The sequence below is a fragment of the Carassius carassius genome, chromosome 40, assembly GCF_963082965.1.
Source record: "Carassius carassius chromosome 40, fCarCar2.1, whole genome shotgun sequence".
Classification (NCBI taxonomy): Eukaryota; Metazoa; Chordata; class Actinopteri; order Cypriniformes; family Cyprinidae; genus Carassius; species Carassius carassius.
The window spans coordinates 14158778-14301161 of NC_081794.1; the positions used below are offsets into that span (position 1 = coordinate 14158778).

Consider the following 142384-nt stretch of genomic DNA (forward strand, 5'->3'; position numbering starts at 1 on the left):
CAACACCAGCAGACGTCGCGGCACTCATATCATCACTGACTTCAGAAACTTCACACTGGACTTTGGATTCTGTGCCTCTCCAGTCTTCCTCCAGACTCCAGACATTGAATTCCAAATGAAATATAAAATTTACTTTCATCTGAAAAGAGGACTGTGACGCACTGAGCAACAGTCCAGTTCTTTTTCTCCTTATCCCAGGTGAAATGCTTCTGATGGGTTTTTTTTTTGGTTCAGGAGTGGCTTGGTTCGAGGAATGTGACAGCTGTAGCCCTTTTCTTGAAGATGTCTGAGCGTGATGACTCTTGATGCGCTGACTCCAGCTTCAGTCCACTCCTTGTGAAGCTCTCCCAAGTTCTTGAATCGGCTTTTCCTGACAATCTTCCCAAGGCTGAATTCATCCCTGTTGCTTGTGCACCTTTTGCTATCACACTTTTTCCTTCCAGTCAACTTTCTATGAATGTATTTTGATACAGCACTCTGTGAACAGTCAGCCCTTTCAGCAATGACCTTCTGTGGCTTATCCTCCTTGTGGAGGATGTTGATGATTGTCTTCTGGAAAACAGTCAAGTCAGTAGTCTTTCCCATAATTGTGGTTGCATGTTCTGAACTAGCCCAGGAGGTACCCAGTATTTATAATCATAATTAATAAAACTAATCAAGCTCAAAATGGAATATTCAATTTTTTTGAGATACTGTATTTTTTTCCCTAAGCTGTAAGTCGTAACAAACAGAATTAAAACAAAAAAACTCTTGAAATATTTCTGTTTGTGTGCAATGAATCTAGAATATACAAAAGTTTACTTTTTTTATTAAATTACAAAAAATAAAGTTTTTTTTTTTAAGTAGTCAAGGATAAATTTTGTTTGAGCAAAATGGTATACACTGTGCTGCCAACAACATTACAATGAGTCAAGCAATATCAAATTTCAGTATTCTCTTCTACCATCTTCTGAATTGCTGAAAATTGTGAATTTATTTTTGTTGGGTTTTGTATAATGCCACCTTTATACTCTAAAACATCTATAGAGGATGCATTACATATGTTTTACCTTATTAAAATTGAAATGAGTGACCATTTTAGAGGTTTCACACACAGTCTTCTGTTCAGGCTAATACAGGGTTGTTTATGTTCAAAGTTATGATCAAAGTTATACAACTCCAATTTAAGTTACTTTTGGGTGCAATAACTTTTACATCGAATGTAAAGTCTGTTTTAGCAAAAAAAAAAAAAACACGTACTGAGTAGGAGTTACATGACATAGGCTAAATTGTTTACATGTCTGGTTCACCCCAAACAATGATAAAACCTCACAAAATCATGTATTCCATTAGTATGTAATCATGTCAGTGCAATTTAGACAAGTCCAATGGATTCATAGACCCAGAAACATGGGGTTAGACACCAAGATTACTTGACTAAGTCAAATAATGAAGGAGTTAGGATATTTTAAGGGCTCCCTGCCCATCTTGGAGACCATCTTGAAAATTACACCTTTCTAGTGGTCAAACTTTGGTAAACTTTTAGTATGTTATTAAGGACACCTAATACTAAAAAAAACAGCTGAGAAACCTTTTGTTAGAATTTTTTTAGGGTTAGGTGTTTTATTTTCATATATGCAGCCGCCTAAGACTAAGAGTGGAGTTGCCAACTTGGCCACTTTGTCACTAGATTTAGCTACCTTTTTTTTTCAAAACAGCGACTAGCTGTTACAGATCACTCGGGAGGCTGAGGAGTAACAGACAGAAGGGTTTATTAATAGACACAAGCAGAGGAGCAGGTAGTGTTGGGTAGAGTGATGAATGGATCCGTGAGAGCTGGGTGAAGACGTCAGAGGAGGGAGGTGAACCACACAGACGCACACTGGGGATCTTGATCTTCTGAGAATCGCTGGAGAGAGGTAAGTAGAGGAAGAGTTAGTCCTTTGAGTTAGCATACATCTGCCCGTTCGACTGGGGATGGTATCCGGAGGACAGGCTGATGGCCACACCTAGGAGTGAGTGGAAAGCCTTCCATACCCGGGAGATGAACTGGGGACCTCGGTCCGAGACGATATCCTCTGGGACGCCGAAGTACCTGAAGACATGGTAAAATAACATCTCGGCCATGGGCAGACCCTTCAGGGGGAGAAGATGACAGAATTTAGAAAATCTATCCACTATGACAAGAATGCACCGAGACAGGGCATCAGCCTTTACGTTTTTCACCCCTGGGCGATATGAGATGGTAAAGTGGAAGGGGGTGAAGAATAACGCCCATCGGGCTTGTCTTGGATTTAATCTTTTGGCCACTCGAAGATACTCCAGGTTTTTATGATCTGTGAGGACCAGAAAGGGGTGTTTGGCTCCCTCCAACCAATGCCTCCATCTTCTAAGGCCAGCTTGATGGCCAACAACTCCCGGTTGCCGATATCATAGTTGACCTCCGCCGGGTTGAGTTTCCGGGAGAAGAAGGCACATGGGTGGAGGCGACTGGGATTCCCCTGCTGCTGACCGCTCCCACTCCGGTGACTGAGGCGTCGACTTCCATGACGAAGGGTCGGTCGGGGTCTGGATGAACCAGGAGTGGGGCGGTCGTAAAGGCCTCTTTAAGGGTGTGGAAGGCCTCTATGGCGGCTGGAGTCCAGGGGAGAGATTTGGGTTCGTTACGGAGGAGACTGGTGAGAGGGCTGGTGATGGTACTGAAGTTTTGGATAAACCGTCTATAGAAGTTGGCAAAGCCAAGGAACTGTTGTAACTCTTTGATGGTGGTAGGAGTGGGCCAATCTCTGACGGCATTTACCTTCCCCTCGTCCATCCGGATGCCACCGCTGCTGATGTTGTATCCAAGGAACTGCACTGAGGGCTGATGGAAAGAGCACTTTTCGGCCTTGAGATGGAGTTGAAAGGCCCTCAGGCGTTGCAGGACCTCCACTACGTGGCGTTGATGTTCTGCCAGGCTCCGGGAGTATATGAGGATATCATCTATGTAGACGAGGACGAACTTGTGGAGGAACTCCCGGAGCACCTCATGGATGCAGTCCTGGAAGACGGAGGGGGCGTTAACAAGTCCATACGGCATCACGCAGTATTCATAGTGGCCAGTAGGGGTTATGAAGGCTGTTTTCCACTCGTCCCCCTCTTGTATCCGGATGAGGTTATAGGCGCTGCGGAGGTCCAACTTAGTGAAAACAGTGGCACCACGGAGAAGTTCCAAGGCAGCTGGGATGAGGGGAAGTGGGTACCTGAACTTGACAGTGATATTGTTGAGAGCCCGATAATCAGTGCATGGTCTTAAACCTCCGTCCTTTTTCTCCACAAAGAAGAAAATTGAAGCAGCAGAGGAGGTAGATGGACGAATATAACCCTGGGCCAGCGCCTCCTTGATGTATTCCTCCATGGCTTTCTCCTCCGGAATGGATAGGGGGTATATCCTTCCTTTAGGCACTGGTTCACCCGGCAGCAGATCGATGGCACAGTCCCACGGCCAGTGTGGAGGCAGCTTGGAAGCCCGTTTGGGGCAGAAGACGTCACTGAAGGGGGAGTAGCAGGTAGGGATGGCGATGGATTGGTTTTCCACTGGGCTCTCTATTGAAGTGGAACAAACTGGAAGAGGTTCAGGGGAAGATGTGGCCGGAACTGGACAACCTGAGATGCAGCTCTTGAAACAGGCGTCGCCCCACTTCAGGACTTCGCCCGTCTTCCAGGAGATTACGGGATTGTGCTGCTCTAACGGGCGCCCTAGAATCACGTCAGCGGTGGATTCCTCCAGAACCAGCAGATGGATTTCCTCATGGAGTAGTCCGGTTTGGAGGGAAATGGGACCCACACTATGATGCACGCATCTTCTACTTAACGGTTTGCCGGTGATAGTGTGGACTTGGTAAGCTGACGGCGTTGCCGTGGTAGCGAGCTTGAGCTGGCGGCAGAGGGCGCCGGAGATAAAGTTGCCGGCTGACCCAGAATCGAGGAGGGCGGAAACTGGTCAGCGGCAGTAAGTGTGACAACAGTGGTGAGTGGTTTCATTTGGTATCTTGAAGGGAGAATGGCACTCACCATGGGACGAGGAGGACGGACGGGGCATACAGCGATGGCATGCCCCGGGGCTGCACAGTAGAGGCACAGATTCTGGGCCAGCCATCTTTGTCTTTCAGCCATAGAGAGACAATATGAGTCCACTAGCATGGGTTCGCTGGCTGGTTCTGGGGAGCTGACGGCCTCTGGTCGGCAGAGTGGCGTAAAGGAATACGCCTGGCCCTGGTGCTCTTCTAAGCATGACTGCATACGGTTGGCGAAGCGGATGGACAGCTGGATGAATCATTCAAGCCCGATGGTTACCTCATATGCAGCGAGATGCAACCGCACTCGAGGTTCCAATCCCTGACAGTAGGAAGTAAGTAAAGCCTATTCGTTCCATCCACTGGAGGCCGCTAGAATCCTAAACTGAAGGGCATATTCATTGACCGACATTTTTCCCTGTTTGAGATTATACAGCTTCTCACCAATGGTCCCAAGCTGGCCTGCCAAAAACTTCTCGGAAATGGTCGATGAAGCTGGAATAAGACTGGATAACTGGGTTATTTTGAGTCCATATTGAATCTGCCCACAGTAGTGCTTTACCTTGCAGTTGAGAAATTACAAAGGCTACCTTGGATCTCTCGGTGGGGTACAAGTGCGGTTACATCTCCAGGACCACCGAGCATTGTAGGAGGAAACCGCTGCACTGCTCCGCTGAACCAGAGTAGGGCGCCGGCCGGGCCATGGGACTGGCGTGAACGGAAGGTGAGGAAGTGCTGGCATCGTTGACGGAAGTGCTCGCTGGTGTTGGGGATGCAGGTGTAGCCGTGAGTGTTCTTTGGAGTCCATCGACCAGATCTTGAAAGGGGTCCGTGAGGCTCATGCTTGTGCCTAGCGGTGTTGGTCTGGTCTTCTGTTACAGATCACTCGGTAGGCTGAGGAGTAACAGACAGAAGGGTTTAGTAATAGACACAAGCAGAGGTAGTGTTGGGTAGAGTGATGAATGGATCCGTGAGAGCTGGGTGAAGACACCAGAGGAGGGAGGTGAACCACACACACGCACACTGGGGATCTTGATCTTTGGAGAATCGCTGGAGAGTGGTAAGAAGAGTTAGTTCTTTGAGTTAGCATACAGGTAAGACCTTGTCGCGAATGAGACCGGACGCTGATTGAGTGCGTGTGTGTGGTATTTATGGTGCCGAGGTGATTGGGTAATGATGAGGGTCAGGTGGAAGTGCTCAGTACTCAGGTGAGGGCGTGCGTGGTGAATGAGTGGAGGTGGAACCTGGCGTGATGTAACACTAGTGACAAATCTAGCGACCCCCCTCTGTTTTTTTCACAAATCGCACCCTGGATGTATTTATGCATTAACAGACATTAATATTTAAGATTCTGCTCTATGTTTAAAGCATTAATCGAGTTGCTCTTTGGTACATTCTCAAATTATTCTAATAAAAGGATTGTCAGGTTGTACACAGTCTTAAGTAGGCGAAGTTAGTTGATGCAGATCTAGTTCTGCTGTGGAATCAGTCAAATACCATTTACTCAATTTGTTGTGCTGATAATATAGTTTGTACCAAGGTTGTAACGAAATATTCAAGATTTGGAGAGTCAAAGATAAAAGCTTTAAAAGTGGCCTTACAATTGCAATAGACCACTAATCCGAATATTAAGGTGAATTAGAAGGCTATTGATATTTAATCACTTTAAGCCTTTTTACTATTGGTTTCATACTTTTGACCTCATATATAATTAACACATAATAAAATTAAACATCCATTTATGGTGTAAATTCAATATTTATTCAGTCTGTCAAATTCTTAACCTTGCAAAGACAGAAAATAGATTCATGTAAATAACATAAAATTTACAATAATATAATTTATAATTTTATAATTTAAACTTTTGGTAAAATGTTTAAGTATTTAGTTACGTCACCAGTGGATCTTCTGCAGCAAATGGGTGCCGTCAGAATGAGTCCAAACAGCTGATATACATTACAATAATCTACAAGTAATCCACGCAAAACCAGTCCATCTCCAAATAATGTGTTGTGAAATGAAAAACTCTATTTGTAATAAACAAATCTATCATTAGGACATTTTTAACTTAACAGGTCCTCTTTCTCTAGTGAAAAAGTACAATAACACTGCTTAGTCTGATATTGTTCAGATCAGTTTATCTTAATCTTAAATTACTGCATTGATACATTTTATTGGTAATTTGTTAATATTTATGATCATGAGCTTTGCCATGATCACAAATTATACAAGTTATGGTAAAATTTGCTATTATTTTATTGCATAAACATGTCCAGCACTGACTGGAACTATTATGCATTAAGTTGCATATAAGACAAAAATATACCCAATGACTTCATGGAATTGCTTGTAAATATCTGATACTAAGTCGATTAAATCCTTTCCAAGTCTTGCATCTGTATCCTCTAGACTGCTGTTCATACATTGTACAAAACAATTATCAGTCTTGGCTTGATCTCTGGAACCAAAGAGCAAAGGCTGCATGTTGATAAATGTAAAGTTGTACGTCTGAGGGAGCCCATGATGAGCCGTCTGATTAAAACGGCTCCAAGAGAAAAGTGGAAGACCATTCTGAGTAGTGGGTCCATTCACAGCTTCAGCCGAAAATATCTGGGCCATGTGATAATCTGTAACCTAAATTTGACAGCCTCCATTAGAACACTATACACTCACACTATATCTTTACTGGTTTTTATGTAATAATAACACTTTTAACTTTAATAACTGACCTATTCCTGTACCTTAGTATCATAACAGCCCTCCGGATGAGGTCGTCGAAGTCTCAGTTCATTTCGGCAGCAGATGGATTTACAAGGATGCTTCTTTGAATATGGGTCTTTTCTGTAATCTAATATGACAAGCGCTACTGTTCATCAAAAAATTAGATTAACAAGAGGGCAGATTATTTTGAAGAAACGGTTTTGAGTCATTTCCAAAACGAAAACCTAAACTCACCATTGTACCTCATAATGTATTTCAAGGTGTCCAAATTAGTGACCTTTCCCTGGTCCCTGCGGAAAATTTTAGCACGTGGACAGAGGTCATATGAGAAATCTTTTCCGTACTTTTTCCACATCACACCATAACCACTCATTCGGTAAATGTCTGAGTTGAAAGGTATGTTGTAGGAGGCCCAGTAACCTATTGAGGTGATTTGAAATGCATATTATCTTGTTAAATTTACCCTTCAGACTGTGATTTAGCTTCCTACTTCTTATATTCTCTCCAAATTAATTTCCGATGGACTGTTCATACTACTGGTTTTGTTATGGAAATACTCCTCACCATGACGTAGCGCTTGTGACTGATCCGAGTACAAAACCAAACCAGGAATCTGCTCCACAACAGTCAGGCTCCAATCCTCAATCTGATTTCCAAGTGAAACTCTTTTCAGATCCACCATCATATACTGGTTATTGTAGGTCCCTGACATAATTTATATAGGGAAAAAAAATTAAAATAAAAAAGCCAGATATATATATATATATATATATATATGTGTGTGTGTGTGTGTGTGTGTGTGTGTGCGCATCTCAAAATTAGAATATCATGGAAAAGTTCATTTCAGTAATTCATATCAAATTGTGAGACTTGTATATTAAATAAATTCAGTGCACACAGACTGAAGTTGTTTAAGTCTTTGGTTCTTTTAACTGTGATGATTTTGGCTCACATTTCACTAAAACCCAATTCAATATCTCAACAAATTAGAATATGGTGACATGCCAATCAACTAATCAACTCAAAACACCGGCAAAGGTTTACTGAACTTTCAAAATGGTCTCTCAGTTTGGTTCACTAGGCTACACAATCATGTGGAAAACTGATCTGACAGTTGTCCAGAAGACAATCATTGATAACCTTCACAAGGAGGGTAAGCCACAAACATTCATTGCCAAAGAAGCTGGCTGTTCACAGAGTGCTGTATCCAAGCATGTTAACAGGAATGTTGAGTGGAAGGAAAAAGTGTGGAAGAAAAAGATGCACAATCAACAGAGAGAACCGCTGCTTGAAGTCCAGTGTTAAGTTTCCACAGTCTGTGATGATTTGGGGTGCAATGTCATCTGCTGGTGTTGGTCCACTGTGTTTTTTGAAAACCAAAGTCACTGCAACCATTTACCAATAAGTTTTAAATCACTTCATGCTTCCTTCTGCTGACCAGTTTTTTGAAGATGCTGAATTCATTTTCCAGCAGTATTTAGTGCATGCCCACACTGCCAAAGGCAACAAAAGTTAGTTAAATGACCATGGTGTTGGTGTGCTTGACTGGCCAGCAAACTCACCAGACCTGAACCCCATAGAGAATCTATGGGGTATTGTCAAAAGGGAGATGAGAAACAAGACCAAAAAATACAGATGAGTTGAAGGCGACTGTCAAAGAAACCTGGGCTTCCATACCACCTCAGCAGTGCCACAAACTGATCACCTCCATGCCACGCTGAATTGAGGCATTAAATAAAGCAAAAGGAGCCCCGACCAAGTATTGAGTACATGTGAACATACTTACCAGAAGGCCAACAATTCACTAAAAAAAATTTGAAGTATTCTTATTTGTTGAGATGAGGTGAATTGGTGGGTTTTTGTTAAATGTGAGCCAAAATCATCACAATTAAAAGAACCAAAGATTTAAACTACTTCAGTCTGTGTGCATTGAATTTATTTAATACACGTTTCAAAATTTGAGTTGAATTACTGAAATAAATGAACTTTTCCACAACATTATAATTTATTGAGATGCACCCAGGGGCGAAAATCTCATCTAAATGTTGGGGGGGGGGGGGACAATAAACATAACATTTCTCATGAGCAAGTTTTGAAGGGGACACCAATAAAACAGGCAAAATTGTGTGTACAGAGAGGAAAGCCTTGCTATTGCATGGAGACCGTTCCATTATCCTTCTTCTCAAAGTTTCTTTTTGGTTCAATGAAAAAGCTAAATTGACTAAATTGAGGAAAACATTCTTCAAAACATTTTTTTTTTGTTGCAATGTTTTGGAAGTTGTTTACACAATCAAGCCACCAAAATACAATGGAAAACTTTTATTTATTTATATAGCACATTCAATAGCAATGTTGTTGCTTCACAGTTATAATTAAAATATGCATAAATAAAAACATTTGCCATGCCTAGCAAAATGAAGGCATACACACTCTTAGACATACACCCTCACACAACTGTATAGTGAGATCGGTATAGACGTGAAAGACGGGAAAAAACAAAAAATAATAATTTATTACGTCAATGACTGATTTGTTCAAAAAGTGGATTTATTAATTTAGGAAACACCTGCTGTAGCTTAGTTTTCAACTTTTTTCGTTGGTGAAATAGAGCTAACAGGCAATATGGTGCCTAAAATGCACTTAATATTAACTTCTTGTTTATTCAATTTTTATAAAAATCAAAATCACATTTGTTATGTTAATATCTGGAGAACAACTGCACTCTTAGTATGATGTTATATTAGATTAACTATATTAAATGAAATAAACCGACCAGTGGCGGCTGGTGAATTTTAAAATAGAGGAGGCAAACTAATTGTATTGGTCTGGGGATCCCTGCCAATTGTTATTATTATTATTATTTGCTTAACCAGTTTAAAATGGCTTTTTGGCAGCTTTTAGTCAGAAACTGTAAAGAAAATATATTCAATATCACTACTCATTATAAATACTTGGTAAATTATCAGCCCAGCCGCTCCGGGAGACGTTCAAACCATAGACTGTATAAAAACAGGTTCAAACTAATATCTAATTTATGTCTCTATGATGGTTGGTTGATATTCCAGAAGAGAGGCTAGCCTCCTCTATGATGTTACTTTTCTCAGCACTCCTCAGCGCTGAAAGTGAACACTCGATGCTGATTGGTTCCCCTGGCCTCCCCCTCCCCTTCTCTTTCACTTAGTGGTGTAATTACATCAGCAGATTCGGCACATTCGCCATAGAAAAGCGGAGCTTTCATGTAATGGTATTACAACTGTGAAATTACAAACAAAAATATATACATTCTGAGACATGAACTGAAATGAATAGGGAATTTTATTCACATTAAATCTTCCTCATTTTCACCTCAAAATTTGGGGGAACTGTGCCTCCCCTGCCTCACCCGACGAGCCGCCACTGAAACCGACTAAATCATAGTGAACGCGGGAAAATCTAAATGCGCACCCGCACTAGTCTAATCTAACGTACAAGACTGTATATGCGTACACTTTGGGTGTGTGTAAGACTTTATTAAACAAGCTAGGTAAACACCTGTATAAAACGCCTGTTATAATCGCTAACAGCGCAGACTACATCGGTGACAAAAGTAAATTGGTACACAATAATATTTTTTGGACACGACTTATTAATGACTCAATTAATCTATATTAAAGAGAAAATAATCACGTCATACGATGTTTAATGTGAATAAAGTAAGCTAGACTTATGGACTTCCACAACTACTGAAACACAATGTTTTCTCGCACCGGACTGTGTGTGTGTGTGTGTGTGTGTGTGTGTGTCGGTGGTGGTGAGGTAAAAGGGGAGCAGGCAGTGGACCAAAGCAATGTGAGGCAAAGCAGGGGGAACTCGAGATGTTTAAAACTTTTTTTGTTGTTGCTCAGTTTGCATTTGTATTGTTTTACTACTTACACAATTAGTTTAACTATATATCTCATTATATTATTTACAATACACATATTTCAATTATATTTTAGGGGGGGACAACCCTCAGATAGGGGGGGTCCGGACCCCCCCGACCCCCCCGCGATTTCCGCCTATGGCACCTATATATAACACAGAGCACTGCAAAAACGGAACACAATTTTTGCACATAATGATCCACTTCTCTGTTTCACCTGAATTGTGCTTGGAAAATATTTGGGCCCATTGGTTCCCTGTGCAGGCCAGCGCATGTGCTACACGCACCCTTTGCCAAGCAAGCAAAGCCTCTGGGGTCACCAGGGAGCACAGAGAGGAGTTGAACACGTTGTTTGTGGTTTGAGTTACAAGCAATCCTGTTCCCAGCAAATAAAAATCATCCGGAGATGACAAGATCCCTGGAAATGATACGAGAAAAAGTTTAATAGCACTAAATTTTTGTTAGTTTAAATTATAAAAGACATACATCTGCCTATAAATACCAGGGTAGCTGCTAAAGGACAGTCTGCTTGTGCCATTATGTTTATTTTTCAAGTCCCAGTGCTTGTAGATTCTCATGCTCGCAGCATAGCTGTACCAGCTGGAGTGACCAAGCAACAGATTCTCATAGCCAGGTAACATCTGCAGATAAAATGGGCAAAAACAAATGAAAAAAGGTTGTTGGCGAATGCCATTTCCAACACAGGCAGTCCTAAATATTCAGAAAAGTGCTATTGAAAACCCCTGACATGGGGTTTTTACTGGCTAATTTCTATTGCATTTGGTCCCAATTCAGAATATGTGATTACACTCACAACCTTGATGAGAGCAGAACAGTGACTCATGCCTGGCATTCTGAAGGAGTCAGAAGAAGAGTTGGAACGCCTTTTGAGAACAGGGATTAAATCCAGCAAATCCCCAATACCATTGACGAACTAAACCGCAAACATGGACAGAGGCTGGGAGTTGAAATGCAAGTGTGGAGTTTCAGTCATTCACACAAAATTAAAAACATTTAGGCATCACTGTCAACAAATAAAAAAAATATAACAAAAAGTTCACTTTTCAAATGTCTATATGAGTGTTATCAAACTCTCAGAATGAGATGTGTACACTACATCTAAACAGATGCATAGACATTTCAGGTTTCCTGACCTGTTCCTGTCTACTTTTGGCCCAGTATGCTGCCCCAGCATGCAGTCCATCCATCTGGGCCACTAGAAGACCCACGTGATGCCACAAACGATCAGTCTTCCCATTTAATTTCACTTGTGTTCTTGTCCATGAGTCTTGCTCACTATTTTAAAGAATGGAAGTTTAATAAAGACAGATATAATCATAGATTACTAATACATGTGTTTATGCCACACAAAATTCTAAGATTCTGAAAGTTTTTAAAACTTCTAAATGTAAATACACTGCAAGTAGGTGTATTTGATCATACCTGACATTATTGTAATTTTGGAACAGTGCAATCAATTAATGACATTAAGTCATTCAGCAGATGCTTTTATCCAAAGCGACTTACAAACGAGGACAATGGAATCAGTCAAAATCAACAAAAGAGCATTGACAAGTCTTGGTTAGCCTTATGCAGTAAATTTAGCAATGTGTATGTAGCAACACATATAGTCTTTATTAATTATATAATAAATAAAAAAACAGACTGAATAGAAAATGAATAGGGAAAGCTAGCGTTAGAGGCCTTTTTTTGCTTTTTGCTAATTGTACAATAAATACAAAGAAAACAAATAGATAGAATACAAAGAAAAATAGAGAAGCAAGTGTTTATTTAAATAAAAAAACAAGCAGTTAGTAAATGAATAGAGTGCAAGTCTTAAAGGGGAATGTTTTATTATTATTATTTATTTTTTTAGAATGTAGATAATAAATGTCACTTACCTCATAAAGCATTTCAGATGTTTTGTAACACTATTATCCTTTATAATCTGAGGATACATATTATAGTAATGGTTTATCATCTGTTATTGGGATGTTAATATACTGAAATGTGTATATTTCATTAACACCCAGGACAATGTATTTTAGAATACAAATGAACTCAGACCCCTTTAATTTAGTGAAAAAAAATGTGTTTAATGTAATTTAATGTGCAAATCAAAAAATAGGTTAGTGTACTTCAGATCTTGAAAGAATGTTTAAAAATTAAAAATGACATTGTTTCTTAACAATTTTTGTAAAAGTGCACTTTATAATAATGCCAAGTTAAAGATTTCCCTTTAGATACTTTTAATAATCTTGTGTCATGCTTTAAAGAAGTACATTTACAAAAAAAAAAAAAAAATTAAGCCTGCTTTGCAGCCCCTAAAATAAAAGCATTATTGTGAAATTGACAATATTTCTAAGTAGATTGTTTCTGTAAAAAGTCTATTCTCTTTAAAAGTATGTCAAAAGTGTTCTTTTTTTCCCTAGAGGGTTAGTCAGTTTAACTTACGAGGCTGTAAGGTATCCTTCAAGGTATCCAGCCAAGAAATATGTAATTTCATCGTTCTCCTGGAATTGTCCATAACCAGCCTGCACTTCCAGCACTCCTCATCCAGAAACTGATAAACTATTATTGAAATAACCAAGAAAATCTCCCGCCTCTTCCATTGCACCCTCTTTCAGCTCCACAGACCTCTGAACAGCATCCCAATATACGGTGACTCTGTGCACATCAAGCGCACAGTGAGAACAGAGATCACAATCGATAAGCGTTAGAGGTTTCACATGTTTGATATAATTTTATATCATGATGTCGCCTCGTTTGGTAACCAATGTCCAAACGGAACATTCTAAAATACGACACACTGAAAAGACACTTACGCTGAGCCTTCACGAAGGTCGCCGTTAGGACGCACAAAACAAACCCCCGAGCAAAATGATGCATGTTTTAGTTTACTGTCTGGATCTGATTAACACATTCGCTATCTATTATTTATAATTGTTTATTAGTGTTCCTGTAGCTCAATTGGTAGAGCACTGCGCTGTCAAGCGCAAGGTTGGGGGTTTGGATTCCACGGGAACACATGACAGGTAAAAATTGATAGCCTGAATGCACTGTAAGTCGCTTTGGATAAAAGCGTCTGCTAAATGCATAAATTTCATTTATAACCAAACCTTTAGTCAAATATAATATCCTAGAAGCTCAATACTCGGTGAAAGGTAATCACTGAAGAACTACAGCAAATAACCACCTGCTTTGATTCGCAGGCCTGCCGTTAGCTTTCTGTCACCTGTTGGATCGCTAAGAAGCGTTTAAAAGATTACCACCCCAGATGGGACTCGAACCCACAATCCCTGGCTTAGGAGGCCAGTGCCTTATCCATTAGGCCACTGGGGCTTACGTCACATTTGCACTTACTCGTAGTATAGAAAGATGTAATACAAATAAAAGTATGTCACGTATTAAATTATTTACATTTTTAAGTTAAATTAACTTTTTATATATTTGATGTAAAACATCCTATCAAAAAAGTCTCTGGTGTATATAATTTATAGATAATTATAACTTGCTATTCAGATACACATTTACACCGGTATTTATTTCTGTTTCAGTACAGTTATTTAACAGTTGTAAAAAAAATCATAATTATATTACACAATAAATAGTGTATTCAGTACGAGTAGTGAAGTCATAACAGTAAAAAAAAAAGTCATAACAGGACTTGCTTTTATTATGAAAGAATGTGACACCGGCTCTTTCAAAGAACTGCCGCGGCCGCCTCCGCGTGCCTCCTGTTGTGATGGGCTTTCTCTAGTCAGGCTAGTTATCGGCTGGTTTCTGTTAATATCTGTGCCGAGGTGTAAGGTAATATTCGTAGGTTTAAAATATCAATAAGATTAACATTTTTAGATTTAACTATTGTTGATGCGATTGAAAGACTATTGTTAAGTAACGTTACTGGTTGAGAGTAAAGTTTGGTAGCTAATTCTCTGAGCTAGCCTGCAATGACATTAGCATGCTAATTGTTAGACAACGTAAGTTCAGCAACATCTATTTCGAGTTTATCGAACTGCAAGGTGAAACATCTTGTTTCAAAGGAACACTTTACAACGTCAATCTTTTGTTTACCTGTATAGTGACAGGCTAGCATGTTGAGCTAATGGTACAGTCCTGTTAGAAATGAATGAAAAAATGAGGATGTAACACTGATGTAAAATGTGTGAGCGGGATGTAAATATCTGTATTAGTAAATCCATATGCTACAGAGATCTATCAGTTTTTTTAAGGTCTAGTGTGCTAGATTTTAGTGATCCTGTTAATGTTTTATTTACTTCATTAGTAGAGAAAGAAATGGCTTCTGGAGATATTGCTCAGATTACAGAGGCGCTGGCCAAAACTCATGTTGGAGAAGTGGAATTAAGTTATAAGGGACAAGGGCTGAAGTTGGACAATGCTGAGTCAGGTGACTAAAAAAAATCTGTTAGCAGATTGATTGATTTTCTGTGTTAATGCATAAACCTCAACACTCATAATTCCCTTCCCTTTCTGTGATGTTGCAGTGAAAGAAATGGTGCAGGAGATCGAGCGGTGTCAGGGGCTGCAGTCTCTCAGATTAGAGGGAAACACATTGGGGGTTGAAGCAGCACAGGCAATTGCAAAATCTCTTGAAGCGAAAAGGGAATTGGAGGTAGTTTTAAATTGCCACTGGAAAATGTTCAGTCTTTGACTTTGCTGTTTTTAATCTTTGCATTTTTTTTACTAAGCAATGCCATTGGAGTGACTTGTTCACGGGTCGCCTTCGCTCTGAAATTCCACCTGCTCTGGTAAAAAAATACCCATCTCAAAAAGCTCAGTTAAATGTATTTGCTGTGAGTAAAAAGCATATTGTATTTCCAACATTTTCTAGAAATCATTGGGCTATTCTTTGATGACATCGGGGGCCAGACTGACTCATCTGGACTTGAGCGACAATGCCTTTGGCCCTGATGGTGTAAAGGGAATTGAAAGCCTTCTGAAGAGCACTGCATGCTACACTTTACTTGAGCTCAGGCTTAATAATTGTGGCATGGGCATTGGAGGGGGTATGGTAAGTTTAGGCCGTGATCAACTCGATGTAACCGGTTTAAAAAAAATGCATCATTGTTTTAAACGTGGTAATATTTTTGGAGCTCATGAAACAGATAAATAACAGTTTTATTTGTTTAGTTTCTTTTAATTATTATTTTCTTTTTTATAGGTCCTTGCTTCTGCTTTGACTGAATGTCACAAGCAGTCTAGTGCAGCTGGCTCTCCCCTGAGGTTAAAAGTCTTCATAGCTGGACGTAATCGGCTGGAGAATGATGGTGCTACTGCACTTGCCAAAGCATTTAAGGTACTAAGGCATAATTGTTTTCTAAAAATATATATTTACACTATTGTTTAAAAGTTTAGGGTCAGTAACTTTTTTTTAATTAATACTTTTCTTTAGCACACACGTATTGCATTGATCAAAAGTGACAGTAAAGATTTTTACAAAGGATTTTTATTTCAAATAAAAACGTTGCTCTTTAAACTTTCTTGGTGACTTCTTTAAAAATAAAAAAAATTAATAAAATTTTATATATATATATATATATATATATATATATATATATATATATATATATATATATATATACCATAATTCACTGCTGCCATAAAATGTTAAAATTTTGCTTTGTTTGACTCTCTGTTCTTCGTTCTTCTTGCTTTTTTTTTTCAACAGTTGTTAGGCAGTCTTGAGGAGGTCCATATGCCACAGAATGGAATCAACCATCTTGGTATCACTGCTTTAGCCACTGCCATAAAGCACAACCCAAACCTTCAGGTCCTCAACCTCAATGACAACACTTTTACTAAGAGAGGATCGATAGCCATGGCGGAGGTATGTTGAGCAACTCTGTCTCATGACTTCATATGGTTAGAAGAGATGTTTATTCATGGCTGTCTGTGTGATTTCATCCATGTTTAGGCTATTAGGTACCTCCAGTGTCTTAAAGTCATCAATTTTGGGGATTGTTTGGTTCGCTCAGAAGGTGCGATTGCTATAGCAGGGGCCCTTAGAGAGGGACTGCCATTCCTCAGGGTTAGTTGATGCATGACACCAGCATTGGATCTAGCTGACGCAAACAAACACTTCCATTCAGTGTTTGTACATACTGTGAGCATTCTAAAATATTAGTTTTGTTTAGGAGCTGAATTTGTCATTTGGAGAGATTTGTGAGGCTGCAGCTGTGGTAGTTGCAAAGGCTGTTCGGGGCAAATCTGATCTGGTGAAACTGGACCTGAATGGTAAATTAATAAAATTTTGTTGTCACAGCATATTATTACTAAACAAGTATGCTCTTCCTAATCCACTACTGGTGCAAAACTCCTTTATGAATTATACTGTACTGTACATTCTGCACAATTGATCAAGATTAGATTGAAAAGTCAGTAATCGTAAATGAGTTAGACCATGTTTATTATTTTATTTAAATTTTTCAAGTTTTTCGACTCTTGTTGTCTGTCACTATATTTAAAGGCTCCCCACATACGGTTTTAGGTATTTCTGTCGTAATTATGACAAGCTGCTTGCTTTCGAACTTTTTTTATTGACAGAAATTGGTAGCTTTGATATATTTAAAATGTTTTGTATATAAATCTGACATTTCTATCCTTAATGTATATATGTATGTGTGTGTATTTATATATTCATAATGAAAATACACAGTATACACAAATGGTTCGTAAACATAACATTTTATTTTGAATGCAATTTTTTTAATAATAATATATTTTTTTATGTTTTAATATTAACTAATTCACATGCATATCTTTCTGAACAAGTGTGGAGCAGAGTTAGACTACACAGTACAACCTTAGTCCACCTCCTAAAAGCTGTGTGACCGTTTTTTTTTTAAATACAGTGCGTGCATAATTACTAGGCAAGTTGATAATCGGATCATATATTTTTTTCCAAGCCGTTTGACCAATTTCAAACCACATCAATCTTGTGATATATACAAAAAGTGATATATAATTTTCCGTTAAGGCTGGAAGTGAAAAACTGAAATTAAAAAATGATTAAATGCAAATGAGAAGGATTCATTACTGGAATCTGCAAAGTTAAGGCATGACCATTGGACAGCGAAATGCTCATTGAGTCAGCAGGGTCAGAAAAAACAAGTGAAGACACATGTTAACTGCAAGAGAGTTTAATTAAGGTTAAGATTTAGGTGTAAAACCATCAGGAACCAATTAGTCTCCAGTGCCACCATTTTCCAGAACTGCAACCTACCTGAAGTCTCCAGAAGTGCAATGTGTTCAGTTCTTAGAAACAAAAATCCCAAAAAATGACCCTCATTTAATAAGAATAACATGCTGAAGTGTTGTGAACTACATGAAGACTGATTTTGAAGGACCAGCATCACATCCACTTGTACCACTCTTTCAAGAATCTGGAAGTAAGTTTTGGGAGTCCATTTTTAGTTAATCTTCTTTCCTGAAAAGTCTGTCTTGCAGAGATGGACTAAAATGAACTCATTTTACAGCTAATTCTTTTGCAGTTAATGTATTTATTAATTTTTTTACCTGGTTTTTTTATGACCCAATGACCATTTCGCTGTCCTATGGTCATGTCTCAACTTTGCAAATTCTAGTATTGCATCCTTCTCACGGGCATTTGATCATTTTTGACTTTTAGTCTAAGTTAAATCTCTTTTTTTTGGCTCACTTTATCTGTAAAAGAAAACCTGCCTGATAATTATGCACACCATAATATAGAGAGTTTTTCACTTCCAGCCTTCATGGACAATTATATATATCACTTATAAATGATTAAATACAAAATGAATAGTAGTTATTAAGATTGATGTGGTTTGGAATTGGTCAAATGTGCTTGGAAAAATACAATCAGAATATCAACTTGCCTAATAATTATGCACTCACTATAGTGTCTCTGTTCTGTTGAATTTAATCAATTAGGTGTCAAAGCTGTTATTCTGTGGTAATGATTTCTGCTGGCTTGTTTAGGAAATTGCTTTGGAGAGGAAGGCTGTGAGGCTCTCAGGGAAGTGATGGAGAGCATGAACATGGAAGATCTGCTGGGAGCGCTCAGGTATTAATCTGGGTTGTATTGGATGTTTCTTGTATAAATAAATTGAAGGGAAATTCATATTTTCCTGTATTTGAAATCATTTTACAATTAGATTAATGAAAGATAGATGTTTTTAATGCAGTGATGATGAAGGAGAGCCTGAAGATGAGGAGGAGGAAGATGAAGAAGAGAAGGAAGATGAAGAGCATACAGAGGAAAATTGTGTCAATGGAACAAAAGATGTAATTGAAGAAAAGGTGATGCCAGAAAACATCTGCAAGGCTGAATGGACTGCTAAACCTGAACCTGTTTCTATTTTACATCAGATGAACAATTTGGAGTTTACCTGCGTTGTTCTCTTGCCACAGGAGGAGCCTCACTGCACTTCTGAGCTCACGTCTTTCCTCATTTCACCGTCAGCTGAGAAACTGATCTCCCTTGGACCCAAAAGGGTCCAGCTCATTGAGCAGCAGGTACAGTGTTGATTCATAAAGTCCAGTTGTACATCAGGATGGTTTAACTTGTTCTCCAACCCCATGAAATAATTTCCTTTTTTTTTAGGTTGACGTCTCAGATGCTAGTAAGGTTTCAGAAATTTTTCTCAAGATTTCATCAGTATACAAAGACGAACCAGAAGTAAAGCAAGCAATATTTGAGAGCACTGGTATGACTGAATACCATACAATTAAATATTTAAAGGAGCAGTTCACCTCAAAATGAAAATTGTCTTCACTTACTCAACCTCATGTTGTTCCAAACCTGTGTGACTAATCAGCTGTTCATCTTCTTGCCCAGATGCCCTGTTGAGGAAAGCCTTTTCCAACTCCCACTCTCAATCTTATAGTTTTATCTCCTCACTGATAGTGAACCTGGGACTTTTAAAGGTACTATACTAATTGTGATGCTCAGTTCAGTCTCTCTTTCACCCCCCCCCCCCCCCCCCCTTTTGTCAGTGTTGTTCATTACTGCTGCTTGCTTTTCCAGAGTGAAGACAAGAAGATAAAGAAGGTAGCTGTACTGCCTGGACACTTACTTGCTTTGGAGCACGCAGCTGCACAAGAGTTTTTCCCAGCAGATCAGGCTGGAGTTCTGGAAGAATTTGTGTCACGGTTAGTTTGGGTTCAAAATATAATGTATATCTAGATTTATTGCATTTTCCTGACCACCTATGCACTCAAAATAAATCTTCAGTATCAATGCTACTTTAGGGTATTTACCTTAAGCTACAGAAGCTAAAAGATACGTCTTTGTACCTCTTTTACCCCTAAATGGTAAATGTTAGTACATATCAGTACCTTTGGAAAAGGTTACCACCCTAGTGATAGTTTTGTACCTTTTTTCTGTGTACCATAACAATCTTAAGACATACGTATATGTATTTTTGTTTTCCAGAAATGGCAAAGTCTTAGAATCCTGCTGCAATGCCAGAGATGCTCTCAAGACCACATTGGTGAAAAGGACCACTGCTTAGTTCTTAAAGCCCATTATAAAGCCACTGAAAGTACTTAATACGGGTCATTCCAAAAAAACATGACTGGATACATGAAACTTTATTAACTATTGATATAGTTTATCTAAATTTAGTTTTACAGTCAATTCTGGATCCATTTTTGCATGCAGATCTCAGACTGCAAAGCTTGGCAAAGTACAGTGATGACTAGTGCCTCATGATAATTAACTGAATTTCCTTACAGATCAGCTGTTGACAGCTGGCTTTGAATAAGAGTTTTGTTCTTTCAACTCTTTTTAGAAATATTGGTTCTATTTTTATACGTGGAAAGGGAAAATGGGGGGAAAAAAGGCACTGGATGATAATTAGGGCTTAATTATTGCTTAAACCTTAAATGATTGTAATGTTATAACTGATATTTCTGAACAGTTGTCAATACTTGAACTGTCACATTGACATGGAGCCACGAGCATGTTCACTCTCTCATGCCTTTTATTAGATGTGCCATATTGTGAGATATTTGTGGTGCAATTTAAACCAAAATCAAGTTTTATCAAAATCTAAAAGTCTTTAGGTTGAAATGAAGAAGGCATTGACAGTGAAGTGGAAAAAATGTTTGGACATTAGTATATTTAATGCTACAACTGGTATGCACTGGATATTGTCATATTTGCAACATTCCATTTTGTTGATATTAAACAGTTTTCTTTCTTGGGAGAAAAATCATGTTGTCTTTGTTTCAGTGTAACATTTACCATTTTCAAATTTAAAGCCGTTTTGCATGCAGTTATAAAGTCCTGTAGTTCAGCTCTCACTGCATTGCGCTTTCACCATACGCCTGAGTGACACAAATGCCCGAAGTTCACTGAGCCTTGAGCGGTCCAGCAAACCTGTTGGGCAATTTTCTCAGTATCTTGACACTGAAAAGAATATAGGTGTTGAACCAACCGCTCGCAGGGAACCTTCTCTCCTCCGGTGGTTTATTTATGAGAGACTGATGGCCAGACTGAGAACAGTGCGCTTCTTTGTGTGCTGCAGAGCCGTGGTCTGAAGTCTCATGGGACTCGACGAACATATTTCGCAGTTGGAAAATATTTTTTTCCTTCTGCTTCGGTGTCGTTGCTCCGTAAGAAGTAGACTTTTAAAACTCTTTATGTTATGATTTTCTCAACATTTGTTCGAAATTTTATATTTCTTTCGTAAGTATTTTGTTTATGACGGAGCGTTTTTTTATAATAAGGACCGCGAGAGAGTCATATTTATTCAGATAAGGTAAGGAACGTTTTTAGTTCGTTTTTAGAGCAAGTTTTTGAATGTTTTATTCCTTTGAAATTTTAAAATACTATACATTTAATGAGTTGTGATTTCAAATGCTAAGTCTAAACGCAGTATGTTTCACAATTTGTAAAAATAATCTCTTCATACTCAGTAGCAGGGCATAGTCACACTGAGAACCTGTCATCAAACAGTGTATTAAAAGGTTTTCACCTAATTGTAAAAACCGAAACAAAGCCATTATCGAAGAAGCAGACTTTACATAAATACCAGAACAATGTTCTACACAACAAATCTGATCAATAATTGATTTAATCGAATTCATAACATTTTGAAACCACTTAAACTTTCCAATATAGCTACCGTTTTCCACAGCTCACCTATTTGGGTAGAAATATCTTTAATATAAAGCTGACACTTGTAATGTATCCCAGTGTTATTGTAATAAATTGTTTATACCTGTTTATCGTTTGAAGGAATAAATGTAGAAATATAGCTGTTATAAGAGGATTTAGTTGTCAGATTTCACATTGGAGTCTGCTCCTGAAGTGCCTGTTTTGACATTCAGTTTTGAGGCAATGAAGCAGTTGCATTCAACCATAAATTATGTGAATGCCTTCAATCCAGCCAGTTCAAACATACCAGCAGAGCTCAACACTAAAGCCTCAAATCATGCAGCGTTGGCAAACTAAACTGCATAGTTTTAATTAAGCTTGCAGATTTTTCTTTTTTTTTCTTACAAAGTGAACTGAATAAGGTCAATTAAGTTGTTACTGGGTGTTCTACCTTTTGTTTTACACAGAAACACCAAAATGTTTAGCCTTCCCACAGTGTTGGTTATGATGTTACTTGCCCTGGAGTTCCATACTGTGCAGTCAGGCAAATGCCCAAAGTTCTGCATCTGTGACAACATCCAGCTCAAGGTTGTTTGTGTCAACAAGAATCTCACTGAGGTGCCGCCTACCATTGATGAGGTAATCTGTGCACCAGCCTGATCACTATGGCCTTATTTTAACTGAATTTAATATTTGCATTGCTTTTATGCTGCCCTCTGTATATCTCCAAGATAACAGTGAAACTCGACCTGAGAGGAAATGACATGCAGGAGCTTCCTACAGGGGCGTTCACACACACCCCTTACCTCACCCACCTGTCGCTGCAGAACAGCAACATCCAAAGGGTACGGGAAGGTGCTTTCCGCAGACTTGGCCGACTGGTCTTACTTAACCTGGCCAACAACAAGATTGAGATCCTGTACCAGGTAAGGCAAGCAAGACACAATGGATTGGTGTTTATAGTTGTAATCCTGGACAAACTTTCCATGCATCTCATAATTTGATCTCCTAACAAACTAGGAGTCATTTGATGGGCTTACATCACTGAAGCAGCTAATTATTGACCGAAACAGAGTGGAGGAGATCCAGCCTGGAGCCTTTTCACAGCTTGGCTTTCTCAACCTCCTCTCACTCACACACAACCAATTGGTGTACATACCTAATATGGCATTTCAGGGTTTGCAGAACATCAAATGGCTACGTCTCAGTCACAATTCTCTCAATTATCTGGCAACAGAAGCATTTGCTGGCCTCTTCACTCTTACACGTTTGAGCCTGGATGACAATGAACTGCAGTTTTTCCCCACTGAGACGATGACAAGGTGAGCTTAAAGAAACATGTTTAAGTTATTGACATAGATGCCATGAACTAACAATAAACTACTTATAAAAATATAAGTCTTTATAAATTAACATCAACCTTGAGCAGTGAGTCCAGAGGGACCTCAAAATGACTTAAAAGTATTAAAGTTCAAACAAGCATTAAAAAAACGCCCAACAACACCAAATTAAAAATCTTATTTTAACTGACCTTTCCAACCACTTTCTTTTTTCTTTGAAGAACCTGTTCATTTCTTAAGGTCTTGAAAAATCTTGATTCATGAGGAAGCCTCATTTTAAAACTGATTTCTAGGCCTGGATAAAAATACAGTGGTTGCCAAAATTATTAGAACACCTGACAGATCTGAAAAATATTGATAGTTTTTTGCCTCCAAAACATGATTTAATTTCATAATTTTCATGAAACATGCAGATAGTTGCTCTGAGCACAGCAAATATCAGATTAAGTCAGTCATACTATTTTTTTTTTGTCCACTTTTAACTTTAATGTTTGGTATGTCCACCTTTTGCAGCAATTACAGCAGTGGTTCTCTCTGGCATAGTGTCAATATATTTCCTGAGAACTTCAACACTAATGTTATCCCATGTCTAGTCTTGCATAGCATGAATTCATGGCAGCTTTCATTGTCCGAGGCCCGCTCATGAGGCCATTTGAACGACATGTCAAACAACCAGTCGTTTCGTTCATCGTCACGTTTCAGGGCGTAGAAATGTTGCCACAATAACAGTAAAACTCTTGGATGTATTTGAAAGATTATATGCCACAAGCTTTAAATATTTCACATTCTTTTGAAACTCCAGCGTTTAGTTGATCCTGATAAGCGCTCGTCATCACGGTTGTAAACACTACGGTTTTCTTCAATTGTGATGGGGGTTTGCTGCCATGGTATCTTTGTTTCCAGACAGAACATTAAAGAAAGTGACACACACGTCTCGCAGAAATCCTGTAGAATTCAACCAATCCGATGACGACTTCAACACTCCTGAAGTGTTTCCACTTTTGTGTGCCATATGCATCAGATGTTTAGCCAACGGTCTGTGGGCATGATGTCTGAGGCTGAGACTATCCCATGCCTTCTGCAAATCAAGCCAAAGACTTTCCTTTGAAAGTATAATAGATCTGTCCAGTTTATTTTCCAGCTCAATCCAAATTTGCTTGATGGGGTTGAGGTTCAGACTTTGAGGGACCCAGTCCATCATTTTCAATGTTCCAAAAGATTCCTTCTGTCGCAGGTAGTTCTGGCAATAGTTAGAAGAATGTTTAGGGTCATTGTCATGATGAAAATAAATCCAAGCCCAACAAGTTGACTCCCAGATGGTGCCTTACCAAAATGTTGTGGTATTCTTTAGCCATGATGCCATTAATTTTCACCAAGTCACCTGTTCCTAAAGGCTTTAACTCTTGGCAAGTGACACTCCTTTTTATAGCTCGCACCATCTGTCCATCGAATATACACTCTTCGCTTGTTGCAACACTGTTAGGCTCTTGGATTCACCAGTCCACACACTTTATACCAATGTTTCTTTGTCCATTTCCTGTGTTCTTTAGCAAATTTCAGGGGTTTCACTCTATTTTTCTCTTTCAGGTATGGTTTCTTTGCTGCTTTTCTGCCAACAAGTCCTTCTTCTCCCAGTTTCTGACATGGATCTCATCACACAGTTCTCGTGAGGTCTTTCTTCAGTCCTTAAGACTGAGAATTTTGAGATGTTTCACTTGTATGTCTGAAAGTTTCTTTTTCTACTTTTCTCCTTTCGGTTCTGGTGTGAAGTGGTGGCATCGTGGTGGTCTAAAGTGTACTTTACAGTGTTTGGACTGCATCTCACGTCCTTGGCTGTATGGCTCTAACTCCAGCCAGTATCAAAAAGGGTCTTTATTCGAACCCGTTGCTCACTCGTTAGCTCCTTCTTCAGCCATGTTCAAAGAGCAACATATGGTTCTAGACTACTTCTAGAGGCTTTGCATTTATACCAATTGGTGGTGTGACCTCAGTGACAAAATCCCCGATGTTACCAATCACTTAATGGGCAGGATAGGACTTGTAAATTCAAAAGAATCATACAGCTGTGTCCTAAGACTCTTGCACCACCATCAGTTTAACCGCGATCACACCTGACAATGATTACACAAGTAATTTGGCTTCTTCTGTGAAGAAACATGATTGTGTGACAGTGACTGTTTACATGGACATCAGTAATCTAATTATTTACACTAATCTAAATAAAACAATATTAGGATTAAGTTGACAAGACAGTTTACATGAGTTGGTTTTCGAATACTCCTTTCATGTTCCTGTTTTATGTTATAGTACATAGAACGATTAATGGATTAATATAATTTCATGTATAAACATATAGTTTGTAATAATGCCATATACAGTTTTGGGTGTTTAATGTTTAATTTGACCAAATTTTCAAGTGCAGTTAATTATTTGTCATGCTATGCATGCAAACAGATTATGCCGTTGTTGAAGCTATGCCCTGCATCCCAATGTGCATACTATCCACCCTATCTGCCCTAAATAGTATTGAAAATGACTAATATCACATCGAATTTAGGATGGATAGTATGCACATTTATGGAGGATGAAAAATTACTTAAAGGGTTAGTTCATCGAAAAATAAAAATTATGTCATTAATGACTCACCCTAATGTCGTTCCAAACCAATAAGACCTCCGTTTATCTTCGGAACACCGTTTAAGATATTTTAGATTTAGTCCAAGAGCTCTCAGTCCCTCCATTGAAGCTGTGTGTACGGTATACTGTCCATGTCCAGAAAGGTAAGAATAACATCATCAAAGTAGTCCATGTGACATCAGAGGGTCGGTTAGAATTTCTTGAAGCATCGAAAATACATTTTTGGTCCAAAAATAGCAAAAACTACGACTTTATTCAGCATTGTCTTCTCTTCCATGTCTGTTGTGAGAGAGTTCAAAACACAACAATGTAGTGATCTTGATGTGAATCACTTGATGTAACCGGATCTTTTTTAACTAGTTCACCAAATCGAACTGAATCGTTTTAAATGGTTCGTGTCTCAAATACGCATTAATCCACAAATGACTTAAGCTGTTAACTTTTTTAATGTGGCTGACACTCCCTCTGAGTTCAAACAAACCAATATCCCGGAGTAATTCATGTACTCAAACAGTACACTGACTGAACTGCTGTGAAGAGAGAACTGAAGATGAACACCGAGCCGAGCCAGATAATGACTCGTTCACGAGTCAAGAACCGGTTGCATCGGTTTTCGGATCACCAGTATTTCTTTAGGACAGTTCGATTCAATAAACCAGTTGAAGAAAACAGTTCACCTGGTTCTTTTGCGCTCGACGTAATGGCGTCATTGGCGATGATTGTCCTTGATTCAAGCCTTCGGTTTACCATTACTCCTTACATTACCACAGAATCAGTTCAGAATCAATCATCAAAAGAATCAGTTCGGTTCAGATGCTCTCTGTGTCGGTCTGCTTCACACTGAATCACACATTCGCAGTATCGTCAGCTCCTTGGTTCTCGAATCAGACGCGTCTGACAGAAACGGTTCTTGACTCGAGAACGAGTCAGTCTTTTGGTCATTATCTGACTCAGCTCTGTGTTCATGTTGACTTTTCACTCACCATGGATTTCAGCTGATGTCACTCGAGCTCCGCACTCTTCTCTTTACAATTTCCACTTGGGAAGAAATTCCCAATCACCACTGAGTCAGAACATTAGTGGAGTTCAACACTCTTCAATCCCAGAAGAACATGATCGCAAGTCCACACCTTGCAACAATCAAGACTTTCATCTGAGACTGCATCTGGACACTCGTCAACGACCAAGGCAATGCAAGTATCATACATTTGACTAAATGAAACAGAGGTTTAGTGTAAGCTATAGACCCTGTTGTAAAACAAAGTCAAAACTTTGGGTGAACATCTTCTAAATGTGGTTTTTCCATAATTTTTGCCAGGGGTTTTACATGTCTATACTGCACTTAAATTATGGGACTAAAATGGGAATACTCCACATGTCTTAATTCAATTTCTCTTTACTTCGAATATGACTTTAGCCGGATTAAGGTAATCAAAAATCTGTTTACATGGTTGATTCTTAATCGGAGTATTGTTTTAATTGTGTTAAAATAGGATTATTGTTGTCCATGTAAATGTACTCAGTGAATGACAGTGAAATAGGCCTACTTTGTTTTTTAGGAAAATTACCTAAATCTCCTTATGATGGCTCTATTATATGGTTTATAGAGTAGATAAATGACTTAGATATTTCATTCGTTTAATGGGTACTGTAATGGCCAATTCAACAACAACAACAAAATAATAATAATCTCTTTAAGTGGTGCAATTTCAAGTTTTCCTTTCTCTTTGGAGTGTTACAAGCTTTTGGTGCATGAAGAAGATCTTTAAAGTTGCAAAGACAAAAGTCTCAAACCCAAAGAGATATTCTTTATTAAAGTTAAGACTCGTCCACATCCTCCTAATATGCCTCGTTTAAATCGTGTCTATGTCACGATGTGGGAAGATTTGCATAATGTTCATGCAAAGAAAGAAGGTGAAACTTTTAAATCTCGCTGTTGTGGAGATGCTGTTTCATTGTGAAAGTGAAAATTACTTTGTTTGGCCTTCCAAAAGAGGACACAACTACAAATCAGTGGTTAAGTTGTATTTACAACACTGTTCCAGAGCAATTCAACCCAAATATTCAGATATGTGCAGCACATTTTATGGAGGATTGTTTCCTGATCCTGGGAAAGAAGACTACAATGCCAGCTGTTCTGACTCACAGTCTGTAAGTACGTTTACATTTTTAAAGGATTTGCCACAGACAACTCAAACACGAGTTTTGAGCAGTGTAGAGCAGCAGTTCTCAATTCTAGTCCTCGCACCCCCCTGCTCTGCACATTTTGTACGTTTCTCTTATGGTTTCAAACATTTGTTCTATTTGAACATAAGTGCCCTGAAAAGGGGCATAACATTTCCGTCACACGCTTGAGGTATTCGGCCAATCACAATGCACTGGATAGCTGGACAATCAGAGCACACCTCGCTTTTCAAAACGATGAGCTTTGTAAAAAATTACGCGTACGTGTAAACAAATTGCATTACACCAAATACACAAAATAATGTTCTTTTTAGCAACATCATATGACCCCTATAAATATGCCAAGTGTTCTAATAATTTTGGCAACCACTGTAAGTAAAAGTAAATCATAAAAATTAGGGGGAAAAATTGAAAAGTCACGGGCCCCTGGAGTTAAAAAGGTTAAGAACTACTGACTTCGATTAATAAATGCTGGAAAAACTTTCCACAGTAAATAAATGTTCATCAAATATTTTTAATGCTACAATGTATGTTTTTATAATAACCAAATAATTGGTTTTAGAAAATATTTTAAAACTTACCTTATAAACATAGCATTATTTCTTACTCTTCTTTTTCTCTCCAGACTTCCAGAAGTAACTCGCTTAGAGCTAAGCTACAACCCCATGACCTACCTTGGCGAGGAGTCTGTATCTATGCCCAAACTCACTCACCTCCTCCTGGATCATAACTCCCTGCAGGATTTTTCAAATGCAGCTATCCTGCTTTCTCCTCGTCTTGCTCATCTGGACCTAAGTCATAACCAGCTGCGCGTCCTGCAGCCAATGGCCCCCGGCTCTCCCAAACTGACTCACCTCAATCTGGCAGGCAACCCCATCTACTGCAGCTGCTACATGCGGCCTCTGCGCGAGTGGGCGACGCGGGAGCGTGTTCGCCTGGGTGGTACGTGTGGAGGTCCTGCACATCTTTCCGGTGAGAATCTGGAGGTGGTTAATCCTGCTGATTTGCGCTGTCAGAGCCAGGAGGCCATGCTGAAGGCTGAGCTGGAGGAGCTGAGCAGACTGCCCACACTCCCCACAACCCCACCGCCAGATAAAGTCAAATGCCCAGCCAACTGTCAGTGTGAGGTGAGTGAAAACTTACTGGGGTGGATGCAAAAATAGAGTGAGTGAAAAGACTTTGCACAGGTCAGTGACAAGACACTCCATTTAATTTATTTTACATAATTTATTTTACAATGACTTGACTACAAAACATCACAAATGAGAAGCCATTTTATTATTTTATATTTTATTGTTATTAATTATATCTAATCATTTAAATTTGCATTCTCATAAGTCATGTCGTGGTGCAGTGTTACGGCCAGCTCGTAACCGCAACAAAGATGGGACAGCCACACCACTGAATTAATATAATTAATATTTATTACAAGATCTAGGGGTTTACAGAATACAAAATGCAGACAACGATCGATCCCAAAACGAGGCAACCCGAGGCCAACCGGAGATGTCAATTCTCCGTGCCTCCCTCATTGCATGAAACCACGATATTTATCTCCACCTCCTAATGGGAGTCAGGTGTTCTGTATCTCTGCGGCCGCCTGCAACACAAGGAAAAAACAAAACCAAATACCAAGAAAGGAACACACCCATACCCATAACAGCAGCTCTTCTAAAATCTAATAATGTGAGATTGAGAAAAGAACAGAACAGAAAATACCATGGAAAATATGTTTATAACCTTTTTTAATTAAATAAGGATTGATAATTCCTGAAGGTTATTACTTTCTATTTTGTTTTCACCACACAACATTTTTTAAAATAGTATAAAAAATTCATAAACTAACATTGTGTTCACATTTCTATTATACTGGCATGTTTTACAAAAACGTTTTTTTCTTTATCTTGAACTCTATTCAGGATTATAATCAGTAACTAAAACTTCATTCATCTTCATTAAGAAATCATTTTCATTTCTTAAAATAAAATAAAGATTTGATTTGAATTACTAAAATAACTAAATAAACTAAAATGAAAATTTTTATTGAAATATTTAAAGGTTTAAAAAAAAATCACAGAAAGGTAAAACCAGAAAATATAAAAATTAATTGTAATGCAAAAGATTAACAAAAACTATAACAGTATAAAATAATACAAAAAAAAAAAACTATTGTCATTGACCCACATACATTTTGCAGGCTGAGAACAAGCACTCATCTTGTGAAAACAAAGGCCTCCCCAAGATCCCCCGTGGATTTTCACCGGACACACGCTTGTTGGACTTACGGGGCAACCATTTCCACTACATCCCTGCAAACAGTTTCCCGGGCACTGCAGAAGTGGTTTCCCTTCACTTGCAGCGCTGCAAGATCCACGAGGTAGAAGATGGGGCTTTCAATGGTATGAAGAGTCTGGTCTACCTCTACCTCTCAGAAAATGACCTCACTTCATTGAGTCCTGAGGCATTCAAGGGGTTGCCCCATCTCACTTACCTCCATCTGGAGAAGAATCGTTTCACTCAGTTCCCCAAAGGAGCATTCAGGCTGTTGCCTGGTCTGCTGGCTCTGCACATGGAAAATAATGCTATCGCTAAACTAGAAGCAGGGATCCTGACCGGTGCTGAGAAACTGAGGGGCCTCTATCTCACTTCCAACGCCATCACAGCGGTTGCTTCCAGGGCCTTTGATTCTGCACCTGACTTGGATACTCTTCATCTAGGCACAAACAAACTCAAAGAAGTTCCAAGTGAGGCTCTTTCTAAAGCCAGCAGCCTAGCAGAGCTTAATCTCTCCAGTAACCCTATTCGCTGGATCGGACCACAGGTTTTTCAGCCAGTTGCTGCCACACTTACACATCTTTACCTCAATCATATGGGTTTAGAAAAGGTAAGGACAAAACTTTTTCGAATGCCACAAGAGGAATGCCAAACTACATTTAAATCTCTCTTCTATGTCTTACCTTTTGAAGGTCTCGAAAGATTCACTAGCAGGACTGGGGTCTGGTCTGAGGAGTCTGTTTCTTGAAGGAAACCAACTTGAGGAGCTGCCAGACTTGGGTCCACTTACAGGACTCGAGGTTATAAACTTGGCAGAGAATCCACTGGTCTGCGATTGTCCACTGTTGCCTCTTCGCAAGTGAGTTTCCTTTTTAAAATCAACATCACCATTCAAAAGTGTGGGCTCAGTAAAACTGGTAACACTTTAAAGTAAGGTTCCATTTATTTTTAGTTTTACAAGTTACACCAACTGCGTCCTAATACACATATTAATGCACTATTCTCTGCAGTTTTGTAGTATAATGAAGTGAGTAGTGGGTTCACACTGAAAAATAAAGTGTACTTTGCATACCTGGATGATGCATTAAACTAAGAAAACCGAAGCATGAAATGTTGGACACTACATGCACTCAACTGTTCCAGCTTTAAATTACATAGCATAGTGGCTGTCAGACTCTGATGTTGAATGACAAAATAACTTTATTTAATTCACACACTGCTTGGTTGAATGAATAAGTACAGTCGTGGCCAAAAGTTTTGAGAATTACATAAATATTGGAAATTGGAAAAGTTGCTGCTTAAGTTTTTATAATAGCAATTTGCATATACTCCAGAATGTTATAAAGAGTGATCAGATGAATTGCAGAGTCCTTCTTTGCCATGAAAATTAACTTAATCCCAAAAAAACCTTTCCACTGCATTTCATTGCTGTCATTAAAGGACCTGCTGAGATCATTTCAGTAATCGTCTTGTTAACTCAGGTGAGAATGTTGACGAGCACAAGGCTGGAGATCATTATGTCAGGCCGATTGGGTTAGAATGGCAGACTTGACATGTTAAAAGGAGGGTGATGCTTGAAATCATTGTTCTTCCATTGTTAACCATGGTGACCTGCAAATAAACGCGTGCAGCCATCATTGCATTGCATAAAAATGGCTTCACAGGCAAGGATATTGTGGCTACTAAGATTGCACCTAAATCAACAATTTATAGGATCATCAAGAACTTCAAGGAAAGAGGTTCAATTATTGTAAAGAAGGCTTCAGGGCGTCCAAGAAAGTCCAGCAAGTGCCAGGATCGTCTCCTAAAGAGGATTCAGCTGCGGGATCGGAGTGCCACCAGTGCAGAGCTTGCTCAGGAATGGCAGCAGGCAGGTGTGAGCGCATCTGCACGCACAGTGAGGCCAAGACTTTTGGAAGATGGCCTGGTGTCAAGAAGGGCAGCAAAGAAGCCACTTCTCTCCAAAAAAAACATCAGGGACAGATTGATCTTCTGCAGAAAGTATAGTGAATGGACTGCTGAGGACTGTGGCAAAGTCATATTCTCCGATGAAGCCCCTTTCCGATTGTTTTGGGCATCTGCAAGTTCCTTAGCATATCCAAAACCTCAGAACTTGATGATGTAACAGAAACTATGGACTCTCTCTTTTCTAGCACTTTAAATACAGTTGCTCCTTTACGCTTAAGGAAGGTTAAGGAAAACAGTTTGACACCATGGTATAATGAGCATACTCGCACCCTAAAGAGAGCAGCCCGAAAAATGGAGCGCAGCTGGAGGAAAACAAAACTAGAGGTATTTCGTATTGCTTGGCGGGAAAGTAACATATCCTACAGAAAAGCATTAAAAACTGCTAGATCCGATTACTTTTCTTCTCTTTTAGAAGAAAACAAACATAACCCCAGGTATTTATTCAATACAGTGGCTAAATTAACGAAAAATAAAGCCTCAACAAGTGTTGACATTTCCCAACATCACAGCAGTAATGACTTTATGAACTACTTTACTTCTAAAATCGATACTATTAGAGATAAAATTGCAACCATTCAGCCGTCAGCTACAGTATCACATCAGACAGTGCACTATAGACCCCCTGAGGAACAGTTCCACTCATTCTCTACTATAGGAGAGGAAGAATTGTATAAACTTGTTAAATCATCTAAACCAACAACATGTATGTTAGACCCTATACCATCTAAGCTCCTAAAAGAGGTACTTCCAGAAGTCATAGATCCTCTTCTAACTATTATTAATTCCTCATTGTCATTAGGACATGTCCCCAAAACCTTCAAACTGGCTGTTATTAAGCCTCTCATCAAAAAACCACAGCTTGACCCCAAAGAACTAGTTAATTATAGACCAATCTCCCTTTTCTGTCCAAGATACTAGAAAAGGTGGTATCCTCACAATTATATTCCTTCTTAGAGAAAAATGGTATATGTGAGGATTTCCAGTCAGGATTTAGACCGTATCATAGTTCTGAGACTGCTCTCCTTAGAGTTACAAATGATCTGCTCTTATCATCTGATCATGGGTGTATCTCTCTATTAGTTTTATTGGATCTTAGTGCTGCGTTTGACACAATTGACCACAACATTCTTTTGCATAGACTTGAACACTTTGTTGGCATTAATGGAAGTGCATTAGCATGGTTTAAATCGTACTTATATGACCGCCATCAGTTCGTAGCAGTGAATGAAGATGTATCCTATCGATCACAAGTGCAGTACGGAGTACCTCAAGGCTCAGTACTAGGGCCGCTACTCTTCACGCTTTATATGTTACCCTTGGGAGATATCATCAGGAAACATGGTGTTAGCTTTCACTGTTATGCTGATGATACTCAACTCTATATTTCTTCGCAGCCCGGTGAAACACACCAATTTGAAAAACTAATGGATTGCATAGTCGATATAAAAAACTGGATGACAAGTAATTTCTTACTGCTAAATTCTGAAAAAACAGAGGTGTTAATTATAGGACCTAAAAACTCTGCTTGTAATAACCTAGAACACTGTCTAAGACTTGATGGTTGCCCTGTCAATTCTTCGTCATCAGTTAGGAACCTAGGTGTGCTATTTGATCGCAATCTTTCCTTAGAAAGCCACATTTCTAGCATTTGTAAAACTCAAAAATATCTAAATTACGGCCTATGCTCTCAATGTCAAATGCAGAAATGTTAATCCATGCTTTTATGACCTCAAGGTTAGATTATTGTAATGCTTTATTGGGTGGTTGTTCTGCACGCTTAGTAAACAAACTACAGCTAGTCCAAAATGCAGCAGCAAGAGTTCTTACTAGAACCAGGAAGTATGACCATATTAGCCCGGTCCTGTCAACACTGCACTGGCTCCCTATCAAGCATCGTATAGATTTTAAAATATTGCTTATTACCTATAAAGCCCTGAATGGTTTAGCACCTCAGTATTTGAATGAGCTCCTTTTACATTATAATCCTCTACGTCCGCTACGTTCTCAAAACTCAGGCAATTTGATAATACCTAGAATATCAAAATCAACTGCGGGCGGCAGATCCTTTTCCTATTTGGCGCCTAAACTCTGGAATAACCTACCTAACATTGTTCGGGAGGCAGACACACTCTTGCAGTTTAAATCTAGATTAAAGACCCATCTCTTTAACCTGGCGTACACATAACATACTAATATGCTTTTATTATCCAAATCCGTTAAAGGATTTTTAGGCTGCATTAATTAGGTAAACCGGAACCGGAAACACTTCCCATAACACCCTATGTACTTGCTACATCATTAGAAGAATGGCATCTACGCTAATATTTGTCTGTTTCTCTCTTGTTCCGAGGTCACCGTGGCCACCAGATCCAGTCTGTGTCCAGACCAGAGGGTCACTGCAGTCACCCGGATCCAGTACGTATCCAGACCAGATGCTGGATCAGCACCTAGAAAGGACCTCTACATCCCTTAAAGACAGCGGAGACCAGGACAACTAGAGCCCCAGATACAGATCCCCTGTAAAAACCTTGTCTCAAAGGAGCACCAGGACAAGACCACAGGAAACAGATGATTCTTCTGCACAATCTGACTTTGCTGCAGCCTGGAATTGAACTACTGGTTTCGTCTGGTCAGAGGAGAACTGACCCCCCAACTGAGCCTGGTTTCTCCCAAGGTTTTTTTCTCCATTCTGTCACCGATGGAGTTTCGGTTCCTTGCCGCTGTCGCCTCTGGCTTGCTTAGTTGGGGACACTTCATCTACAGCGATATCGTTGACTTGATTGCAAATAAATGCACAGACACTATTTAATTGAACAGAGATGACATAACTGAATTCAATGATGAACTGCCTTTAACTATCATTTTTTCATTATTGACACTGTTTTCCTAATGAATGTTGTTCAGTTGCTTTGACGCAATGTATTTTGTTTAAAGCGCTATATAAATAAAGGTGACTTTGACTTTGATCTGGAAAAAGGCTTGTCCGGAGAAGAAAAGGTGAGCACTACCATCAGTCCTGTGTCATGCCAACAGTAAAGCATCCTGACACCATTCATGTGTGGGGTTGCTTCTCATCCAAGGGAGTGGGCTCACTCACAATTTTGCCCAAAAACACAGCCATGAATAAAGAATGGTATCAAAACACCCTCCAACAGCAACTTCTTCCAACAATCCAACAACAGTTTGGTGAAGAACAATGCATTTTCCAGCACCATGGAGCACCGTGCCATAAGGCAAAAGTGATAACTAAGTGGCTCGGGGACCAGAATGTTGAAATTTTGGGACCATGGCCTGGAAACTCCCCAGATCTTAATCCCATTGAGAACTTGTGGTCAACCCTTAAGAGGCGGGTGGACAAACAAAAACCCACTAATTCTGACAAACTCCAAGAAGTGATTATGAAAGAATGGGTTGCTATCAGTCAGGATTTGGCCCAGAAGTTGATTGAGAGCATGCCCAGTCGAATTGCAGAGGTCCTGAAAAAGAAGGGCCAACACTGCAAATACTGACTCTTTGCATAAATGTCATGTAATTGTCGATAAAAGCCTTTGAAACGTATGAAGTGCTTGTAATTATATTTCAGTACATCACAGAAACAACTTTTTGAAAACTAGTATTAATGTAATTCTCAAAACTTTTGGCCACGACTGTACATAGTGTATAAGTGTAGAGTGCATCATTGGGGATGCAGCAAGTATACATTCATTGTACAACACTTCATCTTAAAAGACTGAGAAAATGTTTTCCTTGTGATGAGTTTGAGCTGTTAAAAACACAAAACAGTTACTACTGCTCTGGTTGAAAGGAGTTTGCTATGATCCTACAGACTTCATCATAGAGTGGCTTGAACTGACCTCCATTATTGCTTTTTGACCCTTGTATTGTTCTTTCTGCCACTAGGTGGATCGAGCAGGTGAATCTGAAGGTCAGAGCCACCTGTGGCCACCCACCAGAACTCAGAGGTCAAAGGGTCAAAGACGTCCATGTTTTTAAGAGCTGCCCAGGGGAAAAGCATCCTCTTATTCAGCACCCAAAACCAACCAAGGCCACAAAGACCGAATCTGCTCTTATCAGTCCTCCAAAAGTCATCAAGATAGTCAAAGCCAAAGGCAAACAAAGCAAAAGTGCAAAACCTATTACAATGCAGAAACGTACAACGAAGAAGAGGAAGTTGGTGTGATTCCGCTGTATTTACATCACTGTAACTGATGTAGATAAATATAACCCAATACTCATTTTAAACTGTTTTATTATTAAGGCTGCTTGTTTTATACATGACTGTTTAGAGTGTTCAAATCACCTTCTTGAAATGTCTGTCAAAGAAATGTACTATGTTAGTTCAGTGGTCAGTAAAAAAAAAATATACACTTGTAATATACATTGAAATCAACAAGAATTTGAAGATCGTTAAGGCTTAATTCTGTTGCAAAAAAAAATAATTCAGAAAGTGCCTAAACACAAATGAGGACATTTTAATAGAATATTGCAAGATTTCGGTCATGTGAAAAAATGAGAACTGTATAAAAATAAAGGAATAATATAATCACTTAACAGCTTGGTTGAGTTAAATAACTACCAGTGTTATTTCAGGACAAAAACATAATGGTTAATAAACAGACTACCAGTTTTTAATACTAAAATCCACAAAAGAGACAATCTGGTTCACACTTTTGCCTATATATATTTTTTTTATATTAGCAGAGCAGTGTTAAACGGAGTCCTCCTGTTTGAAGGTTGTGAAGGGTTCTGGGTTGTCCCTTTCTTTGGTTTGTGCACTGGATAATAATGGGGTTTCCATTTCCTCCACCTTCACTTTTATGGCAAGAACTGTAGAGAGACAGGCAAATCATGTAAGAACTAAATATATACATATATTTTTTTATATACATTTATGAATGAAGAGATTGCTACATACTTTCTTCCTCAGGTTCAGTCTTTATTTGTAAGGTAAGTGGAGTGACAGAAGGGTTTGATGCCTCTTGTGATCGATTCTTCTCTGGATTCTCAGTGGGCTGGGTTTTAGATGTGCATTTACTCATGTTTTTCTTTATAAATCTTCGCTCTAAAGTGAAAAATACAGAATCATAAGAGAATGAAAGGAAGCGACTGGCAACACGATATGAAACCAGTAAGAAGAAATTTGATGAATGTAACCATCATGTGCTTTAAATATTTAAATCGACCAAGAATTAAACTTACTCCTTTTTCCCATAAAAGGTTTTGCCTTTTTGCTTGTGTGTAAGCGTTCCTGACCCTGAGGTGGTTCTAAACAAGAGGGCAAAATATAACATGTAAAAAAAAACACATTTTTGACAGCATATATGAATACTTTGAAAACTGCAATGATTTTACCTGGGCCAATGGGTGGCTGCAGCTGGTAGCCAGTGATTTCACACCAGCCCACAGGATAAATTTCAGGAGTCTGACAGTCTACCCACTGATCAAACTCAGGCTCCCAGCCATCAAAGTGAAGGAGGAGAAGCCGGCCAACGCAGCGCCTAACAGTGGCCACACACACCAACCGTGGCTCCATGAGGTCCACTGCCTCTAGCTTCATACCAGAGGTAAAGCCATGGCCTACATCATCCTGGGAGAGACGTATGAGGGAGGGACCACAAGATGTGCTTAAAACATAAACTCACATATACATTAACATACTGTATATGGCTCAGCTATCAAAATAAAAAGATTACATTGTTGAAAAGTCTTCGTGGAGCAGCTACAGTTCCTGTTTCTTCTAAATATTCTGTCCATGTGAATGTGGCACGATCATAACCTGATGAGAAAGGAGGCAATTTCAATAATTTTTCAACAATTTCTTTAACCTAAATATTGATTTTAGAAGTTGAAGACCTTACCAGGAGGTGGGGTAAGAGGTATGTTGTTGCTCTCACAGTATCCAACCGGTAAAATGGCATGTGAGCTGGCATGATAACAAAACCAGTCAGAACCATCACCGATCTCCACACCGTCAATGCCTACCATGAAGTATCCATCCAGCAACACCTGAGTGAGAAGATAAGCCAGGTCAATGCAAATATATGAAATTATTCACTTCAAGTAATAAATACCAGCTGAATTGTACCTTACGGACTGATGCAACGCAGATGTTCCCAAGGTTCAGAGGATCAATTGCTTCAAGTTTCATGCCTTCCTCAAAAAACGTATCTCCCATGTAAACTGTTCTCAACTGTTTGCATAGAGTAAGGGATTATACATAAAAAATCTTACGACATGTAATCATTTAATAACTAACAAAAAGAAATCGTGACTATTTTAGTTTCACATTTTAGTAAAATGGTATATGCACGGACCTTCTTGAACTGATCTGACACACTGTTTTGAAGGACTTTGCGAAATGCTGGATGGCTACTCATGTTGACACTCGTATCTGTGTAAGAAATAGGCATGATATTTTCTACAAATAACAAGACAAACAACAAGTAGGGAAAAAAGGTAATTTTGTAATTTTTGAAAATAATCATCATTAACACTTAATTTTTATGGTGTCCTTGTTACATGTACTCACTATTATAAAAACAATAAATTATACATAATTACATACAAGTAACACTAACCCTAATCCTAACCCTTACCATATAGTAAGTACATGTAGTGAATTAATATTACTCAGTACGTAAATGTATAATTACACTGTAACCTAATAATCTTTACAAAAGTAGAGAATACAAATTTCCTTTTTTTCTATGGAGCTCTGCACATGACAAAAATGATGATGGTGACAAATTCACTCCATCGTTTGAGTTACACTATAGTGTCATTTCACTAAAACAAGCCAACAAATGTCATGGGAACAAATTATTCTTAGAAACCATGTCTTTATTGGACAATTATGATTAATATCACAAAAATCCAAATGTGTGTCATGTGTGGGGGATCAGTATGTTTGTACTATGTTTGTCTCAGTTTCTTCTCACCTGTTTGTTTGATTGAGTGGCCCACTCTTTCAGACCAGCCTACAGGGTGTAACAGAGGACTCTGCATGTGACACCAGAAATCTGAGAGCACTTCCCCCGAGGGTCCCAGTCCCCCATCCTCATACAGCAGTCTGAGTCGGCCTCCTATGACAGTATCCACCACTGCCAAACGAGTACGGCTCACCTGCGAGCGATCGACCACCTCCACTCGAACCCCCTGCCTGAACGGACACCTCAAACTGTCTGCCATCTGAAACACAGACAGTTATGCGGGAATGAAAGAAAAAACTATGGTATCAATGGAATGGTAATTTGCCAGTGCTGTCACCTTGACATGAATGTCAACAGGAAGAGTGTGCGCTCCAACCAGTCTCTCCATGAGGTAGGATTTCCAGTCTTTAATATGCTGGTGGACCTCTATAGGAAAAAAAAAATCATCAAGATTTAGCATTTTTATTAAACGTATACCCGGTGAACTTTTGGTATAAACACTCACCTTGAGGGGGCACCAGGAGCTTGCTGTTCACTGCACACCAGCCTATAGGATGAACGTCAGCCGTGCCTAAATTACACCACAGGTCATGGCTGTCATCATCCTCAAAACCCTCATAACGCAGAAGAGCCATATAGCCTGAGAGAAACACAACAGATCTAATTAACACACAATATCATGTAATGGTGCCCATAATTACATTTAACTGCATGCTAAAAATGTACGTTTTACGTGTAAAACATGTTGTCATATAAACATTTAGTCAGTGTAACCACTGTCAGACGACACTTTATCTTTGTTTTTGTGTGCAGACAGGCTTGTTTGTTTGTTAGTTTGATTAATTAGTATTGGTTCTTTATTTTCTTTGTGTATCCATTTGTTGTTACAAGTCTGTTTAACTCATTCGATACAGACAGCAAACTCAATTTAGGGAAATTATAATGACTTGATAAAATATAAATGTGAAACACACTTATGTTCTAAGTTTGAGGTCAGTAAGTTTCTTTAAATAAAGTAATAATTTTATTATGCAAGACCACATTAAACAGATTGGAAAAAGTGACAGTAAAGACATGATTTATTTTACTTCCTACTCTTAAAAGACTCCAGACAAAATATGGTTTCCACAACAAATATTAAGGGGCACAATTGTTTACAAGAAATTGTTCTTGTGCACCAAATCAGCAAGATTAAAGTAGTGTTTTCTGGAAATTCAGATCTGCCTTCACAGGAATAAATTACACTTTAAAATATAATAAAATAAAAACAGTAATTTTAAAATGCAATAATATTTCATAATGTTACTGTTTTTACTGTATTTTTTTTTCATTTATCAGATAGATGCAGTCTTGGTAAGCATAAGAGATTTTTCAAAACACACACACACAAAAAATCTTACCAACCCCAAACTTCTAAATAATAGCATAATTAATATTAATAATATGGAGTTATATACCTGCCAGCTGCACAACAGTGGCGATCCAGTACACCTTACTTGGCAAGGCTGTGTGAGTGTTGAGAACCTCCACTTTTAACCCCACATAGATGTCGTCCCATTGAGCGCAGAGTGGTACCTGCCATATGGGCAGTTACGGATTGACCATCATACTTCAATAGCAACAGTAATGTGGAAGACATTTACACATTGTTATAACATTCACCGCATTTATTTTTCACAGGAGCATTTTTTTCAAGAACCACAGTGGATAGAAAACACTCACATGTCTGAAGCAGGATACTGGGGCAGCGAGGAGGCCGCTTTTCTCAAGGTAATTACCCCAGTCAAACCCAGCCAAAGTAGCTTGGACATAGACAGCACCATATCAACGTTTAGATATTTGTATAGCACACTGAAGTGAAAATTAAATCTAATCTGTGGGTATTCTTACCATCTTGTCCAAATGCTCTGCTCTCCTGATGCTGCTCATTCTCTTTTGAGTGTGAAGCCTCAGTCTGTGATTTCAGAGACAGTTTGTGTGATGACTTCCTAGTGGGTGGCCTTCCCTGAGTACAAAGACACACAAAAATGGAATCACCGCTCGAATAAATGTGGGTATAAATACTTTGCCAGACATTCCCACCTGCAGACGTGCAAGAATTGAGGATTTCTTTGAGTTGGATGAGTATGAACGTGAGCATGACACACTACAGAACCGCTTGGACCTGGAGAAGAAGGTTTTCGTGGTGCCTTTGGTTCCACACATTTCACATGTAACTGCGGAGACATAAAATAGAGTTGAGTTTACATATACTTGTCCATGGCATGCACATGTGCATGTTTATTAATATAAGTGTTGCTGAATTTACTTATTCCATCACTTTCTGCACAGGATGAAAGTGTCACAGAATTATTAACATCATCATCACTGGATTTCTGCCGATTGTGGTGTTCTCCGTCAAATATTCCTTCTTCTCCATCATTCATAAATGTCCATTCCCGTTCATCCTTTTTAGGAAAAGCGAAGTTATTTATTAATCAACCAAAACTAGTAATAAAATGCTGATATATAAACACAAACAAACACACACATACATATCACCAGTCAAAAGCTTGGAATAATATATTTTTAAAGTATTTTTTGCTTGTCAAGGCTGCATTTGTTTGATTAAAAATAAAGTGAAATATTTAGTTTAAAAGTAATGGTCTTAAGCAGTTTTTTTATATATATTATCTCTCTTTAAATCTGATTTATTCCTGTTTTGGCAAAGCTGAATTTTCAGCAGCCATTACTTCAGTCGTTCAGTGTTACACGGTCTTTCAATAATACATTATATATATACAAACACATACAGAATATATTTTGAAAATGTTTATGTTTTTACATGTGTATATATTTATGTTCATGTAATTCATATAATATTTAAATATATATTTAATATATAAACAACATTTTTTTCTTAAATACATATGGAAAAGCATGTGTGTGTGTATTATATATTACATATGGTTCTACACAGTATATTATGTGAACAAAAACTTTTAATTGGATGCGATTAATCGTTTGACAGCACTAATATTTACATAGGCCTAGATTATAAATGTCTGTACAGTCACTGTCATTTTAAATAAAAGTATTTCTTTAGAAAATCTTACTGGCATCAAACTTTAGTAAGTGTCCAATTATATATATATATATATATATTTTTTTTTTTATTTAGTAGTAAGAGTCATGATGTGACACTCACTGATGGGAGTTGCTGAGGTTCAGTGCTCGCTCTGCGTCTCGTCTTCGGACAAAAGGGACAGGAGACACCGCTTCCTCCGCAGTTACTGCACGGTGGTCGGATGAAAATCGTGGGGACAGCTCCATCCTTTAGTTTCAGCCCTTTGAATCCCATCGTCTTTGCAGCGGCGTAAGATTTCGGATCAAAGCAGTCCTTGCTGAAGTGCTCCGAGCATAGATGGGAGTACGTCTTGGCGAGCCATTTCTTTCGGGTCTTCTTGACCTGCTTCTCCCATTTGCGGAACTCCTCGGGGTCTTTGGGAAATCTGAACATTGCGACATTTTGCCCGCTGAACTTCCCACAGCCATAAGCAACACATCGGTTAGGCATTTGTAATTTTTAATGTGGGATCAAATAAAAGTCCACAGCGTATTCAGGAATACAGTTTGCAGCTGGCTCCAAATGTCGTCTGGGAATTACATTCAAGAAGCATTAAAACATTTACATATTTCCACCAGATAACATTAAAACTAATTACTTTACGGTTAACGTTACTAGCGACAATGGTGCAAGCATATAAACAAAGCTTTGAAGAACATCTAAGAGCTCCCTATAAATGGTAAACACTGAGCAAAACTCAAAGCAAAAATATGCACATTGTTGTGTGTAAATTAAAACAGAACTCCACAGCAAAACATTTCTCACCTGCTTTACCTCTTAGAAAATACAATGTGCTGGGTTGCCTTTCTTCTTCTTCGTTTGTGTTTAATGGCGGTTGGCAAACCACTTTAACGTGCATTTCCGCCACCTACTGGGATGGAGTGTGAGGCCTCGATGAACGAATATATTACATAGTTAAAAAAATTATTCTAATTAATTCTGTATCTTTTAAATATTTGAGAAGAAAATCATAAACCCTTAACTGTTTCTGTGCATTCTGGGTTTGCCTATCGCGAACAGCGCATTATCGCCATCATCCGGACTGGAGAACCGGAACAATTACAATACAAATGTATTTTGTTAACCTGTATGATTTTACACGATGGTCGTTTGTAATGCGATGTGATTTTATTAAAGCCTTAGTAACACAGAACCCTATTTATTTGATCTATTATACATTAAACTACTGAATATTGGAATAGTCGTCTATGCATGTGTTTACACGGTGTGGTTCCATGGTGTAATGGTTAGCACTCTGGACTCTGAATCCAGCGATCCGAGTTCAAATCTCGGTGGAACCTGACTTTTGTTTTCTCTTCTGAGGTAACTTAAGACAAGTTCTTCCCCGTCTCATGTAGATTAATCAAAATAACAAAAACAAAAAAAAGTTAAGCACGTTGTGTTATATAGTGCGTTTCACAATGCTTATACTGTACTTATAATTAAACGAAAAATATAAATATTAAAAAGGGCACTTAACCAAAAAAAAATATTGCCAGTCTGGAAGCTGTAATGCAGAAATCACATGACTGTACCTGTACCCATGGCTCCTTTTTGCAATGCTGAACTGGGTCAGTAATGTAACCTACATTACTAACACTAGTAACACTTGCTGTAAGTGGAATGATAAAGATGATTTATTCTGTTAAAGAAGTAAATTAAACAACTGCATTCATACAAGTTCTCTAAACAGCAGGAAACTTACTAGCAGAGTCTTTTGTTCAGAAATGACTATGTTAAATTGAATTGATAAGTTTTATATACAAAGTTGTTTGAACAAATATCATCAGTTTTCATATCCACTTTGTCCAGGGCCTCATGAATTTTAGCACTGACTCTCTGAATACTGGTGTACAACTCACATTAGGTCTTGCAATTTCTTGGCATTTTTGTGTGCAGTATTCATCAGATGGTCAGTGAACAGTGCCTTCAGTAAAGACTCTAGCATGACTAAAAAAGAGAGAGATTGAGGCTTACATTTTGAAATATGAGTAGATAGATGGTAAAAGAAGGATAGATGTTTGGGATTGGGAAACAAAGTTTTAATAATTTAAGTTTATTTGTATAGCGCTTTTTACGATACAAATCATGACGTGATGGATTGTAACGTGGTAGAAGACTAGTTAGGTATGCAGAAGCTAAACCATTTAGGGCCTTATAGGTAAGTAATGATATTTTGTTACTGATACGGAGCTTAATAGGTAGCCAGTGCAGAGACTGTAAAATTGGGGTAATATGATATTTTCTTGACCTGATAAGGACTCTACCCGCTGCATTTTGGACTACCTGTAGCTTGTTTATTGAAGATGCAGGAAAACCACCTAGAAGTGCATTACAATAGTCCAGTCTAGAGGTCATGAATGCATGAACTAGCTTTTCTGCATCAGAAACAGACAACATGTTTCGTAGCTTGGCAATGTTTCTAAGATGGAAGAACAGTTTTTGTAACATTGGAAATATGGTTTTCAAAAGACAAGTTGCTGTCTAATATAACAACCCAGATTTGTGACTGTAGAGGAAGTAACAGTACATCCGTCTAGTTGCAAACTGTAGTCTACTAGATTTTATGTACTGTTTTTTGGTCCAATAATTAATATCTCTGTCTTATCCGAATTTAATAATAATGCATTGATTTTAATTATAGACTGCCAGCCTCACAGGCGATATTTGAAGTCCTTTGGGAGAGTGAATAACTGTTCTATAGCTTCCAAAATATTGATTCGCTTAGCCACATTGTTGGGTCTATATTTAAGCACTTCTTCCTTTCATCTAATGAAAATTGTAATAACCCTGGACTGCTTAAATGTGCTACATTTTGCCAAATTAGCACTGCTTACGAAATGTTAATACATTTATCAATAGCAAACTGCTTTATAAAAATGAAGCACTGGAGAACATTTTCACTCCAAACTCTTTCAATCCTTTGTTAAAGAATGACTTACTGAAAAATACTCTTAGGATAAAACTGACTGATATAGTTTCGCTACAGCCAATGAGCAATTGAGGGTTAATCTAAAAAGTTATTTTTAGTAACTTGACACTAAAACAAATTAGATAATAATAAAAAATGGCCATCTGTGTTAAATATTAATGTAAAACATGTACCTTTATTAATGGAAAACATTCATCTTTATTCAAACAATTTACAATTTAGGTGTCATATAGCGGTCATGCAACAGAAATTTTGAGTAGGCCCACAACATATAATGGTTTAATATTCTCTATATTAGCCATTTTTAATTTATAGTGTAATGAATGCAATAAAAAAAACTGATTGACAGTTATATAGTTGTAGTCAAAAATTGTCATTCATATTCCACCCATGCAGTTCTTACATAAATAAAAATCAAATGTGATTCTTAAATCACTTCTTAACGGTTTTGTGCATAGTGTCTAATAAGTTAAAATGCTCATTATAGTGGGATATTGCAGGTTATTTATTCCAATTTTTGATTTGATTTAGATTTCAATTACTGCTTGAATTTAAGAACATTTCCCAGTAAAATTCCTTCATAAAACAATGTGAATTTGTATAATTATTATTATTATTTTTTATTTTTTTTTAAAAACAAACTTAATGTAATAATGCTGTGCTAACATTTTCAGAAATTTAAATACCAAGAAAGAAAATAAAGTTCATATTTTGGCTCAATTTGAACTTTTGATGCCATTTGATATTAACATGACCTTACGACAGTCTACAAAACACACCTATGTTGCGAACAGATGTGGCAGACGAGCAAAATCATTTCAAACATTCATCGCTCAATTCTCTGACTCTTGACCGGACTAGATGAGTTGCAGAGCCGCTGCGAGCGTCTTTTTTATCCTTTCTTGTCGAGCCGACTCCCCCTACCTCCTCCTCCGCTTGCAGAACTGTATAAAGAACAAAACTCGGGCTGGTGAGGGGGGTTGATCCGCCGAAGCTGAAATCGAGAGGCGAACCCAGGAAAGAGGAGTATTTTGTACACGGGACTTTCCCCCCCTTCGTCCCTAAAAAGGAGGGGGAAATGTCATATTTTTAAAAGCGATATTTTTTAAATTCGAGGATTACAAATAGGCTTAGGCGCCTATCTCCGAGGATATATATTTTAATTCGTTAAAAAATATGGCCGAGAAGGTTCTGGAGTCTGGCCCGCCTTCAGCCAAGAGGCCTAAACGATCCTCCCCGGCGCTATCTGCTTCGGCCAGCGATGGAAACGGTAACTATGTATTTCGTTTAATTTTTACGATACTGAGATGTTTGAATTACTGGTTGCTTGTTTTCTGCTTAGCCACGCACGATGAGTCTTTAAGGGTGGAATGGGTTTTTCTTTTTAGTTTTGTTGTCAGGCTAGTTTGGCAAGCTAACGGCGTATCCGCACGAGATAGCTTTAGCTTGTCACTCCAGCTAGCTTAGCATTAGCGCTTCTCTGTCGATGTTGGGATTCAGTCACAGCGGCTGCACGCTGCTCTCTCTCGGCAAGGGTCTGTGCTTGGTGTCAGCTGCTGTAAATGGTGAAAAATATATTGGATCTACAGTGGCAATAACAGTAGTGGGATTTATTTATTTTTTCTGTGAAGCGCCTATTTCTGGTTTAGTTCCCACTTGCAAAGAGTTTGGATCACTTCTTCAGATAAGACATAAAATTTATATAAAAAATGCATAATTCATGCATTCATAATTAAACATAAACTAATAGCTGCTAAAAGCCTAGTCTTCACATTTCATCAGTACTTCTTGATTTCCTAGTAACGTAATCGACAGTAACATAAATTAGCTAAACTGTGAGTCAATCAACTTCAAAACTTTCTGAGTGCACTTGAACACAGTTGTTTTCACAAACTGTCCATGTGCAGCGAGCACAAACGTTAGCCGCTGTCCCTTTTGTTTTACTCGACATATTTTCCTGTTATTATTAATGTTAATAAATGTGAATTCATATTGGTTAGCTAGCTGGTCAGCTAATAACAGACTGATGCTGAAGGCCCACACAACAATTCCAAGGCATTCTTAGCTAATGTTAGATGCATATCAACAAATTCCTCATTATTTTAAGGTCCGGATGATTTTTCACTGGTTAGTTTAATTAATTTGCTTGTTTATTGAGCTTGAATGGAAGAGGCTTAATGTTTGTGTGATATGTTTGTGATACCAGTGCACTTGTGTTGTGTTTGAGTGAGTTAGCTTGCTGGTTCAAATAGCCTTTTAGTGCGTCGGTCATTTTTTTTTTCTTTCGGATCTTGATTTCCATTGTTCAGCCATAACACAACTGACGAGCCTGTCTCTTAAAAACAAACCATTAAACACATTTAATTCTTAGCGATACGAATCATTACCACATAAGTGTCCTGTTGTTTCTTATTGAACGTTAAAGGTTCGAGTTATTATACTTGAACGTATCTTCAATAGCGAAGTACGTTTCTTTGATGTCTTTAATGTTTTCAACCTTTTGTTAAAATTCGAGTTTGATTGCGTTTTTTAAATGTAAATGCATCTGAGTCTAGCGTTTTATACATATGCTCAGTATCCAATTGTTTTGTCTGTGGAGTGAATGTGTGGCCCCCATCACGGCTGCTTCACTTCATTTGTAAGACCAGCAGTTTCTGAAGCAATTTGACCACTTCCACCAGTTTAACCAATAGCTGATTTGTCAGACGAGGAGCTATATATGTTTATATCAATAAAATGTACACTTGTTAGGAAATTACATGCATTAAAAAAAACATGCATTCTATTTTTTTAAAATGAGCAAGTGTCACCAGCAAATAACATTTACTTCAGAGTCTAAGTAGCGACTACCTAAAAACTTTACATCCTAATTCAACAACATGCAATCATCTGTGTTTGGCTTCCTGTCAAAAACCACAGCCAGCCATTTCAGATAGTCATTAATAAACACAGCTGTCAGTTATCCAGCCAAGTGGCTGTGGAAGTGTTTGGCACATCATTTCGGATCGAATGACAGCTTTACATAGCGATGACAGGACATGCCAATTTCATTACACTCAGTTTTAGGATGTTCTTCTGACGTACAAATGAATAAATCACAAACTGTTTTCATAATATGTTGATAGTGGTCACGGTGGTCTCTTCAATTTCATTTTTTTGATGAGGATAAAGCACTGATTACAAAACTGACATTGTAAACTGATTTAGGGGCCATTAACATAATGTGTTTGTGTATTTTGTGTAAAGTCAGTGGATTGGAAAAATATGTAAGGTCTAGGTATGTGTTTTTGCAATGCAATTTTAGTACAGTGTTTAGTATATCACTGAATCTATCCCAAGACCAGAATATATTGCATTTTGTTTTTCATCATTAATTTTGTTTCTAAATTCTCATTTCCTGCTGCAGATTTTGGCTCGCTTTTTGACCTGGAGCATGACCTTCCAGATGAGCTGATAAGTTCCTCTGAGCTGAGTCTAGCAAATGGAGGGGACCTCGGCCAGTTGCATGGCAATTTGGGCGGTGGGGGCGGTGCCATTGGAGGAATTGTGTCCAGTGGCCAGGATGCAGCGGCCAAACACAAGCAGCTCTCAGAACTCCTCCGGCATGGATCTGCATCTGCAGCACAGCAGCAGGGTGCGATGGGTAGCCCAGCAGGAGCCTCAATGGGGGTATTTGGGAGTATGAAGGCTTCTCCAGGTACTCAGGGCATGGGCCCGCAAGGACAGCAGCATCTTTCCCCGCAGCAGGCCATGCTTATGCAACAACAGCAGATGGCAGGGATGGTGGGCAACATGAACAGGAATATGCCCGGACTTCAGAAAGGCAACGGACAGCAACAGCCAGGAGGACCCATGCCTCAGCAGCAAAACATGCTGGGAGCGCAGATGTTGAATGGATCGCCCAGAATAGGACATCACAACCCAGGCATGGGCAGCAGCAGTAACTTGTTAGCAGAGGCTCTTCAACAGCAGCAGACAGTAGGAGGTCAGGGTGGACTGAGGGCACAGCAGCCTGGAGCAATGAACAAGGTAAATGTCAGTTTTTTTTTTTTTTGTTAAGTTTCAGTATTGGACCAATACATTCAAGATAATAAATTATAGCCAAATGACGACAGCTTTTTGGGGCAATAATCCCTCCTTGGACGCGAGATCGCAGCAATTAAATAAATTCCATATGGACAAAATCAAGCCTCTAGTCTGCCTACATTTTTTACCTGTTTGTGTTTTACCATGATCTAGATTACAATAGAAAACAAAGATGATCAAAACTGTTATATGCCAACTTTAATTTTAAAAGTAGCTTTCTCATTTGAAGCACGTTACTTGGAAATGTGAATGTTTTTCTCACAGAATGTAGATTAGTGCTTAACAGTCAGTTCCTTATAATCAGCTTTAAATATCCATGATTAGGAACTAAATAAATATCAGAAAAAATTCCCATATTTCTAGGTCCTTATGTTCTCTTGATTCAGTTTTATGATTTAATATACATTTATTATCAAAGCCGGCCCAGTGGTAATTAAATAACTTTAGAAAACTTGAACAATTAAATTAATCTTTTAAAATGTAATCAAATAAATGATTGAATCATTAAACCTGTTGTACAGCACTTTGCAGAAAGAAATATTTCTCCACAATCAAAGAGCTGTACAACAGGTTAACTGTTTAAATTAAAGGATGAAATCATTGGTGAAATATGACTGGATTCTGAGATTTTGTCCGCATTGTGGATACAATAGAAGCATTTTCATCTCTCTCTGTCTGTTTGTTGCAGATGGGGATGAATGCAGGTTCAGGCCCCTATGGAGGTCCGTATGGTCAGCCTGCCAGTCAGGGTCTGGGTGTTGCAGGGCTGGCCTCTCAGCTCCAGAACAAACCAGGTCTCCCCAACAGTCCGGCCCAGTTTAACCTCGACAAGAAGCCTGTGCAGGGCTTACCTGGCATGGTTTGTATTCAGTCATGTAGATTTTAGACTAATTTTAATGAAATCAACAAAATATCTTAATGTCTGTATTTTATTTTTCACAGCAGGCTTCCCAGCCTTCCCCAGCAGGTGTTGCCGGAGGCGCAGGAGTAGCCGGCATGGTGCCTAACGCCCAAGGAGCTCTCGGGCCCGGATCCGCTCCATCAGCCATGTCTGCAACAGCGGTGGGAGGAGTTCCTCCAGCAGCCGACCCAGAAAAGCGCAAACTCATACAGCAGCAGCTGGTGCTTTTGCTCCATGCCCACAAGTGCCAGCGGAGGGAGCAGGCCAATGGGGAAGTACGGCAGTGTAGCCTGCCCCATTGTCGCACCATGAAGAACGTCCTCAACCACATGACGCACTGCCAGGCTGGCAAATCTTGCCAAGGTGATTGTATAAACTGTACAGAACTGAAACAATGTGGCACTTTTGGTTCTGCTGTACAGCAGTTTTGCCAATTTATACAACATGGCACCATTACTAATATAAGGTTTGTGTTTTTATTGCTTTCTAGTGGCGCACTGTGCCTCATCCAGACAGATCATCTCTCACTGGAAGAACTGCACGCGGCATGACTGTCCTGTATGTCTACCACTGAAAAACGCAGGGGACAAGAGGAATCAACAGAGTGAGTGTGTGTAGTAATACAAAACTTGCTGTTTCTTTGCAAGAAGTTACTTTGTAACCTTGTCATGTTTTTCTGTTTGTCTTCAGTGTTGCAAAATTAGATATTTCAACAATCGCATTTCTATTTTCAGATTCAGATTTCGATGGAAACTGTCATTTATTTTGATTTATTTCTGCTTTTTGTCTCCAAATGATTTCAGCTCTCCTAGGTACTGGGGGTGTGGGATTGAGTTCTTCTTTGGGTAATGTAACTGGTGGTCCACCCAGTGCCCCCCATCTCAGTACCCCAGGGCAGATAGACCCCAGCTCCATCGAGAGGGCTTATGCAGCACTGGGCCTTACATACCAGGGAAATCAGGCTTCCCCTCAGCCTGTCCAACAAACACAACGGGCAATAAACACAATGGGTAATGACAAACAGGCTTCAAATTTTATTTGGACAATACTTTCCAGGTTTTTTTTTTTTGTACAATGCCATTTAGAAGTTTGGGGTCAGTAAGGGGTGTGTTTTTGTTTTTTGTTTTTTAAAGAAATTAATAATTTCTTCAGCAAGGATGTTAAATTGATCAAAAGTCAAAGACTTCTTTATTTATTAAAAAAATCCTTAAAGTACTTCAATTACCACAAAAATATAAATTTGCCATCACAGGAATAATTACATTTGAAAATATTAAAATAGAAATATTATTTTAAGTTGTTATAGTATTTTACTATATTACAATTTTTTTTCTTTTACATATTTTTGAGCAAAGAAATGCAGCCTTCATTAGCACAAAAATCTTCACTATACTTGGCAATGATGGTACTTCTTCATTTTCTTTTTATAGGAGCAAATTCCATGGGAGTAAATGGAGCACTGGGTGGTCAGTCTCAGAATCAGCAAGCTAGCCTTCTCCAGGATACAATGTTGCATCTGAACATGAGCGTGCAGAGGTAAAGAACCCTCGTGTAACTAATCACCATTCACTTCTCCACATTCAGATGGTCTTAAAGTCTCACAATACTACTAGTCCGCAGCAGCAGGTGTCTGTCAGTTTTGATGAGTTCATATATAAACAGAGAGTGGGCCTTATTTGTTTTCACTCCCATGTCCCCAGTCTGATGAATGACAATGCTGTGGGCGGAGTGGGGTCTATGCCTGTGGCCAACCCAGCTGCCAGTGGTGTTATGAGGAAGAGCTGGCACGAGGACATCACCCAGGATCTACGCAGCCACCTGGTGCACAAACTGTAAGTTGTACACTGCTGTGAAAAATTATGCCTGAAGAAGTCAATTTAAAATTTTTTAATTGGTTGCATTGGAGTTGGTTGTCAGTTGTTGTGTTTTATTACTAGAGTGTTATTGCTATTTATTTCTTTTAAAATACATTGATCTTGCCATGAAAATAGCCGTAGATGCTAGTATGGCAATAAAACAAATTAAAAAAAATCACAGTGGAGGAACAAGTGCTTCATAATAATAATAATAATAATATTTACCAATAAATAACCAGTAAAAACAAAGGCTTCAGATATTCATTTAATATTAATTTCCATGCCCCTTGCTGCTGTTCTATTTCTTCAGAGTCCAGGCCATTTTTCCCACTCCAGACCCAGCTGCACTGAAGGACCGGCGGATGGAGAATCTAGTGGCCTATGCGCGTAAAGTTGAGGGGGATATGTATGAGTCCGCTAACAGCAGGGTGAGTATATTGTCTTTGTTGGCTGTAATGATTTGTGTTTATTGCTGTAATCGCTGATTTATGTCACTTTCAGGCGGAGTATTATCACCTGCTGGCAGAGAAGATTTATAAGATCCAGAAGGAACTGGAAGAGAAGCGAAGGACACGGTTACAGAAGCAGGGCATGATGCCTACTCAGCCTGGTATGCCCCCCACTGGGATTGGTCAGACAGGGCCACCCACAGGATTGCCTCCTAGTGAGTACTCATCCACCAAAATTGTCTCTCTTTGCGACCAGTTAGCTGGTAAATTGTAACTAAAGGCCTACTTGCTCTTAAAAAAGGGACAAGCCTTTAAATGTCTCCTACCCAAACTATGCCAACAGAACAGAAAACTGCTCTTGTCAAGCAATTTCATAAGTTAAGATCTTTTCATTTTCTTGTTTTGCCCCTCTACCTGTAGATGGCCCTCTCTCGGATCCTTCAGTGGTGCGGCCTACTGGTCCAAACCAGATGATGAACAGGATGCAGAATGCTGCTGGTCTGCATCACTCTCAACTCACACACACACACACACACACACACACACACACACACACACACACGTCTGGTTAGCTATACTTGTAGGGACCCCCCATAGGCATAATGGTTTTTATACTGTACAAACCGTTTTTTTTTTTTTATCGCCCTACACCAACCCTACACCTAAATCTACCCATCACGGGAAACTTTGTGCATTTTACTTTCTCAAAAAAATGTATTTTGTATGATTTATAAGCTGTGTTTATTCAGGTTTAAGTTTCCATCTGGATATCTAAATCTGTAAACACTCAAAAGCCCCTTTCACACTGCGATTCTGGAAAATACACGGGTAATGTGTCCCTGCAATTGTTCCCAGGTCGCTAGATTTTGCACTTTCACACTGCCCGGTGATTACAAGGAATATGTGCGCGCGTTCACACACAACCCGTAAAGATCCCATAAAGACACGTGACATCAGGATGTGACGTGTAATGTACGAGTCGAAAACGTTAGGCACGTTAACTTTCACTGAAGCTGGCGAACGATCTCAGCGTCAGCGCGGAAAGTGAGGAACTAACTGATCTCTGCTTCATTACAGTTTGCACACATTTTTTTCACCGCGAACATTGATCTGCCTTCAAAACAACTGGTAAAAAAGTTGCGTGATAACGCGTGTCATCACTACTACACACCCTTTACGGCATTAGTTCTGGCTTTTGTTCATACAGCGCTCGTTCTGGGACTGAACCCGGCAATGTTACTAGGTCTCCGACCCGGGATCAATCCCAGAATCAATCCTGGGACGTGTTTGCGTTCACACAGAAGACGACCTGGCAATGTTCTGGCAATTTTTGTGTGAAAGGGGCAAAACAAACACACACACACATATGCGTGTTTTCTAAGATATTCTAAATATTTATCTTTACTATTTCTATTCCTTTTATTTATTCTTTCTTAAGAAATACTTTTATTCAGCAAGTTTATATTTAATTGAATTTAATTTCATTCATCAAAGAATCGTGAAGAAATATATTTCCCGATTTTCACAAAATATTAAGACTGAAGACTGGTGTGATGGCTGCTAAAAGTTCACCTTTGCCATCACAGGAATAAATTACTTTTTCAAATATATTAAAATAAAAAATTATAATTAAAATATTAATAAATAAATTAAAAATATTTCTAATATTTGACAATATTACTGTATTTTAATGTACATTTTAATGTACATATTTATAAATTCTCTATTTCTCTGTGCATTGCAGGCATGAATCCCTTTGGGGACCACATTGGAATGCAGTCCATGGGCCAGAGATCTACACCTCCTCTTCCACTCAGCACACCTCTTAACCAGGTCATTACTGTAATTGGAAGTGATGCTTTTTGTAGTTTTATGATTAAAGTTTGTTTTAAGTGTGTGCACAAAATTTCTTCTAAATGCTGAATGTTTTGGCTGTTTCAGGGAAGCATGGGCAGTGTGAGGATGCCACAGCCAAATGTTGCACAGATGCAAAATCAGTACATGCAAACTGGACAGTTTCAAGGTTCAAATCCTGCTCTTGGTGCTGGATCTGTTGACATGGCACACCCAGGAAATGACAGCACTGTTACTGAAGTAAGAGAGCATAGATGTTCTCTGAGATTTATCACATTCTTAATGTACAATCCAAGTATGAGTTCCTGTATTTCACGGATCAAACGTGATCCTAGTCTTTGTCATTTAACATTCTAGAGCCGCAATGCATCATATGTGATACTTGCTCAGAACTGCATCATGAATGCATTCTCAGTGTTTAATCTTTTTTTTTTTTTTATATATATATATATCAGCAGGGGCAAATGCCTTCTTTATCATCTTTACCAATCGGCAGTCCTTTAGCCCAGCCTGGGTCTGCTGGAGGGGCAGGCAGCGGGTCTTCAGTGGGCTCTCTGGGTCCCAACAGCATGAGTGGGGTCCCTCCATCGTCCACCCCAACACAGTCCATCAACCACTGCCCACTCTTCCACCAGAATTCTCCTTCCCCAGCTCATAGCCGCACACCCACGCCCACGCCGGGCTCCCAGACACCCCAGCCTCACACACCCGGCCTACCCCAGTTAGCATCGAGCGGCAGTAAGCAGCAGTTACCTCTTTCCGCCAGTTCTGACAGTGCCATGCAGCATAAGCAGCAGCCATTGGGAGGAACTTCTCCTGCTGTGTCTCACAGTGGCCTCTCTACGCCAAATGCCAGCCAGCACCCTCGCACTCCAGTGAGTACTGCTGTTTGGTATGCAACAGAAATCCTGGGGCCTCATTTATAAAGTCTTGCCCATTCAACAATTTCTGAAATATTCAGAAATGATTAGAAAAATGCACAAATTTTTTTCTAATTTTATAAATTGCAATCCATCTTAAATTCAATTACACGTTACGGTTCAGTTTCAGAAGTATGGCACTCATTATCAAGCTTAAATAGAAAAATTTAAATGTACATAACTATTTAATTTAAGTGACATTTTCACTGGTGGCCTTAGTTTTGGATCTTTTAATTTTTGACTTTGTTTTCCTCTTTCCTGTCTTTTAGTTGTCTCATAAGGGTTCTCTACCAGTGGATGGCCAGGCTGCTACCCCTGCCTCCGTCAGCAGTGCGGACACATCATTTCAACAGGGTCTTTCAGACTCCGCAAACACCCTTGAGCCTAAGGTGGAGGTCAAGCAGAAACTAGATGAGGATGATGAGGATGATGATGATGATGAAGATGATGATGATGAAGGCATGACAGGTGGAAAAACAGGCAAACGAGAAGACCTTCAAGCTGAGGAAAAGCCTGAGGTAAGAAATGGAAGTTTTATTTTCATTAAACAAGAATCAAAGTCTGAAGAATGTTAAATTCTCCCCTCTTTCTTAAAAAATGTATTCCATGTGGATCAAATGCTTTTTTGGTAACTTATCAGATAAAGAAAGAAGAGCAGAGCGACGGTGTGCCAATGGAGACTTCTTCAGCTGCAGCTGGGGGGGACAAAAAGCCAGACATAAAGACTGAGCCTAAAGAAGAGGAGGACGGTTCAGGGTCTACAGCATCACACAGTTCACCTTCTGGAGTCCCTAACAAAAAGAAAAGTATGATCAGAACCCACTTTTGTGTTTTAGCTGCTAAGGTTGTCTAGTTTGTCTGTCTTTACAACAGATGTGTTAATAATTTGATGCTTTAGTCTTGCTTACATTGATTCTCACCATCAGTAAGACTGAAGTGTTTTTTTTTTTTCAAATATTTTCATGCATGCCATAGGTGAACTGTTGCTGATTTACAGCTTATAGCTTAAATAGCCACTGTTGCATCAGAGATTTTAGGAAATAATTTTATCATAATCCGGTTTCTTTTACTTGCTTTGTCACCAGTTTTTAAACCAGAGGAGCTGAGGCAGGCCCTGATGCCCACACTGGAGTCTCTTTACCGCCAGGACCCAGAGTCTCTGCCCTTCCGCCAGCCTGTGGACCCTTCACTACTGGGAATACCAGTACGTCTGCTGTCTGGTTACAGCCATCTTAATAAAGTGCTGGTTTTTGTTTCACATAGCCATACTATTAAAGGATAATTGGCAGATTAATTTTAAGCAGTTTTGCATTGTTAAAATGTTAATATTGTATGCCCATGAGTAAGGTGTACCCTGTCTCTGTGTTACCTGCACCCAGAAATCCCCATTTACCAGCAAAAGTCAGGCTGGTGAGGCAAAATAGGCCCGTTTGTGTCATCCAGCAGACTCTTGACACCTTGTTGAAACTACAGATTGAACTTGCAAAATTGAAAGTTGAAGTTTTTATCAAAAGGAAAATGCCACAGCCCCTTTTCTCTTTTTTCTCTTATCATGTAGCACATATTTCAAGATTGGCGATTGGGATTTCAAACACATTTTCTAAATGCTGAAAATGAGTATTAAGTTAATTCTGTCCCATGTAGATGGATATTTGTACTAATATTTAACACTGTCGCTCTTTACAAATTGCAGGACTATTTTGACATTGTGAAGAATCCCATGGACTTGTCTACTATCAAACGGAAGCTTGACACGGGCCAGTACCAAGAACCGTGGCAATACGTGGATGACATCTGGCTCATGTTCAACAACGCCTGGCTGTACAATCGCAAGACGTCACGAGTCTACAAGTACTGCTCTAAGCTGGCGGAGGGATTTGAGCAGGAGATTGACCCGGTCATGCAGAGCCTTGGCTACTGTTGTGGGAGAAAGGTACAATGGAGAGCATAGGAGTGTTTGTACCGGTTGAGGTGGCTCTTGTTCTATAAATCAATACTTTCCTCTTTGTTTGTAGACGGATTCAATAAGAGTTTGGGGCTGATGCAGTAATGGGCATTATGGTGTAGGCATTGAGCAAACCAGCTTAGTCTTCTTGTCCGTAGAGTTAGTCATAACATTGGGTTTTGTGTCATAGCACAGATTCAAGAATATATTGATCTGAAAGATGCCTGAAATGTATCTGTATTTACGAACATTTAAACAGACATTTGTCATGTTTTTGCCAACATGACACTGGCTAATGCTTTTTTTTGTTTTCTCTCTCTCTCTCTCTCTCTCTCTCTCTCTCTCTCTCTCTCTCTCTCTCTCTCACACACAGTATGAGTTTTCTCCCCAAACTCTGTGCTGCTATGGGAAGCAGCTATGCACTATACCACGAGATGCTGCTTACTTTAGTTATCAGAACAGGTGAGGAACTTAAAACTGAGGCCAATATCAACAGACACACAAGCATACATATATACCTGAATGACCCATGTTATGATTATTTATCATATGCACATGCATGTGAAACAGGTTTAACAGCTTTTTTTCCCCACTGTACCTGGCTGCATAAAGTGAACTGACAATTGCACCACAGTTGATAAGAGTGTCTTATTATCCCACCTTTTCCACCAATCGGTCCCTTGTAAAATTCTGTGTGTGTGAAAAGACCTGGCATTTTAAAGTGTGCTCCTTTTCTGCTACATCTAATTATTAAAATGTTTGATTATTTGATTATTATTCATATTATTATTATTATTAATAATAATAATATAAAACTCCTGAAGTTTATTTTGTCAGGGTTTCTTGAACCAATTTTTTAAAATAATCTTTACAAGGCCATTTTCACCATTAGTTACTTGAAATTAAATTGTGGTTGGTTATGTTAATGTTTTCATAATACATAAATAAAAATGTCTAAAAGTGCGGTATGGTCCTTTAATGTCTTATCATGGTTTTCAGTTATTTAAGTAATTTAATTTCAATAACTGCTTGTAAATTAATATAAAATTTACAACTTTGATTAATGCCAGTGTCATGAAAGGAGCAATTCTTATTTTATAAAGTGACACCTTTAAAATGCCTGTTTGCTTGACTTTGTGGATGCAGTCTTTTTGTTAGTGTTTAATGTGCTCATGTGTCCATAAGTCTGAACACCCTTCGCAATTGATTCTGCTCCTGTTTTGCTGTAATGGTTTTTCCTCATTATACATGTAAATGCTAATCTGTGCTTTGCTTTGGCTTTCTGCTTGTCTCTGTTGTTGTCTCCTTCCTTATTCATCCTTTCCTGTCTTGTCTAATATTTTTCTTTGTCAACCCTTTTCTTCTCCCCTGTACTATGACTTTTGTCGTGTCTGCTATCGCCTGCTTTCATCTGACCAATCATCTGCACCTAAACCCCTCCCTGCTCAAAACCCCTGCTCCAATAATCCTGCATCATGATTGGCCTCTGGCGACGACCCTGTCCTGCACTCCCCCTTTGGCCTGTCTGCCCTGCCCTGCCTTGTCCTGCTTTGATTGGTGGCTACCTCCTCGTTACCTCACTGTGATTGGCTGTGGTGTTGGCACATGGTGTAGTTCACCAAAATATGGGCTTCTTGCTGGCAGGTATCACTTCTGTGAGAAGTGTTTCAATGAGATCCAGGGTGAGAGTGTGTCCTTGGGAGATGACCCATCCCAACCTCAAACGTAAGCGAGTTCTCTTTCTCCATTATTTTTAATCAGTGTCTTATTACAGTGTGATCTTTTTCTGCATTGAAAAACAAGTTTTTTTTTTTTTTTTCTAGTGTCTGCAGTATGAGTTCTTGTGAAGACAATGGCACATACCAAGAGTTAAAACAGTTTACCGATAGATAAAAATGGACTATGTTGTAAATTTTCTATCGTTCTGTCAGACTGACAGATATTTTTAGTAACGAGTTAATGCATTAATTGATTAACACCGATAATTATTTTATTGCGTTAACGCAGTTTATTTTTATTATTATGAAAGTCCATTGCTCACTGGCTCTGAATACACATACAGACAAATCATGGGTTAATTATTTAGGCTAAGAATGACATTCACAAACCACTGTTCAGTGTTATTTTTAACAGAAAAGAATGCAACGAGCTCATAATCACGACTTCATAAATGGAAAATAGGAAGCTTCCGATAGCAACTTGCTCCGCACAGTGGAGTGCATTGTTTTGTTAACTTGGTGGTTTATTATTTTGAGTCGTATGGGACGCAGTAACACACAGCCCTCTCACAATATAGTGCTTTACACATCTATCGCTTTTGCCGCTCATAAATATTCACGCAATCATGCACCATGTATCAGAAGGTTTGCGCTCCGGTGCGGCTAGCGCTCACACTCACTTATCTATATATAACTGAACCGCACTCTTGCCCACCTCTTCCAACCGAGCCAGGGACTGCTAAACAGAGCAATCACACTAGTCAAACCAACCAGGCTATGAGGGTTAAGATTGCCTAATGTGAGCACACCCTAATTATTCTCCCACATCCCGCACACATGACTCTCTACCCACCCATCAAGTGTTGTCCCGCGCTGCACTCTGCTGCGTTGGGTCCCGTGATTGTGCAAGTGTCTACTTGGAAGATGCCTGTTATAATGTTATGATCGAGGCTCTGGACTTTTCTATAACAAACTATAAATATTTTCTATAAAAACTTTAACGTCCTGGCAGTGACAAATAGCTTGTTTTATATTTAATTTAATTACAATAATGTTATAAGTTAAGATTTACAATAAATATTCTAACTGCTACTATGTAAAAGGTAAACAATATTTGTTTAAAGTGTTTGCAAACCAAATTTTATTGCACTTTTGTTCATAAAGCAGTACTTTTAAATGGAAAAAAAAGTGCACAATAAACTAACTTTGAATGTATTATTAGTTTTGTGCATAACAATGTGATTAATCGTGATTTAAAAAAATTTAATCATTGCCAAGCACTAATTTTTTTTGTTGTTAATTTAATATCTTCATTCATCTACACAAGTAATATGGACAAGCATTTACTCCCATTGACTTTAGTCATAATCTGTCCCTGACCTACTCTGAATGTGGTTTTTGTGATCCTTACACAAAGATTAAGTGTAAATGCACCCACAATTCATTATGTAGTCGAGTGCCATAGTAATTGCCATTTAAAGGGCATTTACAAGTAAAGGGTTTTTTCAAGACAATAAATGCACCATTTGATTTTACAGAATCATTTTCTTGTTTTAATAGTGCTACAATTTGCGTGTATTTTCAGATCGATCAACAAGGATCAGTTTGAAAGGAAGAAAAATGACATGCTCGACCCTGAGCTGTAAGTTCATATAACCTTAATTCCAGTTTTGTTTTCTCCTCAAAATTCTCAAGAATAAAACTTTTTTTTTTTTAATCCCCATTTTCTCTGTAGATTTGTGGAATGTATGGATTGTAGTCGTAAAATGCATCAGATCTGTGTTTTGCACCATGACACTATATGGCCATCAGGGTGAGTTTGATGCAAAGAAACTGTCTACTGAATCTGCTCGTTGTTTCTAACCCCAAGATTCCTTTTTATTTCCCTGTATTTAGCTTTGTGTGTGATGGCTGTTTGAAGAAGTCCAACAAGACCCGTAAAGAGAACAAATATGCTGCTAAAAGTATGTAATTCTATTTTCTCTGTTTTCTTCTCACTGATAATCCAATTAGTAATGACATTTAAAAAAAAAAAATTTTATTTCCTTCAGGGCTTCCACAGACCAAACTAGGCAACTATTTGGAAATGCGGCTTAATGACTTTCTGAAGCGACAGAATCACCCAGAATCTGGTGAAGTCACTATTCGTGTTGTTCACGTCTCAGACAAAGTGGTGGAAGTCAAACCAGGAATGAAGTCTAGGTGAGACTGGATAGATTAAGACCAGATAGTGTAAAGCTATAAACCGAGGCAGCCTATAATTTGTAATAATTGTCATCATTGCTTGTTTGTCTGCTTGGATTTTAATGACATCCTTTCCTTTTCACAGGTTTGTGGATAGTGGAGAGATGGCAGAGTCTTTCCCATACAGAACGAAAGCTTTATTTGCGTTTGAGGAGGTGGATGGTGTTGATGTTTGTTTTTTTGGGATGCACGTGCAAGAGTATGGCTCAGATTGTCCACCCCCTAATCAAAGGTCAGGTATCTGTAACTGCCTTTTATAATTTGATGGGCCTGTTTGGTTTCCTTCTAAACCCCCCTCTCCCCCCCCCCCCCATCATTTAGACGGGTTTACATATCCTACCTGGACAGTGTCCACTTCTTTCAGCCACGTTATCTGAGAACAAGTGTGTACTATGAGATTATTTTAGGATATCTGGACTATGCCAAAAAACAAGGGTAAGATGATAACTCTCTATCCTACTGTTTCAGCAGATTTCAACCAATAAGTGATGTACACATACTTTATTGCCTTGTGAAATTCTTAGTTAAACCTTTCAGGTTTTTTTTCTTTTAGGTTTACCATTGGACACATCTGGGCCTGCCCTCCTAGTGAAGGAGATGATTACATCTTCCACTGTCACCCTCCAGACCAGAAGATACCCAAGCCGAAGCGGCTGCAGGAGTGGTATAAGAAAATGCTGGATAAATCTGTAGCTGAGCGCATCGTGCATGACTACAAGGTACAATTTGGACATTTTATGTTATTGTAAAAATAACATATTTTTGCAATATTTTTGTTTAAAGCATACAAGAGTGAGATCTAGAAATGTTGAAGTCTTGAGTTTATTTATTTACAGGACATCTTCAAACAAGCAACAGAAGATCGCCTCACCAGCGCCAAAGAACTGCCCTATTTTGAGGGTGATTTCTGGCCCAATGTGCTTGAAGAGAGTATCAAAGAGCTAGAGCAAGAAGAGGAGGAAAGGAAGAGGGAGGAGAACAGCACATCCAATGAGAGTGTTGATGTTAGTCTTTAGGCTCTCGCTTATCTTAGGTTTTGTTCCCCTGTTAAAGTGCTTTTTCACACAGCTGTGAACATTTCTTTTTGTTTCTCCAGACAACAAAAGGTGACAGCAAAAATGCCAAGAAAAAGAACAACAAGAAGACGAGTAAGAACAAGAGCAGCTTAAGCCGAGCCAACAAAAAGAAGCCAGGCATGCCAAATGTGTCCAATGACCTTTCACAGAAACTCTATGCCACAATGGAAAAGCACAAAGAGGTATGAAGATGACTAAAGCCTGATTCAGTGTCTGTAATATGATTGTTTAATCAAGAAACTTCATCAGACTTGTTTGAATTCAAGTTTGGTGGCATCCTGGTATATATTTTGTACAATATTAATATATGCCCTAGCATAATGAATTTCTTTTATTATTATTTCAACAATTTTTCTTCTTTTCTAGGTGTTCTTTGTTATCCGATTGATTGCGACACCCAATTCCAATTCTCTCCTGCCCATTGTTGACCCAGATCCTTTGATGGCATGTGATTTGATGGATGGTCGTGATGCCTTCTTAACACTTGCACGGGATAAGCACCTGGAGTTTTCTTCATTGCGGCGCTCCAAATGGAGCACCATGTGCATGTTGGTGGAACTGCATAACCAGAGCCAGGACCGCTTTGTCTATACCTGCAATGAGTGCAAGCACCATGTTGAAACTCGTTTCCATTGCACTGTTTGTGAGGTGAGGACTATAGGATGGGAAGATGGCACAAGATCACATATTGAAGATCCTTATTTTTATGAATTTTTATGTGTAAATCTGATATCCTCAATTATTCAAAATTTGTACCAGGAAAAACAGGATGTCTGCTCACTCTAGTTATACTTAAAGTCATACTTAATAATACTGATAATTAATGTCCTTTCATCCAGTACACTATATAATGATTATTCTGACTTCTACTTCACAGGACTATGATCTCTGCATCACTTGCTACAATACAAAAGGTCACAAGCACAAGATGGAAAAACTGGGCTTGGGGTTGGATGACGAAAGCGGCAACCAGGCTCCTTCTTCAATGCAGAATCCTGGAGATTCAAGGCGTCTCAGTATTCAGCGGTGCATCCAGTCTCTGGTGCATGCCTGCCAGTGCCGCAATGCTAACTGCTCACTTCCATCTTGTCAGAAAATGAAACGTGTAATTCAACATACCAAAGGCTGCAAGCGTAAAACCAATGGTGGTTGTCCTATTTGCAAGCAGCTCATCGCACTCTGTTGTTACCATGCAAAACACTGCCAAGAGAATAAGTGCCCTGTGCCATTCTGCCTCAACATCAAGCAGAAACTGCGGCAACAACAGCTCCAGCACAGGCTACAGCAGGCTCAGATGGTGCGTAGAAGAATGGCCAGCATGCAAAGGACAGGCCAGCAGCTTCCAGGAGGCAATGGTGGGCTGCCATCTCCTGGGAGCAATAGTACTACTGGCCCGAGCACACCAACACCAAGCACTCAGCCCCCTACCCCACAGACGCCCACTCAGCAGTGTCAGCCTCCAGTGACTCAACCTGGCATTGGAGGTGTTCCATCACAACAGCAACAACAGTTGGCAGGGATGGCCCATCAATACCAGCAAATGACTGGAAATGGTGGGATGATCAACTCCCCGCAGAAGCCCCTGATCCCACAACAGCAGCAACAGCCAACATCAGTTCAACATCTTCAGCATGCCAACAACCTTCCTCCATATGTGCAAAGACCTCCAGGCTCCTCTCCACTTCCTCAGTCATTGGGAAAGCCAGGCATGGTGCCAGGAGGCTTCCCTCAACAGCAACAGTCAAACCTAGGGCAGCCTGTGATGCACCAACATCAGCAACCTGGCCCCCCACCTGCGGCTGTAGAAATTGCCATGAAGATCCAACGAGTCGCAGAGACTCAACGGCAAATGGCTCAGCAAAAGATACTGCAAAGAAACCAGGGTCCTGGAATGATGCCTCCACACGGCCATCATCAGGGTCCCCAAACTCAAAGCCAGATGGGCATGAACCATCCAGGAGCTGCAATGGGTGGGCCTCAGGCAATGCCACCCCAGACACAAGCAGCAGTTGCTCGAACTCACATGGATCAGCAGCAGGGAATGATTACAGTAGGCATGCAGCAGCAGACAGGACCTCAGGCTCAGCTCCCTCAAGTCCAGTTACACCAAGGCCAGCAAGGAGCACCCCAACTTCAGGTGCCACCACAGCAGCAGTGGAATGGTCCCGTTATGCCCCAGCAGAGACCTGGGGTTATGAACCAAATGGGTCTGCAAGGAATGGTTGCACCTCAACAACAGCAGCAGCAGCAGCAGACAGTTGGTCAGCAGCAGCAGCCAGGGCATTCTGGTTTAATGGGTATGATGGGCCAAGGAGGAGTGGCACCTGTAGGTACTGGCCTTGGAAATCACCCTCAGGCTGCCATACAGGACCTCCTAAGAACCTTAAGGTTACCTAGCTCTCCCCATCAACAACAGCAAGTCCTGAATATACTACGTTCGAACCCTCAGCTCATGGCAACCTTTATCAGGCAGCGGGTTCCTAGATACCTTGGTAGAGGTGGGCCTGGAGCAGGAGGTGCTGGTGTACCAGGAGGACCTGGTGGAGGTCCAGGAATCATTGATGGCCAGCAAATGAATGTAAATTCTGGGACAAATCAAGGAGGTATGCATATGGCACAAGGAACTACCATACCAATGAATCAGCTTCAGCAACAACAGCAGCAACTTCAACAGCGGTCAATAATGGGTGGAAATTTGCAACAACAGCAAATAGCAGCACTGCAGCAACAACAGCAGCAGCAAGGTGTTATACCCAATCAGGGTACCAACATGTCTAACATCTCCCCCCAGTTCAGAGAAATGATGAGGCGGCATTTGCAGCAACAGCAACAGCAACAAATGGAAAACCATGCTCAGTTCCAGCATCCTCAACAACACCAGCAGCAGGGTTATCTTGGGCAATCTGGACTGCCCCCACAGCAGCCTGGCCAACCTCAGCCTGGTGGTCTCCAGCAGCAACAGGGAGTTCCCCAGCAAAACTACTCTGGGTCTATGTCCCATCAGCAGGTTGCAGCAGCTCTGCAACAAAAGTTGCAACACCAGCAACTTCAGATGCAGCAGCAGCAGCAACAACAACAACAACAACAACAACAACAGCAGCAGCAGCAGCAGGGTGCTCTGGCAGGACTCCAGGGTGCTGATGGAGGTCCTGGAGGTGGTGGTCCACTCCAGCAGCAACACATGCAGTCGGCTCCAATTGGTTCCCAATCTCAAGTCATGCTTCAGCAAGCTCTGCAGCAACGGCTCCTCCAGCAGCAACAGTCACAACTAGGAGGAAGATCTCCTGTTCAACACAATCCCATGGGCCCTCAGCAGCCCCAGCAACAGATGTCCCAGTCTCCCCATTTGCAGGGCCAGCAGTTGTCCAATTCCCTAAGCAACCAAGTCCGCTCACCCCAGCCTTCGCCTCGGCCTCAGTCCCAGCCACCAAACTCTAGTCCATCTCCTCGCTTGCAGCCCCAGCCTTCACCCCATCGCATCTCACCGCAGACCCAGACGGGTTCCCCTCACCCAGGTCATCTCCCTCAGCATCATGGAGGCATGGTTGCACCCCCACCTCCACAGCAACAACTGCAGGCATCCCAACAGCAGCAACAGGCTAATGCGATGGACCAGGGCACCATGCTTTCACAGCTAGGTGGGATGGGAGCCTTGCATGGGCAAGGGACAAATGACATGCTGACAAATAACCAAGATATGGGGTCGAATATGAATCCCTCGTTAGATTTGATGTAATGTTGCAGTGCTCAAAGAACTGTCCTGATTGCCAGGGTTTGGCAGCAATTCTAGGATTTACAAAGGCTGTCATCAATAGTATTATTTAATATTTTTCTTTTGTAATTGAAAAGAACTGAACTTCCTATGGGAGATACTACATGTGCAAGTCAACAAATTAAGTTAAATGAATGGTAAGTTATTGCTGTTAATATATAAATATATATATAAATATATTTTTTGCCATTTGTGTTCAAATGGTTTAGGGTTAAGGGATGGAAAATATTTCCTCTTGGTATATGACCAGAAACATTTTTGGGGTTAAGAAAGTCTGCCTTTTTTATAGATATTTTTTAAGATTTTAAAAGTGGCATGAAATTAAAAAGCAAAATGCTTAAACAAAATGGACTATTTTGTTTTCTTTTTCCTTGACACAGTCAAGAATGTCATCAGTTTTGGAGCGTATTAGATTTATTCTCACCAGTGTAATGATTATGAAAATGATGGCTTTGGTAATAACTTATTTATTACTCTGCTCTTTTTGTTGTCTAATAGATATTTTTTTGTTTTGGACAGTGTATGGCATATGATATTTGAGTATATTTTTGTCATTGATAGAACCTGATTATAAAAGGAAGAATTTATATTCTTAATCTGTTTTATTTGTGCCTTTTTTTATTTTATTTTATTTCTCTACATTTTTTTTGAGGGATGGATGGGGCTTAAATTAAGTTTTGATAGTGTTTGGTAAATGAGTATGTGTTTTCTGATGACTTGTTGCATGGGAAATATTTGTCCTATGCATGTTGCAGTTTTCCCACCCTTATACACCCGTCCCATGAATGTTTTCTCACTATGCCCTTCTCAGTACTGGAACCTGGTGACACAACAGGTGTGATTAGGACAGTGCAGGGAACTACTGAGACTAAATGTTGATGCAGAATTTTGGGATTTTGCAAATAATCACCTGGAACTACGTCTCTGATTCCAAGTCCTTCTCTTTCTTCTCACATCTCCCCAGCAAGGAATCATTCTGACTCTTCACATTCTGACTCTAGTGTTCTGAACTTTGGGATTTAAGTGATCTTAATGTATAAACAAAAACTGATAATAAATTACTGAAAATGTATATAATGTATATGAATGGAGATAAATGGACAGACGTTTCATCTTGATTTAAGAAACCAACACTGACTGTCATTATCTCCATCCTGTGCACAAAGACAGTGGTGAAGAGAGCGTTTTAAAAAGTTGGTGTTTTTGATATGACAATTGTTTTCCTTGGTTAAAGGGGTGCTGGATGAATACAAAACAGGCAATATGGCTTTATTTTATAAATAACAAGGAGAACAATATTTGTTATAGATGTATTTAATTTTATTTTTGAGAATAAAAACTTGAAGCTAATTCAAGAGTTGATTTTGAATGACACTTTTTCAAAGATGTATTGATGCAACATGACACTGCTGTCATAACATATAAGTCCCACTTTGGGAATAATGAGAAATATCATGTCATTTTAAGGAAATGTCTTATGAGTGCATATAGAGGTATATAGATTATGATTCACTGTACAAACCATGGACATTTGCATTTATCTTTAAATTTCTTTTTCGCTCTTTCTTTTTCTTTTTCTAAAACCGACTGGAAAACCAACCATACAGTTTTTTTGGTCCCTAGTTTTGGCCACTGTTCTCTTGCTAACACTTTGGTGCTTGCTGAGAGGAGTAAAAACTGTTGCTCTGATATCAGTAGTTTTACTTTTTGTTTGGTTGGTTGTTTGTCTGTTCTTTTTTTTTTTTTTTTTTTAGTTATTTTTGCCAATTATTTAATTGTAGATTAAAATATGTTTGTACCGTTCACAAATAATTGGCTTCTGTTGTGGTGTTCTTCCTACATTGTAGATGTGGATCTGGAACAATGTCAACCCAAGGTGGTTTGAGGCAGTGTATTAATGCTGATTAAATCTAAAAAGTAATGGATAATGATAGAGTTACACAGAGGTTTTATTATTGGCATCATAATACCAAGTTTTCCATTTTAAAGTGCAAATACTCTGAATAGCAAAAGCAACCACAGACATTTAGCACATAGTCTATCAAGTATATACAGGTCACATGAAGTCAAATATTAAACAGTTGAGCCCCCAGAGATGGATGTTCCTAGAGGCTAAATATACATTCCCCTCAATATAGATTTTTATTTTTTTTCTTCAGGTATCAGCTTACATCTTGGACTAAAATAACACAGAAAATAAACAGCAGTCAAGTTAAATCTACAACATAGACTACTGTGCAAGATGGTGCAAGTCATACTTGGCAGGAGGAAAAAATAAAAATTGCACAAACACTGCAAATAGATGAGATACTAGCAAGCCATAGTGTTGGAAAATAAAATAAAATGCAACTTTATACCATACACATAACTATGCTCAAAAGTTAGAACATAATTGTGCAAGGAATGCAGAATATTTTTCACACACTGTAATGTTTTATGAACTGTCAAGGATGGCACCCTAAGTGTTGAAATGCTATTTTCCCAAAGTTGTATTTCACATATTTTGATTATCAAGAGGCCACTAATTCTAATTTGCTAAGTGAGGTGTGTAATTTAAATTGAAGGTCAAGATTAGAATATGTTCACCAAGTATATCAAGTATATATATACATACATGTAATGTGAGTATGTATAGACATATATGTGACAGCTTGGCTTTTAGAAATACTTCATTGTGCTACTCTGAACTAGCATTATGTATTTCATGCAAATACATGACCAGACCAAGTTAAGTCTACCCCAGCTAGTTGAATCTGTAAACTTCACTGCGAAACACCATCAAAACCAGTATCAGAGAACTTGCTTGTTTTTTTTCCTGGCCAACACAAGTTCAAAATCTCATCGTTCTATCAGTTATTGCCATTAAATTTCATGACCTGCTACTATTACTTTGACTGATTGTAATCACTGAAACAACATTTTGAACTCAATTAGAACTAATAGTGCAAATAAACACAGTCTGAAACACTGGCAGAAGTTGTGCAAGCACATAAACAACAATGCAAAAAAGCATGTACCAATTCTCTTTCCTCGTCGCTGTGACCATCCTCAGTGTCTGTAATATCAGATCTCCATCTCCCAGCTCCTGAAGAAGCCCCTTGCTACCAAGGCCTCTCTAAAAGTCACAGTCAGTGAGTTGATGGTGATATCTGTCACAATGACCTCCTCTGGCCCCATAACTGGACTCCAGTCTTCAGGTAAAGGAGATATAGTCATTGCCTCTGACCCAGTGGTTGGACTCCAGCGACCTCTCCTGACACGCTCTGAGACACAGAGTACATTTTGTACATATTTACACCTTCATCGTGTTATAGATATGAGAGAATCTTGACTATGAACAAGTTGCTGTTTTAGATGCTTTTTAGACACTCAAGTTCGGTTTTAAAAACACAAATCATCATTTGTAAGTTGCTTTGGATAAAATGATTAAAATGGATGAGTTGCTTCTGCTAAATGATTAAATATAAATATATGGATATACAAATAATGTAATACTACTGTAGTTGTGTCCAAATTATTAATTGTATTAAAAGGGTGAGGAATAATGCAGAATTATGCAAAATACAACACAATATAATCTTTTTTTTTTTTTTTAAAGAAGTCTCTATTGTTCACCAAGGCTGCATTTACTTCATCAGAAATACAGTAAAAAGAGTAATAGTCTAAAATGTTAATATAATTTAAAATAATTAAATGAATTTTTGTTGAATGAATTTTAATTTAAAATGTAATTTATTCGTGTGTGGGGGCGGTGTTCAGTGCCACACAATCTTTCAGAAATCCTTCTAATATGCTGATTTAGTGCATAATTATTGTAATAATCTATTATTAGGACATATATATATATATATATTACTTTTTAGGATTTCAACCATAGACTAACACATTTTGTATATATAATGCTAATAATAATAATAATAAAAAAAGTTAAGTAGGGTTTGCCAACAACAAAAAACCTTGATCTGTTCAAATAGAGCAGTTTCCTTCATGTTTTGATTTTGTGACAAGAGAGTTTTTTTCTTCCGTTAGGCTGACAAAGAACACTGCAGTCTTGATATCAATTTAGTGTTTATCAATTCAAAGTGTCAACTGTCTGCCTTCGGACCAGCTAACATACTTACTGTTTAAAGTGTTGCTGCCGGTTTTAGTTCCTCCATGTCTTGTGTCCTCTTCTTCTTCTTCTTCCTCCATTACCCCCTCATCATCATCATCATCATCATCATCTTCTCTTCTATCCCATTCTTCCTCAGAAGTCTCTCTGGAAGCTTTCTTCTTTTTCTTGTGGTGGGTTAACTGTCGATATAAACATGCCCCTGTGGACTGGAACCTCGGGTCAAGTGAGAGCGGCAGATGTGCCGAAGACTTCTCTGCATCTTTGTGTGCGCTGCGTAGATCCATTGCATAAATGTTTCTCTTCAAGAGAGCAATATGTGGATAGACAACGGATTGTTATTAATAACTAAAAAATTCTATCTATTTTTAGTTGATTAAAATAAAGCTGTAATAAAACAAATATTAGAGGGAAAACTTACTTTACTTTTCATTTAGTTTAACTGGAAATAAAAACTACAACTGTACTAAAATTGAAATGGAAATATATTAGACCTAAATAGTAATATATACACACACATACACACACACACATATATATATATATATATATATATATACACACACACACAAATTGTATAAAAATCTAAATGTAAAAAACTTACAAATTACCAAAAATGTAAATGAAAAAAAGGTTCAAAATATCAATGAAAACTATAATAGAATATAAATAATACAAAAATAATTGGATGGACAATATTTGAATGACAATTTAGCAGGGAAAGAATCACAGTAATGAAGATGCTGTAGAGGTCATTACCTGCATGAAGAGTCTTTTCGGTTTTGGGCCTCTTTTGCGCCACCTCACTGACCTTTCTCTCTGTTCCCTGTTTGCAGACAGAAATAATGAGACAATGCAGTGTGGATGATTTCATGTGCTAGTGACTGAAAGTGAAAGAATGAAAAAGGAAGTTTCATTTTTATAACGGCTCACTTTTCCTCAAACGCTAAAACCAGTCGAGGGTCTAGAATGTGCTCCTCTGGCTCCCATGTGCTGTACCTATAAAGTCATTAAAACATATACGTTTATTGACGTGACGCGCAAATAAACAAACAAAACATCCTAGCGGCTAGAGTAATATAGTAAAACTACCAGGAAATAAAAGGATTAATAAATGTTGAAATTAATCTTATACTGCAATTTTCCTTGATAATAATAATAATACTTACTTCGGAGGCCACCCCTTCCACTTCAATAAATATTCGACATGACCCTTAAAGATTAGAACAAAAAGAAAAAATATATATAAACCAATAACGTTACTGCATTTAAAATTTAAGAAGGTTTTTTTTTTTTCATTTTGATTATACATTTCTTCTGAATGTTTTGTTTTTGTCTTGTACGTGTGCGATGACGTAATGACAAGATTTCGTAATAAAGCATTAAAGAGGGACGACCCCTAAACTAATAGCTCCTCCTTTCTACTTCAATCCTGACATTTCATGTGAGACCAAAAGTAACGGTCATTTAACGAGCGTTATTTTAAGCTAACCGCGTGTCTCAATTTGTAACTTAAAAATAACTGAGAGCCACGTCCGCTCAAATGCAGTTTTAAGATAAAAAATAAATAAATAAACCTTGGCAGCTGTATCTAAATGGGCAAACTTTACTATAGTTATTAGATCTCACCGGGAAATAAAACTGCGTAGTCTCCATGACTACGAATAGGATCGCATTCGCCACCCTGTTCCAGAAGCGTGCTGTGCGACATGCGTCATCATCGAAGTTATTAGACTACAAACACACTTCCACGCTGCTGTTGTAAGGGGACGTGTGTGTGTCCTCGCCCCACGAACATGTTGTATGTGTGCAGCGGGATTGCACACACTTAACTGTCAGTAAACACGCATCCTCGCGCGCATGTCACTTACCTTTCGAAGTCTTTTCTTGATGATTGATTCCACAGCGAACACTTGCTCACCGATTGCCGACAGTTCCATCAGTTAAGTTGTTCCCCTAAAAATAATGAAGTAGCTGTCAGTGTATCTTTGTGCTTTTCCTTCTGGTCGTTAAAGTAACTATGAATTGCAAATCCCATGTACCGTTAGAATGGCTGCACGGGTTCCCGCTCTTCCGCTGCCTTGTTTACAATTGAGTATTTTATGCTTTGCACTGCTCCATTTCCTTGTACTAGATGAGTACAGTGACTTTTTAAATCTGCGACACATCTGCAGCGCGCAGCGCGCCCCCGTGCGCCACACAGAGGATTGACTGGCGCCACTGTTGATCGGATTATCAACTAGCATCTAACAACCCACTAGATTAATTTTAATCGGGATTTATGTGGTTTATGTTGCTTATCATTCAGATTTGAGTTTTGCACTCCAAAATATTACATAAAGGAATTAATAAATGAGTTTGCTTACTTGCAGCATTACAACGGTAAGCTGTGGGCAATAGATCTCAAATCTCTCACACAAAGATGGACTCTATAATAGGTAATAAATAGACTGAAACAGTATGGTGTAGAATAGGATCAGACTCAATTCCTTAGTCTCACATGATCCTTTAGAAATCATTCTAATAAGCTAATTTGGTGCCCAAGAAACATTTTTTAATACAGGTTCATCTAAAAAAATTAGAATATTATGGTAAAGGTCATAATTTTTTGTCATTTAATTAAAAAAAGCTAACTTTCTTATATTCTAGATGCATTGCACACAAACTGAAATATTTCAAGAGTTTTTTGTTTTAATTCTGATGGCAATGACAGTTTAGGAAAATTAAAAATTCAGTATCTGAATTTTTTTTTGAATTTTTTACAAAACAGAAATGTTCAAGATCTCCAAAGTAGATTTAATTATGCACTCAATACTTGGTTGGGGCTCCTGTGGCACTGCTGAGGCGTTATTGAAGCCCAGGTTGCTTTGATAGCAGCCTTCAGCTCCTCTGTATTGTTTGTCAGATGTTACTTATCTTCCTCTTCACAATACCCCATAGATTCTCTGTGAGGTTCAGGTCAGGTGAGTTGGCTGGCCAATCAAGCACTGTAATATCATGGTCATCATTTGGAAGTGGTTTTGGCACTGTGGGCAGGTGCTAAAATCCTGCTGAAAATGAAATCATCACCTCCATAAAGCTTGCCAGGAGATGGAAACATAAAGTGCTCCAAAATCTCCTGGTAGATGGCTGCATTGACTTTGGACTTAATAAAACACAATGGAGCAACACCAGCAGACGTCACAGCTCCACAAATCATCCCTGACTTTAGAAACTTCACACTTGACTTCAAGCAGCTCGGATTCTGTGCTTCTCCAGTCTTCCTCCAGACCTTGATTTCCAAATTAAATGCTAAATTTACTTTCATCTGAAAAGAGGACTGTGGACCACTGAGCAACAGTCCAGTTCTTTTTCTCCTTACCCCAGGTGAAATGCTTCTGACGTTGTTTTTTTCTGGTTAAGGAGTGGCTTGGTTCTAGGAATGTGACAGCTGTTAGCCCTTTTCTTGAAGACGTCTGAGTCTGGTGACTCTTGATGTGCTGACTCCAGCTTCAGTCCACTCCTTGTGAAGTTCTCCCAAGTTCAAGAATCAACTTTTCCTGAAAATCTTCCCAAGGCTGGGGTCATCCCTGTTGCTTGTGCACCTTTTCCTACCACACTTTTTCCTTCCAGTCAACTTTCTATGAATATATTTTGATACAGCACTCTGTGAACAGCCAGCCCTTTCAGCAATGACCTTCTGTTGATGATTGTCTTCTGGACTACTGTCAACTCCGTAGTCTTTCCCATAATTGTGGTTGCATGTTCTAAACTAGCCCAAGAGGTACCCTACATTTATACTCAAAATTAATCAAATCAAGCTTTAAAATTGAATATTTTAATTTTTTGAGATAATGAATTTTTTATTTTCTTAAGCTGGAAGTCGTAACCATCGGGGGAAAAAAACCTCATGAAATATTTCAGTTTGTGTGCAATGAATCTAGAATATAGGAAAGTTAGCTTTTTTAAATTACAAAAAATAAAGACCTTTTTCATGATTCTATTAAATTTTTTTAAATGAAACTAATATATATAGATATTATTATTATAAAAAAAATAATAATTCACAGAATACATGCATATATATCTGCCCTTTAATTTAGGATGATGTTCCTTCACACAGATGATCACATTTGGTGGTCCAAAGCATCAAGAAAAATGAAAACCCCTGGTGTGAATAACATGAACAAGATAAAAAGCAGCACCACATTGTATACATAAAGACATTTTTAATGATGTCACTGCACATTTTACACCATACATAAAGTGCCATAATAAGCATTTTATTTGAATGGAAAACAATGGCATGAGCACATGTTATCCCCGTCCCCCTGCAAAATGGGTTGTGGAGATTTAGATTGTCATGGCAAAGGAATCTATTAATCTCTACAGTATTACAAAGCACCCTGTGTATGGACATGTGGAATGTTCCTTTTAAGTTGTAGCACTGATTTGAGTGTCTATATAATCTATTTGAAGTGTTTTCCATAATATGTTGAAGATCGGTGTTTAACAAGTGAAATTTAATCAAGTTGAATCTGAAGATAACCTGAGATGCATTATTAGACTTCCCTTTGTGTAAATCGGCTCCCTCTGTAAACAGTTTAAGGCCATGTTAATCCAATATCAATCAAAGATGAATAAATTTTGCAAGATTCCTCAATCTTTCTAACTCTTAGTTCAGCATTTGCCATTTTAAAAGTATATACACAACCGTTTCAATTAACACCGGTTTTGGCAGTTGAACTTTTTTTTTTTTTTTTTACTACCAACACTCATCGGTTTTATTTTCCTACATGTCGACTAGGATTCAACAAGTCTAACCTTAACTGTCTAACAAGAAAAGGGTGTCCAGAGAAACTGTTAAAAGGTAAGAGATTAACAGGTGACCGTTTTGGTAACATATGGTATAGGAAACGAACACAAAACATCCAATTACTGTGGTGCCATGCTGTACTGTGATACACAGGAAACATCTCATCTGTCACTATGCCCTTTAATATGTAGGAAACAGTTAATCAGGGGCTACTGGTGTTCCTTCTCTAAATTTTCAAGTACATGCACTAAATAAGTACATATTGCATCCCTGTGTTAAACAAAATCTAGTCGGTCAAACGAATACCTTTTTCGGTGACCTGTAATGTGTGGTGGACAGTTCAGATGATCCCATGGATGCACGTGAGATCACATGGAAAGAGAGAAGTGGCGAGGAAGACAGGTGAAGCACGAGGAGAACACATCACTAATCATTCCATAACCTCTCACTTTCAAGACCAAAAACAGTACAAAGTAAAAGAAATAATCAATGTATAAAAAATGCATTAGAATCCCAAATACCAAACACAATTCTCTGCGTAGTGTTTTGTTGTCTTGTGATAACCCTGTGTGTGTCCTTTGCTGCTTCAGTCTCCATGGCAAGAGTCCAGCGTGTGTGAGTGTGTGTGTAAACAAGTCTGAGCAGTGTGCTTTCATGACCAGTTGAGTGCAACTCCATTTGCTCTTTAAATGGGTCCCTGACTGAACCTCACATTTCCCTCCTGAGCATGAATTTAAGAAACCTACAAAACAAAAACCAAAAAAAAAACAATCCAAAACATTCATCAGTTATCAGACCTCCATGTCTGGTGGACTTCCACCTCTTCTGGCACAACCAAGAGGAGTTCACAGTTCTTCCCTCGAAGCTGGTGACGCAAAAACTTCCTGTGAAACAAACAGAATAATAGCTAGAGCAAAAAAAAAGAAAAAATAGAGAGCTTGGCATTGAAACCTACTGCTACTTTTCCCTTTAGTATTTCACACTTACCTCAGTTCATCAGCTGTTCCGATAGCATGAGGACTGCGCAGTTTGGAGTCCAAGTTATAGTAGACTCCTCCCACTTCTCGAACTCCAATCCAGTGTTGGCGCTTGAGGGGCAGTCGCAACGGCCCCCAGCGCAGATTGGATGGCACATTCAAGATGAATCCAGTGACGTTCGGCAGTGCAATGCTGCCGACATCCCTATAGCATGACAAATACAAAAAAATAAATAAATGTCACATCTGTGAAATGAAAATTCATTTATTTACTGACACTGACCAAACTTAAAAGAAACTGTGGAACATAAAATAAGATATTTTGCAGAATGCTGGTAACCAAACAATTTCAGTTCCCATTGACTTTTATTGTATTTCTTGTCTATACAATTAAAGTGAATGGGAACCAAAACTGTTTGCTATCCAAAATGTTACAAATATCTTCATTTGTGTTTTGCAAATGAAATAAATGCATAGAGGTTTGGAATGACATGTATGCATTTAATTTTATCCCTGTATTTTCCTATATTTGGCGTTCATAAAATGGATACCACAGTCCTGGTGTTAAAAGGGTCATATGATGCGATTTCCATTTTTCCTTTCTCTTTGGAGTGTAACAAGCTCTTGGTGCATGAAGAAAATCTGTAAAGTTGCAAAGACTAAATTCTCAAATCCAAAGAGATATTATTTATCAAAGTTAAGACTCTGCCACACCCCCCTAAAACGGCTCATTCAAACACGCCCCCACATGTCTATGTCACTGTGGAAACATTTCCATAATGCTGCCCAAATGTTCATGCAAAAAAAGAAGGTGTGGTTTTAGTAACTGCAGTAAGTGTTGAAAGAGCCGTGTCAGGGAGATGTTGTGTGTATCTAGAAGAGGTGGGAAGTAACGAATTACAACTACTCACGTTACTGTAATTAAGTAGTTTTTTTGGGTTCTTGTACTTTTTTTGAGGATATTTTTAAAGCTGTACTTTTACTTGTACTTAAGAATAAATTAAGCAAAATAATCTACTTCGTTACTTTTAAATCATAGTAAGTTACTGAGTACTGATTTGATATTCAAATTTTTGACAGCACTTCAGTAGCCAATAAAAATATCCGATCGTAAACGGACCAATAAAAGCGCTGCTGATATCTGAACCGGGAACAGCGCCGCTGCAGCGGGTGAAGAGCTGATCAGACAGAGATGGACTGATGGAGTTCAGCGTCATTTATGCACCCAGAGCTTGGAGAAACAAACGGTAGTATTATAAATATCTATATTTTGATACCAATACCGAAATATCTGACACGGTTCCATTACTCATTTTCCACCGTATTTGAATATACACAGATACAATCTGCGTCTCTCTCTATAACTATAGACTATAAGTCGCATTTATTTAGAACCAAGAACCAAGAGAAAGCATAGTCTCCAGCCGTGAGAAGGCGCTCTATGTTTTCAGTGTAGGCTACAGGAGCACTGAGCAGCATAGAGCATCCTCTCGCGGCTGGAGACGGTAATGTTTTCTCTTGGTTCATGTCAAATTAATTTTGATAAATAAGTCGCACCTGACTATAAGACGCAGGACCAGCCAAACTATGAAAAAAAGTGTGACTTATAGTCCGGAAAATACGGTACACAAATACACAGATTGAGCAAATGTATAAGACTGAGATTTTTGTAATGGTAATTGGGGACATAATATTTATATGGTGTAAATAAAAGCCTATGTAAAATCTAATCATCATATAAGGTGAATGTGTCTTTTTAGAAGACTTGGATTAAACCAATTTCAAAGTTTGAAATAATGAGTGCCTTGGAAAAATGGATGGACAAAAAAAAAATATCTACAGGTATATGGCAGTATACAGTATGTGGTAGTTTTGCCAATGGTATTGAAAATGATTGTACATCATGAAATCAAAAATAACCCTACTTGATTTTTTAGTGCACAGTACTAGTCTTGTAGCAAATAGTTGAACCATGCAAGTCAATACACTGGGGAAAAAAATTGTCTGCCATTGCTTCCGGCTCTGGAATGGCGTTATTGCTCTGATGAAGTCAGTTTGATGGCTTGGGAGAATCCTCTTGTTAAGTCATGATGTTAGGACTGCTGTTTCTGGGTCCAAGCCTTTTCTCATTTCACTTGAGAATACCATCTCAGCAGCCATTTATTAACACCATTTCATTAATATTACGTATTTAAGCTAAGCATAATTTGCTGTGCACACTACAGTCTCTCAATATTTTATTTAATTTTTAAAAAAAATCCCTTTTCAAGAACTACAATAAACCACTTGTTTGGACTACAGCGTTGTTTTCCAAAACAATATCAAATTGATATGGCAATATTGATGCCATCCTTATCAGAGAGAACTTGCTGCTTTGGCCAGGGCGTAGCAGTACTGAAACACTGTCTGAGCTGTTCACCAATCACAACACATTTTGTTTTTCGGAAGGCAGGTCATCAAACCCAGAACTAATAGAGACATTTGTGCCAAACTGGGGAGAAAGGTATTGTAATAATGTAAATTATGTTCAAAATAATGTGTTTTTCGAACCACCAAGCATGAGAGCATGTTCTAGTACAACCCCAAAACAAATTCAAGACATTGTAAAAGAGCATAATAGGACCCCTTTAACCACTCCTATCCAACTAAGGTATTGAAGTTAGAAATCCCTGTATCATGACCACTAATTAACTTACTTTGTCAATAACATAAAAGTGGGTTTTGTTCAAAGTTGCTATTATCCATCCACATAGATCTTTGATTAGGGGTGGGCAATATTTAAAATATAGAGATTTTTTAAACACGATATGGATTTTGACATATCGTATATATCGATATTTTGTTTACATTTAATTCTGATTCCGCCACTTTGCTTGTTTGCCTTCTCTGTGCTGTGCTCGCCCCCACCTCCTTGATTTTGTCCCCCCTCCCCTCGCGTGTACAGAACTAGTCTCAAAAAAAAAAAAAAAAAAAAAAAAGGACAACTGGCTCCATTATATGGAGATACTTTGGTTTTAAGGTTTCGTGGTGAACAGCAGGCAGATTTCAGCGTCTGTCGTCTCACTAAATGAGGATGTGAACACATGAACAACATCTCCAGAACTGTTCTGAGAGTCACTTCATGAGCGTTTGATTTGAGTAAAACTAGCATCATTTCACATCATAGACTGTAGTATCACATACACAGAACTGTCAAAGTAAACCCATCAAAATAAAAGTATTTGCCAGAAATGTATCACTATTGTTCAGCAGAATGTACATAGCCTACTACTACTACTACTACTACTACTATTAAAATGAAACAAACAATATAAGGAATAATCACACAATATTTCTTCCATGTTTTATTTTTAAAAGTAAATCCCCTTTGTTTACCAAAAAATAAAGTTTGCTTAATTTTCAATAATTAAAAGATAAATTAAATGAATGTTTTATGCCTTCATTTGATAACCAGAAAAATGTAAATAGAATTTCAGAGGGGATTTTTTTTTTTTCTTTTTACATAAGGCCATTTTAAGATTTTGTTTTTTTATAAATTAAGTTGTTTTTATGCATTTAAATAATTACACATGCTAAAACACAGAATTAGATAACAATAAAACATAAGGTGACGAAAAATATAAAACATTTCATAGGGCCCTAAACATAACGTAATATTTGGCATATTTGTTTTTGCAGTAGTTTTGGGGGGTTATTTTTCCTGTAAAGATAGAGATATATATAGTATATCGAGATATAGCAAAATATATAGAGATATATTTTTTGCTCCATATCGCCCAGCCCTATTTTTTGATATCGATATTTTTTTGGTAACTACCGCCAGCTAAAAAGTAATTAGTAACTTGTACTCAGAGTATTTTTTGAGAGGAGTACTTTTTAGTTTTAATTAAGTACTGTTTTGACAGCAGTACTTTTACTTGTAATTGAGTATTATTTCATCAATGCAACAGTACTTGTACTTAAGTACAAATTTTCAGTCCACCACTGGTATCTAGGTGAAAGCAAAAGCACTTTATTTGGCATTCTGAAAGTAGATGCATTTAGGAATCTTTAAAGCCCGGGACACACCAAACTGATGATCGTCGGGCTGACGGTGAGCGACAGTCAGGCTAGTTTGTTTGGTGTGTTTCACTCGTCGGCTCTCACCGGGGCCATCGGCGAAAGTGAAAGCTCTGATTGGATGTTCAGTTTAGTGAAAGAGTCAGTGTTCGAGAATTAAAGCAAAAGTGATGAGACTTTGTTACGACAATCTGGCGCTTCCGAATCAGCTACTCGAAGTATGTTGTGTTATTAGTTTAAGTATTTGCTATTGAATGTTCAAATGCACGTTGTGTGTGTGTGTGTGTGTGTGTGTGTGTGTGTGAGAGAGACGGTCACAGCCCAGTGGAGTCAGCTGTTTTAACCGTGGCTTGTGTACTGCAAACACATACAAGCTTCATCACCGTGTCGGTCCCACCACTCTGTTCGAATGAGTCGTTTAGGGGGGTGTGGACAAGTTGAGACTTTTATAAAGAATATCTCTTTGGATTTGAGACTATTGTTTGCAACTTTACAGATTTTCTTTATACACCAAGAGCATAACAATCCAAAGAGAAATGTAAACTTGAAATTGCGTCATATGACCCCTTTAAAACTTTTTGTTTGCCCATGCATAAAACAGGAAGTTAAATCAAAGAGAGGAACATCGCAGACCCACTGTGTGTAAAGGTAAATATGTTTCTTAAAATATCAAATAACTTGACCTTAGGCATTCTGTTATAAAATATCATGTGCTGTGACCAAAAAATTAAAATTTATAATTAATGCTTCAAGATATAAAAAAATAATCATCTTGGGAGAAAAAAAAAAAAAGAATTCTAAAACAATCTTGAAAATATATTTTTTTTGAAGTGGTTAAAATCAGTACAAACTCAAAATTCACAATTCTATTTTTTTTTTATTGCTTTTTTTATGTGCCCCTGTAATGTTAAATCAAAACACAAACATGCTAAACTTATGACATTTCTGTATTTAAGATATGTAATTTTTTTCAAAACCATGTGAAACAAACATTAATTCAAGTTTTGGACTATATTTACTACAACAGCATAATAAAATACCTTCTCTTGTCCCACCAAATAGCCTCAAACCCACGCGTCTGCAATGCAGCCATGATGACGTTCACATCATAGTTGCCATTTCCCAGCATGTTTTTCTTGTGGGGCGTTACCAAAGTGCTAGGGGAGAGCCTGAAAAAGAAAGAGGAAGCAGAAGTGTGACCAAAAAAAAAAAAATCCAAAATTAGATCACCTCAACAATACATAATCTTAGCACTGACCTCTGGTAGATGTCCTGAAGTGCATCACGGCTGAAGGCCGCTCCGTCCTGGAAGACATTGTTTAGGGCGTGCAGAGCGCACAGCTCCCGATGCTGCTTTTCGTGATAAATGGCGGGAGGTTGTGACAAGGTGGGGGGCATTCCAGCATTCAGTCTATCCTCCAGTTCGGACCCACGTCCACCGACAACTTCTTTCTGCTTGCTGACCTTCCATGGCATACAGCCCAGCTCCTGAAACCCCCCGACCCCCCTCCCCTTACCAGAACATGGAGTACTCCCCATTCCTGCTGCTATGTCACCACTATCATCTCCACAGCAACCTTTCAGCTGCTCGGGATGAGTGGCAAGGGGAGGGGAGGTAGTTACTGGAGTGAAAGGTGAGCCAGTGCACCTTGCAGTGAATCAGTGAAAAGATTGGAAAACTGGAAACCGATGGATCTTCTCAGAAGCAGATTCGACTGGGTCCCCTTTCTGTGCTCTTCATTTTGTTATTGCACAAAGACTTGCCAAGCACCATAATAACCACTAGGGCAGAGCAGTTCTTTCCATTTTGGACGACATCAGGATGGAAAAGACTTAAGCATGACTTGTACAGCTGACTTGGACTAAATGGGTCAGCAGTGCAGGACCCTGGCAACTGTCAGAGCAGACCACCGTGAGAACCGCAGAGATAACCTTGGCTTTAGAGTCGAAAACAAACACAACAAGAGAGTCATTATTAATCAGATAATTAAAACAAAACGGCAACTGCTTAAATCCTGAATATTAATTAGCGTTTATTAACCGAGTGGCAAGTCTAAACAGGAACCCTTTGGACACCTATGAGGCTAATGTGCAGCTGTGCCCAGGATGACTGCATTGGGAATGGCTGTACAGAACTTCCTGGCAGCTGACTGGATGGGTGTTTATGACTTATTGAAGGACGGAAACGACATTTAACACTTCGTACACACGTTAAATAAGAGCAACTCAAGGCATGCAGTATTTTTGTCTGGGCTTCTGAACTCCTGCGTTCAGACCAATTTGACACTCTAGCTACGTGCTACTCGTTTGATGGCAAAGGACAAAATGACACCTTTCAAACTGTCAGTGTTCTCCTGCTAGCACTTACCTCTGTCCGTATACGATATGTTACAAGCTCGGCTGCTTTCGTTCCTCTAACTTGGCGCTTTCGCGTCCTCTCCCTGAGTTGTTTATTCCTTTGTCTCTTGTACTTTTTCCTTGCTGCTCTCTGGCTCAACATGAGCATGCGCAAAACGTCATCGGCTTTCCGCTGGCTTGCGTCAAGAGCAGGTTGCGTCCCATGGGACTGTCAAAGTCTCGTTCGCCCACATTAGGAAATTAATAAGAGACTTCCTATTTTTTTTGGAGACATTCATTTTCCTCATTTTTTCCCATTTGATATATATATATATATATATTTTTTTTTTTTCCCCGGTTTGTGTAGGGTCTGTTCTGAGCTGTATAAACAGCCATTTATTGCTTTAGCAGAAAATAAACTATCTTTATATCTACATTTAGATATGCTGTAATTACAAACATCTGTGGCAAATGAGTTGTCATCCTTCTGTTTGTTTAAATTTCTTGCTAATGAGAATACAAATGACAATACCCGATTACTTCATGTCAGTTTTGGGAAACCCACAAACTACTAGTAAACTGTTTTTGTTGTTTAACAAATTAAGAATCAGATGCCTAGAGTCGAGACAGAATCTGTGTTTTTCTTCCCATTATTTCTACACCGATTATGAAGAAAAATCAGTGGATTGAATTTAGAGTATTAGACAAACTAGTTGCTCAACCCAAATGTTTACCAAACATACAAGCAAGAGTTGATTTGTAGAATTACATTCATAATAGGCTTTCAACTTATCAGGCATACATTATGTAATTTACATTACCAAGCTCCAAAGTATCAATGGACAACATTAAGAAAGGTTTCCATACTAATTCAAGTTAAACCAGTGTTTTGAGGTGTTTGATACAATATCCTTCTTTACTACCTTGTATTAAATCATGCCAATGTTTGTGAGGCTTAAGAAAAAATGAAGAATAAAGAGCAAATGTTTAAAGAATAGCAAGAAAATGAGGTGAAATAAGGATGTTAAATGATACTGTTAAAACTACAGCTACTTTTATTACAACCATTATGACAACAGTCACAATGCTGAACGGAATTTTGCTTTAGACGGGAAAGTAATTTAGAATGTGCAGAAATACAAATCTTTCAGTATTTATTTTATGAAGCAGTATGGGGTGTAATCAAGTAATCAAGGTGTCAAGGTTTTATTCTCTGCCAAATATGGGCAAGGTCTTAACTTTTATTTGGAGAAGTGCTTGGTCAGGGCTTCTATAAGCTCCTGTTTCTTGGTTCCTGTTGTACGTATTCCAAACTGCTTGCATGCATCTTTTAGCACAGGCACTGTCAGTTTTCCCAAGGTGTTCTTTGCCACATGGTTTTTTAGATCTTCCTCTGACATCTCAACTTTTGGCTTCTTTTCAGCACCACCACCAGATTCAGCTGGGCAAAAAGAAAGAGACATCTCAAGTCAAGATTCTGTTACTGTCAACTCTGAATGTTTCTGAATGTAGTGGCATTGTAACTAAAACAGGACAGGAGTAATTTCCAATGCACACTGAACCATGATGCTATGTCTTTGCAGTATCCCATAGTATTATTATGCATTAGCCATGTTAAAAGGACAAAAAAAAATTCAATTTGACTACATAATAATAATCATTAATTTTATAATTAAAAACAAATCAAATAAATACATTAATGCTGCAATAATACTACTATACTGTAAAATAAGTATTATAATATGAGTATTTGATATTTCATGATCATTTTTTATTTTACACACTAGTAAAATCACAGTACAGAGACAGATTTATAAATGATTCTCAATACAAATTTGGGATACGGTTGGCCCGTGCTGCATTTTCAAATGCACATTATATGTGACCCAGCACTTGCAGAAATGGAGTTCATGTAGAGCCACTCAGAGACACTAAATCACTGGATCACTGGGCTGCTCGCGTGTAAATGAACACAGTGCCACACTTGCCAGCTGGCAACTATCACCACTTCATTTGCTTGCCAACACTGATTTGTTAATTGTGAACCCTGGCTGAGATTCTAAGAGTGTTCTGCACCGAGCTTGCAGTTGCAGTTTGATGGTGCCACTCAGGTGTGCCTTGTACGCCCTTTCCTGTTTTAGTTACTTTTTTTTTTTTTAAAGTGAAGCTGCGAACTAATCTCTACCGCGCAGACTCTGGCTCCGAACTAATCTCTACCGTGCAGACTCTGGCTCCGAACTAATCTCTACCGCGCAGACTCTGGCTCCGAACTAATCTCTACTGCGCAGACTCTGGCTCCGAACTAATCTCTACCGCGCAGACTCTGGCTCCTAACTAATCTCTACCGCGCAGACTCTGGCTCCTAACTAATCTCTACCGCGCAGACTCTGGCTCCTAACTAATCTCTACCGCGCAGACTCTGGCTCCTAACTAATCTCTACCGCGCAGACTCTGGCTCCTAACTAATCTCTACCGCGCAGACTCTGGCTCCTAACTAATCTCTACCGAACTAATCTTTACCTTGCAGACTCTGGCTCCGAACTAATCTTTACCTTGCAGACTCTGGCTCCGAACTAATCTCTACCGCGCAGACTCTGGCTCTGAACTAATCTCTACCGCGCAGACTCTGGCTCCTAACTAATCTCTACCGCGCAGACTCTGGCTCCTAACTAATCTCTACCGAACTAATCTTTACCTTGCAGACTCTGGCTCCGAACTAATCTCTACCGCGCAGACTCTGGCTCCTAACTAATCTCTACCGCGCAGACTCTGGCTCCTAACTAATCTCTACCGCGCAGACTCTGGCTCCTAACTAATCTCTACCGAACTAATCTTTACCTTGCAGACTCTGGCTCCGAACTAATCTCTACCGCGCAGACTCTGGCTCCGAACTAATCTCTACCGCGCAGACTCTGGCTCCGAACTAATCTCTACCGCGCAGACTCTGGCTCCGAACTAATCTCTACCGCGCAGACTCTGGCTCCGAACTAATCTCTACCGCGCAGACTCTGGCTCCGAACTAATCTCTACCGCGCAGACTCTGGCTCCGAACTAATCTCTACCGCGCAGACTCTGGCTCCTAACTAATCTCTACCGCGCAGACTCTGGCTCCTAACTAATCTCTACCGAACTAATCTTTACCTTGCAGACTCTGGCTCCGAACTAATCTCTACCGCGCAGACTCTGGCTCCGAACTAATCTCTACCGCGCAGACTCTGGCTCCGAACTAATCTCTACCGCGCAGACTCTGGCTCCGAACTAATCTCTACCGCGCAGACTCTGGCTCCGAACTAATCTCTACCGCGCAGACTCTGGCTCCGAACTAATCTCTACCGCGCAGACTCTGGCTCCGAACTAATCTCTACCGCGCAGACTCTGGCTCCGAACTAATCTTTACCACGCAGACTCTGGCTCCTAACTAATCTCTACCGCGCAAATCTCTACCGCGCAGACTCTGGCTCCAAATGACATCATTTACTCAAGATCGCAATGGCCATACTGAGATGCTTTGGCTTCACTTTTCTACAGTAGAAGGAAGTGGTGACGTGTCGTCCATCTTGTTTTTTTTTTTGTTTTTTTTTACAGTCCATGGTGCCTCTAACTTGTGCACTGTTGTCGGAAACTATTCATACACAAAATAAATGTATTTGAAAATGCAGCGGTTTTTGTCATTAATTTTTTCTCTTTATTCAGCCCAAAAACTGAAAATTACATCCCTGACTCATGCTTTACATTAATGTAAGATCATTTGAAATCTCACCCACCAGTTTTGCGTTTAGCCGCAGGCTTCCCTTCAGGGTTATAATCAGGAGGATAGACTAAATCTTTGACCTCTTGAGCCAGTGGACCAAGACGAGCATCCATCATTTGTACCTTGGGCACTGAGGGAACACACAGAGTGTGAGACAGTAATAAAATTCAAAATAGAACAATAATCCATTTAAAACATTTCAGATCTTAGGAAATACTTGTTAAATCCTCAATGGGCTCGGGTTCAAGCATATTCAGAGCCAAAGCCTCCAGGTTCCTGAAGTGCTGTTGCAGCACTGGGTTTTCAAATGCATCACTCCTATAAAAACATAAGATTTACAGTACAAATAAACTAAAACTCCGTGATAGAAGAATACACTGGGAACAACATGTAGAAAACCACACACCTGTATTTAAAGCGGAGCTTGTGCACAATCTCCTTCATCTTGTCCACCTGCTCATCAGACGCTCTGGGACCCACATGAGCATCCACAGTGCGTATGTCATCAGCAAAGGGAAGAAATATCACATGGAAGCCTAAAATATAGGATCCCACAATTTAATATTACTATATATATATATATATATATATATATATATATATATATATATATATATTTGATCTATATACAAAGATCAATTAGCCATACAACTGAAAGTAGCATTCAGTGTAAATGAAAATTGTCCAGTCTTGATTACAGTTACCTGGAGGTGTTGCCTGAGTTTGACTCTGATCCAGTTCTTCTCTCTGAGGAACTAGTGCCACAAACCGAGGTGGAGTGTTACGACGAGGAATGTATCTGCACAATGCAAATACGTTTTTTTCACTGCACTTCAAAAGCAGAGCTGTAAACACACAGGCGCTTCCTAGGGTAAACAAAAGAAAAAAGAAAGAACTGCACATCAGCTTTCCAAAATGTGAAACAAAAAAAATCAGTTATTAAAACAAGTGAACTGCACTGAAAGTTCTTAGAATTTCATAAGCAGATGAAGACCTGCCTGATATCTGCTCTTCCTCAGGGTATATGAAGAGCGCGGGGCGTATATGATAGTGCAGTTTGAGATGGTCCATGGGCTTAAACCCCATCAGAACCAAACCTGGATCATCAAACTTCTTAATCTCATCCACCTCATCCTTTTCCATCACAATCTGTTTCTTCCCATAAACCTTCATAGAAAGTAGACAATTTTGTGTGATAAGAAAACTTAGACACAAATAAAAAGAGCAAATTACAGTATAGCTTTGTGATAGTATTGATTATGAATTACCTGTGCCCTCTTCATATCATTTGGCAAAAGTATCCCGCCATTATGGGCATGGAAGTAACGGGTTTTAGTGCGGACTGGTTCGTTAGTATCTCTGTGAAGCTTGACAGCAGAAGGTTTGACGGCAGTCCTGGCCAACACATACACACCGACTGCCAGATTGACACCTTCTCCGAGAGAGAATGTTAACCTTGAACACAGTGAAAAATAATATAGAAATCTAAGAACTGCATTTTGGAATATTTTGATCAAGAAATGATATATCACAATTTTTACATATGGTCAAGTAAAGTGAAAGTTTGTATAAATATTGCAAAACTCTATATTAAATAGGGATGCTCTGATAATGTATCGAATGATAAAAGCATCTGCACCAGATGGGCGATTGATAAAAAACAGCCGACAAACAGGGCCAATTATATTCTGTAAATCAAAAGGGGAGGACACTTGTGTGTAGAAATAATCTCAATCAGTTTTTCCAACCAGAGAAAGACATTAATAAATAGCTTGTGAACAATGTACTTGAAACTTAAAATTGCATTTACCTCAGGAACCTTATAAAGTGTTCCTAGTTGGTTAGTTAGATATATAAGAAAAAAATAAATAAATAAAAATACTACAGAGGAGCTTATTTACTATTAATTATATATCTGTCCTGAAGAACAGTTATTAGGAAAACTGCTTTATGTGCAACTGAACTTTTAAATGCGATTATTATATCTGAAAATAACTAGAAGTTGAATGTAAAGGTTTGGGTTCTGTTTTTAATTGGAAACTCCTATATTATAGTAATGCACAAAATGAGTGGTTTCCTGTATAATTCACACTATTAGAGTAAACTAAAGTATCGGTAGATGTCATTCTGTATCATCTGAGAAATTTAGCATCAATTCTTGATGGACAGGTCCTGCACTAGCTATATTTTTTCTTGTTTGGATTTACATCACAGTAAGAAAGAAAGGAATTGATGACCACAGCAAATTGAATTAAAATCTAATTACAAACACTAGAGATAAATATTACTTGCTGTATAGGACCAGCAATCTGGTGAATGATTTGACATGTGCAGTGCATTTACCTGCTTTGAGATCTTTTCTTTAACTCTTTAGCTCTGACCCTCTTCTGCAAGTCCTCCAGTTTCCTGCAGGGCTCAGTCTGGAGGCCAAGCTCACTTTCATCTTCTGGAGGGCTTACGATGTCACAGAAGAACAAGGAAACATCGAAACCTCCTGGCTTTGTAAGGTGCATCAAGTCTATGACCACACCTGAGGAACAACAGAACATATGTTTTAAACTGTCCATCAGTAAGACCGTCATTTTCCCCTTCTTTTCAGCCTACCTGTCTCTTTAAGGTCAGCAGCCTTTGTACGAGCCTGTCTGTCTTTAGCACCGTCTCCTACATGAGGGTCATCCCTGCAAGTGAAGATCATCAGGCGCTTGTGTGACAGTCGCAACTTGATGTCACTGTAAAGGTTGGAGCAGCACCACAGAGCCTCTCCGAGGGACGTTTCGCTACTGCCCATGGTCTTTTCAGCAAATTGAGCTCCTTTCTCACCCAACAGTTTATCAATATCCAGTACACGTTGAGATCCTGAAAAGGGAATCAGTATGCGGGATAAATTCACCATTATATAGGTAATTTGAAAAGCACATAGAGTTAGTTACCCACCAGGTGAATCCAAGTCATGGTAGACGTAGACATGCTTGAAGGAATTTCTTGGATTCTTGCTCTGCTCAGTCCCATAGAACACCAAAGCGACTAGGTCTTTGTCACTGCTTATGATTTTACTAGTGTACACACTACGTACACACTAGATACAACAGAGAATAAGGTCTATTAGATATGCACTGAAAAAAAAAACACAAGATAATGAATGAATCAAATGTTAACATTTGACTCACCTGCATAGTCATCTCAAAATTTGATGGCTCTCCATCCTCTCCCTTGATGAACATCTCTTTGGATGCATCAACCAAAAACACCAGACTGTCGCGGCCACTGATTTTGTAATCACCTAATAATTTAAAAGTAATTAAGCTTTTCTTATTTAATTACGTCTTAATTTAATATAAGTTAAGTTTAAAATAGTATTAAGCGTGCAACTCATATAAACAGACGACAATTAATGCAGTTAGCTGTGCTAACCTCCAGAATCCTCTTCGTCCTCCTCTACCTCATCGTCTTCGTTTTGATAGTACTGTCTCCACTCCGCCATTACTCGTCGCTTTGTCCAAGAACCGTTTCAGGGATGCTTTCAATTAAAGTTGGGGAAAACTAAAGCAAATTTTCTTTTCTTATATTTAGGTTTAGGCACTTTTTTCTTTTCAGCAATCGAACTTTGCTTTCCTTTACAACCGCGCATGCACGCATCCAGTCTGTGCGCCACAAATTGAATGACGGCTCCAATAGCGTATCAGAGACGACTATTGAACGGCAAGAACCAATGGCGAGACGAGTGCAGAGTGACTGGTTAATCCATGCACGAGAAAGTAAACAAATGTTCCTGTGAAGCTCGTAAACATTTTAACAAAATACTAATTAATTACCATTTGTAATGAAAAACAAACAAACATGTTTTTCAAATATTTTCATGGCCGTGAACAAATCTTTTATGTAACTCGGTTCTTTTCTTTGAATAGATTGACTCAATGGTTCCCAATCTATCTGCACAATTAGTTCATGAACCGAACTGGTTCACAGCGATTCTCGAGTGAACCGAACAATTTGACCGACCGATGGGGCAAACAGTAAAAGCTATTCGAAATACTATAATAAACATCAGTATGGGTCTATATATGGATTTATTGAAGATTTAAAGCATGTTTATGACATGCCGGGATGTCAGGGACCATGTAATGAGGTAGGAGTCGCTGAATCGGGAGTTTTGAACTGGTTTATTGAAATGAACTGTTCAAACGAACCGAATCTTGAGCATGACTTCCGCTTACTAGTAGATTCTGTGGTGGGAATGTCTATGGCATGAACACCAGCATGTTTGTTTTTGTTGTCTGAAATAAGTATATATATATATATATATTTATATATATATATATATATATATATATATATATATATATATATATATATATATATATATATATATATATATATATATATATATATTGACAATATCAAACACTGTAAATAAGACAGTTGTAAGAACTTTGAAAGTTTGTGAACTTTACAATATATTTATTTTATTTTATATATACGTACACGACACATGTATGTATATATTTTATTTTTGTTTTGAAGTTCTATACTTTCCTCCCCATGTTGTACTTTGTCCTTCTTTCTTCTCTCTTTTTTTTATTCTCTTATTGTAATGTTGTTTTTGATAACATTGTGTGTTATAGTTCCTCGAGATAAAAAAGATTGTTCATTTCAAATTCGCCATCTAGCGTTTTGGAGGATATTACAGCTGTTTGACAGGTCCACAATGAATAAGCACATTTGCCATAACCGGTATCAAAATATCACTGTGTCACTGTGACGAAGCGGACGTGAACGCTGCGGCGGATTTCTTTCTTTCCTAAAATATTTTAAAACGACAACGAATGCGTTCCTTGAGTGAATGTTTAAATCGATAATGGAAATGTGAGCAAACAAAACAGTGGAGTATTGTTTTTTCGAATTCAATCAGAGCGAGAAACTCGAGCTAAATTTCAGTTTGCTAACTGTAGAGTTTCGTTTTTGTTTGTAAACACACTTTTGTCTAAAGTCGTAGTGATGGCTGATGGAAGTTCTTTCAACGTGAAGTTGTATATTTATGACCTGTCAAAAGGACTGGCCCGTCAGCTGAGTCCCATGATGTTAGGTGAGTTCTGCAGCTTAAATTCAGGTTAGGTGGTGGTGATGTCTCTAGAATAGAAATATGTGACTATGGGCCACAAAACCAGTCATAAGGATCAGTTTCTCAAAATTGAGATTCATCTTAAAGCTGTATAAATGAGCTTTCCATTGATGTGTGGTTTATTAGGATCGGACAATATTTGGCAGAGATACAACTATTTGAAAATCTTTAATCTGAGGGTGCAAAAAATAAACATACTGAGAAAATTGCCTTTAAAGTTGTCCAAATGAATTCTTAGGATTAATTCTATGAATTCTTTATTCTTAATAGAAAAATAAGGTTTTGATACATTTACGGTAGGAAATTTACAAAATACCTTAATGGAACATGATCTTTATTTAATATCCTAATGATTTTCGGCATAAAAGAAAAATCTATAATTTTGACCCATACAATGTTCTATTGGCTATTGCTAAAAATATACCCCAGCGACTTAAGACTGGTTTTTGTGGTCCAGGGTCACATATATGTTTTAGTGTTGTTGAGATGGTTTTTGTTTATTTTTCATAAAGTCAATTTGAAATAAGATGTTTTATACATTCTGGAGAAAAATTTACCTTTGGAAGTATGTGAAGAAATGACTGATTGCAATTCTGTATCTACATTGACAGGAAAGCAAGTCGAGGGAATATGGTGAGTATGTTCTATTATTATTATTATTATTATTATTATTATTATTTTATGTTTTGAAACTCTCAGGCAGCAGAATTTAATATACAGAGGAGTCCAAAGGTTTGAGTCCACTAGTGAAACTGCTTATATTTTATATTTGTTTAAACTTAATAAACAGTTCAATTTATCAAGTCTTTATTTTAATGTATCATTCTTGGATTACTTAATGAAGGCACACATCTATAGTGGTTTATGGGGAAGAGTTTTTCTTTGGAGGAGGAGGCATTATGAGCTGCTTTCCGGTAAGAGGCAGAGCTTCCTCAAGATATCTGAAAGGCAAAAGGCTATGTTAGTCTGTAAACCTTCATAATCATGAAATGTCATGTTTCAGGGTGGTACTATTCTAGGTATGTCTGATTCCACAGTGGACCTTGGAAACACAGAAGTTCCCCGGGACCTTTTTCAGAAATATCTGTCTTCGCTCAGGGAGTCTACTTACAGGTCAATATATCTTTCTTTTTTTTTTTTTTTTTGCATTTATCAGGAAACTGCCCTAGTTTAGTATCTCTCATCATTTTTATCTACAGAAATGACAATATACATGTGCAAATCTGTACTTCCTCCTTTTTTTTTTTTTCACAGACCTGAAAAATACCACCTCTTTGAACAAAACTGTAACACCTTTAGCGCTGAGGTTGCACAGTTTTTAACAGGGTCTAAGATTCCCTCATACATCACTGACCTCCCATCTGAGGTGCTCGCTACGTAAGTTTGCCCCATTCAGCTTTACAATCAAATTTGTTGTTGACACTAGTGGCAGTATTAGTAATAACTGGATTGAATTACACTTTCCTTCTCCATAGACCTTTTGGACAAGTGCTCCGTCCTTTTCTCGATTCAGTCACCATCACTCCATCGGGGGATAATGGCATGCACGGATATGGTCAGTGGTAGATCTGGCTGCATCTAAAAATTTATTATTACAGCAGTCATGAAGCTTGTGTATCAGACATATAATAGTAATCATGATAATAATAGTTTACTTATGTTTCACCCATTGTGCCTATATAAATAGCATTTATATAAAAGCAGGTCTTCCAGATTTCTGCTCAGTGCCTTCAAATTCAAGTGATGAGTTGTTTAGTCTCATGAACTTTCCTTCATTGATTTGGGGTGTAAACAAATGGACCTGTGTGTCTGTATAGTTGACTTTTCATGACAGGATTTACAGTTCCTCTGGTACAAACTGCAAGTGGCAACAAAATGTTAGCTATAATAACCCCTGTGGATGTTTGAAATGTAAAATATGTTTTAGAAAACTACTAAGTAGCATTATAATTACTAGTCAAGAGTTTGCAATAATCTAAAAAAAACCCCAGCCAACTTTTTCAATAATTTAAATGTACCAAAGCAAGTTGTATCAGGATTCCCCTCAACAGTCTGTAGGTGTCTCTGTTCTACCTCAACATCATCTGTTAAGTCAGATGCTTTGAGAGGAATAGAGGATGAGAATTAGGTTGCTAATTTAAAAAAAATATGCTGTTGACTCTTTTTCTGTGTTGTAAGTTGTTATCTAAACCTTACCTTTACTCAGAACAACGTTTATAGCGATCCTAAAGTGCCATGAATATATACTGAGGAGGGTTTAAGGGATCAGTGACGCCGCAAGAAGCGCAGTGTCCCACAGATGAAGCTAATGAATGTTGTGTAAAATGTGCAGGTGTCACCAGCAATGGACCCAATAGGAAAGTTATTGCATTTTAAGTCTTTTTACTCTTGTCCAATTGCTTCCAATATAGTAGGAATGTGTCCTTGGTGACCATTAATAGTCATTATTCACCTAGCAGTATGTAATCCATAACTAAGTGGTTTGATGGTAAATGGTCTGAACTGTGCTACTGTTGTTCTAAAAAAAAAACTATTTACAGCTTTCCTGCCTCAAATAAACCTAAATCATTTAAATGTGTTCTGTTAAATATCATTGTATCTCAGCTGTAAACAAATAAAGACATTCTGAAAGTATGAAAATGGGGTGGCTTTGGTCTTGATTGGCAGGTCAGGTGTTTTTTGTTTAATTTTTAAACAATCATTTTTGGACTAATAACAGAACCTTTGTGTCATATTTTTAAAACTCTTGACTTCATTCACAACGGATGACCAAAATGCACATTTTTCAAAACACTTAACACTTTTTCCCAAATGCTTGGATACAATACACAAACCAAAGATTTTTTCTTTCATTGTACTAAAATCACAGGTTCAAAATGACATCTTAATATCAAAGTATAACTATTTAAAAATGCAAATTGCACATTTCATTTGAGTTGAGTGTCTATTCATTTCATTACAATGATCTAACTGTCAATTGATACAAAAGCTCAACAGGTTGTGATTTTGAGGGTGCCCTATAGCAGAATCAGAGCAATGGGCCCAGAATTCCTAGAAACAACACTGAGTGCAATCATGGTTTCAGACCCATCCAGTTTATTTACCCCTATACTCCTCTTTTCTTACTGTAACTCGACTGAAGAATTTTTAACTAAATGGAGGTGAAAGGTTCTTAAAAGGCCCTCTTCTACAGGCCATAGATGATGTGTGCAATGACATCACAGGAGACCAATGTCAGGCCTGGATTTGCCATGCCAAATTTTTTACAAGATGTTTAGTTAATTAACATCCATCATGATGGGGATGAGAAGTTAACATCCATCATGATGGGGATGAGAACCTGTGGCCAAATCCACAAGACATGGATGATAAAAACATAGAAGTACAGTGAGGAACACTCCAGTGAACATTTTACTGTAAGCCTACTGTAGTTTTTTCTTATCTTTTTTTTCTTATCAAATTTTTTCTTATTGAAAGTTTTTGAAAAACCTGTTGTGAGTTGATTATTTCTTCAATAATTTTCTAAAGGTATGAATGTGTAGAACCATAATGAAAGCTGCATCGTGTTTTGAACAACATGATTGTACTAGCAGTGAGTGTGGGTGATCTAAATTAATGTTCCTATGATATTTCATAATAAATGAGGTATTTGAACCACAGCTTCTGCAAATGCAAGGCTTCTTTAAAATTATGAACAGAACATGCAGTTTTGAACATGGGACAGCCCTTGTTACAAATAATGAGTTTTGAGTTATCTAGACTCTAGGTTTTGAAAAATTTCAACAAGTTTCTGGAATTGGTGACAAAATGACTGTAAAAAAAACTGTAGTCGTGTTATATTAGCATAATTGAGATAATTAGTTTTAATATTTTTATTTAAAAACTTATTTTGTTACTTATTTTATTTTGTTACCTTTTTTTAGTTCCAACAAGTTATTTTAACTTAAAATGAGAAATGTTGCTTCGGCAAACTGAAAATGTTTTATAATTTATTATATTTCAGCTAATATTTATTTTAATTCAAATTAAAGATAATTTTCGATGGTTTATTTTTACTTTTTGTTTTAACAAACTATTATAACACTGTTTAATAGTATATAATGCTATTAAATGTAATAAATTACCTCCAATATACATCTAAATGAAGGCTGTATGATTGAATTATAAATGCATTTATCTACCTTCATGATTTTTTCAATCATCAAACACTGTCACCCGTAGAAAATGTTTTTCATAGTTACAATTCTCTTTAAAAAGTTTACACACAAAAACAACTACAACTGCATCAGTCTGTACATTTTAACTTGCATTTGAATTGCATCATTGTGCTCACATCTTCTTAGCAGTTCTTATGAAAATATGCTGATGACAGGTCAACTAAGGCAGTCTTTAATTAGACAAAAAGAGAACTTACTTTTTATTTGTACACTTTATCCACTTATAATCCACAAAATTGTTTGCTTAAAAATGTCCAGTTTTCTCGTTTCGAATTTAAGGCTTGTAAATCCACCAAACCATATACAGCCAGACTCTCATTTTTATATAATTTATGGTTGGTATTCACATGATAGTTTCTTTTTGGTATCTGTCCGCTCACACAATCCATGACATTTATATGATTTCATGGGCTATGTCACTAATTAACCATATGGCTTTTCAGGGTGTGATCCTCTCAGCCAATATTATTGTCACAAGCAGATAAAAAGATTTTACTTCTAATGATGTGCATAGTGAACTACCAGTACCATTAAAATGAGAGGGGAAAGGAGAGCAAGAGAGTGACACCATGCTTATGAGATGAGCGGAGACATTTCAGAACATGCATGTTTTGAATAGCATACAAAAATACATACATAAAATATAAAATGAAGCTGTATAAAATAATTGTTAAAAATCTAAAATATAATTAAACATTATCTGACTGCTGATGACCTCATTTGCAGCTCAGGCTGTGGTTTATATTGAAGTTGTAATCCACTGCGATTTTGCATTATACAGACATAGTGTTAAATGTTTTGACAAAGAGGGAAGGCTATGAGAAAGCCGTCCCCTGTCCTTTTCTCACACCCAAAGCAGCATCCTTCGGCTGAAGTGAGTGACCTTGTCTGTTTTGGTGGATCAGACGACATTCCACTTGACGACTCCATGTCACTCGTGGCTTCCAAAATGGAGGATTGGGCCTTTGATTCTGACCCCACCCACATGCCATCACTTGAGCCCATCGACGCCAGAGCTGGGATGGATGCGAGCTTTTCCGCATCCTCTCCAAAGACGCAGAGGAACTCGATTTAGAGTGGGCTCCACCTGAAGAACCAATGCGCAGAAGGCTGGACAAGTGGTACCTGCCAGTACGCCGCCAGGCCCCCCGCCAGCGCTTTGCCCCGTTCTTCCCTGAAGTTCACAACGAGCTGACCAAGTCGTGGCACGCCCCCTACTCGGCCTGCTTACACACTACGTCCTCTGCAGCTCTCACTTCAGTCAACGGCTCTCAGGAGAAGGGCTATGAGCAAATGCCGCCCCTGGATGAGCCCATGGCTGCTCACCTCTGCCCCCCTCCCCCCAGTTCCGCCATGGCTGGCAGAGCCTATACATTCACAGGCCAAGATGCTTCAGCGCTGCACACCATGGCCATTCTTCAAGAGTTCCAGGCAAAGCTTCTCTGTTCCCTGGATGAGTCTAGCTCTGATACACCTGCCTTTTGCGACCTCCACAGCGCCACAGATTTGGGCCTGCGAGCCACGAAAGCCACGGCCCAGGCCATTGGACGATCCATGGACAACCTGATTGTGCTTGAGCACCACCTCTGCCCCAACTTGACAGAGATCAAAGAAAGAGACAAAGTGGCCTTTCTTGATGCCCCAGTCTCTCCAACCGGTCTCTTCGGGTCAGCTGTAGAGGGATTCACTGAGCATTTCACTGCAGCACAGAAGTTGTCCCAGGCCATGTGACACTTCCTGCCCAAATGCTCAGCTCTGCCTCAGATTTGCCCTGAGGACTGGTTCTTCTAACTGGATCTGATGCTTACTTTCACATCCAGATAGGCCCCCCATCACAGATGATTCTTGAGATTTGCTTACCAATATACAGTTCTTCCTTTCGGGCTGTCTTTAGCTCCTCGCACTTTCACAAAGTGCATGAACGAGGAGCTTTCCCCTCTAAGGCAGAGGGGAATCCATGTTCTGAATTATCTCGATGACTGGCTCATTCTGGCCCAGTTGCGGACCGAGCTAGACCATCACAGATCCGTGCTCCTTAGACACAGAGTTCCTAGGACTCAGGGTCAATTTTGCCAAGAGCTCACTGCTCCCCAGCCAACATATCATGTTCCTGGGTGCAGTCTTCGACTCAGTCCGTACGAGGGCTGTAGTCTCACCAGAGCACGCGCTGGTAATTCAGCAGCTCACAGCTTCCACCAGGAACAAAGCCTGCTTCCCTTTGAAGTTCTTTCAGAGGATGCTAGGGCTGTTGGCTTCCGCCTCCCCAGTTTTACAGCTTGGCCTCCTATGAATGCGGCCCCTGCAATACTGGCTGAAACTCTGGGTTCCACCTCATGCTTGGCGGACATGGGTCAACCAGGCCTGTCTGGCAGCCCTGAAACCTTGGATGAACCTTGTTTGGTTCAGTTGTGGAGTACCCCTGCAGGCGGTTTCCAGAAAGACAATGCTCTCGAAAGATGCTTCCAACTTGGGTTGGGGCACTTTGTGCGAGGGCAGACCAGCCTTCGGCTCGTGGTCACACAAGGAAAGCCATCTCCATATCAAGTGCCTCGAGAGCTGGCAGTGGAACAAGCCCTTTACTCCTTTCAGGTGATCCTGAAGGGGCGTTACGTCCTAGTCCAATCGGACTGCATGACAGTGGTGTCCTACATAAATCACCAAGGCGGCCTTTCATCCAGCCGCCTCTGTGCACTGGCAAAGTGCCTCTTGGAATGGGCATTACCCAGGATGCGATCGCTCAAGCCAACGCATATACCTGGCAAGACATATCTGGGAGCAGACAGGCTATCTCAGACCAATTTCCCCTTGGACGAGTGGATGCTCCATCCCTAGACGGTTCTCAGGATCTCAGAGATCTTCGGGAAGGCAGAGGTCGACCTCTTCGAAGAAAGCAACTCTCATTGCCCAACCTATTTTTTCGAAGGACACAGATGCACTGGCCTACAACTGGCCCAGTGTAATACTTTACAAACTTTATAATCACAGGAAGAAGGATGCGGGAACCGGCGGACATTCAAATGAAAGTTAAATAATAAAATTACCACAAACAGCACGACAGCCCCTCTTGGATTACTTTCATGCACAGACAAAAACTAAACACAAAATAAAGCCTTGGCCTGGTCCTCTCTCGTCCTTCACTGTCGTCTTTTTTGTATCCTTCCAATCTCCTCCATGGGACTCGAGACCAGCGAGTGTCGCAGCTGTCACTCATTTACAATCACTCCACCTGCCTCACTCCATTCCCACGGCTCTCGCCCCGCCCCACTCGTCACACCCAGCCTCTTTCTTTACGCTTTTCCCTGATCGCTCTGATCCCTCAGTTCATCAGATGAGTCAGGGAAGACAAGCACAGGAGGAGCTCTGCAACTATGGCTCTGCAGCTCTGCAACAATGGTCCCTCGATTGGAGCCTTTAAGCCTCTCCAGTGATGTGCTACACACCATTGCTCAGGCTAGAGCCCCATCTACGAGACACCTCTATGCCCAGAAGTGGTTGGTCTTCATTGACTGGTGCTCAGCATGAAACGAAGATCCTGTTGAGTGTGACATATCTCCGATACTGTCATTTCTCCAGGAGTCTGGATAAGGGTCTCACCCCTTCCACGCTCAAGGTGTACATAGCAGCCATTGCAGCATTACATGCTCCTATCGCTGGCCAATCAGTGGGTTGAAACAGCCTCAATGTGCATTTCCATTAGGTTCTGTCAATCAGAAGCATGGCTTTGCCTATCACTGTTACGCTGATGACACTCAACTCTACTTCTCATTCCAACCAGATGACCCGACGGTAGTTGCCTGCATTCCAACCTGTCTGAGTGACATTTCTAGCTGGATGAATGACCATCACCTTCAGCTCAACCTTACTAAGATTGCTGGTGGTTCCAGCTAACCCAACTCTATACAGCTGAGTTCGTCAACCATAACTCCTTCCAGGACAGCCAGAACCTTGTTTGTGATGGATCATAAGTTAAGCTTCACAGACCATATTGCTACAACTACCCGGTCCTGCAGATTTGCCTTATACAACATTAGGAAGATTAGACCCTTCCTGTCAGGGCAAGCCACCCAACTTCTTGTCCAAGCTCTTGTTCTCTCCAGACTGGACTATTGTAATGCTCTCCTGGTGGGACTTCCTGCATGTACTATCAAGCCTCTACATCTGATCCAGAATGCAGCAGCGAGGGTTGTCTTCAATGAGCCAAAAAAAGCTCATGTTACTCCTCTCCTGATCAGGTTATACTGGTTACCAGTAGCTACTTGCATCAAATTCAAGGTACTGATGCTTGCATACAAGAAGATCACTGGCATGGCACCAATATACCTAAACTCACTAGTCAACTTATGCACCCTCCAGAAGCTTGCATTCTGCAAGTGAACGACGCCTTGTGGTGCCATCCCAAAGAGGTTCAAAAGAGGTCTCATCTTTTTTGCCAGCTCTTAACCAACTAATACTAGCACTTTTCTTTTCTTGTCTATCATATTTTTGTGCTAGACTAACTGAAACTTGTCATGACACTTGTATACTGTTGTTATTCTTTTGTTGGTCTAATTGCTTCTATTGTTCTCATTTGTAAGTCACTTTGGATAAAAGCATCTGCTAAATGATTAAATGTAAATGTAAATCCTCTGCAGTGAATGGGTGCCATCAGAGTGAGAGTTCAAACAGCTAATAAAAAAGTTGTGTGGATTTTTTGTTGATTATGATGTATTTATCAGGTGTTTGGACTCTCATTCTGATGGCACCCATTCACTGTAGAGGATTCATTGGTGAACAAGTGTTGTAATGCCAAACTTCTCCAAATCTGTTCCAATAAACAAACAAATCTCATCTACATTTTGAATGCGGTAAGGTAAATGAGTAAATTTTTAGCAAATTAAAATCTTTGGGTAAAGTATTCCTTTTATTGCGTCTAACTCAGGCTTTAATAAAGATGAGATAAACTAAGTTCTGGGTTATTTTTAATGATTTATTGTTACTTTTGTACTCCCAAGTGAGTTCATGCCTCAGTTTTTCCCCAAAGCCCACTGCAACAAACCTCTAGGTGATGAATCAGGAAGAGAAACATTTTCACAGGTTTAGGAGAGACAATAGGGATAGACAAGAATATTAAGAAACTAACAGTTATACACATTATTATTCTATTTTTGCTCCACTATCAAAAATAGTTCCAAACAAATCCAAAATCATGGTGCATGTCTACACACAGTGGTGTTTTTAGTTTCTGAATCAATCTGTGTTTTTAAACAAAATTATTAAATGAATGATTCAGACGCTCGTTCATAATAACACTTGCCATCACTTTGTAGTGCAATGATATAACCAGCAAAAAGAGTCACAAAAATAAACCCACAACTACAAAGTGACAGCCTGTCTGAAACGCAGAAACACAGATGATATCACAAGAATAGTGTCCTTTCCTAATTTATATGACCTAATGCATCTGCAGTTACAAACAGCCTTATTATCATGTGATGCTAGATGATACTCAGTATACTGTATGCTGTGCAAAGAAGATATAGCTGCATTTTTTTTTAAATCTGAAATTACTGCATTTATATAATTGGAGTAATTATATTGGATCAAGATGATGAAAAGTGAGCAGTTTATGCCTCAGTCCTTCAGATATAAATACATATATGTGTATCATAAAGAGACATCAGACATCCACTCTAAATATGCGAAAAATTCAGCACTAAAGCACTTGTCAGAATTATAAATAAATAGTTGAAAAAGACCTTTTATGGCTCTCAAACTGGCCTCAGTCTTCCTTATGTACAGCTTAAGTATAACTGTTTTCGGGGGTTCCGGTAATGGCGGAGAGGCGAGTGGTCACATAATTCTAAAGCTCCCGGCGGGGTTGAATCCCCCTCAAGGTTGAACGTTATTTTATTGATATAAAAGTTACTAGAGATAATGCCAGGGGGACGGAAATCAAGAAACAAAGGAAAAACTTCGGTTAATTCATAAGAGAACGTTTTATCACCGAGTGACAGCGAGGATAGCACCTCGTGCACTGACAAGCTAACAAGCGCCGATAACATGGAGGCTATGAAGGTGAGTATCATTGCCGAAATAAAACAAATACACACGTACATCTCTAAAGAGATCAGAGAAGCAACGGGCCAACTCAAAAGGGAGCTTGGTGATTTTAGAGGAGAAATGAACACCAAACTGAACGCTGTTAAGACTGACATAAAAGGCGTAACGACTAGAGTGGAGGCGGCTGAGGACAGAATCAATGAAATGGAGGCCTTTAACACGGATGCAAGAGATATGCTATCCCACTCACTTGAACTACAGGAACAACTCCAGACACGGCTTGAAGACTAAGAGGCACGCTCACGTCGAAACAATTTACGGATCCACGACATAGAAGAGGAGGCCGAAGGAGACGATATAACGGGTTTTGTGGAGAGATTTATCAAAACAGAGCTAGCTCTTCCCGACACCCCTCCCGTAATACAAAGGTGTCATCGCTCACTTGCTGCTTAACCTCCTCATGGGGCTAACCCGAGATCAATCGTCCTATGCTTTCTAGAGTTTCAAATCAAAGAACGGGTGCTTCAATCTGCTTGGAAGAAGAAAGATATTCAGTACAAAGGGAAGCGCATTTTCTTCGAACAAGACTACACCAGTGACATTTTGGCAAAGAGGAAGGCCTATGCACCCATTAGAAGAGCTATTAAAGAAAAAAATCTTCACTGCCAGACGTTACACCCAGCGCGTCTCCGTGTTCACCTCCAAACCGGTACAGTGATTTACAGAGATCTTCAAGAAGCCGCGAACGACCTGAAGGGAAGAGGAGTTGTTAATACCGAAACTTTCAACCAAGTGACTAAATGTAAGGACCCTTCTGGACCAAGGATGGTGAAATCGGCATGGCAAAATGCGGGTACCTTACGACGTCAACGGGAGAGGATCAAAGGCATTCAAGAAAAATTAAAAGAATTTCACCGCAACGTAGACGCCACTAGCTAAAGTCAATATAATGATGTTCAGCGGTGAGATTTTTCTTAACAGCTTTCCGTAACTCTAAGTGTAATCTGGACCTTGCCGCTGGGAAATGCATGCTTGTTTTTCTCTACCACGCGAGCTGCTCTGATTTAAGTCAGAGGATAGGACTCGCATTGAGAGGGACTCCTTTGGTTTTAGAGGATTCCACTTTTAGCTTAGAAGTAATTATGGCACTTCACCTTTGGAAGTCGATTTTGTTCCTGTTCATTTGTTCTTTAGGTTTTATTTTAGATAGACCGACATTTTATACTTTTTTTCTTAGCCATTCAAGCTGTTCAATAATAATAACGTTCCCTAAAAAATAAAATGACTAAAGAGAAATATAACTTTATTACTCTTAATGTAAATGGCTTACAGAATCCTGTAAAAAGGGGTAAAGTTATAGCTAAAATGAAGAGAGAAAAGTAGGATGTCATATTTTGGCAAGAAACGCACCTTTCAGATACCGAGCATGAAAAACTTAAAAAATGGTTTAAAAATTCGTATTATTCTTCGTTTAAACATGGCAATGCAAGAGGAGTTTCAATACTCATTTCAAATCATGTAAATTTTCAGTTTACCTCACAGGTGGCAGATGCTGATGGACGATACATTTTAGTAAAAGGATTCATTGATCATAAAGAGGTGAACATTTATAGACCTCCTGGGCATAATCAGCAATTTACTAAGAAAGTTTTTGACTTATGTATGGAAATGTCTGGGGTGGTAATATGTGGGGGGACTGGAATATTCACTTGCATCCTTCACTGGACTCTTCATCTAAGGCGAGAAATATACAATCAGAGGCACTACATATTAAAAAAATAATGAAAGAGCTAGGCATGATGGACGTTTGGAGAGACATACATCCACATGAAAAGGTTTATACATTTTTTTCCCACTCTCATTCTATTTTTTCTAGACTAGATTATTTTTTCATGCTCAATTCTGATAGACATAGGATTATTGATTGTAAAATAGGAGTCAGAGACATCTCGGATCACGCAAGGGTTTACTTAATAATACATTTAGATATTAAACGAAAAGAAAGGATCTGGAGGTTAAACTCTAGTTTTCTTAATGAGACAGCATTTCAACAATACATTCAGAAGGAGTTTGAAGATTACATGTATCACAATAATAAAGAAAATATTTCACCAACTGTATTATGGGATGCTATAGCAGTTCTCAGAGGTAAATTGATAATGTGGTCATCAAATAGGAAAAAAGAAAAAGAGAAAAGAATTGCTGATAAGACTAGGGAACTTAAGATTTTGGAGGAGGAGCATCAAAGAAATAATAATGCAGATAGTTTAGAACAATTAACTTTGGCTCGAAAGTATAGAAGCAGATTAGTCTCAAATATAATTCACGCAAAAAACACAATTCACACATGCGTAGACAATTTCACATGCATGAAACCTAATTCACGTACACACAAAAAAAATTCACGTGCGTGAAAAAATATATATATTCACAAAAAGCAATTCACAAGCGCAAAATAAAATTATATATTTATAAAATACATTTCACAAATGCAAAAAACTATTTGTAGATATACAACTGTGCACAGAAACCTTTGAATGTTTAAAATGTACGAGTGTCTGAATGTACGAATCGTCATTTACTACGAATCCACTCAGATTTTTGTGTGTGTGTTTTTGAGACTTTCCTGGCAGAGCTCTCTTCCCACGTGGGTCTGTCGTACTCTTTAGCCAATCTATGGGAGCTTACCATTCAACCAATCATATCATATGCCACTGAGTGCATTCAAGGAGCACGATTCTGCGCACCTTTAGCGCAATATGGATTAATTAGAACGGAAATTAAGCCTTTACATCAGTAATCCAGCATGGCGAATGAAGAACGGGAAGCACGGGTAAGAGTTTAGTTTATTTCATAAAAGTCTGAGTTTACACATTTTATCGTTTACACATTCAATCAAGACAGTTTTTCTAGTTAGAAAACTAGTTAGAAAAAAATACAGTTGTAACAGGACAGTTACAGTAATTATAAATTAAACTGCAATCAGGATAGTAAAAAGAAAGACCTGTAAAGACAAAAGTAACATTTTGAGAGTTGTGAAATTATAATTCTAAATAATCTTGTTTTATAAATTGATGTCTGTTAGGTCAGTGTGTACTTTCTTACAGTAATACATTTTAAAACATGTAGCCTAGTCATTGTTAACCACTACATTGAAGCAATGTAGTTTGATCAAGATAAACAACATCACATATTTAGAAACGTTGTTTAATTTGTAACTATATATGTTATAGTGGTTCTCAACCTTTTTTTCCACTGGGCCGCACTATGGTCCAAGTCCAAGTGCAAGCGGATTGCACAGGTTCGAGTAGCAATGGGCTTCTTCACACTGCCTCTACATGTGCAATTGTGCTTTTGAAGCCTACTGACCATGCGCACCTGTCCGCGCGGTCATAAAAAAAATGGGAGGTACGCGTTCGTCCTCTCAGAGCCTCCGCACACACTCTCCCATGATGATGATTATCTAATTATCACGCCTACCAAGCGGTCCATGACTCCCCGCGGACGCGGAAAGTTTAACATATGGCTTAAGATGCAGTAGCCTATGTAAGATGCGCACGGGAGCAAGACTTGACGCGACATTGCAGAAAATGTGTGTTCACAAACGTAGCCTATGTTGATCCAAATATGGAAAGCACTTTCGAATTTAATAATATAAGGTTCTCTCCAGAGATGTTTTGCCACATTTCTTCAATTAAGGATGATTGCTATGTAATATATGGTGTTCCCATTTGCCTGAACTTCAAGTAAAATGCGGGGCAAACCGAAAATCCAGCACTCTCCGTCACTACTGATACTGCGACTATTATTTTTTCTACGTGTTCATTCGCTGGCATTTTTCACATTTCTTTTTTTTCTCCCTTAAAAATGGTTAATATGATGCTCAATTTTACCTAACTAATGGCTGTTGATTGAATTCTGCCAAAGTGGGCGCTTGTATGTGTTCGTTAAATGAGTATGTGAGTAGGTCTGATCATGTCTGAAAATAATATATGAAACACAAAATAATTTAACATAAAAAAAACATTAGGCTATAGCTTATATTTCTTAAGTTAATGTTTAAATTAATGTAAAAAATAATAATAATTGTAAAACTGAAAAAAAAATTAATTGTGTTCAGCATGGTGGGATGCATTTGAATTCGTGACGGGCCGCGGATTGAGATGATGCTGCTGCTAGCTCCATCGTCATTTAATAGGACTAGCATATTGTTTCTTTTACACGGCTGAAAATAACCGTAGTGGAAGCTTGTGCTTTGTTGCATTATATTGAAACTTTGTTGATGTTCTTTGTTCATGACTCTTTATATGGCGATAAAAGACAGCTTTGTTGCGTTTTTTTTACCAACCCGGTTGGGACATAGAAGGGGGAGCACAGGAAAAAAAGTTTGGGAACCGCTGCATAACATAACGGTTATGAAAATTAGAACGACAGTACATTGAATTAAATTGCAATGAAGTTACAAACGATCCACATCATTAAAGAGAATAAGCTCCGAAATATATAAAATAAATAAAAACAAGGATCAATCTGAAACTTTTCAAGTGCGACAATAAATAACCTACACATGATCCACAACATAATTAAGTTGCAAAGAGCATAGGCTCAAACATAAAATAAAATGAAAGAGGATGCATCTGGAACTTTTCGAGTGCAGCGCAAAAGTCGCTCAGCCTGCAGCGAGAGAGAGATTTCCTCAAGATTTTTTATTTGCTCATTTTCTTTCTCTATTCTCTTCGTCTCTGTTGCCTCCAAATCCTCACTCTCTCTTGGCCCCTCTCCTCCTGACTAACAACTTTAAGATGTCCGACTTGACAGTTTCTCTGATTTCAGCCAGTTAAGCATATTTATAATATATATTATGGAATGAATGAAACGAGTTGGCACGCATATTAGCCTGCAGTACATAAAAGAAGAACAGTGCGTTGAAGACAGCATCTTCATTCTTCAATCTTCATTCGCCATGCTGGATTACTGATGTAAAGGCTTAATTTCCGTTCTAATTAATCCATATTGCGCTAAAGGTGCGCAGAATCGTGCTCCTTGAATGCACTCAGTGGCTTATGATATGATTGGTTGAATGGTAAGCTCGCATCTGATTGGCTAAAGAGTACGACAGACCCACGTGGGAAGAGAGCTCTGCCAGGAAAGTCTCAAAAACACACACACACAAATCCGAGTGGATTCGTAGTAAATGACGATTCGTACATTCAGACACTCGTACATTTTAAACATTCAAAGGTTTTTGTGCACAGTTGTATATCTACAAATAGTTTTTTGCATTTGTGAAATGTATTTTATAAATATATAATTTTATTTTGCGCTTGTGAATTGCTTTTTGTGAATATATATTTTTTTCATGCACGTGAATTTTTTTTGTGTGTACGTGAATTAGGTTTCATGCATGTGAAATTGTCTACGCATGTGTGAATCATGTTTTTTGCGTGAATTATATTTGAGACTAATCTGCTTCCACACGAAAGACTTTAAATGAACTTTATGAAAATCAAGTGACCAAAAAAGCTAAATTTATCAAACAAACCTATTATGAGAATGGACCTAAAGCCAGGAGATTGCTTGCGTGGAGAGCACGCAAACAAGAAGCTAGTCGTTACATACATAAAATAAAAAATCCGCAGACTAATGAGGTACGATATAATCTAGAAGATATACAAGAGTCTTTTGTATATTACTATTCAAATTTATTCTCCCAGCCTCTAGCGGCAGACATAAATATAGTGGAAAGTTTCTTGGACTCATTGGATTTACCGTCTATAGGCACAGAACAGAATAAAAAACTCACACAACAAATAACAGAGGAAGAAATAGGAAAAGCGATATCAAATTTAAAGGGGAATAAAGTGCCAGGTCCGGATTGGTTTCCATCGGAATGGTACAAGTGCTTCAAGCAAATGATAGGACCGACTTTGAAAAGTTGTTTTAATCAGGTTTTGGAAGGTGGCGAAATCCCAATGTCCTGGAATCAAGCCCTTATCTCAGTAATACTTAAACTAGGGAAGGATGCAACTGAATGTAGCTCTTATAGACCTGTATCAGTATTGAACATAGATTATAGAATATTTACCACAATAATGGCCAAACGTTTTGAAAACATATTAACAGATTTGATAGATACAGATCAGACAGGATTTGTTAAAAATAGAACAACGCATGACAACATACGAAGAGCGTTTAAAATCATAAATCATATGAAACCTGTCGTCCTTAGCCTTGATGCAGAAAAGGCATTTGATTCTGTGAGATGGGAGTTTCTATATATGTCTCTAAAACAATTCTGATCAATTGTCTAAAATCCCTATACAATTCACCTTCAGCAAGAATTAAAATTAATGGAGATTTATCAGATGGTGTTTCCCTAAAACGAGGCTGTAGACAAGGATGCGCGATGAGCGCAAAGCTATATTGTTTATTGAACCATTGGCACAAGCCATCAGAGAATCAGAAAATTTTATTGGAGTCACTGTACACAATACAGAATACAAAATCTGTTTCTACGCAGACGACATTCTGATGACTCTCATCAAACCTGATATTAGTTTGACAACATTAATATCCCTACTTAAAAAATATGGCTCTTATTCGGGATACAAATTAAACTTCCATAAAACTCAAATTTTAATGTTTAACTATAAACCAAGCAAACAGATACAAAAACATTTAAAATGTAACTGGAATAATAACATAATTAGATATTTAGGGGTCAATATTCCTAGAGAATTGACAGAAGTATATAAACACAATTATGTCCCCTTAACATGCATAATAAAACATGATATGGATCATGTACAACAGAATAGAACTGGTCAAAATGATTATACTACCAAAACTACTTTATCTTTTCTTAGCATTACCAAATGAGGTGACCTCTAAGCAATTTAATGAATGGAACAAAATAATTTCTAATTTTATTTGGTGTAAACATAGGCCTAGAATAAAATTTGAGACATTGCAACTAGCCAAAAAGGAAGGTGGTAGGGCTCTCCCATGTTTACAGAGTTATCATAAATCAGCACAACTTAAGATTTTGATAGCATGGTGTGACCCGTCAAGTGATGCCAAGTGGAAAGAATTGGATCAGGCTGAGATCCGCACTCCTCTCCCCTCCATTTTAGGGGACAAACAACTATTACAATCACTTTTACCCAAAGTATCCCTCGGGATAAAAACACCATTAAGCATTTGGCTTACGGAATTAAGAGACAAGAGAGTTGAAAGAGTTGCAAAGATCTTACGCTGGCCAGCATATGACAGGGATTTCACACCTGCAAAAAATGATGCAAGATTCAAAAACTGGTGAATAATTACAGATAATGGCCTAGAAACTTTGCAACAATTATCGGAAAAATATTACTTGAGGAAAGATGATTTCTTCAGGTATCTTCAATTAAGACACCATTTTAATGCAGATATCAGGTCCAAAAACATGGAGAACAGCCCCTTAGTTATGCTTTTTATAAATGTATGTAGGGGGAAGCTCGCTAAAAAACATGTCTCCGCAGTACAGTCATGGCCAAAAGTTTTGAGAATTACATAAATATTAGTTTTCAAAAAGTTTGCTGCTTAACTGCTTTTAGATCTTTGTTTCAGTTGTTTCTGTGATGTACTGAAATATAATTACAAGCACTTTATACGTTTCAAAGGCTTTTATCGACAATTACATGACATTTATGCAAAGAGTCATTATTTGCAGTGTTGGCCCTTCTTTATCAGGACCTCTGCAATTCGACTGGGCATGCTCTCAATCAGCTTCTGGGCCAAATCCTGACTGATAGCTACCCATTCTTTCATAATCACTTCTTGGAGTTTGTCAGAATTAGTGGGTTTTTGTTTGTCCACCCGCCTCTTGAGGATTGACCACAAGTTCTCAATGGGATTAAGATCTGGGGAGTTTCCAGGCCATGGACCCAAAATTTCAACATTCTGGTCCCCGAGCCACTTAGTTATCACTTTTGCCTTATGGCACGGTGCTCCATGGTGCTGGAAAATGCATTGTTCTTCACCAAACTGTTGTTGGATTGTTGGAAGAAGTTGCTGTTGGATGGTGTTTTGGTACCATTCTTTATTCATGGCTGTGTTTTTGGGCAGAATTGTGAGTGAGCCCACTCCCTTGGATGAGAAGCAACCCCACACATGAATGGTGTCAGGATGCTTTACTGTTGGCATGACACAGGACTGATGGTAGCGCTCACCTTTTCTTCTCCGGACAAGCCTTTTTCCAGATGCCCCAAACAATCGAAAAGGGGCTTCATCGGAGAATATGACTTTGCCCCAGTCCTCAGCAGTCCATTCACTATACTTTCTGCAGAAGATCGATCTGTCCCTGATGTTTTTTTTGGAGAGAAGTGGCTTCTTTGCTGCCCTTCTTGACACCAGGCCATCTTCCAGAAGTCTTCACCTCACTGTGCGTGCAGATGCGCTCACACCTGCCTGCTGCCATTCCTGAGCAAGCTCTGCACTGGTGGCACTCCGATCCCGCAGCTGAATCCTCTTTAGGAGACGATCCTGGCGCTTGCTGGACTTTCTTGGACGCCCTGAAGCCTTCTTTACAAGAATTGAACCTCTTTCCTTGAAGTTCTTGATGATCCTATAAATTGTTGATTTAGGTGCAATCTTAGTAGCCACAATATCCTTGCCTGTGAAGCCATTTTTATGCAACGCAATGATGGCTACACGCGTTTCTTTGCAGGTCACCATGGTTAACAATGGAAGAACAATGATTACAAGTATGACCCTCCTTTTAACATGTCAAGTCTGCCATTCTAACCCAATCAGTCTGACATAATGATCTCCAGCCTTGTGCTCGTCAACATTCTCACCTGAGTTAACAAGACGATTACTGAAATGATCTCAGCAGGTCCTTTAATGACAGCAATGAAATGCAGTGGAAAGGTTTTTTTGGGATTAAGTTAATTTTCATGGCAAAGAAGGACTATGCAATTCATCTGATTACTCTCCATAACATTCTGGAGTACATGCAAATTGCTATTATTAAAACTTAAGCAGCAACTTTTCCAATTTCTAATATTTATGTAATTCTCAAAACTTTTGGCCACGACTGTATATTCTCTTCTACAATCTGGGAAAAGATTTTCCACCATGTATATTAAACAAAGATGGGAAAATGAGATTGGAATGAACATAACTGAGGATGATTGGTTAAATATATGTGAAACCATTGCTACTACTTCCAGCTCTGACTTATGGAGAGAATTTACTTGGAAAAATACATTAAGGTACTTTATTACTCCAAAGATCAGAGAACAACAGACTAAAAATTCTCAACATGGCAATTGCTGGAGGAAATGTGGACCGAAATCAGCAGGGCATTTTCACATCTTTTGGGGATGTTCTAAGATCACCCCTTACTATGCAGATATTATTAGATATATAAAAATGATATTGGGACTACAACTAGAATAGACCTTTTCTGTGTTTTACCTTGGAAATTTACCAAATGGGGCAAGAAAGGAAGACAGATCTGCTACAAATCTTACAAGCAGCAAGCAAGAAGGCCATTACACGTAAATGGCTGAACATAGACCCGCCTACCTCATCGCAGTGGATAGAAATTACAAACGAAATATACAACATGGAGAAACTGACCTTTTCATTAAGGCATGCTTCGGAAAAAGGGGAAAGTTACTGGAAGAAATGGAAAACTTTCTTTAATAAGTAGATGCCATTTATATTATAAAATATATATAAATATCTAATTTAACATGTGTCTAGGGAACATGTTTCATTGTGTTATGGCTTCACATTATAGTGTTTCATTGCATTGGTCAGTCTATCTGTTTGTTACTTAATGTTCATTTTGGTTTAAATGTAAAAAAATGTAAAACCTTTAAAAATAAAGTAAAAAAAAAAAAGTATAACTGTTTTAAATTCTTTTAAGTGTGGCTACAATGACTAAACTATGTTGACTCATTCAACATTACTATCATGTCACGCTGTCTGGTCTCTGTTTCCCTGGGTGTCCACTAAATAAAATAAAAGTAAAAGAACGTTTAAAAAGAGAGAGAAAATGTTGTAGATCTTATGTCACTGTATTGATGAGCTAGTGTAAAGCTGAATTTAGAGAGATGACGAAATAGACAATTCAATCAAATTCCCTACCATCCCCTGTCTAATGCACTTAAGATGTACATATTCCGGACTCTGAGATAAAAATGACTCAATATTTTCCTTTAAAAGCTTGAAAACCTTTAAACCTTAAAACTTTTGTGCTGCTTTAATCTAGTTCTTAAACCGCAGGGAAAAAAGAAGAGTCCACTAGTATAGAAATCCCACGTGTCTTCAGTATTTTCATTCCACTGGAAATTTGAAACATTACATGCTTTCAGGCCAAGGCTAAAATAAACTTGCTGATGCAAGTGCATTTATTGTGAAACTAATCCCGTAGTTTTCTATAATCATCCTGTGAACCGATACTGATATTTTAGACCCATCAAAGTGTAGGTTAAACGAAACGAAACCTATAGTTGTGAGGAGCGAGTAAAAAGAGCAAGTAAATCATATTATTGAAATTCTGAGATGAGTGGCAGGTTTTCTCAATGGATCCAGGTGCTTCTAAACCAATTTACAATAATAAAGAACTCAAGCACAGTGGAGTTACTGGCTATTTGCATCTCTTTTCACTTGGTAAAGGTCAAGTTTGACAGAGCGTCTACAGAGACCTCAAACAGACCTGACTGTTTATGAGACATTAAAATACACACAATTCACCAGAGGTTTTATAGTCATAAAAGGGCATATGACTGGTTTAATCATCAAAAATGTTTGCACTGAAAATTCTCTTTCTTTCTTTCTTTCTTTCTTTCTTTCTTTCTTTCTTTCTTTCTTTCTTTCTTTCTTTCTTTCTTTCCACCTAGCTACTCTGTGTAGGCACACTATGGGTAATCTTTTACTTAGTTATGTTTCTGTTCTCTTTGTTTCTAACATTCTCTCTTCAACTCTGTTTTCCCTCTTTTCTTTTGCCTTTGTAGCATCAGTGCATGCGTACTGAATGGAAGAATGGCCCTACTGCTTCACATGCAGCATGTGCAATTGGATATAGAGCATTCAGCAGTGGCAGCACTGACAGTTAGCCAAAGAACAGTGGGTGTTGTGCTAATTTGTGACTTTGAAGAGAAAAAGGGAAATTCTCTTTGACTAGGCTATATGACATCACATAGTACATTGCACCTGAATATAATTACGTTGCTAAATATATTACAATTTATGTTAAATTGATTATCTATAGAAATAACAGTGAATTGTGCATAATTACAAGCAACTAACATATGTGCATGAGAAGATGTGGTAAATGACTATTTATGTAATTACATTGTAATAACGACACCTTATAATTCAATGTTTCCTTACATTTCCATTTTACAAAAAAACATAACAACAAAACCTTCAAAATTAAATGCTGTCTTGGTTACAAATCACAACAGTCCACAGTTGTTGCCCTTTCCATCAATACTACAGTAGTACACCCACTACTGCACTGCTTCAATTCCTCATCTATTCTTTTTTAAATAGCCTGATCTCATATTCCTTTCATTTTATGCAGTAGAGAGACTGAATAATATATCTTCCATATAACTAAATATCTAGAGAGGAGAGTGCTGTGCATCTGTTAATACTTCTCTGTCAAACACAAAAGAAAGTGTTCTGAACTCTATACTGGCCACTCTTTTCCATGCAATTACATTGAATAAGCATAATAATGTGCCTAACAACATGTCTATTGAATATTTACTTGTCCCTCATGTCAGAAGTAGTGTGAACACTTGGAGTACACCACAAATATAAGCATGATCACTAATATTAATGGGATCTATTGTCTTTTGATGCATTGCATTGCTTTGATGCACCTTTTAAAACCATCGATCAGACTATAGTCTGACCAGGCTGGGAGACTATAAGATCAACAAACCAGCTCATGCTGGTCTAAGATGTTTTTACATCAGAAAAGCACCATCAAAGTATTATAAATCGGTCCACATGACTCATGCGCTGTATTTGGACTCTACCAAGTCTTCATACACCCCTTGTGTTCATTTATTAAACACCTTGACTAATCTGACAATGCCTTCAGCTATCAGTAAGTGTGTAGTCAGTCCCCTAAGCTTAATTTAAATCATTTTTGATACCCGATTGCTAATTCTGCATAAGTACTCATAAAAATCAGTGGAGAAAAAAAATCTGTGTGGGCCTAGATATGACAGAGAAGTCTGAGTGATGAGGCAAAAAGACAAATAATGTTTGTAATCATCAAAAATAAAGTAGGACAACAGTTTAATAGAAATGTAACCGTTTATAAGTATTTCGACTTTAAGGTCATCAAGACGCTTTGCGTTCTCAAAAAGGAGAGACAAAAAAGGGCAGAGTAGGAGATATAGATTGAAAAAAGAAAAACGATTGAGAATTAGTTTGAGACGACCAAAGAGATCTGTGAGATGCCTTATTCATCCTGTCCTCCTTCCTTTCTTCAGATCTCCAGGTTATGTTTGTCACATATCAACCCTGTGTAGAGAGCTGATCAAAGACACAAGTCCCCTCAGAGCCCTTCACAACCTCACTGTACGTGAAGAATGGAAGAGGACTGCAGGGAAACTGCAATAACCTTGTACAAATTCAAATAGTTGGTCTAATCATTGATATTTTGACATTGGACAGTCAGGACATTTTCTGTTTTTGTGTTTCTGTTTAGTTCATACAGCGCATGAACTAAACAGTGCATTTTCGAACATCCGAAGTTGGTAAGATTGAACTTTGAAAAAAGATTAAAAAAAAAAGAAGTCTTATGTTCACAAATGCTGCATTTATTTAAATATAAATATAATGCAATATTTTTAAATATTTTTGGTGCAAAGCTGAATTTTCTCCAGTTTTTGTTTTTCATTTTAATATGCTGTTTTGGTGCTCATGAAACACTTCTTAATATTATACATTTTGAAAACAACAAATAAAATATCTGAAAATGTAAAAATAAATTAAATAAAATTCATTTTAATCTGCATTAACACTTCTTTTGCAGAAAAAAGATTGATTTCTTAAAAAAAAAAAATTACTGACCTCAAACTTTTGAATGGTGCTATCTTGAAAGCTTTTAAGCTCAAAACGTCATCTGTGGTGAAAACATACATTTTTCTCTTACTTTTGGAGCCAACTTTGCTCTTCCTGTATTTTTTATATTCCTCTCTAAACATGTAGAATTAAAAACATAAATTACATTTTAATTACAAGAGAGTTAGTCATGAATAAGACCTTACAAGCTATAATCTATATTCTGCTGAAGAATGTTATCAATTTATCAGATATTACAAAACCAACTCACACAGAAAATAATAAATACAACATGAACCTTAAGTCATGATAGAGATGGCTGGACAACGAAAATATTCATTTATTTTTTGCATGTTCTATTTCACTCTCAATTAAGCTCTTCAGTGTCTCCTCCCCTTTCACCCTATAACCAGCAGCTGCCCCCACCACTCTCTCTCTCCCTCCCTCTCTCTCGTTCTCTCTCTCTCTCTCTGTGATATGCTGAGAACAGAAAGGAGGAGTTTTAATTTGAATCCCGTACTGTTGCCCTACATAAGGCTCAGAGACAGCAGTCTGAGTGGATCGCTGTCTGTGGCTTTACTTGCTCCTCGGGGAAGGATTTTTAATGGCAAATTACTTTGACTGGTTGTTTACAGAAGTTTCACTGGTGAGCATGGACAACAAGTGTTGAATAGTGAATGGATACAAAACGAGATGCATATCTGGAAAGCACCAGAGCAAGACGGCAAATGTCCAAATAGTTATTTTCTTTCTCAAATGACAAAGGTAACTTTTGTAATTGAAAAAAATATTTTTTTTACTATAACATTTTTCAGTTTTTTTTTCTTTCTTAAAATTCTTAATGTACTTAAACCATTTTGTTAAAATTAATTTTTTATTAACTGAGAAAAAGTTAAATGAAAGCATTCATTTAAAAAAGTAAATATGAATATTTAATATTCATTATAACAAATTTTTAATACATTTCTTTTTAAAATAGAATATTTTTAAATCCATGAATTAATCTTTTAAACATTTCTTTGACCATAGCTGTAATTGTGTGAAAGTAATTCAGCACTTGCTAGAAATCTTCTTTTAATATTTCTGCTAGGTATCTTCTCTCAAAGTGAGGTGAATCAGTTGGCGCAGTGTGTCGGGTGAAGCATGGCTGGAAATAGTTTTTTACTACATCTTCTGCTCACTGCCATCGTGGGACGGGCTGCTAAAGCACAGGATGAGACTTCTACTGATATGGACATCCAAACAGCCAATCAGACTATAGATCCTCTGTTGATTTCTGTGACATCAGAGGGGCCTCCAACTTCGACCACACCTGCAGAGGTGGAGGAGGACACTGTGCCGTCCACTGGCACCCGCTGTCGGGGTTACTATGATGTCATGGGCCAGTGGGACCCTCCCTTTAACTGTAATGCAGGTATCTTCCTGTACTGTTGCGGCACCTGTTTCTATCGGTTCTGCTGTCAGTTCCGTCAGCAACGACTGGATCAGACTTCCTGCTCCAACTATGATACTCCAATTTGGGCCAACACAGGAAAACCAGTGGCCACCAACACTGAGGTGCAGCCAGACCATGAGCGGGATCAGACTCACATGATTGTGTACATAATTTGCGGTGTGGTGGCCATCATGGTCCTAGTGGGAATCTTCACCAAACTGGGGCTGGAGAAGAGCCGTGGAGTCCAGAATGACCTCAGTAATTCCAGGTGAGTGGAAATGAGCTCTGTTACAAAATCTAGTAAGCTGCTACAAAAGAGCTTTTTTATATTAAAAACAAACAAGCCAGCCCATTCCAGATGAGAAATAGTAAAGAAAAAGTAATGCAACAAATTACTTTCCATTAAAAGTAACTATAACACAATTAGTTACTTTTTTAGGGTGTAACTCAATAATGTATTATATTATTTTTAAAAGTAACTTACCCCCCACACTGAACATAATTGATATGTCACATGGCTTGACTGCCTTTCTTGGACATTTTCACAGTACATTCTGGGACTCCATTGTGAAAAGGAATTACACTTTAGAATACAGGTGCTTCTCAATAAATTATAATGTTGTGGAAAAGTTAATTTATTTCAGTAATTCAACTCAAATTGTGAAACTTGTTTATTAAATAAATTAAATGCACACAGACTGAAGTAGTTTAAGTCTTTGTTTATTTTAATTGTGATGATTTTAACTCACATTTAACAAAAACCCAACAATTCACTATCTCAACAAATAAGACTACTTCATAAGACCAATAAAAATAAATTAATTAATTAATTTAAAAAAAGAAACTTTTTTTAGTGAATTGTTGGCCTTCTGAAAAGTGTTCATTTACTGTACATGTACTCAATACTTGGTAGGGGCTCCTTTTGCTTTAATCGCTGCCTCAATTCGGTGTGGGGTGGAGGTGATCAGTTTGTGGCATTGCTGAGGTGGTATGGAAGCCCAGGTTTCTTTGACAGTGGCCTTCAGCTCATGTGTATTGTTTGGTCTCGTTTCTCATTTTCCTCTTGACAATAGCTCATAGATTCTCTATGGGGTTCAGGTCTGCCACTCAAGCACACCAACATCATGGTCATTTAACCATCTTTTGGTGCTTTTGGCAGTGTGGGTAGGTGCCAAACCCTTCTGGAAAATGAAATCAGCATCTTCAAAAAGCTGGTCAGCAGAAAGAAATATATAGTTCTCCAAAATGTATTGATAAACAGGTGCAGTGACTTTGGACCAACACCAGCAGACGACATTGCACCCCAAATCATCACAGACTGTGGAAACTTAACACTGGACTTCAAGCCACTTGGGCTATGAGCTTCTTCTTCACACTTCGCTCTAGGACATTGGTTTTTAAATGAAATACAAAACTTTCTCTCATCTGAAAAGAGAACTTTGGACCACTGGGTCCAGTTCTTCTTCTCCTTAGCCCAGGTAAGATGCCTCTGATGTTGTCTGTGGTTCAGCAAATTCCTTGACACTTCTGTGTGTGGTGGCTCTTGATGCCTTGACCCTAGCCTCAGTCCATTCCTTGTGAAGTTCACTCAAATTCTTGAATCGATTTTGACAATCCTCATAAGGCTGCGGTTCTCTTGGTTGGTTGTGCATCTTTTTCTTCCACACTTTTTCCTTCCACTCAACTTTCTGTTAATATGCTTGGATACAGCACTCTGTGAACAGCCAGCTTCTGTGGCAATGAATATTTGTGGCTTACCCTCCTTGTGAAGGGTGTAAATGATTGTTTCTGGACAACTGTCAGATCAGCCGTCTTCCCCATGATTGTGCCTAGTGAACCAAACTGAGAGACCATTTTGAAGGCTCAGGAAACCTTTGCAGGTGTTTTGAGTCAATTAACTGTGTAATTTGTTGAGATTGGAGAATTGGTGGGTTTTGTTAAATGTGAGCCAAAATAATCACAATTAAAAGATCCAAAGACTTAAACTACTTCAGTCTGTGTGCATTGAATTTATTTAATTCACAAGTTTCACAATTTGAGTTGAATTACTGAAATACATTAACTTGACATAACTATTACATGACATTCTAATTTATTGAGATGCACCTGTACTTAAAAACAATAACTTATTGCAGAAATATTGCATGCAAAAAAATAGCATCATAAAAGTATGGTTGAACCTCTGATGTCACTGTTTTACTGATGATTAAAACGCATTGACGGTGGTAGTTTCTATTGCTGTCTATGGAGGGTCAAAAAGCTCTTGGATTTTATCCAAAATACCTTCATTTGTGTTCTGAAGATGAACGAAGGATTCACATGTTTGGAACGACATGAGGGCGAGAAATTAATGACAGAATTTCATTTTTGAATGAACTGTCCCTTTAAATTTTGGTTTAAAGAAAGTGTATTAAAGGAACATAAGTATGCTGGCTACCTTTTTTTTTTTTTTTTTTTTTGGAAAAGCCTTCACACCAGAAGCAGACCTTTGTCTCAAAATGCTGTCTAGATAGACAGCTCACTAACTTTTGGAACAGAGCTGAAGATTTACAGAAGATTCAATGCCTTTTTTGATGTTAGAAGTGCTAATGGAGTGTGTTGGCTATTTTGGTCAAGGATATTTTTTAGCCAGCTTTAACATCTGTATCATATACAGTAGTAAACCAAAGACCAGGTAACAGCATCCAGCCGAGACTAAAGCCATTCATATGAATGCTGCTCATCTGAATTTAGCAATAATCTGTACTAGAGACATAAAAAGAGTGGAAGAATTTTTTAGAGTGTTGTCCTAAGGTTATTTTAATATTCATGACACATTAAAAGCTAACCCCATCCAACCTGAATATTTCTTTCTTATGTCTCAGTTCTCCTTCTCTGTTCCGTTCTCTCCAAACATCAAATCAAACCTTTGTTCTCATCGTTCTACATATTCAAAATCCCTTCATGAATATCAAATTACCTGTCATGAGCAATATAACAAAATACAGAGAATTTATAATTCTCCCAGCATTTCGCCATACCCCATTTTAGACAAGAAATGACCTAATAATGCAAACAGCCCTATCGAGATGAACACATTTGGAGGACAAAATTACTCATCCGAAGATTAGCACTTTTCTGAGGTTAACACCTCTCCAAAAGCATTTCCCACAATCTGAACACTGCACACCAGATTAACTCTTCGTACACGATTAAGAGTTCTGCTAAGATTAAGGCTCTGCTTTAAGATTAAACCAACTTCACTACAGATCACCTCCTTTTGAGGCTACTGCTAGACTTCGCAGCTCTAGAGAACTAATTTATACACTTCTATTCACACCATTAAAAAGAACAGCAAACATTTTGCCCACATGACAAATGGTTGTTGTATTGGGCTCCTAAATAATTTCCCACTTCCATTTCCAGTCATGCCTTAATATTTACGAATGTATCATATTACCCAAAACTCTCCAACCACAGTCAAACCGAGAAGTGAAAAGCAGGTCTTCTCTGTCAGGCTTAACTTATACACTCCATCTATAATTTGTAGTTTAGTTTAGTCATGTAGATACAGGAATGGCCTACATTAATTCAAATAAAGGACATAAGATGGGGCGGGTGAACATAGACAACACACAGAATGTGAGTCATGATTAAGTGAGACAATTCACTGTAAATAATATATGATTCAGATCACATCTTCAACAGCACACTGAGGCCAAAGGCAAGATTCTATGCCATACAATATCCAATCTACAGTTAAAGAAAATTATTCTCATGCTGGGCAAGGGACTCCACCATATGGGTGTCCCGAGGGGCAGAAATCCTTGAGATATCACATTTATATAATGTGAGACCTTCTGGATCTGGCACAGATTCTGTTTAGCCAACTGGATTTTGAATGCGACCTAAAATTGTTATACTGTTAATTAGGTTGCACGATTATTGTAGGTAAAAGTGTGTAAAATACTGTGGAAGAAACAACACATATTCACATTCCAATCAAGTCACACCTGTTTAAAACTGACAATTCTGTCATTGTTTACTTACTCTCCATACAATTCATATGAGGAGTTCCCAAAAAGTCAAAGCCCGAATGTCTTTTCCCATTGATCACTAGCTGTCACATACAGCTGCATTTTTAATTGAATCTGGGTTTACTTGCATGCCCTTCAGAAGTTTGCAGAGCCTGTGGAAATTTGAGGAGAAACAGCTCAAAGTGTATAAGAAACAAAACTAGATTTACATAATATCTTGTAGAGTTTTTCCTTGCCACTGTAATCTTTATTGTTTGGCATTGTTTTCTTTTAAGGAATGATATTATGAAAAGTGCTAAACAAATGAGTCAAAACTACAAGTTAGTTTAACAAGTTTATATTCGAATATTACAGGCAGAAGAAAAAATATACATGACATGCAAATATTTTTCTGATAATTAATTAATAAATTGTTTTATAGCAAAATGACAGTCGAATGTTAATAATTCCCAATTTTGGAAACAGCTTTGTCACTATAACATCAATCTGTTATTTCCACAACTGTCTTTCATACATGGGTCTGTATAGATAAAAGCATATAGTTGTCTAAATCATATCTCATGTTTGGGTGTCCTTGGCATTAAACCGTTTGAAAACACCTGGAACGGTCTTTGAGGTCACTGTACTGGATACTGCAGAACAGAAAAAGATGAAAAAACTTCAAGGCTATAAAAGAAAGGAAATTCACTGACAGGACTCCGGATATATATGAAATATATATCCCCCACTCCTTCATACTCCTGAGCTTGTTTGTCAAATTTTAACCTGTGTCTTTCCGGTGGCTCTAAACTGTCTGAACTCATTTGACATGAATGAGATGTGGCTGCTCATTGCTGTGCACTGTGTTTGTGTGTTATGTACAAGTGTGTCTTTGTGTCTCTCAGATTCTGGAGATGTCTCTCCCGCATGGTTGAGTCTTAGTGGGTGTATGTGCACTGACATTTGCGTCCTGTTGGCCCCCTGCCTTTCTCTCATCTCCATCGTGACTTCAAGGCGCTCCTGTTCCTCTAAGGTTAACATGAGGTTCTGTGCTCTCTGACAAAACTACTCATTACCTCTCTCTTTGGGGTTTTCCCGAGCCATGTGTTTGTCCTCTGGCTGAGAGGGATTTGTGCAGGCTGCTGTACTTGACATGATGATCTAATACAAAACTTTCTGACTCTTACAATATATACAGAAATAACCAAGGGCGTAACTTTGGGTCTACCATTGGGGGGGTTAAACTTGCGGCATATTTATTTATTTATTAATTTATTGTATTATTTTCTTGTGTAAAATGTAACATGCTAATTTGCATAATTTAATTATGCAATCCCCCCCAAAACGGGTGACTGTATTGGAGCAAACAGCAGTTACAATTCATTGACATTGGTTCTACACAGTCCCTGGCACCCTCTGGCTTTACCTCATAGGACACTGGCAAACGAACCTCTAGCCAGCCAACTCCAGTCAACAAAACAAATCATCAGCTAACTCAGTGTTTCTCAAACTTTTCTGCCATTCCCCACTTCAGAGGTAGGAAAGGGTTCCGAGCCCCACCTGTCCCCAATCACCCCAACAAAATTTTAATAAACTAGGCTTTAAGTTTAACTGTTAAAATGTATTTTATTAACATCACATTTTAAAAACTTAACATCAAATAACAGCATTAAAAAATTTCAAATAAAGAAAATGAAAGTGCAATTATATTATCACTTTGCATGAAATAAGACTCAAAATTAGATTAAAAAATAATAATAATTGTGTTTGCATTTAGCTTCTGATAACATCAATACAAGTGTGGACTAACATTAACCTAGTTGTGCTTTGATTCATTTTGACACTTTGCAAAATCCATTCAAAAAGAACAACAAAAAAAAAAACAAACAAACAAACAAAAATAAAAATAATCTCAAATTGAACCAGTCAACCAGAGGTGGTAAATTCCTAATAATGTACGTATTTTTTTAGGTATTTTAATAAGATAGATACCTAAAATACGTTGCGCATACAGCTCAAGTAATGCGATCGTTATAAAGGTGTTTGAACAACAAAACACATCCACTTGCACATATTTGACAATCGGAATATCCGATATATCCTGCTATAGCTAGCACATTTGTGAAATTTTGAATAAAAAAGGAAATAAAAGCAGATCATCAGTCATTCAGCACTATTGTGGCTACGGTGTGACAAGCAATCAATGGCGCGTCTCCATGGGAACCATAAAGCGATACTACGATCAATAACGGTAGCCTTGAAATACTTTTAAACTTACGTGTGAAGAGGTTAAGTAACGTCAAGGCTTACATTTAAATGTGTCTTTGTTTTGAGTGTATGGTCAATAAATAAAGGAATTAAAAAGATGGGCACAAAACCTGTTTGTCATGTTTCTATTCCCCACACTTTGAGAAACGCTGAGCTAACTTAACAGCTAACTTAAGGGTACCTCCGTTTGGTCAGGATTTTTCGTTTTTCTTTTTTTTTTCTTTTTTCTTTTTTTTTTGGCTGGTGTCGACAAACAATAAAAAATCGTTGTCTGGCTGCCTTTCAGTGTCCTTTTCATCTTTCCGTCAGCTTTCTCCAACCATTCATCCCATCGACTGCGCAAAATAGTGAACAAACTTGGTACTGAAAGCGGGTTGGGTAATACCAGAGACTTTGGTAATACCAAATCGGTGCGGTGGGCGGGGGGTACATTACAGATTATTTAAAATATGATACTATCTTTCTTGCTGGCAAATGAAATTAATAAAGAAAATGAACAAAAGTATTCATTCTGAATATTTCATATCTATTTTAATCTGAATGATGTGATGATATTGGGGGGGTTATATTAGCTGGATCTGATTTTTGGGGGGGTCATGACCCCCGTAACCCCCGTGCAAATTACGCGCATGGAAATAACAGACTATATTCTTTGTAAGAGTTGTGAAATCACAAGGAGGAGTCATCTAGTGTTAGTTGTTTAGAATAAGAGGACAAGACAAATTACATAGACGAGATATACGAGAAACGTTAAATTAAATACATTTAAATTTTAAATTAAAATTCAATAAAATTCAATTTTTATGAAAATGAATAACAACACTCATTATTAATACACATAAACAGTTTAATATTTTTGTGGGGATGCAATGGTTTTTCTACTGTACTAACTTTATTTTCTATCACTTTACCCTAACCCTACACCTACCCCTCACACAAAACTATTTGCTATTTTAGATTTGAAAAACACTTCATTCTGTGGGATGTATAAGCCTGTTTCTTAATGAGGGCCAAACAAATGTCCCCACAATGTTAAAATTTACTGCTATTACTTGAGGGGACATTTGGTTCCCCACATGGAATGCAGACACACACACACACACACACACTATACTATGCATAATGTGTGTAATGCTTTGGCAGCATAGAGATTTTACCATGCCCCAAAAATTGCTTTAAATAGAATAATTTTACTTTTGCTGCAAATTTAAAATAGGCCTACTTCTATGAATTTCTATATAATTCTATGAATCTGTTCACATTAAGTAAATGACATGAGGGCTTATTGGGATGGCACAATGTGAATTTGACTCATTGGTTATCTGCGGGATACGCATTACAAGAGTAATTCAGTTCTACATTGCAGTAAGTGAGGCGAAGCTGTTCTCCCTGCAATATAATTCGATACGGCACCCTACGAATAATTGCTAATAAAATCACTCAACACACATCCAAAGATCCAGAATCCTGTTCCACACAACATGCAACCGCACAGAGGAAATGTGACTGTCGCCCGTACAAACTCTCATTGGCATGACTGTGTTACAACCGGTTATAGTACGCAATAAATGATGCAGTAATGATAATTACTATTAAATGAGTCAGTCATACTAATTATACCTTTGAATCAAACATAGCTCTGTAATTTGTGTTAGTGTAGCTATCAGGTCTTTTTTAAAAGGGTCATTATGTTCCCTTTGTTTTATTGATATCTACTGTGTGCATGCAAAAGAAGTGAAATAACAAAGGCTAAAACAAATCTGAATTCTCACACATTGTGTACTATGATACTTTTGAGTACAAAAATAAAAGTTAAACAAATATTATATGCCTTACCAACAATACCTGCCCTTCAAATAGACTATTAAGGTCATCTGGACTAAATATAGCTGCAATAGGAAAAGGAGGATGATTTAGTGATGAAAAGGCAATACAAATTGGCCCTATTGTGACTGAACGATCATGTCAGATAATATTGCTTCTGACCCAGTGTGGCTGGCTGCCAGGACACTGTATATCTAAACCCCTTAGGAAGGACTATCCCAGGTTGCCCTTGTTTTCAGATCTCACTGTCTCCTAGACCCTGGTCTATTTTTTGTTTTGGGCAAAATGAATGTGTGTCACTCTGCACAACTCATACTCAGTGTGTGAGTGAGACATCATGGCAGCATGAGTCAGGATTGAGAGGCAAAGGGTGAAAGCCCAGCAGGACATCTGGAGCCAATGACTTCAACTGTCTGAGCATAAGCTTGGCACATCCTCAAAGTCACCCTCAATTATGAGGACAATCATGTCGACATGACTGGAAACAACCATCTAGTGATTAGAAGTTGTTATCCCCATAGAAGACAAAAGTGCTAGCTGGTAAACACACAGCTGGACTTAAGACATAAAAGCAACTGTCACATTCACTTGATAAGGGAGACAGACGTTAAGAAAAATATAAAAGGAAGCCTTAAACACTGATTAACAGGCAAACTAACAATGCAAGTCCCTTCAAAGTGTCTTAGAGCACTTTCTCTTTTTTTCAGATACAGGGTTATCTTAGCATTTTATTTGTAGATTTAACATGTGTAGATGGTCTAAAGCAAGGAAGTTGCTAAGTTAAAAAATTATTTAAATCTTTTAGACGTCCTTGTATTTAAGTTTTCATAATCCATTTGACGAAAATATATAACACATTAATGAATGTATCTGTCATGTTTGGGATTTTTATTCATTTAAGCTATAGTTTCTGACACTAAAATGAATTAAATTATTGATTTATTTAATCAGAAACACAATCTTAATGCGATTTGTGTATTTTGATTTAATTTTATTACAAGTATGCCAACTTACACCCCGTAAGTAAATAAAATGCCTTACAGGACTATACAAATATTATGGAAGGAAAGCATATAATTCAATTGTTATGCGTTTCACATCAAATAATACATATATAATTAATAAAAATCTAATGGTGTCTAACAACAATAATACATTTTTAGCTCATATAACCACATTGTTTTTTTTAGGCTGGTTCAGCTAATGTTTATACATATAGAGTAAACAAACATGTGATTGGTTCAATTAATTAAGAGACAGAACTTCAAAACAGCCACCATCTATTCCATTTTATTCTTTCTCTGAGTCTACTCAGTCCTGCCAAAAATGCTCAGGCACCCGTATCGTGGACATATTGGGAGAGGAGGACAGCTGTTCAGGATCGTCCAGCCCAAAGACCAACAGTTGTGAGCTCCCCAGAGAGATCTAGAACAAACAGATGATGTTTGTCCTCTAGTTTGAGTTGAGTTTTACTTTCTTCAAGAGAATTCCAAAAGCACTAGGATGGGATCCAAGCAGAGATGGCACAGGAACGGTTGTTACCATCCAAATTCATTGCTTTCCGTTTCTCTGCTCCACTGCAGATGTCTTTTCTGTCCTCCATGGAAAACGTCATTACCGGGTCAATATATTCTCATGCCTTTCTAAAGCGTTGTTTTTCTTAGACCGTGGTGGCCTACTGCCATTGGCATCGGCCGGCCAAAGGCCAGTGCGCTTGTGCTTGAAAATCACATTAGATCTCATCAAAGTCCCTTGTTGGTTAAAGGGTGTTGGACAGAATGAGAGACCTCACCAGCAGAGGTGGGTAGTAACGAGTTACATTTACTTCGTTACATTTTTTGGGGAAAAATCGATACTTTTACTTCGTTACTGTGCGCGACGCTCCTCTCGTTACTTTATCTTAATGCAATAAATGTTATAAATGCTTCAGTTTATTCCAAACGCGCCGTCTACTTTTCTCTGGACAATGAGCGATGCCCGTTCGCGAATGATTCATTCTTTTGAGTCAACTCTGTTCAAAGGTCTGATCAAACCAATTGGCAAACGAGTGAATTGGTTCATGAATCAGTTTGAATGAGTCGTTCAGTTCCCTGCCGCACGCGCTGAGCATCTGAAGTGGTTCACTCAGAGTTGTAACGTTTAACATCAGCAGCGTTGAAAACGTGGCTGGAACTGCATTGAATTGAAAGCAAATCTGCAAAGGCTATTATTTGCTAGCGATGGAGATCCTTATTAGATGAACACCGCGTGTGCTGTCTACTGTTTAACAGGTAATAACTTGGGCTACATTACAGTACACGATAGCACTGTGACATTAGTTTGTTGTACGTGTGTGGCTAATAACAGAGGGGAGTCAAGTTGAATGCAGCTTCCAAAAGACAAAAAATAGCCGATTAAGATTTTATTAATTTTAATACAATCACACCGGTGCAGCAAGTCATATCATCATCAGCTGCTAAGTTCAGAGCTGTGATCGCTTGCTGGCGCTGAGCCAGAGATAGATGTGTTTTTACAGCACTGCGCATTATAACCAATCACACATGATTCTTTTGAGCTTATTAAAGCATTGGCCAATCAGAGGTGTTCCATTGAGTCATCGCTAAAATGCCGGTGCTTCCTTCACTCGCTCACTGACTGAATACCTCTTTCTGGCGAATTCTCTCGTCACAAAACAACAAAGTACAGATGTGTGTACGAATCTTTAATTTAATATTGATTTCACAGTGTTAACAGTTTCAGTGATTTTAATGGGAGTTTCTGAGAGTGATCGAAATCTAGACTGTCAGCGAAAATGATCTTTAATAATGTAAATGTTATTTGCTCTCTTTCTGAACAATGAAAGATTAGTAGCAATATTTATATCACATTAACTTTCAATGTTAAATTCACATTTAATATAAAGTCAGTCGTATTAAAAAATATGTTATAGCATGACACCTATATCTACTTAAGTAAACAGACAGGGTTTTATAATAAATTACATAAATTGGAGTAAAGGCTGATGAAATATAGCCTATACATTTATACACACACACATACATTACATACATTTTATCTATATATCTAAATAAAAATAGGCTCAGTATATATGACCCAAAATAACTAGTAACTAACTACTTGAGTAGATTTTTTATCCGATACTCTTTTACTCTTACTCAAGTAACTATTCAAGACTAGTACTTTTACTTTTACTTGAGTAAATATTTCTAGAAGTACTTTTACTTTTACTTGAATACAGTTTTTGGGTACTCTACCCACCTCTGCTCACCAGGGATCCAAGTAGAGACTGTAGGAAATAGAGCAATAATGGAGTGTCAAGGATTTGAAGAACACAGCACCCAGGAGGACCCAGGGATGCAGGAACAGATTTGTGAACTCTGGGACAAGAGCAAGCAGCACAGCCCTCGAAAACAGGCAGTCCCGTGGATGCCAAGAGTTGTTAACTGCGGGGTTTTTTTTTTTTTTCAAATGTGAACAGTGTAATTGATATCAAGTACATCCAGTGTACACACAGAGAACATATTGAGTGTGTATTCATTGATTATCTGCTACACAAACAGTCTGTTAACTAACAGCTGATGCTAAATGACTATATTAATAAAATATGACAATATGCTGATTGTCAGCCTCAGGGCTCACAGCTCCACATTATAATATACTGATATACATAGCCATTCGAATCCAGTAGACTGCTCTGATGAAGTGCTTTATGACATTATGTCAGCAACCTGAGATCAAATTCAGTTAGGGTCATTTTCTGATCCAACCTATTATAAGGGATTAGAAAATCAAACATACTTCAAATTCTAATATTTCTGTCCGACTGAGTGATGCAAATGGTAGCGCACTTGTCCTGATCTTCTTCTCCTCCCATTTCTCTTCTCTAATTTCCTATTACACTACTACACTGTCTTCTAAGAAAAAAACTATTTTACTCCCTCAAATTAATTTAAGAACTTCAATTCGCAGAATTTGTCAAACAAACAAACCAGACAAGAGATTAGATTATCCTTGGTGAACTTGAAACGTATTAAAAAATGTTGTGTATTGACGTCTTTCCGCAACTGAAACAATATACCTTCTGATGTTCATTCATGTTTATTTCATATTATAAGTAGCAAAGAGGAAGAGGAGCTACAGCAATCTGTCACGACACATTAAAGAGCCACAAAACAGTATTTATTGTTTTAATTTCTTTCAAAAAATATATCAAATTTGGAAGGTAAGACTGTGTTTCACTTACTCTTTGCTCTGTGATGCATTTTACACTGAGTGAGAGTGCCATGGCTTGTCGAACATAGCATATGTAACAAAGGGTCTTTGCAAAAGATCAATTTAAATAATAACATAAGAAGCATTCTTAACTTAATCTGGAATAACATCCCTGTTGGATATAATGGTCAGTAAATGATTGCTCTTGTCTCCTCGCAGGACTCTGCAGGAGTTGCTGAAGCAGCCAGGTGGGGATGTGAGTCCTATGGATGGACCTCTGAGCAGCACAACATCTATCGGAGCAAACGGTATCTCTGTTAGGATGCTTCGCAGCCGCAGTGGTGAGATCACTTACTCGTTTGTTTTCCCCACATACAAACAAACTACAAAAAAAGGTTCTACCTTTATGGATGCATCACCTGTACATATCTGCTCACACAGCTTCCCAAAGGGCTCACTTCCCAAGAGTATTGCATGACAACACACTGTGAATCACTGAATCACCTCACAGCTGCTCACTTCTCTCTGTTCGTTAATAGCAAAAAAACAACAAAATACACAAATACAGTATCCTAAAAAATACAAGTTCTGTCATCATTCATTCACCGTCATGTCATTTCAAACCTGTTATTTCTTCTGTAGAAAATAAAAGAAGATATTAGACAACATTAAAAAGCCACATATGTCTTTTTCTACACCTATACAACATCTTTGCTTTTCTCCCCCATAATTTCCATTTCTTCTCAAGAGCCAGAGGATAATACATATCTGTAACCTTGTTTTCCTACTCATCTATGAACGCTAGTGAGGTTGTCTCATCTGTGATTCCACTCTGTGGATTTACACAGGCGTGAGATGCAGCGGGCTTCAGACCGACAGTTGATGTGTGGTTTATGCTAATAACCAGCGTCCAGGTTTAAGCGGCACACTTTTCTCCTCTCTTCATGAGGAGGATTTAAGTTTCGCTCCACAGTGCTTAGAGGCTTTAGCAATGTGACTGTACATATCTCTCTGTGTCCCCAATAATGGTGTGAAGATTATAACACTTGAGCAGTTTTAGGTCTTGCACTGGGAAGGTGACGTTTAATGCCAGGGTTCAAAATACATGTCTTCACATTGGCTTTGATCTGTGTAGGGTTAAATGGTGATTTTTAAACTGCCACGCTCTCTGGAAGAGCAAGTGTGATGAGCACTAGATGGTTAAAGGGCCTGAGGCTGTGTGATCACAAGAAGCCTGGAAAAGATGTTATATATTATGGCACCAATTGCGGTATGTTGTAAATTAAGTTGATGTTGCATTTAGCATCAAGGACAAGAAATTCAACTTTCCTTTCACTCAATATGAAATCAGAATTAACTTTATTAACTATTTAATTAAAACTTTTGGCCTTGTTGTGAACAATTAATCAGTAAATGATTAAAAATGATCAGTTTGCCCCATTAATCTTTAATCAAAAACTAAAACTTGCTCTGAAACAAAAAGAGATAATAACCCTTGTTGTTACAAATTTCTATAGCTTTCTTCTTCAGTGGAAGGTAAAATAAGATATTTTGAGAAATGTCATCACTGGTCTCTTCTCCATGAGCATGGCATGCTGATGTTCACTTGAATTCATACACACAGATTAAATTTGTCACACATATTATGCTAAATTTACAATGCAAATATGGCACAGAAGTACTTCTGAAGTGGCATTTAGGTGTCTTTACTAAGACTTTAATCCTGCTCAGAGGTGGCATAAATGTATTAACATAGCAGATACAACTGTATACTTTGAGAGAGGGGCTAAAGTGGGTATGTATGCAATATTTTAGCAAACTGACATTTGCTCTAATTCCATTCAGCATTGACTCTTACCAACTCCTGCCCCATATTTTTACTCATGGAATATTCTGATTCAAATAAAAATGCATTACATAACAGAGAAAAAAATCTTGCGTCAATTCAGCATGCAATTCAAATTTAGCATGAATGTTGCTGTCTTTCCCAGTAATTTATGTGATGGTGATTTGTTCTTGTAATAAAACTGCTAGAAGATTCTTATGCATTTCCAGATATTCTCATAAGCTGGAATGTTCAATTGCCCTTCATTTCTACTCAGATTTCAAATAGCCCTTAAACTCATCTGGTGAAATTCATTCACTAAACTTAGGTAGACTCTTACAATAAAGGTTATTTATTGCCATTTATGAAGAACCTTTAACACCCATGGAACTGTTCCATTGCAAGAGCTCCCTTAAGTTTCTTTATAGTGGAAAAAGGTTTTTAGACTATTTAAATGTTCTTCATGGTAGGATAAAATGCTTGAGAACTGAAAATGTTCTTTTGGGAAACCAAAATGGTTCTTACAAGGCATCACTGCGAAGCCCCCTTTGGAACTGTTATTTTAAGAATGTATCATATTCTTTCATTCATTTGCATAATTTGTTGTGTTCTTTCTTTCTGCATTCTCTATAACAAAATGCCTAAAGACACAAATATTGTATGCATTTACTGTAATTTTGCAAGCATAATCAGACATAGTTAAAATACTTCCACCCTCTTTCACTTCGCATTCTTAAAAAGAAGGGTTTAAAAAATAAAATTAAAATAAAGGCATCTTAGGTTCCATGAATAACCTTTAACATCCATGGAAACTTTCTATTGGACAACAGGTTATGGGAAAAAAAGGTTCTTCAGATTATTGAAATGTTCTTCACAAAAAAGGTTATTTTAAGAACTGTTCACTGAAAGGTTCTATGAGTTACCTAAAATGGCATCCAAAATGGTATCAATGTAAAAAAAACCATTTTGGAACCTTTATCATTCAGAGGGTAACAATAGACCTTAAATAACAGGAACCAGTCAAAAACCTTAGAGGTAAATATTAGGTTTAAGAGCTTGTAAACCAGCATGTGTGTTTATGTGAGCACATGTGCTAAGGCATGCACAAAGACGAACCGTCCAATTTTAGACTTACACTCATGCAGTCCATTCTTTAATTTTCTGCCTCCGGCATTTCAGGCTTTGTTTATATATGCCACTACACACACACCTCACACTATAGCATCACAGACATCTTTTTTGCTTCAGGGCTAAGAACATACACAACAGTTCCTCATAGTGGGAGATTGTGGGACTCCAATGAAGAGCGTGAACAATGACACACAAATACACAAATGCCACCCCGTCCCATATTAGTGCATCTCTGCTGCACATTCTCAATCCCCCATTCAATTCACATTGCCATTCCCAAATATGACTGGCAGGATGTTTACCTTTGAGCATATATGGACAAGAGATTTTTCTTTTACTTTTGAGTTATACATCAGTCTGTCCCTGAAGCCAAACTCAGCTAAATGGTTATTCACTTTAAACCCATCAGCAGTTCACTACATTATATCACCCCAGTCATAACACAGATGCATTTGGAAAAATGTGACATAGTTTTGGAGGGATGGAGTGGCTATAGGCCACACTGAGACTTGTGGGCTATTGAAGTTATTGTTATAACTAATATAATTACATTATATATTACAAAATATATTTTACAGTATACTTAGAATATTATATGTATTGTATTTATTAACCTCTTACTGTTGACTGGAATGCACATTCATTGTTTCTGTTTGCTCCAATCATGTTTGGTTTCCAATATTTAAAATATGTTCTTATATACTTCAAATATCACTTTTATTATATTTTATTAACAATACATACAGAAATACATATTGAAGATATTGAAGAAGAATTCAACAGAATATCACACATGAATTATAAATGTTCTCACTGATCATGTAGGTAATGGAGAGTTTGGGAATGATGGAGTGATTGGAGAGCACACACCTCAGAGAGACGGGAGTATCTGTAATACATGCTGGAGTGTAAATCAAGCGCACGACGAAGATAATGTATATAAAGAGTTCTTTTAATGATCAAGGGAGAAAAAGGGCACATCCAAACACAAATCCAAATAATCATATATCACATTAATAGCGGAAAAACATTAACTGAACAGACAGGGTTTTAAAACACAAGGAAAGTAATAAGAGGAATGGAAACAGGTAGGCATTAATCAATTAACAAAAGAGGAACGGAACATGAAAAAAATAGGGAAACACAACGGAACAGATGTTCATGACTGTGACAGTTCGCCCCCTCCCGGAACGGTGCGTCGTCGCACCGAAAGAGACAGTCCAGCGGAGGGAGGGAGGGGGAATCAAGAGGCGGGCGTGGGGCAGGCAAGTTGCAGGTAATGGAGAGGGAGCATGGAGCACAGTACCAGGGTGGAGTGGATGGAGGGAGGAGCCCAGAGCAGGAGGAGCCAGATGTTCATCCAGAGGCCAGCCAGGATAGTGGACCATGGTGGAAAATTGCGGGAGGAGCCATGGTGGAGGAGGAGCCGACAACACCAGCGGGCCGACTGACAGAGGCTGCACCGATGGATGAGGAGCCCAGGATGGAGCTGAGCAGATGGAGAGCCAGAGTGACACGGAGGATCCAGAGGGCCAAGGCAACGCTGAAGGCACAGGCAACCGTGGTGAAGGCGGGGCTCTGAAAGACCGCTGCAGAGCCGGAGCGACTGAAGATGGAGGTGGAACCCAGAAAGAAGGAGGAGCCTGACAGTGCCAGAGGGATGAAATGACGAGGTGATTGCAGAGGAGTGTAGTCCCAAGGCGGCGGATGGTCGATGACTGACCAAGGTGGAGCCGGAGTGACGAGGGAGCCCGGAGGAGCTGGTGGGATGACGGGCCATGGTGGAGACGAGGGAGTTAAGTGCAAAGGCGGAGCAGATGGGTCAAAGGACCGAGGAGGAGTCCAGGGCTCTAAGGCTGGAGGTGGAGACAGGGGATCCTCACACAAAGGCGGAGCTGGAGACTGGAAGTCCTGATGCAGATAAGAGCACCCAGATGGCGCTGACTGAGGGTGAGCTGAGGGGCTGACAGGCACCAGCGGAGATATGGTTGAGGAACTGGCTGGTTTGAGAGGAGGCAGGAGAGGGAGGCTGGGAGGGAACACAGAAGGACTTGGGCTGGGCGGAACCACCGGAGATGCAGGAGATTCAGGGCTGGGTGGAACCAGCGGAGACGCAGGAGATTCAGGACTTGGTGGAACCAGCAGAGACACAGGAGATTCAGGACTGGACAGAACCAGGGAGAGACACAGGAGAATTGGGTAATGCCTCCCCAAACCAATCTATTAAATCCATCTGGAAAATGTCCATAAGTTCACATGTATTGTACAGTGACCAGTTGCAGCTCACCCTCAGTGGCAGAGTGTGGGCGGGGCTTCCTTCCAAGCCCTTGATCTCCACTCCCTCGGGAACAGACGATGTTGCTGGCTCACACACTTGGTCAGACCCTGATTGAGGATCAGGCTCCATGGTGACGATCGGCTCAGTTGCGGCGGGCTCAGGCTCTCCTTCTGCAGTGAGCTCAGGCAGTACTTCCCTGTAGCGGGATGACGGCTGGCTGGTCTCTGGTTCTGGAGTGGGGCTGCAGATATCCTCTTCAGCATGGCTGACGGTGAATGGAGATCCATTTTTCTCCAGCACCCACTCCACAAAAGCACCGAAATCCTCTTTGGGACTGTTCGCTGGCAGACGTGCCTTACACCGCTCGTTCAGGCCGTAATAATAAAAAGCAGAGAGTGAGCGGTCTGGGAAGTGGGTAAGGCATGCCAGATCAAAAATGTCCCTAGTGTGGTCCCCCAGCGAACGGTCCAACTGCTCCAGGCATTGGAGCTGAACATCTGGTAAATCCATACCAGGAGGGGGTAAAACAAAAAGGAAAGAAAAACGGCGCTAAACTCACTTTTTTGGTCCGCTATTCTGTAATACGTGATAATTGTCTGCGTTAATCAATTAATGTGTTAATGCGAGAACATGTTAACTTGCAGAATGCGATATATCCGCTCAAACAATCAAAGCGCACCATTCCGCGCACTCTAGACAGTAATGGCAGCACTTTTAATACACACGGCATCCTAGTTTTCCTCATCTACTTTGTATTTTGTGATCAAAAAACAAGGGCTGAACGAATCACATGTGATTGTCATGCGCATCTCGTCACTAAAGCTGCTTCTGTGATTAATAGTACCGTTAAATCTCCAACACATGCTTTTAGATGGAAATTATTCAGATGCATTTAATACACAGAGCCATAGATCAATGACAATCTACGCTATATCGCGTTCATTAGATGAATCACATTCGATTATGAACACTATATTGCGTAGCTTGTCAGTGTTTTTATTAATGCCAATTATGTTTTTGTTAATACAGCACATAGCACTAGTCAACTAAATGAATGTAACAAAATGAATGCAGTGCTTGGACACAGAGGTCTGTAAACAGCCAGCCTCTTTTGCAATGACCTTTTGTGTCTAGCCCTCTTTGTGCAAGGTGTCAATGGTCGTCTTTTGGACAACTGTCAAGTCAGCATTCTTCCCCATGATTGTGTAGCCTAAAGAAATAGATTGAGAGACCGTTTAAAGACCTTTGCAGGTGTTTTGAGTTAATTAGCTGATTAGAGTGTGGCACCAGGTGTCTTCAATATGTATTATGTATCTGGATGCTAAAATATTATTATGTAATAGGCTTTGTACTTGAAGAAGAATGTTGGCTCTGCATATCATCCTTACATTGCAGTACACGATGAGCCACGTGGATGGATAGTTGTACGAATTTCTCTATCCTGATGTTGTCGCTTTAAATGGAAAGCTGCAACCACAACCCAAGATTCAGTCCTTGTTAATAGATTGTGAGGAGAGAGCATTTGCTCTAGTCACTGGCAGCTGCAAGAGTTCGAAAATGCAGAGCATAATCAGTGATTAAAATCTTTCCTTGACAAAGATGATAAAACTGTTCACTCACTGAAGAATCGCCAGCTGGACGACTGAAAACCTCTCGGAAATGACTCACAAATTAATCGATAGACTGAGGAAGTGGCCCTGCTTGATCTCAGAAAGTTTGAGCCCACTTGAGAGGTTGCCCGGTTAACAAGCAAGCTATGAAGGCTTGTCACGGTTCTTAGATATATGGTTTCATCTTGTTGTCTGTGTGTAGGTTGCGGGGTGTATCACCTGATTGTTCTGTGTGGGCGGCTTATTACATCTTGCTTTTATTAACGCCTTGTCTTTCGTCTCATGTTTGTCAGATCGTTGGTTGGAGTCCTGGTGTTTGTTCGTGTCTCTCGTGTTGTTGCTCAGGAATTCTTGTCGCTGTTTCCTGTTGCCTGTCTGTTCCTGTGGATATTAGTTCTGGAATTCCTCATTCATCTCTTCAGCCACAATTACTTCACGGACTCCACTCACCACGGACACCATCGCCCATCAAGGTCCCTGTGTTGCCATCTCTCCTGCTGCTTATTTGTCTTGTCATTTCTTGAACATCTGACTTAATCAGCGGAAAGCTCTATTAAAGGAGATATTAACTTGCATTTGCATCCAGTCTTCTTTTCCGTGACAAGGCTATCTTAGTTCTGTAAGTGACAAATCTTATGGCTGCATCTCGATCACTTGAGAACACTGGAGCAGGAAGCCACCGCAATCTTCTGCGGAGCTAGAGTAGGGAACTGGGTTGGACATGGGACTGGCGAGAGCAGGAGGAGAAAAAGAGATGGATAAGTGTGATGTGGAAGTGGAGGAGCAGTTTGAGCACATCCACAAGTTCCTGAAAATGATCCGTAACACTCATGAAAATTTGTTGGTCTGGTCTTGTGTAATAGACAGACTCAGATGGATTATGGTAGTATTACAGTTTATTAAAACGGGTTAGAATTCAGAAGAATATCAGGCATGAAGAGTTAAACAGTCTCACTGTTATTGCAGGTAATAGAGTTTGTGAATGTTGGAGCAATTGGAGAGCGCACACCTCAGGGAAACAGGTTAGTATTCAGGTAAGTAGAGAATTCACAGGGGAAGAGATCCAATGAGGAACACGGAGCACACAGATAACAAGGAGGGAACAAAGGAGACATGGATGAAGCATAGCATTGGAGTCGTACTGCACACAGAGAACAGGTAAGCAGTCAGAAGCTGAATGTGAGACCAGACAATAAACAAAGGTGAGGTGTACGCTTTTGTAGGGTATGTGATGGCAGATCAATCATGTGTGGGTGATTAGTACTCTGGTGAAAGTAAACGTTAGGACTGAGTGGTGAGAGAGCCTTGCACTTATATACTACCAGTCAAAAGTTTTTGAACAGTAAAATTTTGAAGGTTTTTGAAAAGAAGTCCTTTTTCTCACCAAACCTACATTTATTAGATTCAAAGTACAACAAAAACAGTAACATTTTGAAATATTTGTACTATTTAAAATAAATTTTTTCTATTTGAATATATTTTGAAAAGTAATTTATTCCCGTGATTTCAAAGCTGAAAAAAAAAAATTAAATATCCTGACTCCAAGCTTTTGAATGCTATAGTGTATAATGTTACAAAATATCTTTATACTTTAGATCTTTTTATTCATCCAAAAATCCTGAAAAAATGTACTCAACTGTTTTAAATATTGATTATAATAATATTAATAATAAATGTTTCTTGAACATCAAATCAACATATTATAAGGATTTCTGAAGGATCATGTGACAATGAAGACTGAAGTAATGCCGCTGAAATTTAGATTTGATCACAAGAATAAAGTACATTTTAAAATATATTCAAATAGAAGTTACTTTAAATAGTAAAAATATTTCCCTAAATTACTGCTTTTGCTGTATTTTGGATCAAATAAATGCAGGCTTGGTGAGCAGAAGAGAATTCTTTAAAAAAAACATTAAAAAACTTACCTTTCAAAACATTTGGCTGATAATAAATATTATTATTTTTAAGTATTTATTCAGATTTCGAAAAAGCTTAATATATGTTAGTGTAATGTGGGGTTTGGGTTTCATGTTCATTGCTCTCATGTCTTTTATTTTGGAGTTTAGTCATGGTCCCTGTCTAGCCATTTGATTCCCTTGCCTTCATGTTATCCTGCTATTGATTGTTTGGTTTATGTGTCATGTTCTCTTTGGTTGATTCTTGTCATGTGACCTGTATTGTTTGATGTAAAAAGCCTCATGTTGCCCATGTCCTTTGTCAAGTATTGATGTTGTAACCTGCTGTTGGTGAGTTGAGTCTGTTAATGCCAAGTCAAGTCAAGTCAAGTCAAGTCTCTGTTTGGATTATGTCAGTATTTTGGATTACTTTTGGAATAAAGCTGCACTTGGGTTCTTAAACTCACCAGTTAGCTTTGATTTAAATGTTACTTTTTTTGTTAAATGCTTGTCATTTTGTTTAGATATTTTATTTTTTTTTAATTCAATTTCTGTTTAGGTTTACTTTTTGTTTTTTAATTTTACTTCAATTTCAACTTATTTTTCCACTTAATTTTCATTTAGGTTTTTCATATTAGATTTTATTCCCACTTCATTTCAACTAATAAAAACTATTGTTATTTTCGATAACATTTTATCATATGCTGAGCACTAGGACTTTCAAGAGTCTGAAAACTGTTTGGCAACTGCTTTACAAATATGCATGATTTTATTACTATCCTAAAATTCTCAGTACGCAATACACATAGCCCTAAAAAATCCTACATAATCCATCAAAAGCTATTACACCCTCTGGAATTCCTGACGATGATTTTGACTTCAAAGGTCTAGTCAGAAATACCTAATGAAGACATTAACGTGCACAGAGGACATCACCCTCTCTTTTCTACCCTTCTCATACAATTACATCACATACACTTAATCTTCTGAACAATCTGGTTTGATTTCTCTTTGTCATGCTAAGACTTGCACCCTGGGAGATGCTTTACCCTGACAAACCCCTTTCATTAGTTTCTTCCTTTACTCTTCATCATTATCGAACACAGTGAGTTTCAAGAGGGCACACAGTTAGTAAATGGTGGTTAACGGCACTTCTAACGTTGTATTAAAGCTAATGTCCTCAGGGCACCACATTGATCAAGAGAGCTGATGAAAAGGTTAATAGTTCCCTTAACAATATAAAAGACTAATCTACACCTGCAGAAACTAAAAGGACTGAAATGCTGCAAATGATCTTGAGCTTGCTTTGTTCAACCACTGAAAACTGCATGCAAATAAACATCAGAATTACCCAGACATGCCTTTGATGCCACATAATGATATCAGAACAGTCTCAGGCTGAGTTTTCGGGTAATCTGGATCTAAGCGTACTTGTCCAAATTAACACACTGAAGGGTATGCTCTTGGCTTTCATGCAACATTCATTTAAAGCATTAAAAACACTATTTACCGCTACAAGGAAATGCCAGGGTGATTTTAGAATATCTAACAAGTGTTCACCCTAAAAGAACGGCTGTTCACATCTCTCAACACACCGCTCATGTTAAATGAAAAGTGACTTATGAGTAATGGAACAAACAGGAAAGAAGAAAGGCAACATCTAACATTCATTAATTGCATCAATGTCCTTCCTGTGCTGTCACCCACAGCTTACAAGATAAAATAGGTCATTCAGGCTGAACCACATCTCAGTGGTCAATACAGGATCGCAGCATATAAAGCGGATTTAAATTGGTCTCTACTGCAGTTCTACAAAGTGACTTAAACACAGACACAGCATGTTTTTCTGCATTGTAACAGTGTAGTTTGTGCTAGTGTTCACAACTGAAATTAAAATGGCACTATATATACATACACATATATATATATATATATATATATATATATATATATATATATATATATTTATATATATACAGTACAGACCAAAAGTTTGGACACACCTTCTCATTCAAAGAGTTTTCTTTATTTTCATGACTATGAAAATTGTAGATTCACACTGAAGGCAACAAAACTATGAATTAACACATGTGGAAATACATATGGAAATATATACATAACAAAAAAGTGTGAAACAACTGAAAATATGTCATATTCTAGGTTCTTCAAAGTAGCCAACTTTTGCTTTGATTACTTTGCACACTCTTGGCATTCTCTTGATGAGCTTCAAGAGGTAGTCACCTGAAATGGTCTTCCAACAGTCTTGAAGGAGTTCCCCGAGAGATGCTTAGCACTTGTTGGCCCTTTTGCCTTCAGTCTGCGGTCCAGCTCACCCCTAAACCATCTCGATTGGGTTCAGGTCCGGTGACTGTGGAGGCCAGGTCATCTGGAGCAGCACCCCATCACTCTCCTTCTTGGTCAAATAGCCCTTGATGCCTTCAGTGTGACTCTACAATTTTCATAGTCATGAAAATAAAGAAAACTCTTTGAATGAGAAGGTGTGTCCAAACTTTTGGTCTGTACTGTATATATATATATATATATATATATATATATAGTTTTGTTGCTTATGCTCACTAAGAATGCATTTATCTGCTCAAAAATAAAGAAAAATAATATTATGCAATATTACTGTTACATTTTTAGGGCTCAAGCCCAAAGGGCGAGAGGCCTATTGTTTTCCTTAGGATTATTTTTTATTATTATTCTTATTATTGTTATTATTATTTTCCAACGTCTCGGGGGCTTTTGGGGCCCTTAACATGCTTAAAAAGTCTTGAAAATTGGCACACACATTGGAACCTGCGGCCATTAGGGCCGGGCAGAGACTGATACACGGGCGTGGCACAGGGGCTCTACAGCGCCCCCTGGAATACTGAGGGCCATATATCATACATACTTGCACGTAGACACATGAAACTCGGTACACATGTAGATCTCATCAGAGCCATAGAGAGAGAGAGTTGCGACAACGGAAGTTCGAAATGTTTGGTTGTCACGTGATTCATGTAGACTTCAGATAGTTCCAGGAAGTGCGTTGGCGGCCATTCAAACTGATAGAGTAGAGTGACAAAACTGCGATTTCTGGTAATAAGGAGTCAATAAATGCATTTATTTTATATATTTCTACAACACACCGACATATGTATGTAGCATGAATATGTAGTTATAGCGATGTTGTTTTTAAAATATCAAATCAGGTAATTTTTGAGGATTAGTGTTCAATTAACTTACCGTTATTTTAAAAACTTATTTCAGGTTAACGTTAAATTGTATAAACACGGGTTGCGGTTGCCTTTTTACGTTACATATTGTTCTTTTTTTCACTGATCTCATGTTAACTAATGTCATATTGATGACTTTAAGATAGTACAGAGACAGGCTGGTGACAAGTTGATTTTCAGCTTGGACTGCACTATACTGTTAGCAGCAGTAATTAGCATTTTAAGTAAATGTAAAATGAAGCTTATTGTTTACATATCTTACAATTACATATATTAATATAATTATGTACTTATTCATATACACAATATATTCAGGCATCCCCGTATACAAACATGTACACTGCCATTCAAAAGTAATGATGCTGAAAATTCAGCTTGGCATCACATGAGTATATTACATTTTAAAATAGAAAACAGTTTTTTTAAATTGTAATTATATATTACGAGATGACTTTTTCTTTGTACTTTTATTGAAATAAATGCAATTAACTATTTACAGCAATTCATGAATACATTTTTAATAAATTTAATAGCATTCCAAGCATTTTGTATGTGTCCTTTCTTTCATGTTGTCCTTGCATAGTCTCCACCATGGTTTGCTGTGCTGCATGGGGATGCTCCACTCGGTCAGAGGAAGGTGTGCAAATGTATGGCTTCCCCGCTGACATGGAGAGGAGAAAATAATGATTGGATCAAGTCAGCAGCAGCAATCTAAATATAAATAAAAATTACAACAACAACAAAAAAATTTCTAGGTAATTATACTTAAATTTATTTAAACCCAGGGAGCTGAGACATTGCAGGGAGTCATCAGTGTTACCTATAACTGTGCATTTAATATGTGGGTAGACAAAAAAAAAAAATGTGTGTGGAAACTAAACTCAAGTCACTCTGCAGGCACATAATGAGGAAAACCAATTTGTAATGACCAAAAAATTAAACAGTAGGCTGAGACCAGGTGCTATTCCGACAACCTTTGTGGTCAAAAAGAGGAGTGCCCCTGCTCCACGATGCACCCCTAGACCTGTAAACATACAGCAAATCGCTGCTGATTACAGCTATATTATTTCAGGTGATACATATATAATAAGTACAAACTCGTACTAGTTGACGTAATATTTCTAATTTTGAAGTGATGTGATATTTTCTATATTTAAAATTAGCAATTCCATGTATTCTGCCTCTATCCGTTTCAAAGGTTGTGGAAAAAATGAATGAGGATGAATGAGGACACTTAGAGAAGGGGAAGTGACAGTGAAGAAATAGAGGACATGGCTAGAGAGGAGAGACAGGGACAGCTGACACTACTCAGTCAGCCAGCAGCAAGTCAGTCAGCAGCCAGTCAGCATTCCAGTGAACCATCAGCAAGTTACCCGGGTCTATTAAAAAAATTAAAGAGACAAGAAAAAATATTAAAAAATGCAAAGGCAGCGTTAAGAAAAATAAAGAATGAAAATGCAGCTTTAAAAAAAAAGAAAAGGTCCCCTCAGCACTCCTTACCTGCATCATCAATGATGCTCCACCACAGAACCATCCTCCACCTACCAGCACCCACAGAATGTTACAGTATGTTCCTTTATACACTAACATCTTTAAGTATATAATACAGTAGTATTATAATATAGATAGGTTATATAATATAGACAGGTAATAGACAATGAATCACAATGACTAAAAACACTCCACCCATGTTTTTGCAAACTCAATTCACTCTAAATTTATATCAATAGGGTGCATTTTATTATTAAGGAATTTAATTATTTAATACGTGTAATAAGGAACAAACTTTATAACCTCATTTTACCACTTCCACTCACCGCTGTCACACGCGGTCAAACGTTAATATTGAATAGGCTATGTAACGTTAGCTAACTTTCCCCACCCAGAAAAAAAAATGTTTAGACTCCTTTTCTCTAATTCCAAACACGATGGATGAAACTGAATTAAGAGAACAGATTTTACAATTAAAAGGGTGTTCGTTACTAACTTTATTCAGCTACAGTCCTAGCCTAATCTGTTAGTTATCTGATAACATCCCTTAAATCTACTCATCTAATGAGTTATAATCTACTAGAAGGTTTTGACTTACAGTTTATTGTTATTAAGATGTACTAATAATTTACAATCGTATTATTTAAACGTCTTACCTTTTAAAAGTGCGTCGCAAACGGTTTGTTCTGCTACATCTCTACAGCGCGGCATCGGTTTGCTGCTACTTCCGGGAACTATTGAGAGGCTCCACGAGCCGCCATTG

At 38.5% G+C, this 142384-nt stretch overlaps 9 protein-coding genes, 1 long non-coding RNA gene and 2 other non-coding genes across 23 annotated transcripts; 5 read left to right on the top strand and 7 right to left on the bottom strand.

The window, feature by feature from the left end:
• Positions 1 to 6288: 6288 nt before the first annotated feature.
• On the bottom strand, positions 6289 to 13349 carry plbd1b (phospholipase B domain containing 1b). 3 transcript variants are annotated; one of them, XM_059533014.1, is made up of 10 exons: positions 13107 to 13349; positions 12558 to 12637; positions 11811 to 11952; positions 11474 to 11614; positions 11159 to 11297; positions 10874 to 11074; positions 7320 to 7460; positions 6990 to 7175; positions 6776 to 6882; positions 6289 to 6668 (listed from the first exon to the last, which is right to left on the bottom strand). In XM_059533014.1, exons 4-10 carry the CDS (start codon positions 11507 to 11509, stop codon positions 6333 to 6335), a joined length of 1146 nt encoding a protein of 381 aa, XP_059388997.1. In that variant the 5' UTR covers positions 11510 to 11614; positions 11811 to 11952; positions 12558 to 12637; positions 13107 to 13349; the 3' UTR covers positions 6289 to 6332. The 3 variants fall into 3 exon arrangements, with proteins under 3 accessions (XP_059388997.1, XP_059388996.1, XP_059388998.1); XM_059533013.1 differs by lacking the exon at positions 11474 to 11614; XM_059533015.1 differs by lacking the exon at positions 11474 to 11614 and having other exon boundaries at positions 6541 to 6668; positions 6764 to 6882.
• Positions 13350 to 13925: 576 nt separating this feature from the next.
• Positions 13926 to 13998, bottom strand: trnar-ccu (transfer RNA arginine (anticodon CCU)). The gene has a single exon. It is a non-coding gene; the product is annotated as a tRNA-Arg (tRNA).
• Positions 13999 to 14375: 377 nt separating this feature from the next.
• On the top strand, positions 14376 to 20269 carry rangap1b (Ran GTPase activating protein 1b). 2 transcript variants are annotated; one of them, XM_059533016.1, is made up of 16 exons: positions 14376 to 14466; positions 14942 to 15064; positions 15162 to 15289; positions 15366 to 15425; positions 15509 to 15688; positions 15839 to 15973; positions 16346 to 16504; positions 16592 to 16705; positions 16812 to 16911; positions 18634 to 18718; positions 18840 to 18954; positions 19066 to 19170; positions 19259 to 19361; positions 19493 to 19581; positions 19682 to 19806; positions 20090 to 20269. In XM_059533016.1, the coding sequence occupies exons 2-16, from the start codon at positions 14953 to 14955 to the stop codon at positions 20166 to 20168; spliced, it is 1689 nt and encodes a 562-aa protein (XP_059388999.1). In that variant the 5' UTR covers positions 14376 to 14466; positions 14942 to 14952; the 3' UTR covers positions 20169 to 20269. The 2 variants fall into 2 exon arrangements, with proteins under 2 accessions (XP_059388999.1, XP_059389000.1); XM_059533017.1 differs by having other exon boundaries at positions 14945 to 15064.
• A 1008-nt stretch (positions 20270 to 21277) lies between these two features.
• On the top strand, positions 21278 to 36706 carry chadlb (chondroadherin-like b). The gene is made up of 8 exons (XM_059532124.1): positions 21278 to 21419; positions 22225 to 22396; positions 22489 to 22683; positions 22778 to 23079; positions 28544 to 29045; positions 30116 to 30802; positions 30885 to 31051; positions 36061 to 36706. Exons 2-8 carry the CDS (start codon positions 22235 to 22237, stop codon positions 36338 to 36340), a joined length of 2295 nt encoding a protein of 764 aa, XP_059388107.1. The 5' UTR covers positions 21278 to 21419; positions 22225 to 22234; the 3' UTR covers positions 36341 to 36706.
• A 54-nt stretch (positions 36707 to 36760) lies between these two features.
• Positions 36761 to 42962, bottom strand: l3mbtl2 (L3MBTL histone methyl-lysine binding protein 2). The gene is made up of 17 exons (XM_059532123.1): positions 42277 to 42962; positions 41398 to 41536; positions 41172 to 41305; positions 40980 to 41094; positions 40812 to 40891; positions 40547 to 40664; positions 39595 to 39729; positions 39427 to 39515; positions 39099 to 39348; positions 38475 to 38551; positions 38246 to 38350; positions 38019 to 38166; positions 37854 to 37936; positions 37513 to 37747; positions 37360 to 37425; positions 37076 to 37222; positions 36761 to 36987 (listed from the first exon to the last, which is right to left on the bottom strand). Exons 1-17 carry the CDS (start codon positions 42643 to 42645, stop codon positions 36869 to 36871), a joined length of 2409 nt encoding a protein of 802 aa, XP_059388106.1. The 5' UTR covers positions 42646 to 42962; the 3' UTR covers positions 36761 to 36868.
• A 462-nt stretch (positions 42963 to 43424) lies between these two features.
• Positions 43425 to 43496, top strand: trnaq-cug (transfer RNA glutamine (anticodon CUG)). Its single transcript has one exon. It is a non-coding gene; the product is annotated as a tRNA-Gln (tRNA).
• A 234-nt stretch (positions 43497 to 43730) lies between these two features.
• LOC132121897 (uncharacterized) lies at positions 43731 to 44113 on the bottom strand. Its single transcript, XR_009426330.1, has 3 exons — positions 44058 to 44113; positions 43897 to 43926; positions 43731 to 43794 (listed from the first exon to the last, which is right to left on the bottom strand). It is a non-coding gene; the product is annotated as an uncharacterized LOC132121897 (long non-coding RNA).
• A 1788-nt stretch (positions 44114 to 45901) lies between these two features.
• Positions 45902 to 67025, top strand: ep300a (E1A binding protein p300 a). Of its 7 annotated transcripts, none has more exons than XM_059532126.1 (31): positions 45902 to 46397; positions 48534 to 49156; positions 49902 to 50072; positions 50159 to 50477; positions 50605 to 50724; positions 50918 to 51124; positions 51545 to 51650; positions 51815 to 51946; positions 52281 to 52398; positions 52472 to 52634; positions 52840 to 52917; positions 54164 to 54252; positions 54361 to 54513; positions 54729 to 55148; positions 55463 to 55711; positions 55834 to 55999; positions 56279 to 56397; positions 56887 to 57126; positions 57512 to 57600; positions 58753 to 58863; positions 60442 to 60498; positions 60592 to 60669; positions 60753 to 60820; positions 60908 to 61058; positions 61186 to 61332; positions 61422 to 61535; positions 61654 to 61819; positions 61937 to 62104; positions 62197 to 62358; positions 62543 to 62824; positions 63054 to 67025. In XM_059532126.1, exons 1-31 carry the CDS (start codon positions 46304 to 46306, stop codon positions 65910 to 65912), a joined length of 8019 nt encoding a protein of 2672 aa, XP_059388109.1. In that variant the 5' UTR covers positions 45902 to 46303; the 3' UTR covers positions 65913 to 67025. The 7 variants fall into 7 exon arrangements, with proteins under 7 accessions (XP_059388109.1, XP_059388108.1, XP_059388113.1 ...); XM_059532125.1 differs by having other exon boundaries at positions 45903 to 46397; positions 50156 to 50477; XM_059532130.1 differs by having other exon boundaries at positions 45903 to 46397; positions 50156 to 50477; positions 58783 to 58863.
• An 854-nt stretch (positions 67026 to 67879) lies between these two features.
• On the bottom strand, positions 67880 to 72251 carry LOC132122176 (chromobox protein homolog 7-like). Of its 3 annotated transcripts, none has more exons than XM_059532135.1 (6): positions 71931 to 72251; positions 71229 to 71272; positions 70993 to 71058; positions 70819 to 70885; positions 70070 to 70361; positions 67880 to 69211 (listed from the first exon to the last, which is right to left on the bottom strand). In XM_059532135.1, exons 1-6 carry the CDS (start codon positions 71997 to 71999, stop codon positions 69012 to 69014), a joined length of 738 nt encoding a protein of 245 aa, XP_059388118.1. In that variant the 5' UTR covers positions 72000 to 72251; the 3' UTR covers positions 67880 to 69011. The 3 variants fall into 3 exon arrangements, with proteins under 3 accessions (XP_059388118.1, XP_059388119.1, XP_059388117.1); XM_059532136.1 differs by lacking the exon at positions 71931 to 72251 and adding an exon at positions 71689 to 71871; XM_059532134.1 differs by lacking the exon at positions 71931 to 72251 and adding an exon at positions 71368 to 71630.
• A 1996-nt stretch (positions 72252 to 74247) lies between these two features.
• josd1 (Josephin domain containing 1) lies at positions 74248 to 82419 on the bottom strand. Its single transcript, XM_059532137.1, has 5 exons — positions 82259 to 82419; positions 81149 to 81827; positions 80931 to 81059; positions 75842 to 76036; positions 74248 to 75738 (listed from the first exon to the last, which is right to left on the bottom strand). Exons 2-5 carry the CDS (start codon positions 81427 to 81429, stop codon positions 75639 to 75641), a joined length of 705 nt encoding a protein of 234 aa, XP_059388120.1. The 5' UTR covers positions 81430 to 81827; positions 82259 to 82419; the 3' UTR covers positions 74248 to 75638.
• An 840-nt stretch (positions 82420 to 83259) lies between these two features.
• On the bottom strand, positions 83260 to 89645 carry xrcc6 (X-ray repair complementing defective repair in Chinese hamster cells 6). Its single transcript, XM_059532138.1, has 12 exons — positions 89390 to 89645; positions 89146 to 89258; positions 88913 to 89054; positions 88583 to 88834; positions 88322 to 88508; positions 87247 to 87433; positions 86973 to 87145; positions 86683 to 86840; positions 86385 to 86514; positions 86196 to 86296; positions 85992 to 86108; positions 83260 to 83668 (listed from the first exon to the last, which is right to left on the bottom strand). The coding sequence occupies exons 1-12, from the start codon at positions 89457 to 89459 to the stop codon at positions 83469 to 83471; spliced, it is 1830 nt and encodes a 609-aa protein (XP_059388121.1). The 5' UTR covers positions 89460 to 89645; the 3' UTR covers positions 83260 to 83468.
• Positions 89646 to 90973: 1328 nt separating this feature from the next.
• Positions 90974 to 93737, top strand: desi1b (desumoylating isopeptidase 1b). The gene is made up of 7 exons (XM_059532139.1): positions 90974 to 91061; positions 91709 to 91730; positions 91942 to 92011; positions 92101 to 92210; positions 92352 to 92474; positions 92573 to 92961; positions 93037 to 93737. Exons 1-6 carry the CDS (start codon positions 90974 to 90976, stop codon positions 92661 to 92663), a joined length of 504 nt encoding a protein of 167 aa, XP_059388122.1. The 3' UTR covers positions 92664 to 92961; positions 93037 to 93737.
• Positions 93738 to 142384: the final 48647 nt, after the last annotated feature.

Excerpts from the sequence above, each read along its gene's own strand:
- rangap1b (XM_059533016.1), top strand. The coding sequence starts at position 14,953 with ATGGCTTCTGGAGATATTGCTCAGATTACAGAGGCGCTGGCCAAAACT. Across the intron at positions 15,065-15,161 it reads GTTGGACAATGCTGAGTCAG|TGAAAGAAATGGTGCAGGAG; the intron begins GTGACTAAAAAA and ends GTGATGTTGCAG. Across the intron at positions 19,171-19,258 it reads TCCAGCTCATTGAGCAGCAG|GTTGACGTCTCAGATGCTAG; the intron begins GTACAGTGTTGA and ends CTTTTTTTTTAG.
- ep300a (XM_059532125.1), top strand. The coding sequence starts at position 46,304 with ATGGCCGAGAAGGTTCTGGAGTCTGGCCCGCCTTCAGCCAAGAGGCCT. Across the intron at positions 52,399-52,471 it reads ATGAGTCCGCTAACAGCAGG|GCGGAGTATTATCACCTGCT; the intron begins GTGAGTATATTG and ends TGTCACTTTCAG. Across the intron at positions 62,825-63,053 it reads TCCATTGCACTGTTTGTGAG|GACTATGATCTCTGCATCAC; the intron begins GTGAGGACTATA and ends TCTACTTCACAG.
- xrcc6 (XM_059532138.1), bottom strand. The coding sequence starts at position 89,459 with ATGGCGGAGTGGAGACAGTACTATCAAAACGAAGACGATGAGGTAGAG. Across the intron at positions 88,509-88,582 it reads TGCTGACCTTAAAGAGACAG|GTGTGGTCATAGACTTGATG; the intron begins GTAGGCTGAAAA and ends GTTGTTCCTCAG. Across the intron at positions 86,109-86,195 it reads GCCCATTGAGGATTTAACAA|TGCCCAAGGTACAAATGATG; the intron begins GTATTTCCTAAG and ends GTGTTCCCTCAG.
- LOC132122176 (XM_059532134.1), bottom strand. The coding sequence starts at position 71,442 with ATGCTTTATTACGAAATCTTGTCATTACGTCATCGCACACGTACAAGA. Across the intron at positions 71,273-71,367 it reads AAAACATTCAGAAGAAATGT|GGTCATGTCGAATATTTATT; the intron begins ATAATCAAAATG and ends CTAATCTTTAAG. Across the intron at positions 69,212-70,069 it reads CGGCAGCAACACTTTAAACA|AGCGTGTCAGGAGAGGTCGC; the intron begins GTAAGTATGTTA and ends TCTGTGTCTCAG.
- plbd1b (XM_059533013.1), bottom strand. The coding sequence starts at position 12,637 with ATGATAAACCATTACTATAATATGTATCCTCAGATTATAAAGGATAAT. Across the intron at positions 11,953-12,557 it reads CATCTGAAATGCTTTATGAG|TGAGCAAGACTCATGGACAA; the intron begins GTAAGTGACATT and ends TCTTTAAAATAG. Across the intron at positions 7,461-10,873 it reads ATTTTCCAAGCACAATTCAG|GGACCTACAATAACCAGTAT; the intron begins GTGAAACAGAGA and ends AAATTATGTCAG.
- l3mbtl2 (XM_059532123.1), bottom strand. The coding sequence starts at position 42,645 with ATGCCTAACCGATGTGTTGCTTATGGCTGTGGGAAGTTCAGCGGGCAA. Across the intron at positions 39,516-39,594 it reads GCTCCTGGTGCCCCCTCAAG|AGGTCCACCAGCATATTAAA; the intron begins GTGAGTGTTTAT and ends TTTTTCCTATAG. Across the intron at positions 37,748-37,853 it reads CACGAAGACTTTTCAACAAT|GATGATGTAGGCCATGGCTT; the intron begins GTAATCTTTTTA and ends CGTCTCTCCCAG.
- chadlb (XM_059532124.1), top strand. The coding sequence starts at position 22,235 with ATGTTTAGCCTTCCCACAGTGTTGGTTATGATGTTACTTGCCCTGGAG. Across the intron at positions 30,803-30,884 it reads ATCATATGGGTTTAGAAAAG|GTCTCGAAAGATTCACTAGC; the intron begins GTAAGGACAAAA and ends TACCTTTTGAAG. Across the intron at positions 31,052-36,060 it reads CCACTGTTGCCTCTTCGCAA|GTGGATCGAGCAGGTGAATC; the intron begins GTGAGTTTCCTT and ends TTCTGCCACTAG.
- desi1b (XM_059532139.1), top strand. The coding sequence starts at position 90,974 with ATGGCTGATGGAAGTTCTTTCAACGTGAAGTTGTATATTTATGACCTG. Across the intron at positions 92,012-92,100 it reads GCATTATGAGCTGCTTTCCG|GGTGGTACTATTCTAGGTAT; the intron begins GTAAGAGGCAGA and ends GTCATGTTTCAG. Across the intron at positions 92,475-92,572 it reads CCATCTGAGGTGCTCGCTAC|ACCTTTTGGACAAGTGCTCC; the intron begins GTAAGTTTGCCC and ends CCTTCTCCATAG.
- josd1 (XM_059532137.1), bottom strand. The coding sequence starts at position 81,429 with ATGGGGAGTACTCCATGTTCTGGTAAGGGGAGGGGGGTCGGGGGGTTT. Across the intron at positions 76,037-80,930 it reads ATTTGGTGGGACAAGAGAAG|GGATGTCGGCAGCATTGCAC; the intron begins GTATTTTATTAT and ends GTCATGCTATAG. Across the intron at positions 75,739-75,841 it reads GGAACAGCTGATGAACTGAG|GAAGTTTTTGCGTCACCAGC; the intron begins GTAAGTGTGAAA and ends TTTGTTTCACAG.